Source organism: Pyrgilauda ruficollis, unplaced genomic scaffold (genome assembly GCF_017590135.1).
Source record: "Pyrgilauda ruficollis isolate IOZ18807 unplaced genomic scaffold, ASM1759013v1 scaffold2, whole genome shotgun sequence".
Classification (NCBI taxonomy): Eukaryota; Metazoa; Chordata; class Aves; order Passeriformes; family Passeridae; genus Pyrgilauda; species Pyrgilauda ruficollis.
The window spans coordinates 15491576-15635754 of NW_024519206.1; the positions used below are offsets into that span (position 1 = coordinate 15491576).

General features: G+C 39.1%; 5 protein-coding genes across 8 annotated transcripts; 2 read left to right on the plus strand and 3 right to left on the minus strand.

Annotated features, from left to right (window-relative positions):
- Nucleotides 1–547: 547 nt before the first annotated feature.
- Nucleotides 548–15315, minus strand: EFHB (EF-hand domain family member B). Its single transcript, XM_041466668.1, has 13 exons — nt 15250–15315; nt 14888–14947; nt 13932–14075; nt 12239–12419; nt 11507–11617; nt 9760–9886; nt 9320–9403; nt 7443–7510; nt 5883–6037; nt 4825–5032; nt 4244–4447; nt 3563–3744; nt 548–712 (listed from the first exon to the last, which is right to left on the minus strand). The coding sequence occupies exons 1-13, from the start codon at nt 15313–15315 to the stop codon at nt 548–550; spliced, it is 1755 nt and encodes a 584-aa protein (XP_041322602.1).
- A 5938-nt stretch (nt 15316–21253) lies between these two features.
- RAB5A (RAB5A, member RAS oncogene family) lies at nt 21254–37764 on the plus strand. Of its 4 annotated transcripts, none has more exons than XM_041466522.1 (6): nt 21254–21596; nt 27134–27386; nt 30654–30805; nt 31905–32027; nt 33844–33937; nt 36282–37764. In XM_041466522.1, exons 2-6 carry the CDS (start codon nt 27224–27226, stop codon nt 36395–36397), a joined length of 648 nt encoding a protein of 215 aa, XP_041322456.1. In that variant the 5' UTR covers nt 21254–21596; nt 27134–27223; the 3' UTR covers nt 36398–37764. The 4 variants fall into 4 exon arrangements, with proteins under 4 accessions (XP_041322456.1, XP_041322457.1, XP_041322455.1 ...); XM_041466523.1 differs by having other exon boundaries at nt 21254–21581; XM_041466521.1 differs by having other exon boundaries at nt 21255–21473.
- Nucleotides 22050–50629, minus strand: PP2D1 (protein phosphatase 2C like domain containing 1). The gene is given in 6 exon segments (XM_041466227.1): nt 22050–24868; nt 42635–42828; nt 42830–42871; nt 42873–43533; nt 49687–49783; nt 50582–50629. Coding segments are annotated over 6 exon segments (1068 nt in total). The 3' UTR covers nt 22050–24842.
- A 638-nt stretch (nt 50630–51267) lies between these two features.
- KAT2B (lysine acetyltransferase 2B) lies at nt 51268–92739 on the plus strand. The gene is made up of 19 exons (XM_041466229.1): nt 51268–51381; nt 52607–52783; nt 61066–61192; nt 66051–66196; nt 66700–66789; nt 68602–68783; nt 71031–71222; nt 73630–73736; nt 74328–74453; nt 75874–76010; nt 77385–77593; nt 79805–79931; nt 82146–82256; nt 83254–83397; nt 86163–86277; nt 87041–87077; nt 87437–87500; nt 87598–87682; nt 90748–92739. Exons 1-19 carry the CDS (start codon nt 51268–51270, stop codon nt 90939–90941), a joined length of 2484 nt encoding a protein of 827 aa, XP_041322163.1. The 3' UTR covers nt 90942–92739.
- A 1564-nt stretch (nt 92740–94303) lies between these two features.
- On the minus strand, nt 94304–98171 carry SGO1 (shugoshin 1). The gene is made up of 8 exons (XM_041466230.1): nt 98036–98171; nt 97744–97940; nt 97238–97342; nt 96728–96792; nt 96428–96567; nt 95007–95846; nt 94644–94818; nt 94304–94406 (listed from the first exon to the last, which is right to left on the minus strand). Exons 1-8 carry the CDS (start codon nt 98169–98171, stop codon nt 94304–94306), a joined length of 1761 nt encoding a protein of 586 aa, XP_041322164.1.
- Nucleotides 98172–144179: the final 46008 nt, after the last annotated feature.

Genomic DNA, 144179 nt, shown 5'->3' on the forward strand with positions numbered 1-144179 from the left:
TGCCACAAACTAGACATTTATTTCTGGCACTTCTTAACATGTAGGTTTTTATGGAGTCTATTTCATGACAACACTTTAGATACCACACCTATTGCTACATACTTTCCTTACAATTTTACTGTAAAGCACTTTCTCACATGAACGTTCAAACATCTCAAATACTTTGCCACAACCAGATCTCTGTTGACAAAAATTATGGAACATGAGAAGAAAGGGAAAATGCCATGATATTATAATAATTTTTGACATGCCTTGAATATCTGAAACGTTTATCTTTAGCACTTTCAAAAATGTCTTTCCATTTATAAGAGAAAAAAATAAATTTAAAAAATGCAAAATGGGATATAAGATATTTGTAAATATTTGTATTACATTTACAAGCATGGATACCAGTTCCGACCAAATGCAACTATTCATATATGTGTGGTAAACCCACTACTCAGAAAGACAATACACATATAAATATTTATTGTTTATTTTTTTTATTCAGCACCAGAATTATGACTGAACTTAAATAAAAGCAGTGCCCAGAGACTAGAATCAGAGACTAGAATGTTATGCCTGATTCATTTATCTTATTCAGTATATTCCACATACTTTCTTCACAATCACAAAGTTCTTTTATTTCATGTTTTGTACACACTTGTTTCCATATTTCTTCAAACCTTTCATCTGAAGCATTCATGCCCATATTGTGGAGAACTTGTTTAATCTACAAAAATAATACAAAATAATGCAATTCATGTAATTCTAGTCAGCATTTTGTTAAACTCTACAGTGTCTGGCTTTGACATATTTAGCAATCTCTATTTGCCAAAAAATATTTTCCCACTCTTAAATTAAAACTACAGACCACATCCTCCATCCTTAACAAAAGAAGTTCCTATTTAAGTAAATCTGAATCTTATTGCAATGAAAGCTGTACAAAATTGTCAGTAATTAATACAGTAATGTTGATGCACTACTTCAACACTGGGAAAAAATCAAATACAGAAGACTCAGGGAAAAGTAAATGTTTTTCAAAAGCCCTAAGTAAAGTTCTGTTTATCCACTCTATTTTTGCTGTCTGCAGTTACCAACATAAATCAGATTGTATTATTATCTACATTTCACAGCAACAGGACTACACACAAGGTCATCAGCTGGTATAGATAAGTGGGTGAAGTGACTAAAATGAAATTATTCATATCAACATTGAGCCTTGCTATAATTTTACACCAAAATAATTCAGCAGAAGGGATTTTTTCCATATTTTCTCACTTGGATGCTTCCTGTTGTATGCCTCATTACACTGACCTGTTGACTCATTAGAGGAAAGTAACTTTAGAAGAATATAGATGCACCCTGTGCTTCTGTTATCAGCAAACATTTGGCTTCTTCAATTGTATCATGTGTGTGTACACATGTGTTATATTTATGCTATGGAGGCTTTATGCATGCTTTGATAAAGTCCTTTAACACAGTCAAATCAGCCTTGTTCTACTGTCTTTTTTATTTTTGTATAAATATAGGGCTGATCCCCACTTCAGCAAATCTTCAGCTTCATCTTAGCCAATAAATCTATGAGTGTTTGTGCAAGCTGAAATTGCAGGAGGAAAAAAGGGACTGAGTTTTGTTTCTTTAAGCATAGGTGTTGTTTCAGTTAAATCAATCATACTACCCACAAGTAAAACAAACCAGACCTGATCCAGTGTTTTCAACAAGCTAGTGAAATACAGAAATTAAACTAGAAGCAATATTCCTTCACAGGACACCACTGCAGGGAGAGTAAAGGACTACATGCCCTCATAATTTGGCTTTACCATGGTAAGAGAGAGCTCTGTCCTGACTCATCAACTGCTGTAAAATCATCACTGACCAAACCACAGACTATTGTGTGCAGACAGGATAAAACTCACCTATGACCAACATGCTGCATACAAATTGCACACTATTCCTCAACTACATAACTTCTCTTCAACAGATGAGAGAATTTCAGTGAAGAAAACAGCAAGCCCAAGAACTATTTTGTTCTTTTGCAACAAGATGAGTCACCTCACTAAACTATTTCAAGTCAGAATTTGCATCCATTTCTACCACATTATACAAAAACAGTATTAAATTACTCTGAGCTTTCATCTAATAATAACATCATAGAATCATAGAATAATTTCATTAACCATGAAATTTTTGGGAGCATTAATTATACATACTGAAACAATAATCATAAAATGCCCAAATATCCCATTTCCTGTACGTAGGGTGTTTCAACAGACTCAGAGGTGGTTCTGCACTGAATTCTATATAGCTGGTATGGTCTACAATAGAGTATGACATCTCAAGACGTGTTCTAACTTCAAAGAACAGCTCTATCTAGTGCCCGACAGATGTAATTGGCAGATGATTTGTCTTCTCAATGAAGCATGGATTCCATTTACTGCTAGCTATTTGCTGCATGCACTCATTTCCTGCTTTCAGAGCTAGATTATAAAGTGGTAAATGCTCATGTACACAACATTCTGACAAGGCACTTATGACCGTGACACCACACCTTCTACCCCCAGTCACCAACCAGTAACACTATTTTTGTAAAATATATATTCAATTTCTAGATCCACTTTCAGACATTACTGCTGAATATTTAATATAATGAGCAGAGGTCATTAATGTAATGAAGAAGAGGTTGCCACAGCTTCTTTTCTCATTTGAGATTGGAATTTCACATTTCATTACAATTGTCTAATAAATTGTATTTCATATAATTAAGTTCTCTCTTAATACTTTTTTCCCTATGAATTGCATACAAATGTAAAAACAAAGTGGCAAACAATACTGAAGAAGTTACTTTAGTATTTATGCGAGAGAAATTCCAGTCTGTGAGAAAACAGAGTGGTAGGAGGCTGCAGATATACCAGAAAAATCATGGAGTCCACAAGTAAATCCCAGGAGTCTCATGTCCCATCTTTGTCCTCAGAATTATGAGACAGCACAGCATTGCTGTGTGACTCCCAATGTTCTCCACCACTATACAGATCCTTTGTAGACCTGAGCCTACAACTGTGACTCAGCAGAGCGCTTAAAAGGTACTTTCAAGTGGTTTGCTGAATTTGTCATTAGCAAAACCTGCCAAGTTTGTCTGAGGAGAGACACTTTTGGTAAAATTTTCCATTAAACACCCCTATGCGATAGAAATTACTTTTATACACCTGTAAAAATCTTCTTGTGGGGCTTTTTAAGACTTTTCATGGAATCATGGAATAATTTAGATTGCAAGAGATCTCCAGAGATCCTTCATCCAATGACATAATCAAAGCGGGGCTAACTTTACTATTAAACCATGTTGCTTGAGACCTTGCTCAGAAATTTCAATGGGTTGAAATTTCAGTATTAATTAATATCTACCATCTTTATGAATAATTTAGAATGTGGAGAGTACATATTTTTCAGATAGCTGAATGGATGTAAAGCAAGATGGTAATGTTGCACAATGAATTTTACAACCTGTTTACTTGATGACTTCCCACTCCCATATGGCTAGCAGAATCATTATCTTGGAAGAATATTCTGAAGAAATTCACTATACCTCTGCCTTTGGTCTCTTTTTTAAAAGATCTTTTTCATACACTCCCTTTTGACTGAAGACAGAAGGGAACAGTATTGAAAAACTACTGCCCTGGTCACCATAATTAGTCGTGTCACTGAGGCGGCGAACTCGAGGAGCAGGAATATCTGAACGAATACTTGGAACACCACACAATGGATAACCTGTGGAAGTCAATCAACAGGCAGCATGGATAAATAGTGCCAGGGAGGATAAAACATTTTGCAGGAAATAAGAAGAAATGTGAGTTCGACATAGGTTCAAAAACAAGTTATATAATTTTCTTCCTCGTATCTTTTTTCACATTTTTAGAAATCCTGGCTTCAGCTACATCATGAAGTATGAAATCAAGGAATCTTGCAGTAATATACTAGTACTTACTAACTTAATATTCTCAGCTGAAAGTATTTTAGGTGATTGCAAGGAGACATGGTCCTTCCAAAATTACTAGCATAATTTCTCAAAGACATCTAGATTAATTTCAATGTTTTGAACAGACCATCCCTTCCAATTTCCAAGTCCTAATCTTAAAAAAAAAAACCTTAGCTTAGATAAATTAATTAGCTATTTTACATTAGAACCTATAGCAATACTTTTTAACTTTGCTCCTGATTTTTTCTTAAATAATGCTCAGAAGTGAGCAGCACAGTCCTCTGTACTTACAGGAATCTGGGATACCACCAACTACAGCATTATACTGAGAAGATGATGTTTGATAATTTGTATATACACGGTCTGTTGATCTTGTAAGTGGTTTTGGCATCTTTTCTGAGCTTTCTGGTTCTTTTAACTCAAGATCTTCCTGTTCTGGCAGCAGTTCATCCTCTTTCTTTGTGTCTTTGGGAAGATAGGCATCTAATTGTTTCCCTATATACAAAAGTTATGGGACAGCCAAGATATATTATCAGCATATTATAGACTAAGAGGTAAAAACTTTGTTTGAATAACTGTAAAGGAGGTAACATAATTCATCTACTTTTCTGATAATGCTTCTAGGAGATGTTTTACTTTCTGTTGATCTGGTGATCTGTATTATTAAGGAGAGTTCCAGTGTCAATCTCAGCGTGCAACACAGAACTCCAGGATTCTGAAACACATCTGTACCTGAGACTCTGCTGGTAGTTAAATCACTCTCTAAATCCTACCCTTCTAAAGGAGCACCTAGTTTACAACAGCAATGTCCTTTCAACAGCTATCCTAAGAACAAGATCATCCCCATATTTTCCCAGTATTAAGGCATCTACCTTTTGTAATTATTTTTTCTCCAAACTCTTTAACACCCATTTCATCTTTCCAGTTCAGAAAGTTCACAAAGTCCAGATAATTAATCAGACCATCCTTATCTAAATCACAGCAGTCAAATAAGGATTCCAAGAGCTCATCATCCAGATTCAGGTTCAGGTTAAAAAAGATCTTTCGTAGGTTGTCCTTGTGTATCATTCCATCACCATTCTATTACAAAGAAAAAAAAACAGTTGTTATATTCTATGATTTTCTAACAGCCATGATAAAGTGACTTCACCAAAAAAACACATACATGTGTTTATACATGTATGTATATATATTCATACATATATATAGCACCAGACACACAATTTCAAGAAGAGTGATATTGCTGAATACAAAATAAACCCTAAGTATTTCAGAAACTAGAAATCTGAAAAGTGTCAAAAAGTCATTTTCAACTTAAATAATACAGTGATTCAAGAGTAAAGGTGTGACAGGCTACTGTGACTAGATAGCAATCTAATCATAAATGTTGAGGAAAAGCCAAGATAGCTCTAAAGTAAGACATCAATCATTCTGTATACATTGCAATTAATGTTACATATGAAATGTAACATTTTTTTTTTCTCTCTGGACATTTTTTTTTGTCCAGAGAGGAAAAAAAAAAAACTGAAATTCTGAGGCTTGGCAACTCAGTCAAAAAGTACAGCTCAGAAGAAAATATGAACATAAACCCTTCCACTGTTTTCTCTTTACAAAAAAATACCAGATTTTGAAGTCCAAAAATTGTTAAGATTACTTCTCCTAATGTGTCCCTTGTTCCCTCTAACCTGGATATTCCAAATAATACCATGAAAAGCTCCAAATATTTGGATATAAAAATATCTATTGTGTCTAATTCCATAGCATATCACAGTAGATGAGACATTCAATAACTATGAAGTTATCTTCACAGTTATAGACTTCATCCATATTTACCTTGCTATGCTTGTGTTTCTTCATGTCTGTATCTCTACAGCACAGGAGCACTAATGTCACACATTCCTTTACATTTATACCTTTTCAGAGCACTAACCTTATCAAAATGTCTTAATGCTTCTAGTAACACATCAAAATTCCTATAGTTAGCTTTCTTCAGACTTTCTCGAACTGCAATCAAGATAACTCTTTCTCTGTCCTTCCCACGGAGGAACTCACATGGAACCCGGACATGAAGAAGATCATGAACATCTATAAAAATGAACAATTCCTCAACTAGTTGTGCATATACAGTAACCAGACGGATACAGGAAAAAAAAAAAAAAAAAAAAAAAAGCTTGCATTCATTAGGGAAAGGAGAATTTCAGTTTCAAGATGCTGATTTTCAGCACTGCTGAACAGCTGATACAGTCACTTCATTGCAAGACCAAATGGTCCATATAATTATTTCTCTACTCACACCACACAGTTATTATCAAAAATTTTGGAACCTCATAATGTAACTTCACAAATCTATCCACTGCTTCCAAAAGCTTCTAAAAGCAGTAGTTTTTACTCAATGTCCACACAATTGAGAAAAAAGGACATATATTCTTGATACACCACTTCCAGTCTGTCACATTCGATATTCTTATGTGATATAAGTATATACTTACATACTATCCAAAATTTGGTATTTTGGATAACTATATATCACAGGTTTCTAGAAAGACAGGGCACTATTTTTACGTTACTGTTCCCATTTTCCATGTGTCCTAACTTTATCAGTACTTTTAAACACTTTAGCACACTGAGCTATAATCTTCATCCAAATTCCCAAGGTGCCAATGTCACCTTCTGGAGTGCAAGTTCATTCAAAGTACAGTAACAAACAAGAGCAGCTCACCTAATCCCCCTCTAACAGCCATGGACAAGCATTATTTCCTACTTGTTAATTATGAACTCTTTTGTTCAGTTCCTTCTGCTCTTCCTTATAGCATGAACTTTCTTACACTACATAGTAAAACATGTAAAAGATTATGCACTCTTTGAACAGACTTTTTCTGGCCCAGATTAACTGTATCACTTTGATCCACTTCATTTTTTTGTTTCCCAATTAATGACTGTATTCCCTAATTATTAAACACAACATTAAAACATCATCAATCCCATTGACTATTTGAGTTGACTAGCTTTCAAAATTTTGTCATAATGAAAATGAAGAGGTTTTTTTAACTCTGCTTTCTATGTCCTTGCAACCTTCAAAAATGTATTATTCCTATTTATTGCTTGTTATTTTTATTCCTTTTAGAGAAGCACTTGAGAAATCATTGAGAGGGCATATGCATGACTGATTTAAATAGCCATGTTGTTTTGTCACTTTGATGTCAATAACGGTTTTCTGCCATTTCCCGTTTTGTAACATTCAGATACAAAGGCTTTAAAAAAGAAAAAAAAAACCAGCATGATAATCCCAAACCTTCTTTATTTTTGACATTTACTTTTTTCCCACTAGCCACTTCAAATCCACTCAAATTTACATTTCAAAAATTTACTGTCAACAAATTTTTGTACCCTGCGTCTTAAAATTTTAGGAAAATTAGATATACAACCAATAGTTATTACTTCAGCAGAGTTTCACCTGCAAGGTAAAATTTTATTCTGCTCTTGAACTTACCACATTCATCTGGAGGGATCACCAATCCAAATGTATGGTCTGGGGGAACATTCATAGTTTCTGCTATACTGTCAAAAAAGATATTTTTTTTTCATTTTCAAACAGTTTATTAATAGCCAAAATAAAATCTCAGTTACTATTTAAAAAAAAATTATTAATAATAGGGATGATACTCATAGTTTACCTGAAATTTGTTTATTTGTTTTTTTATTTGTTTTATTTATTTGTTTCAACATTAGCATTCCAGAAAAGCAAGCCTTTACAAAGCTGACTAGAACACTCACTGTTTGTAACATAACACAGCCAAATGTAAACATTAACTTTTTGAACATTTATGCTCATTAAAAAGAAAAACACTCTGCCATTTTTCCAAAGAAAATGATAGACATTTGTAAGAAAGGTCCTTGTAGTAAAATAATAGGAATATTTAGACAAAATCTCCAACTGAAATGTCAGAAATAAACTACTTTTGGCTAAAGTGGAAAAATTGAATCACATCTCTGCTTTTCCACATGCAATTCTGTGTCTACCAAAACTAGCAACCAAGCCCATAGCCATGAAGAAAACTTTTCTCGGTTCTATTTTCCAAAAATTGAAGATTCTGCTTTTGACATTAAAGAACTGTTTCCTTTTTTAATTTCAAAAAGATACAATGCTAATTTTGTTTTTAATAATTAAATAATTAAAGCATTTATCTGAATCAAAAATCCCCATCAGAATTAAAAAGATAATTAGTGCTTTGTACTAAAGCACAAAACAAACAAACAAAAACTCGCACTCAGAAATGGAAATACCACTATCTAAAAACTACTATGTATATTTTTCTTTTATAATTTTCATACCACACATAGGACATGGATGGCATAAAATTCCCTAAATAAGATTAAGTTAGCCTGTATCTGTCTTGTAATATTAGTGCTGGGTTTCAGCCTGCACTGCAACCCATCCCTGACTGATCACACTGCTTGGTGTTGCTCATGCTCCAGGTCTGTCTCACAGTAAGCTGGGACACAGTGACAGGGAGAGAAGAAACTGACTCATATTTGTGCTTGCTGCTTACATGCACTTATGTGAACATTTCCCCAGATCAACTTAAGCCTGGGATTTTGAATTTAAAATTATATTTTGCCACCAAAGTCAATGTTAGTGAGCCTTCAGACATATTTTCGCAGAAGAGATCTTGAGTTTAAAATTATCTTTTTCTACCAAAGTCAGTGTTAGTGAGCCCTCAGATATATTTTTGCAGAAATCTAGAGCATCTGCAAAGACAGCCTTTGGATACATTCAGGAGCCCTTGATCTGCAGCACACCTGGATCCTAACCCCACTGTACTTTATGACTTCTGTGGTGCTTCTTAAGCATTGTTCTGTCCCAGATTGCTTCATAAATGTCAGTCATTCTAATGATTCAACAGAGACTGGTAAATGCTGCTAAGTAATACAATTTAGTTCCATGTCCTTTTCCAAGGAAGTAATACAGCGAGATTACAGATGATGTAACAAAGACCAAAAATACTGTGAGAGTAAGCAAAATGGTTGAATCCCAAAACATTAGGTGATGTGTGTCAGTCCTTTCAAACCTTACTAATTGCAAAATACTGGGCGAAAAAATGTCTTAAAGAGTGCTTGACCACTTAAAGAGTAAGATCTAACTTCACTACATGGACACAGTACAGCCCTTACTAGAAACTTGTGTACTTATCAGCCTAATTAGGGCAGGTGGAAGGTCCCTTTCTGTTAAATGAGTGCTGCACTGGAAGCATTAAGCACACAGTTATATTTTTTATCCAGGACATAAAAAGATATTGGAGAAATGGCAAAAGCAAATGAATTTTGTGCTTGATCTGTTTGTAACAGAAGGTATCTTTGCTTACTTACGGATCAAAAACTTTTCCAACCAGAGGCTGGTATTTTTCCTTGAAATCATCACTTCGTTTTGACACAAGGTATGGGGCTCTCTTCCTACAAATTACAAAAATAACTCCTGAACATATTTTTTAAAATATTCAATATTTTTTCAATAATATTTTAAAATATTATTATATATGAAAAGAAAACAGCAACTCCTCTCAACTTAGTAATTAAGCTATCCGGCTACTTAAAATCAAAGGGCTTTCCATAATGCTTAAGACATGCCAAGAGTTGTTATACGGTTAAAAGATATTTGGATAAACTGATAAATCACACCTTGAATTTTCTATTCAGTTCAGTACAGCTAAGAACAGGATTGTGAGATATACAATTTTCTTCAAATATGAAGACCCACTCTTCCTGATAATTCATCCTATTAATTATTTAGCTAACTCATTGCAACTTACGAATCCAGGTCCAAGACCCAATTTAAGGTCTTGGCTGTATTCCGCCCATCTTCATAGTGAGGGGTTTCCATTCCATAAACTGAAGACTTGTCAAAGTGTGAGTTATACTTCCTATTGACTGATTCCCCTGCAGAAAAAGCAGGCATTTCGACCTGTGTAAAACACCTAAGGAAGAAAAATGTACCCACTCTCTTCATTCTTAAGACAGAACACTGAAGAAACAGACGCAAACAACTAGCAAACCTGTTCAATTAAAGAGAAATAATTTGCATTCTCCCTGTTAATTGAGTAGTTAGGAACAATCTCATTGTCAAAAGTGAAGATAAAAGGCAAAATAAAAAGCAAAACCTGCTTCAGTTGGATGTTCTTTTATGTCTGATTAAAGACAAACCCAACAGAATAAATTAAACCATGTAGCCTAAGTGGTGAGGGTCAAGAAAACATTGCTTTATAATATCTACACTTGAGCAGAAACAGGTACCATTTCATTTATTGTTTTCAAAAAATGCAAAAAAAATGTTTTTGGCATGCTGCATTTTCAAATATAGTATTGCTGTCTTTTTTGTCACAGAAAAAAACATTCTTTTTCTTCAATGTCTTTTCAATCACCTTTTAAAAAGAATGATAGTTAGAACTTTCAAAAATATTATTCACTGCTTGTTTTCTAATAAGGGCTCCATATGGCTGTATGGCAGCATGGCATTTTTTACACTATTGCTGGGGCACATAGAAGACTTTTTTTCTGTCAGTCTGCTTCTGACTTGTCCTCTCCATGGTGGATGGATGTTACAAGAAAGACAGAAACAGATAATGAATAATTCCACCAAAACACCCAAGAAAGGCAGGGAAGAGAGGAAATAAAGTTGCAGGATTGGCCAGTTTATACCAATACTATTTATAGAATAATTTCTCAGTGACACACCAAAGTACTATAATTTCACATCTATGTAATAGTCTCCACATAAAATTTACATTTTCAGTCTAAGTGAAAGTCATGGAACTGGGAAAAATAGAAGTGTCTACAATATAAAATAAATGTAACTGCACTTTAGAGTGCTATTTGTCACTCTGCTCCTGTGCAGACCTGTGAAATAAAGGGTAACCATCTCTGAGCAGACCACATCACACAGGTACAGCCCCCAGGGGCTGAAGCAATGCAGGCACAGTCCACAGCCCACAGGAGGATTCTGTTGGCTGAGGAACCTGCATTCCAGAGAGCCACACAGCAGCCTGAAATTCTTTGTAACCAGATCTTAATGCTAAGCTCCTCATCAGAAAGTCTGGCTGCTCTGAAATTCTGTTTGGATCCTGATGAAAGAGAGGAACTAGAGGAAATGTACTGGAATGGGTTGGGCTCACAGTCTGTGACTTCAAATCTGAGATTTTGGCATAGACAAATGGCATAGACAATGCCAAACTCAGTAAGCAACCAGGGCGTCTGTGAGTTCCTAGTTTCCTGGAAATATTTTGCTTTTCAAAGAGCACCCAAAAGAAATCAGGCTTCCAACTCCTTCATGAAGTCCTTACACTGTTTTAAATGCCCATCCTGAAGTGATTGACAGTTCTAGAAACTGAGATCATGATCTCTCACTTGCTTTTTTTTCCACATGATTTTTAAAAATAATTTATATTGTATTAATTCAGTGGTTAAAATTAATAATTTACATCTCAAAAAATAGAATACAGTAGGCACTGAACACACATAGAGGAACTTTTCATGTGGTTTCTTATCAGCCTTTTAACTTACCCACATAATAATCCTCATGTGAGAGAACATACAAATCATGTCCTTCTCTCGCTTCTTTATCCACTTCCTCAAAGGTTTTTGGTGGATTTACAAGCTCGCCAGCTGTTAAATCTGGAAACAAATAAAGAATGTATGGTTGGGGGAGCTAAGGAGGTGGATATCTTGTTTCATTCATTCTTAATTGTAAACAATACCTTGTTAGAGAAGTTGCTAATACTGTGGAAGGATGATACTTCTTTCCACATTGCTAGTCAATCTATATTCATGTAATGAATAGATGAATAAACATCTAATTCATTTTGCACATAATGACATGGGACTAGGGAGAGAATCACAGAAATCCAGATGAAGAGAACTTTTGCAAGAAAGCTACATGGGCAATACAGATGTGATTTCCTCCAGTCTGTGGAGGAATGTCAAGGAAATTTCTTCCATGAGACCTGTTAAGAGTTGTTGGGAAAAGGAAGGTAAGTTGACAGTTACCTTACAGTTCTCACAGGAAATCTATAAAGACAGATCAGGAAGAGAGCCAAAAGCCCTGGTAGTTACCATATGTTCTCAGTTGCTTGTTTCTTCATTGTAACTGAGAAATTTTTAGGCCTTTCAGTAGCTGTTATATAATATCTCTTCTCATAAAATGGAGTTGCTGGAATCATAGAGCGTGTGCTAGATACTAAATTGCAGATTATCTTGTATTTACAGGAAATATGTTTTAATGGCACATTTTCCTACCTTTGAAGACTTTCATTCCAAATGTAGTATTAATTGTATCCAAGCCCTCAGGTAACATTGAAGACTGATCATGTGATTTACCCAAAGGTGCTTCACGATTACTGGAGTAAATTGCTTCTTTCATGTCTTGCATCTTTTCTTGAAATTCACTTTTAGGAACTGGACTTATCAAAGAAGCTACCTGAAGACATCACAAACAACACCAGAGGAAAACCAACAAACTTTGATCGTTCACACATCACTACAACTACCCACACAAACAAAAGTTTGCTCATAAGTATTCTAATGAGGTCTTCCATGGTTACACTGACATAATTTTATCCATTGAGTTGCAAACCAAAACTGTATTTTGACAGAAGACCACAGACAGACAATGCTGTGCTTAATTTCCAGCTAAATAAAATACTTGTTGTGACATATTTTTATATTTATGCTAGCTTTTCCACTTTTTAATACATATAATGTATTAATATTAATAAGATATTTTATATATAATATATACATATATATTAATGTATAGAATGAAAATTAAAATGTATATATTATATATGTATATGTTAATTATAAATATATAAATATAAATGTATAATTTATAGATTTACAATTAATATTTACAATATATTAATATTAATACATTAATATATTAGATATATACAATTTATTTATGACTGCAGTCTTTCTTTTCTTAGCACATATTAGAAACTATAGTAAAATTATAATGTGACAAAAACTAAAGTGATTTGATTTTTCAGGCTATCAAAGTAATGGAGATTCTAGTGAAGATTTATAATTAGACTCTCATTAAATATTATATAAAGAAATACTGAAAAAAATAGTAGCAAATACAATTGATCCAAGCTCATGCTTAGCAAACTGACTAGGCTTCCAACCCTTCCTACAGATAATATTTAACTAACAGTGCAAAGTCTTCAACAGACAGTACAGACTAATCCAGTACAGATCAATCCATTCAACAGAAAACTTCTAAGGAAAGACACCAAAACCTGGCTTTCAATTTGGATATACCTAAAAAATGTCCTACTCAACATCCTGGAATACTAGGACTTATTTCCTTCATAAAAGTACACTTTAATATCACAACTGCTATTTTTAAAGATAGGAACACTAACTGTGTGATAAAACTACCGATGATCTCATCAGTTTTTTGATTACAGATTACAAAGACAACTTCTAAAAAATACACAGAAAATAGTCTAACATATCCAAACCATCGCTTTTTTAGCTAAAGAAATCAGTTTCTAGCCAAAGGTAAGAAAGCATACAGAACAATTACACCAAACTGTAAATGCATTCGCAGATAACAGCTCTTTTGCTAAGAGCTCAACTGGTTTTATCTCTAACCCACAAAAAAAAAAAAAAACAAGCAGCAAAATTTGTGGGCAGAAAGCTGTTTATTAACTTAAATCTTGAAATTAAATTAACAATTCAGTAGTCACTACGAAAAGTTACATCACTGATAACAGTCACTGAACTTCAAATATTTTCCAGTTTCTATAATGCTAAATAAGTCCTATGATTTGACCTCAGAACTCAGGTAATTCACAGCAGCTGTGAAATGCTGCAGTATAAATCACTCACCTTTATCCCTGACTATGAGGACATCAGTTGCTTTTATTAAGAACACTCTTAAGAGGTTCATTCTTAAACAAGAGTAAATGAGTCACATTCTTACAGTGAATTTGGAGGTTGACTTTATGCCGTGTGTCAAGTGAGTTGCAACGTCGGGATCATCTGCACTGCCATAGAATATTATTTTAGCACCAGGAGCTGGATCTGTTGTATTTCGAAACTTTCGTACAGTGGTGGGAGTAACAGGCTACATGTAAGGCAAAGCAAAAACAAGTTTACACCAGACACTCACAAAATGTTAATGAAAAGAAAATGTACTGCAGACATTTGTGTCATTCCATATATAAGAACAAAATACGAGGATGCTTTAGGGCTGCAGTACACACCTATGCTCCTGCAGATGCTGATACAGTGAGCATAAAGTCAACATAACCCAGACTAAATTTTATCAAACCAGCACTGCTAAGTTTCAACACTTCCCATAATTTTATTTTTTTTTAATTTGGGTAACAGCTAGTTCACATGCTCTTGATGAAAACTAGATGTTACAAATTTTAGAAACCTTTAACCCAATTCACAATTCCACCATCAATGAAGCAATTTTGGAAATTATTTAAACTGCTGTGTTGGGGTTTCTTTAATTATCATTTAAAGTGAGACCTGCTATTTACAGGATCCATTTGTGTCTCAGTAGCCTCTGACTCTTCAGAGCATGGGGAAGGACCAGTGGGATTCATAATTCTGGCAGGCATCCTTGTAAAGAAGAACCTCCATCAGAAGTAATAATAATTTCCAATAATTACTTTAATTGCATTACCAGAGGGGAAAAATGCCTAAAACAATTATATTTAGTCCCAACTAAGCAAGCACAGTGACTTTTATAAAACACGTGGAATGAAAATGAACTGCCAGAAGTGTTTTCCAATCTTGCCAGCTCTGTAATTCCATGTGATAAAAAACAACATTGAAATAAACGGTAGTTTCAAAAGTGAAGGGATGTAGGAAAAAAAAAAAAAAAAAAAAAAAAACAAAACAGGAGCCTCTACAGAACCAACTCACCCTGGATGTCTCTTTGAGACAACTCGCAACGCTGTTGGCTGCGAGACCCAACTTTCCAACCTAAACAATGAAATCAAAAAATAAATAACATATAACGAAACTCGTTGTAATAATACACACAACTAGTCAAATTGGGATCTGACACTAGGCGGGGGACATTGTCCAATTGTCCCCGTTCTGATGGGGGTGGGAAGGAGCCACCCTCATTTCTGGGAGACGGGGCTCGCAGGGAGACGCGCCGTCCCGTCCCACACGCTGCCCTCCTCCAGCCCCTTCCCTCGGCGAGACTCCGCCCCAGAAAGGCACAGAAGCGGGGCGCAGCTCCCAGGCATCGGTGGGAGCCCTTTGGCGAAGGCACTCACCTTCGGCAGCTCTGGATTCCCGTCGGGGAGCGTCTCTTTGGGGCATGGCAGTGGCTGCTCCGCCATGGCCACCGCTTACTCTGCTCGCTCGGTAACGGCGGCGGCGCCGGCAGCGCTCGTGCGAGACGCGCGGTGCGGCCGGCGCGCACAGCGCTGCGCCATCCCCTCACAGCCAGAGCCCCCAGTCCTGCCCCTCACAGCGCTCTGCCATCCCCTCGCACGCAGTACCCCCAATCCTGCCCCTCACAGCGCTCCGCCATCCCCCTCGCACCCAGCTCCTCCCGTCCTGCCCCTCACAGCGCTCCGCCATCCCCTCGCACGCACACCCCCAATCCTGCCCCTCACAGCGCTCCGCCATCCCCTCGCACCAGCGCCCACCTCTTCTCCCTCACAACCCTCCCTCCACCGCCCTCAGCACCCGCCACCCCTGTTACATCTCACACCCCTCGCGAAAAGTCAGGAAATAAATTACTTTGGGCTGTTTTGTAAATGTAATGAGCAAGAAAAATAATTAAGGCCCAGCTGTAGAGGTCGCACATTCCTTAGACCGACTGTTAAATCTTTGAAAATCTACCCACTTTCAGACAGGCGGGTCGCATCTTGAGGTTGAAATGAGGTCTTACATGGTCAAAAGTTTGATCAAACTTTCAGTCTTTATTACTGTAATAAAAAATACTGCCCCTTTCACAAGTGTTGTCACATGCTATTAAAATATTGGGGCTGTTCCTCTAGAGAAAACTGCAGCTCCCAGCCACACGCAGCTTGCAGGTGGGTGAGAGAAGCCCATCAGCACTACCCCATGTATCAGACACGTGAGTGCTCTCGCTGTTTGTCTTAAATGAGTCAACACCTCGTATATTTAATCCACTGTATTTACCTTTTAGAAGCAGATGTGGATTATTTCTGAAAAGCAGCGTGGGAAAGACTGAATAAGTTTCACCACTGTCTAACAGACCCTCAGTTCTTACAAAGACTTTTATTCTCAGATGACATGTAGCAAACCATCATGTTCTTCCCAGCAAAATATCTCAATTTAATCACATCCTGCTCTATTCTCCATAGTCGTTCTATGGCAAAACCAATTTTAGATAAATATACAGACCTTAATTGCAATTAATCAAGCATTACCAGGTGTCACCATTTTATTCTCTGCTCTAACATTTGTTTGGTAAGGACTTTAGATGAATGATGCTAAATTAAAACGAAATTCCTTTTCTACAAATGGAAGGTGAGAGGCTCAGGCAGCCACTGCTGTCTAATGATCTGCTGTGGCTGTCCAAGTCACCAGCAGCACCTGTCAGTGCCATGATCCATGAACTTGCAGCACATACAGATGTATCTTGGTCTTCTCCAGGCAAGAAGCATCATGTATAGCATCAGCTGTGATCTAGCTGTGGCAATGCTGGTGCCCTTTTTCAAATGAAGTTATGAGTTTTTCTGCTGTAGATGTGGCTGCACCACGCCCCTAGTATGCAACATCCATGTCCACTTGGGAACTAAAGCAGCTCTTGTAATGGCTTGGTGTGTTCAATTATTTTAATATTTCAATCATATTTGTTGTTGCTTGAAGTTTAGAGTTTTCCTGCAAAATAAAGCAATATTTTTGGTAGTTTAATGAATAAAATGATTGGTTATGTCGTGCCTTGTGATCCATTAATCTATAAGGTTAAATTTCTATCTAGTAAAGTTGTCAGAAGGGAGAACTATTTATAGAGACGAAGAGCAAAGTACAGTAATCTAAAAATTACATGGTAATAATAGGGCATAGGAAACGGAGATTTTTTTAATCTCAGGATAAAATTCAGGAAATGGGATTTTTGTCCTTGTGTTTGTTGTATTTCTAGATGGCTCTCTACCTGTACTCAAGGTGGTATCATTTTTATACATTCTGTGCATTGCTGATTTACTTTTACCTTGGTTTTTCCCCAGTAGGTGGCCACACTTGCTAATTGAAACCATCCACTCAACCCTGATGGAGTGGGTTGTGTCAAAGGCATAAAAATAGGACTTGGACATGTAAAAGAGTGCCTATTGCACAAACAGTAGAGCAGAAGTCCACAGCCTTCTTTTTTTTTTTTTTTTTTTGCCTCTCTGTGCTTCTTTCATTTTCTGCAGAAATGTGGGTCCCTATAAATCAATTTGAAATCTACTGACAATATACATTCTTTCCTATAATTCCTCTCATTCTGGAACCAGTGTCATATCCATTCTTTCTTATACTGAAAGTTATTTTGGCCACAGAAAGAATATTTGGGGAGTGGGAAGGACCTGTAATTTTAAAGATAAGATGATGAATTAACAAAAACTAATTGAATTCAATTTTAGGGAAAAATATTAAAACTTTCTTTACTTAAGCATTAATTTGTCAATCCCCCATGTCAAAAGTAGGATCTCTAGAGAAAGCTGTTTGGAAAAAGTTGAAAATTTTCCATTCCACAGCAGCACTTTTTTTCCTCAACAGTACTTGCCATTTCACTAGTCTCTGACATTCAATTCCCACAGCCTAATGCCTTTTTCTGTCTTGTTTAGGCTAAAACAGAGGAATGGAAACTGTCCAAAACCCTGCATTTTACTTTCTTTATGAAGCACAAGCACCCCATGTTCTGCAACACAGCTCTCACTCTGACTATGGTGCTGGCACAGACTGGAGTCAAAGCACTAAGTTTCTGTATTCCTGAAGGTCTGTGAAGGCCAGAGAACTCCGTGTGAAACACTCAGAATGTTATGAAACGTCTGAATGATGTCAGCCATGCTGATGCACTTTGCTGTTACTGCCTGGTTGCTTTCATATTTTTTTATTCAATTCATTTATGGATAGGAAATTACTGTTTTGTATGTGCTGCACACTTTCTGTATGTTGTGATATGGCCAAGCCAATGTAGGTACAGAGAAAATGTACACAAGTAGAGATAGGAGACAGAAAAAAAGGATGTTATAGCAAAAAAAAAAAAAATTAATATTAAAAAAAAAAAAAAAAAAAAAAAAAAAAAGGGACGTTCAGACACAATAAAGAGATTCTGCACATGCTCTAAAGTCAACTTTCACTTAAATTTAAACACAAAAAGGCTGAGTAGAACATAATATTAAAACTCGCAGAGAAATGATAAAATAGATGGAATAGTTTCACCACCTGGTGAAACCATGACCCACTAACATAAATTTGTTAATATCACCCAGCAGTTTCACTTTTGACATATTATCTATGAACCACGATTAAATAAAATCTGAAAACATGACCACTGGTAGGGGCTATCTGTGTGATTTCAGAGCCTTCCTTCAACATTGTTTTGTGCAGACTACAACAGAAGAAACTTGTCTTCACCACTAGAACTCACAGAGATGTGTCAAGCCTGAAATACAGAAATACACTAAATACAGGAACTCGGTCATTTGATTACTGCCACATTCTCTCATGCCTCTATTTCACACATTCACAGGGAACCTTTGGTGTTTGCTGTCCCACTCTGTCATTGTCAACCAGCTGTGAACAACTTGGGCATTCCACAGAGCAAGAGAGATGTGCTACAGCTCTGCTTTGCAGTCAGAGAGTTAACTTAGCCAGCAGGAACCTCCTGCATGTAAAACAGGCTTCCTAACAGCAACAATATCCTGTGAATAGAATTCCTGCATCGAAAATTCCATTTAGCCTTGAACTTCAGATACATTTAATAATTTGAAACATTATTTCAATTTTATTATTTATTTATATTAGAAGCATAGATAATGATCCTTACATATGGAATAGTATGGTCCTTTATTTGATAAGATTAAGTGAAACACAAAATGTCATGTATGATATGTTTAATCTCTAAATTGAATTTAGTTCAAGTAATTCTAAGTGCGTAAATTCTAAAGATTCGGTGTAATATTTTTCCACAAAAACTGTTCATGTGTGTACTGTGTCTTCCTGAGGTGGAGTTAATTTTCTTCATAGCAGCCTGAATGGTGCTGTGTTGTGGATTTGTGATTAAACTACTGTTGATAACACAGCAGTACTTCAGCTACTGCTGAACAGTGCTTGCACAGGGCGAGAACTTTATCCCCACTTTGCAATCAGCCCCACCTAGGGAGAAATGCTGCTGATGGTCCAGAAACATGGGAGTGGAATTACAGCCAGGACAGCCGACCCAAACTGATCAAAGGGGTATTCCATCTCACACAGCTTTACACTCATCCATAGAAAATGGAGGTAGATAAAGGAGATGTCTTCCAAGTCAGCTGCTGCTCGGAGACTGGCTGACACTGGCCTGTTTATGGGAGGTAGCCAGCGATTTCCTTTCCTTTTCACTTCCACTTTCCTTCATCTATTACACTGTCTTTATCTTAACCCACAAGTTCTCCTGTTCTTCCTGTTATGTTCTCTGTCTTCCTGCAAGGAGGTGAGTGAGTGAGTGAGTGAGTGAGCAGCTGCCAGGTTGACTGGATGCTCTCTGGTTCTCCAATGCATGCCTGTCAGGTGTGTAGTAAAAGACATTTCATTATCAGGAATCTGCTGTTTGCTCAGCAAATCCTGCAATCCAGTTGAACATATTGAGACCAGTCAGGGTTATGGCAAATAAGCAGTGTATTAGGGCAGTGTAAAGGACAACTCTTACAAATATTTAGCAAACTCACAGCTCAAAAAAGTTTGCATACTTTACTTAAACAAACATGTTTCTCTGGAGCTAGTCTGGCATTCCACATCACTGGTGAATGCAAAGACTATTTTACTTTTTTCGAAGTAACATATTGGGCTTTCACAAAGCACTTATATAAGTGATTAACTTCAACTTAATAAAGCAGAAAGGGGAAATTGTTACTCTGAGACCAAACTGGTACCAATGGAAAAGTATATGACAAAGAAGAACTGATGAAGATTAAAAAAAAAAATCTGTTTTCACTTCATTCACTTCAGTATATTCAAGTATTGATATGTCATACTAAGGGGAAAGTAGCATAACACTGACCACAGGCTTTACATAACTTGATTTTTGCTTCATTTAAATATATGTGGTTGAAATAAAATTATATTTTGAGAATGCAACAACATCAACTTGATTATTTCCTGTGATAGAGTATATATAAAAAATCTTCATTAAATAGTATCAATTACTAAATAATTGGTACAATTTGATACACTTATTAAATGTATTGATACAGTTACTAAATGTCTTACCAGTTTGTTTTTTTGTTTCTTTAAAATGCCAACTCCTAGACCTTGTTAAAGCTGCTACACTGAAGAAACACTTATCATGATTGTTCTGTTTCTGCTACAACCCACTCACAGCCTGTGGCCAACTGGCCTTTATCCTGCTCTCTCACAAGGTCATGCTTTGTGCTATGATGCAATCAAGACTTGTTCTGGGCTTTATCTGTTCAAAAAAGGCAAATTCCCGATGGCAATTCAGGTTTCCCTATGTAGTTCGTCCTTTCAACTCATTTGACTAATAGCTTTGGAAACTGGTTCTTTTAAAGGATTAAGCCAGGACTTGTCTGCGTGTGCAATACTCAGCTCCCATCCCTGGCTCCTCGGTGGCCTCCTCAGGCTGCAATGCAGTCCCTAGAGGATTGGCAGAGAATCACGAAATAGTCTGGGGTGGGAGGGACCTTAAAGATCATCCAGTCCCAATTCCCCTGCCTTGAGCAGGGACACCCCCTACTACAGCAGGTTGCTCAGAGCCCCACCCAGCCTGGCCTTGAACACTGCCAGGGATGGGGCATCCTGAACTTCTCTGAGCAACCCATTCCTGTGCCACCCCCACCGTAAATGGAAGATGGAAGATGCAGGGGTCGCACGCAGGGACTCTGCCCCCGGACGCTGGGGGGAAGCGGGAGATAGGGAACACCCTACAGCCGAGTGTGGCTCGGCCGCCGTGGGAGCGGCCGGCCGGGCGGGAGGGAGGGAGTGGGAACAAAAGGAGGAGGGGAAACGGTGGGAAAGAAAGGGAGCCACGTGACGACTGGCGCGGGCGAACCGGAAGGGCACGGCGCGAGCGGGCGTGACGTGGCGGCGGCGGAAGTGCGTGTTTTGTGTGTGTGAGTGTGTTTTGGTCGGGGCAGAGGCGGCGGCGGAAGTCGGCGGCGGGGCTGGGTGAGGCACGGCTGCGCCCCCGCCCCTCGCCCCCACCGAGGAGCCGCCTCCCCTCTCTCCCCTCCTCCGCCCACCCTGCCCCGGCGCGCCCGCCAGCCCCGACCGACGGACGGACAGCGCTGCGCCGCCGCCCCGGCTCCCCCACCCCGGCCAGGTGAGGAGGCGGTGGCGGCGCGGGGGGGTCCCGGCGGCGGCGAGACGCGCCTTGTCCGCGCTCCTGGCGGCGGCCGCTCCCCCGGCGCTGCGGGAGCGTCGTGCCGCGGTACGGGTGGCCGAGGTGGGCAGCCCGTCGTACGGGGAGGGGACGCTGCTCTCTCCCTTCCCGGCTCAAAATGGCGCCCCCGGTTTTCCCACTTCCCCTTATTCCTGTGCCTGGAAGGGAGCCGCGGGGGAGGGGAGGTGGCGGCGGGGGTTGGAGGGGCTGGGCCCGGGAGAGCGGGGATCCTCCCCTGCGTGCGGGCGCTCCTGCAGAGAGGTATCGCAGTCTGGGGCCGGCCGTGAGGGCTGTGCCCCTCGAGTTGCTTGTGAGAGATATGGAAGGGGAGGTTGGGTGATGGGTCCCTCGCTTTCCCTTTCGCTTGCGTCTGGAAGAAGGACGGTGAACTAGGTGGGAAGTAAAATGCTTCCGACAATGCGTCGCCATCGGGGGGATCGCGACAGGCCTAGCATGCTGGATATCTTCTGCATCGCACGGAATTGGAACTAGACACAAAGCTGGGGTAGGGTAGAGGAACAAACCTAAGCTTTTTATGTTTTAGAGGAGAGCTGAATTGCATAAGAACTATCAAAATGTTTCAAACAGGGCCGTGAAAGGCTGTTCTCTCGGCATTTTTAATGATTTTTTTTCCTACCTTATACTTCTTTCAGAGCTTGGGGGTGGCAATGAGAGGCTAAACAGCTAATTAAGCAACTGAAATTAATCAGTTTCTTTCATGTAACGTTCAGGCAAAGTAAAAATCGTGGTATTTTTTATTTTTTCTAGTTTTATAGTGTCTCTTCAGAGTTACAGTCATGCTTACCTACAGATTGCATGTAGGTATTGTTCTTCCATAATGAGAAGTGTCAGGAAAAGCTAGATGTTGGCTGAAGTGAGGTGGCTAAAGACAATAGTATTGTAGTCATCGCTTACATTTCCTGTATGATAAACCAGTTTATCTGAAAGCAATTGGTACCATTCATCGCTTGGATGAGCTTATGAGATGGCTATTACCTTTAATTGTAGGGCTATGATTTTTTTCGCAGCAACTGTGTTGATTCACTTGTTTAACTTACAGTCTCATTATGTCTCAATATGGCTTACATATGACAATCATTTTGCTGGTTGACTCTGTCACTGTCTTGAACACTGCAGTAAGGTGTCACACTAATTCTGCTGAACCTGGAAGGAAAATTCAGTTAGCAGGAGTGGCTAATATATTAGCCTTTCTAGTTAGTGCCTTTTAAAACATTCAAGAAAGTCCAGTATGAAGAAATTTAAAGTAGGTAATAGTTGCAGCCTCAGCATTGTGTGCTTGTGTCCGTTAATGCAGCGTACAAAAGTTTATTAGTAAGAAACAGTGTTGTTTGCTATGAGATATAAAAGTGGTGGAATGTTCCAGTTTTAAATTTATCGTGAATTTTTTCATGTGGCCTTTGTATTTGATAATACGCTTAATCACATTAATTGTAGGAACAGTGCTCACTGTCTTAATCTCTTCAGTAGGCTGGCTTTTGTCACCAGTGTTACTTTGATACTTCTGTATTAGATGTCTTGTAGTTGAAAATAGTCCAGTGCTTGTGCTTACATGACTGAATTATGCCATTAAGTTGAGGGTTTGTAGGTATTGGCTGGGGCTATTGGTATTTTGTACACAGACTCAAGCATAATAAGATCTGTGTTTGATCTGTTAAAATACTCAGGACTCTTTCATAAATAAAACTGAAGACTGTCCAACAGCAAATTTCTCTTCTGGAGTGAGGAGAATACCCAGCATCCAGTAAATTAGTTGGTGGGATTGCCAGGAGTACTTGGCTGATAATATACTCCAGGCTTTGTGTTCTGGCATTTCAGCATGGACCTGCTCTGTCATGGGGGGGATATTCAGAAGAAAAGTGAAAGTTCCTACTTAGCAGAGTGACCTATGTATTTATGCTGCCCAAGATGGCAAAATGGAGTTTTTATGTTAAACTCTATAAAAGTAAGAAAATCTCCCTCATTTCCATTAATGCGAAGCCATCCGTCTCAAAAAAATTTATTGTATTTCCTTTAGCAGATTTCTATATTTGTAGTCACTTCCATAATTCCCATATGTATCAGTTTAAGAGCTTGTTTCAAGTCAAGCAGTTGTGTACTTGCCTTTGTGTAGGTGAATGAAAATGTCTTACCCAGGTTTTCTTTCTTTACATATTCCAAAGATATTGATTACATTGCATACAAAATTAGAAGGAGAGGAGAAGGGGAGCCATATCAGTGGATTTTTTCCAAGGAAATTTTCACCAGAGCTGAGTTTGCAGTGTATGTGTAGAGTACTGAGTATACTATTCCTCCTGGGTTCTCCAGGTTTGTATTTTACTGATGAATTAAGAAATAGTAGAACGAATGTGACCAGAGCCTTGGAGTGTGCATGGAGGACTGTAGCATGGAAATCTACTTCTGAATCTTTGTGAGGCACTGTGTGCTCAGCTCACAATGTGAAAAGACCAGGCCAAAACCATTCTGCAGTGGCTGTGTCAAACTGCAGTACTGCTTCTCTTCAGATTAAGCAGGTACTTCTCTTGGTTTTTTTTGTAAGTATGCTGCCATGTTGTGGACTTCAACTACAGAGTTTTGGCATCATCTGAAGCATCAAAAGATGATGATTTCCCTGTACACTGATAGAAGGTGTTAGTGACTTGTTTTAATATGTCACAATCATCTGGATGTGCTCTATCAGGTTTTCAGTCTTGCATGTTCTTTTATCCTGAGCTGTTGAAAAGTGGGTGGTATGACTAGTAGGTTTCATTATTAATTTATTAGATGTATTGATGTAACTGTTGCATGAATGAGGTTTGCAGTATGTTTCTTAGATGGCCTTCCTGTCAGGTCCTGTGGTCTGCTATCAGCTTGAGAGCTGGTTATTTTTGTACATGGTATCTGACTGTCTAGAATGATTTCAGGGGAGGGATGCTGTAAGAATGTAAACTTGGAAGTTCTCTAACTACAGCTTCTGTAGCTTGGGCATCTATAAAAATCAAACTAGATATTTTCCTTGACATCTTGTGTCAGCTTTGTGTTCTGAAGTAGTTTTGCCAAGGGTAGTAATTACTGTTTTGTGAGTGATAAAAATCTGAAATAACTACCAGCCATAAATGCTCAGGTGAAATTGATAAATATTATGCAAGTTAAATGTTTTTTTCTCATACCTCCTTTTGCTCTCAGTATGGGAAACAGCAAGCAAAAAAGCAGTCATAGGGAGTAATCTGTGCAGTGATTTCTTCGCTGTGTATCATCTAGAAGTCACTTGCTCCCAGGAGTACTAAGTCACACAGTCATTGGATGTTGTCCTTATGTTTTTATGAATGCTGCAGAGTCTGGAAAAACATGGGACATATTAAGATTAAAGGGTTTTTAATTATTTCATGGTTGTCCAAACACACTGGAATGCTACAGCAAACAGATGGATTTTTTTTTTCATTTTAAAACAAAAATTACTTAATTGTCTTCATTACTTTTCCAAAGGAAAATATAAACAAATGGCTGACAGTATTCTGAACCACCTATATTTTGGTTATGCTTTGCTGCATTCTCTATTGTATTACAATTATGGAGAGATTAACTGTTGTCACTGATCCATTTTTATCCAAATCACTCCACAACTTCTGAAGCATGTTTCCACAGCATGGAGGGGGAAGAGTCTTGCCTGAGAACCAAAACACTAGTATTGCAAAATCATTGTTTTATGGTGTAAGGATGAAAGGCTTGGATTTTGAAAATAACTGGATGCATTCCTGTGTTCTGAAATACTTCACCTAAATTAGTTTAATGAATAAGATTTGTAGTATAGAATTAATTGGTAGTTAATAAGAACGACGGTAGGATTTGCAGGGGCTTTTTTGCTTCATTCTTTTACTGTGGAATACTTTCACATGTTTCTAAGAATATATAGCTAAAAGGTTGATAGATCATGTTGTACAATGGCAATTTTAAAAATATTTATTTTTAAGTGTGATGTAATAGTCAAATGGAAAACAAACTCAGGACAGAATGCGAAATTGTTACATCCCACCTCAAAGAAGGTAAATTATTTTGAGAGATACAAGAAAAGGAGGAACATGAGCAAATAAAAGTGTCTCTAAGATGCTGAAAATACTTTTCATGGCCTGTATTCTGTTTACAATGAGAAATGAAGTATCTGTTTTTCAGCTGTTATGTTATTCTGTAAATAATGCTAAGATTTTTGTTCTCGTTTATTCATGAATATTAGTTGGTAAGGGAGTATCTTACTGAAGGGTAGGGTCCTGCTAGACTGCTGAAGCACTTTCCAGGAAAGAATGTTCTTCAGGACTTGGGTTGAGGGAAAGGGAGTTAGGAAGGAGAAGGAAGGCTTAGCATCTGAGCTAGGCCTGTAGCAAACTGGAATGCTCAAGTGCCTGATCTGTGTTTGAAATAGGAAGATGGTTAAAGACTACTGCTTGGTTTAAAATGTAGTTGCTTTATCACAAGGAATAAAGAACAGGAAGTCATTTGAAACCATTATGTTTGCTTACTTTTTTGCAACATATGAATTAAAGCCATTTTTTGCTGTAGGAGCGTATACTCTAACCTAACTGGCATCCTGTATGTTGGAAAAGCTGTATCCCTGCAAAGTGTGCTTAATTCAAATAAATGATCAGCTGGAGTAGGACAAAATTATGAGCTAATTTTGGGAGGTCTTTTGTTTTGTATCTACTGTTGCATGTGTAAAAGCATAAGTATTAGGGTCAGAAGTGGTACCAGCAGAGTCTAAAGGCTTCCCTTTCTATATCAATAAGTACTGTGGGTGGGGTTATTTTCAGCAGCTGGAAAGAAGAGTAAGCAGACTAAGCAATACTCTGTTCATACTTGTGCCTACCAAAATCTCTGTTGTTACTATTGATCTAGGACACGTGTAAGTATTGGAAATAGAAATTTATCATTGTATGGTAGTTCTCTGGTAGTTTGTATAGAGTGGCCTGGAATTCTTACTGGTCAATTGGTCTTCATATGGAAGGCTTCACTTTTGCTTCTCAATACAGTTGTTAATTAGAGAGGATATTAATGATTTGTATGTGAAGATCTGTACTTTTATGTAAGGAAATTGTGTTTGATAGGTGGGACAGAAGAGAATTGATGAACTGCACTTGTGAAGAAGCTACTGTGGTGTTTGAGTTTTCCCAAATTGCTTAGTTTTTTAGCATCCTTGATCAGTGCTGACTTTGGAATATTGGTTAGCAATAGCATAATTTTGAAAAGTTATTCCTGCTTGTCATTTGTTATTTTACTGACAATTTGAAAGTCTGAATCTGTTGTGTTATACATCAGTATTGATTTGTTAAGAAATAACAGGATACTGAGGTCTTGCAAGAAGCAGCATAATTGGATTTTAATGTGCTAATTTGAAGCTTTGATGGGAAGACTAGGTGTTGAAGAAGATAACTGGTTCATGTATCATAAATTCTGGCTATAGTTGACAACTTAGAAATGATGGTACCTGTAGTCTGGACTGTTGACTTTGGTAAATACTAGGTGAAGTTGTATATAATATATTGCATTAGTGAATGAGACTTGTCTTATTTGGTTTGTAAATCTAATGCACCCACTGTCTTTTCACAAAATAGGTTATTACTGGCAGAAGAACCAGGATTCAGATCTCAGTGGAACTTGCTTTCAAAAGCTGTTGAAACAAAGGACTGCTTTCTAATTTGGACATGGCTAATCGAGGAGCAACAAGGCCCAACGGGCCAAATGCTGGAAATAAAATTTGCCAATTTAAACTAGTACTTTTAGGAGAGTCTGCAGTTGGCAAATCAAGTTTGGTGCTTCGTTTTGTAAAAGGACAGTTTCATGAATTTCAAGAAAGTACGATTGGAGGTGAGAAAATTACCCTGTTAATTTTTTTCATGTTATGTGTTTATAGCATCCTTGCCCTTGAAAGCCTGTAATGTAGTGGCACTTCTGGAGTGGGTCATTGACAGCAAGGATCAAACCTGTGTCTGTAATTGAGAACTGTATCTTTCTGAGTTAAACACAAACATCCTTTTCAAGTGGAGGTAGTAAATGTGTTCTTGAACTGCCTAGTTTTGAAACCTGGGCTAAATGTTACATTTTCTTCGTGAGTGTGCGGTGTGGTGCTTTTAATTGTGATGCATGATGCATGAAATAACTGCTTAGTAAGAATTATGAGCTTAGTTTCTGTGAAAAAAACCCGAGCATTGCATCTTCCATAAAGCTTGTGTTTGTCACTTAGACATTCTTACTTTGATTTTGGAGAACTTGCTACATTTCTGATATATTTGTGTGTTAGTAATAACAGAATTTATTGTGCTGTTTTTCCATTTTGTGGCTTCAAACAAAACAGGTGCTGGCTACCAGAATTTAAAAAAAAATCTGTTTCAACAGATTTTATCACACTCTTCCCCTTGGCAGATTTCTTAAGTTATATTGTATTTTGGAGTTGTTCGTGCTTTGAGCTGTATTCCTCCTTGGATAGATTTAAATGTATCCTAAAACTACCTAACAGCATACAGACTTTGCAAAGTATGGATTTTGTGGATTGATAAATACTCTCCAGTAGTTGCTGTTGCAGCTTGCATGAGTCAGCCTGTTCCATTGTAATATTTATGTGAAGGCCTTTCAGTGGTCTCTGTGTCTTCACACACCAGCAGTTGTTGAAATGTAAAAATGCTGCAAAGCTTACAAAAATAAATGCAAGCTGAATTTCATTGCATTCTTCTTTTGCCCTGTTTCTAGATGTTACATGTGTTTATTTTTTTCTATCTGTCAGCATAAATAGACAACCACATATTTTCTACTTTAGCAATCTTACTAATGCACACTTTTGGCTTTGTGCATTTTATCATGGCTTAAGGATAAGTGTTGGTATGAAAGTTTCTGTATGCTCTGATAAACAGCTGTGTAGTAATACAGAGAGCATTCTCAAAGTTGTGTTGTGAATTAACTTTAGAATATCCCCAAGGTTTTTAGTTCAGAAAAACAGTTAATTTTAAGTAAAATTAGTTGTTCCGTCTCAATGATCTCAAAATTCATTTAACCTCTGTTTAGTTTTTTCTTGTCTTAGTGTTTGCAATAACCCAAACCCTGTTACACTGATCAAAATCTAAACAAAGGTTAGAAAGGAGCCTAAGTTCAAGTTCGGATATATAAGGTTTAGTGTAATCTGTATTAACTTGCATCTCTTCTATATCAAATAGAAACAAGGAAATGCTATATAATACAGCTGAGAGCTATTACATGCCCCAATGTTGGGATTCAGAAAAGTTTTCTATAGAGAAAGCTATCTAACTCTGTGGCTTGTAGTTGCCTAAGGCATAATTTTCTTTGTACACAGAAGGGCCTTTTAACAAAGAGAGGCTTGTGTGCATTGTGAATCTGGATAAAAACATATGAAAGGGAGTGCAGTAAAAGGCAGACATGTTGGATGGTGGTGGTGTGGTTTTGCCACTTCAGACTAGTGTAGCAAGGCCTGTTAGTTGCTTAAGACAAAAGTATGGCTGTTAAAGATTATAGACTTTCAGATAATTAACAGATGATTAATTGTCAATTTACTGTGGCCTTGGCAAGGTGGAAGACAGTTAACAGGCATTTTAAAGTGGTTGAAGTGTTACTTTTGACAAAAAAGAGAGGATTGCAAAGAATAAACCTCTTGTTTAATTCTCTTTCCAAGTACACACCTTCGTTTATGCAGTGTAGGTACATTTTTTTGTTAAGAGAATAATGTCTGTGAGAACTTGAAAATCAGCTTGCTTAACATCATGTGTCTGCCTTGGAGAAATACAATATTGAGCAGGTTCTGGGGAGAAAGCCCTTAGTTTAGTGCAGGATGTATGGTGTTTTTCCACTCTGTTTTGGTTCTGGGCTGCTTAGGGAGCTGCTAAGTGGAGCCTGTTCTACCCTACCAGTGCTCGGATATGTAGCATTTAGAGAGATTTATGTTGATTTAACATTGGAACATCAAAGCTTTTACCTTCTCCAGCCTGCCTGCTCATCTGTGATGGATACTAATACCCCTGAAGCAGGAGCACCTGACCACTTAAGGAGTCAGCTTCTGGTCACGGTTTAACCCCAGCCAGCAGCTAAGTACCATGCAGCTGCTGCTTACAGCTGAGACAGGGACACTTCTGTATGCTAGTTACAATGTCCTTTACAGAGCAAGATTGGCTTCGTTTTGGTTTCGGTGATGAGTTGAAGGTTGGAGCAGTTTTGGAATGATTCATACACTATGATGTCTCAGAGTATGTAGGCCAGGATGAAATCCCAGGTATGCAGGCATTATGGGTCAGTGCCTTTTAAGCCATTTGATTTAAATTGGCCACAGTCCGTCAGTGTGCCCAGTGATCAGAGTTCCTGTTTCAGCTAAGTAATGGGCTTTCCTTAGTTTAGTTTTTTTTGGTTTCTGTGCTGTGTGGGCACTCACCTCCGTGCTTCTGATTGTACCTTAATCTGAATGGAAAAATTTTAGTAACTGTTTGAAGACTTGGAATGAGTTAGTATTTTCTGTAACTGAAGACCATTATTTATGGTAATGCATTCAGCTGTAGTAGCAATGGCTACAAGTTTCCCTGAAACTGCAGGCTGTTGAAATTGTGCTGAAATTAATTCTTGAGATCACTTGCAAAATCAAAAATACAGCTGTTTTGAGAACAATAACTTAAAAGAAGTGCTTCTTTCTTCCAGACCTGTTAGCTAAGTTGAAGTTGTTAGGAGCTGAAATCAAAGTTTTAAGATGCTATTCAAGTAATACAAATATGTAGAATTGAAAATATCTGAACTGTTGGATTATAGCATATATGCTGTTACTGGTACTCTAGTATACATCCTGGTTAAACAGACTGTATCTAGAAGCTTTAAGAGAAGGCTTACAGTTACTCAGATTTACTATAATGAAAAAGGGAATTCTTTCCAATTTTTGCTTTCTTATGTCTAACTTGAGGAAAGTCCAGTTGTTTAAATAACTCCTCTGTGTTGATCAGAGTCACAGACTGTCAGCTAATGCTTGCATTAAACCTGTTGTATTTTAATAGTAGGCTTGAAATGTATTGCATCTCTGTGAGCATAACTATATATGAATATAGAGATACAAGCAAACTTCTGGTTTCAGCACCTCTGTCTTTTTTGTAGCTGCTTTTCTAACTCAGACTGTATGTCTGGATGATACAACGGTAAAATTTGAAATTTGGGATACAGCTGGGCAAGAGCGGTACCACAGTTTAGCACCCATGTACTACAGAGGAGCACAAGCAGCTATAGTGGTATACGACATTACAAACGAGGTAAGTACTGGATTAGGGATGGCAAGGGGGATTTGGAAGTTACCAGTCTTGCACTGATCTTTACTTATTTTTTTCTCACTGACTTGTGTAAATCAGTTCATCATTTTGTAGAATCATAGAATGGTTTGGATGGGAAGAAGCCTTTAAACATCGTCTGGTCCAACACTCCTGCCATGGGCAGGGATGCCTTCTGCTGGACCAGATTGCTCATTTTATACTGCACTGTGTAATGTCAATTTGTGTCTCTAAACTCTGCTGGCTAAAAGACTGTTTCTAGAGTTGGGGTTTTGTTTGTTGTTGTTTTTTTGATTTTTGAGTTTTTTTAATTGTTGTGGTTTGGTTTGGTTTTTTTGGTTTTGCGTTTGTTTTGGTTTGTTGGGTTTTTTTTTGTATTAAAAAGAGGGAAAGGAGGAGGAAAAATCCTCTTGTAAAAGTGTTTCTAAGCCACCCTTAAATCAGCTCGTGGAGTTTGAGCCATTACTCTCATCACATTGCTGGTGGCACCTTTATTTCTGATAGTGCAGCCATTATTTTAATATTGTATTTTTGCAAATTTTGGTTAAGGATTGGAAAGATAGCACAAGCTATTGAGACCAAAACCTAAGGTTGTTAGATTTATTTTTATTTGAACTTAGATGAGATAAGCTTCACTAGTTTAAAATAATCTAAATCTAATAAAATTAGACTTCAAACCCAAAACTCTCAAAAAACCACAGAAATCAATGTACCATAATGAACAGTCCTCAGTAACTAAAAAGTAATTTTGAAGCCTTTTCAATGTAGCTGTTCATACATTTGAATCTTCCAGAGAAACTGAAATTCCTGGTTTTTTCTCTTAACCACTTCTTTCCTTACTCTGTCTACACAAAGATCTTCCTACCTGTTTACTTCAGCATTATCCCAGCTAAGCACAGTTGAGAACTAAGGTAGGAATGTTTCATTTTAAAAGCTCAGTTGGCAATTTGGAGTGTGCCTTTGGACTAAGGTAGCAGCCTTGCATTGGTCTTTCTTGCTTGAAGTGTAGATAACAGAGATGGGGATAGTAGGTGAGTACAAAAGGATGATGAAACTCAGTTGCATCATTTATAATCATTAACAGGAGTCCTTTGCCAGAGCGAAAAATTGGGTCAAAGAACTTCAGCGACAAGCAAGTCCTAACATTGTAATAGCTTTAGCGGGAAACAAAGCTGACCTAGCTAACAAAAGAGCTGTGGATTTCCAGGTATGTACATAATTTTTGTTCATAGAAATTGCATTTTGTTTAAATAGATAGTAAATAAACCTATAGGGAGCTTATGTGCATAGCCTAGCTAGTTATTATGGAGGTCATGCTGTTAAATATAAATATCAACTGAGACTAATTAAATTATACATGCTACCGAAAAACCTATTTCTGTACAAGTAATATGGAGGAATATGCTTTTTGGAATAATTAATTTGACTTTGAGGAATAATTAATTTATTTGCGTATCTTTAAGGCTAATAGAGTATCCGTTCTTTGATGTGACCTCTTTCTGTCTTCTTCCCAAAATTACTGGTAACTAGAGTTTCAGTGGATGAGATAGCAGTAACTCAGCACAAACTGTTCTGTCTGGCTTGTCAGCCAGAGAATTTTGATTATCGTATGATACAAAGCTGATTGATGTGCCTAACATGCTTAGGCTGTACTGTTGAAGCAGTGTTGAAATTTTAATTGAGCTTTTCATGGCATTTCTTTTGGTTTAGTGATTACATCTGTGCTCTCACTGATGTATTTTATCTTCTAGAAAGTTTAATCAAGTCATCAGAAAATAGCCTTTAAACGGAATTAAACTAACTGCAGGTAGTTTTGGTCCATTCATGATTGACTGAATTTGAATTAAGATAGTATTTATTAGTCAGTAATTTACGGTTTTTAATCTGTGTTTGGGGTCACTGTTTGAGATGCAGCTGCATATAGTAATGAATGCATTTGTAACTACAGAGAGTTGAATTAAAAGGTTACCAGTGGTTTAGGAGTTCTTCTGCCATTTTTTAATTTTATACTTCTGTGACAGTTGACACGTGGCTTTGGTGTTTTATGAAAAATTATGGTATTTAACAAAAATTTCATACACGACTGCAGTCAACAATGTAATCACATTTAACTACCAAAGTAGACCTATCTGTACTATTTTTTGAACAATTATAGTCTTAATGTTTTTCAAATGTGGGGAGGATTTGTTACTGTGGATTTGTGGGCTCCTTGTGGGCTTGACAGACCTTTCGTTGCAAATCAAATATTAGATTTCTAAGTATTTATTAATGTGTTGTTTCATATATAATTACATAGATCTTAGCAGGTGTCAATTATAGAGAGTCATCGGTTATTCTTATTGTCATAGGTGTTCTGTAGTTCAGCTTTTTCGCAGATTTCTTATTGAATGCAAAGGCAGTTACATAATCATAAGAAGCTAGAGATTCTCAGCTGAATTGACTAATAAGAAGTGGCAAAAATAGTATGGTTCTTAAGAGCAGTGTATCAGATTAAAATTCATACTGAAAAGGGAGGTAACATGGCAAATTACTGATTACTGCTTATTTGCTGTAATTGTGAATTTATATCAGGATAATAAAACTGTTCTGATCCATCTGCCTCAGTGGCTGAAAGAGTCAAGATAGTTCACAGACTGTCTCTTTCCAGGGTAATAATGGACTTGCTGACATTTGATGGCACTTTTGAAGCTTATTTATTCTTAATATTAGAGCTAGTGCTCTGCATTGGGGTTATCTCTTTCATAAATATTTTCGTTTATTATTTAGATTTTTCCACCTGAATATTTTTAAGATGAGTAGGGATCTTTAAGATTCCACTTACAATTGTTTAAGTGATTGGTGAAATTTTAACTTCTCCATAGCTGGTGCATAAATTTGTCAGATGAGTGTTTCCACAAACTGTCTTTCTTTCAAAATGCTGTAGAGGTTGTTGCTTTGTAGCAATTAAAAGTACAGAGTGTAATGATTGTATGAGTTTTCTTTTTTTTTCTTCTGAAGTAACATATCCTTATTTTAACTTTCAGGAAGCACAGGCTTATGCAGATGACAACAGCCTATTGTTCATGGAGACATCTGCTAAAACATCTATGAACGTAAATGAAATATTCATGGCAATTGGTGAGTTTATGAACAAAATGAGAACTTTAAAGGCAGTGGTTTTCATGAGATTCAGGCCATGTCAATCTTCCTAATCTAATGTAAATTATTTTTGGTATTGAAGTCTTCTTACTCCCTTTCATTTGTTTAATTTTATTTAGGCAGCTATCGTAAATCCAAAAGCTGTGCCAAAGATGGCAATGCGTGCTTAAATTCTGTGTCCAAGTTATAAGTAAAGGACCCTGCATGTGAAAAGTAAATCTACTCATATATTTTTAACTTAACATAATCTTAGGGATTTCTGTAAAGATGCTAGCATGTAGTAGTAAGTATAAACCAAGAACTTTTGTGTTCCATTGATACCGAAAATTGTATTTAATTGTTAATAAATTTCTGAAAGCACAGGAAAAAGTATTCATTTTTAGGCTGGCCACTAATCTATTTAGTAGTAACCTTAATTATAGTAGATGCTTTGCTAATGGGTAGTAGTAATGTATACCATCAAATAACCTCTCTCAATCTGTTTTGTCTGTTGCACCTCTCTAATCTCTTTTTGTGAAAAAACATCATTGATGTTAAATGTTTTTAAAGAGGTCTTAATCTTCTGCTTTCCTAGCCAGGAGAACAGGAGGTAGTTTGTGGTTTCTTTCAAACTTCCAGGAGATGCAAATTAAATTATCAGCATAGCAACACTTTATAACAAATACTTGCTTCATATTAGCTGTAAATAATTGAAAAAGGGGGATAGACACAGATACTTAACTTTCTGACAGGAAAGCATGTTTTTCTCATAAATGTTCAAGATAGACCTGCATTTAATGATGCAGAAATGCACAACTGTACTATTCTGGTGAAATTTCAAAATTATGTTTAATGGTGCAGGTTACTTCCTGTTTAAAAAAGTCCCCAAAATCTGGTTTTTTGGGTTTTTTTTAATTTGATATATCAACAATAGCTCTTGCCTCCATATTTTAATGAAGGCTACAAAGTAAATTTGAGGGAAAAAATGCTCAATTAGTAACTGTGTGTTTTGTCTGCAATGTTTTTTGGCCATGTAAGAATTTTACATCAGTGGGGTGAAATTCAGCTTTGTCAGTGCATCAGAACAAGATGTGTGCAGCAAGACTCTGAATGGAAATTCTGATGCCGTTATAAGTATTGCATGTAATTTGGAATGGCCTGCAAAATATGGATGCAATCCTCAGGACCATGTGTAAATATGATGTTAAAGCTGAGAGAAAATGAAAAATGAGAATGTTGAAAAAATTGTTGGATGCAGGCTGCAGCTGCTTGTAAATTGACTGCTTCAGCACTCATTCAGAATTCCCAGTTAAAAAATCCCAGTGCTAATTCAGTTCTAGAGACAGTTGTAGAATCCAAAACATTGCTGTGAAGACATTTTTCTATTGATGCATTGACCCTTTGTACTGGCTCAGCAGCTTAGTACCATGTGGATTCTTGGGTTTTACCACAGAACTGTAGAACAGCCCACGTTGGAGGGGACCTCAGAGGATCCCTGAGGCTGGCCCACCCTTTTGTCCAGCACCCTGAGCTTACCTGGCACCACAACATGTTGATGCCTGCTCTGCGGTTTTTTTGGCTGGGTTTCATTCATTTTAGAAAAAGTTCTTTTAAAAACTGATAGAAGTAATTTGTTTGGAGTGAAACCATTCAGCCAAACTGTAGAACAAGGGTGGTTGCTGGGCCCTGCTAAGACAGGCCCATGGAAGTCCTTTTGTGTAGAACTTAGCAGTTTTCTGATGGAGAGAAGTCTAGGAGAAGCTGCTGCTCGGAAGGGGACAGCTTTTACCCTTACTTTTTGTGTTAAGACTGAGGAGGAACCTTGGAGCTACAAGGGCAACAAAGAAATTACCCGTCAATTGACTGATAAGAACTGAAGAGAAGAGACAGCTTGGAAAAAAGCCAGGAGTGGCTTGATCTGGTGTTGAGGGCCATTTTATATGTTGTCTGCAAACACTTATTCTGGCTGGATATCTGGGAACTGTTTGACCCATTTCTGTGGTTTGTGCCTTTTCAATGTTTCTGTATCTTTTTTGCACTAACATCGTGATCTTAAAGCCTGTTCTGTGTGGGTGGATTCCCACAAGAGCTGTCATTTACTGGCATAGCACACCTGTGCAGATCCATTTTACTGCTCAAATTACCAATGCATTTCACTCCTGGAAATCATAAAGTAGCTAATCATTAAGAAGTGTCTTCACTTCTTTCATTACCAATGCACCGAATCAAATCAGATTATACAATGAGTACACTGATATGCCTATAATGTGTTGTTCTGTTTACTCAAGTGATTTAATCTTAGTAAAATCTCAGGTTTAACTCTTACTTCCTGTTCACCTTTCAGCAAAAAAATTGCCCAAGAATGAACCACAGAATGCAGGAGCCAGCTCTGCTAGAGGAAGAGGAGTAGACCTTACTGAACCCACACAACCACCCAAGAGTCAATGTTGTAGTAACTAAAAGATCAATTGCTTTAAACTGTTCTGAATATTCTTCTGCTTCCTAACTGTTAATAACCATGGAATTGGAGTGCTTAACCTGGTCCAGTACAGCTTCCAAACAGCGAAGAGACTTACAATAATAGTCAAGTTCATGATACAGAGTTTTCTTTTCACCTAAAATTTTAACATGCATGTATCCACCACTGGCTGTAATGTTTCAGCAGTAGAGGAGAGATGGAGGCGGAATAAACTTCCTTCAGTTGAAAGGTTTTAAATATCAGTTGTTATTATTAGGGGTGTAGAAGAACTACTTTCTGTGGACCTAATTGGCCAGTTCCTGTAGCCTCAATACTGATCACTGTTATAATAAATAGAATTGGGTCTTTTCATAATTCTCAATTGTGCTTTAAAACCTCCTTAGAAACAGGGTCTAAAAATTACTTAAACTTACTTGCAGTATTGATGCAACCAGTTGTTTCTGCAGGTATCCACTGTTTAGTTATACATTCCATAGGTTAATAATTTTATTACAAATAGTACTTGCATTAACAATTTTAAGAATCCTATGCTTGCCAGAAAGTGGAGTTTTAGTTGGTACATTGTATGTAAATTATATCAACCCAGTTAGTTATCTTAATGAATTAGTGATGAATCAAGTCTAACTTCATTTCTAATCTGTTCAGAGGGTACAGCCCAGTAAATTCAACTCTACAACTTAGGATTATGGGGTTTTTTGTCCTCTACAAACTGTAAGAGCTCTTCAAGTAAAACCACAACAAACTCGGTGTCTGTGACTTCTTTTCTTGTTTCTGATCATTGCTGGCCATTACAGTTTGTTTTTCCCCTAAGGAAAAAAAAATAGTGCACTAACGATTATGTACATCCAACTTGATTTTAAATTTGGATATTAATGTACTGTAAATAGGTACTCTGCATTGTAGTCTACATTTGTTTAATACTTTCTGTAATATTTAAGAGTTGCTTAAAGGTATACAGAATGTACAGTTACTTAAAGCTAACTTTTTTCCTCTCTAATCAAAGGGGGTTCTGAGTTCTTCCTTTATGGCTAGAACAGTAATAAATGATGCTCCTGTATCTGTAACATAAGTACTGCTGTCTGTCAGTAATGAACTTCGCAACTTTGTTTTCCAAAGTACATTTTATTTTGATCAGTCCAGTATATTGCACTAATTCTTTTAGTTATTTTCATTATATGAAATCTACAAAGTGTGTCAGAAGAGATGAATTAGTCTATTTAAATGTTGAACTGATAGAAACTTACCTGTGCAGATTTTAAATTTGCAGTAATCTGGGTTTAGCAAGAAAAATGACAGTTCACCAGTGTTTAGTTTTATATTGAGGTGCTCAGGTTTGAATAAAGTGGTTTAAAAAAAATTTGATTACTGGTTCTTATTGAGAGTTTCAGGAGGTTTTACCGCATTTGTACAGTTCCAGACAAGATGTCTGTTTCACTGTATGGGTCAGCATTTAAGATGCTTACAATAAATTCATGGCATAGCTAAATATAAGCTTGTCCTATATATATTGTGGCACTCCAGTTATCCTATGATAAATCTTTAAATGTTGAGGTAATTTGGTATCTTATCACATCCATTTAGAAGTATGATCAAAATAGTAATATTGTCTCTTGAACCTGCAGCTAATGCAGTCTTTGCCAGTTGTTCACAAGGTGACTTGTTGCATTGCAGTGTCTCTGAGCTGACTGTGTCTCTTCTGCAGCTTGTGATTTCCAATTGATTTGGTACATTTTTGTATCTTTTTCAAACCGTGGTGGTGGTTTGGAACCCAGTGGTGATACAGTCTTTAGCAGTTCTTGACCAACATCACCTGCAGATTGTCACAAAATGAATTGGAGTCCATTTTTTCTGCCAGCTGTGTTTTTGAGTCAGAATTAGATGGCATGGTTTTGTCTATTTTGGGGTCATTTTTGTGGCCTTAGACCTTGATGCCAGTACATTCTCTTGCAGCTGTTTATAGCTGTGGCTTGGACCTGTTGCATAGAAAGGGTTGGCTTCTTCTTGCTCTGAAGTCTCACTGTGGATGAAAACTTAGATAAAATTTTCTGTCTTCACACTGAGTTCTTCAGAGTCACCTTGTGTGCTAGAGTTGGAGTAGTGTATCTCTATTCTTTGAATTTACTCCATCGTTACTGAAAAGAGACAGTTCTGGATTAGTTTGATTTTTGTGGTCATTGGTTTCCTTATTAGGAATTCCATTTTTCTTCCTAGAATTCCATAATTCTTTCTAGAACATTTTCACTGGTTTTGTTTCAGATTGCCTTTTGAGTCGCTCTGAAAAATACCTTTACTGGAATAAAATAGCTGTATTCTATCTTGCAGATGATTAATAGTGTTTGAGTCAGTTAAGTTGCCTCCAGTGAGGGATACTAGATACTGACACACAAAGTCCTGTTTTGTTGAACAGCATTCATGCATTCTCAAATAATGAGTGAATGTTAAAGAGTTGCTGCAAGTACTTCAGGTAATCCAAAACCCCTCAAAGCCCATTAGAAGCCGATATAAGAAACTGGCAAGTAGCATTGGTAGGGACAGGTATAACAGATGAGGTACAGGTATAACAGATGTTCTTTTTACTGGAGCTCTGTGACGTCCAAGAGCCCTTGTAGTTCTCAGGTATTCCTCTACAAATCTGGTTTATTAGTGCTGATGTTTCCACCATTCTGAAGTGTTTTCTCTCACGTTAGAAGAGCTGTGCTCTTGAGAACCATGACTCCATTTTTATGTAAGACTGCACATACATCATCTGAAGTTGAAACAGTATTTAGAGCATACTGGGTTTTTAAAAGATACTGCTCTTAGAGTATCCGACTTTTGTTACGGACTGGGAAAAAACCTGAGACCATAGTTAATAATTACTTCACAGGCAACAATATGTCCATCATTGAATCTGTTTCTGGTTTTACAGCAAAGTTTTCTGTCATTCTTAGAAGACTGTTCTGGAATCTTTATCTCTTGACTGCAAATAAACTCTTCTGCGGAGTCTTAGGTGACATTTCATTCAGCTTAAAGTGCAGTCTAATATGAAAAATATGCAGTCTTGTTTAAAAGCCAGCCAAAGTGCTACTTCTCTATTTTTCTCAAATACTTTTTCTCCTATGAGAACATGTGATTTCAAGTGTCTGAGTGAACTCAGCAAGAAGTTTCAGCTCAGACTGTTTCTGGCAGCCTACAAATTCCAGTACTTGAAAATAATTTGGGCATGATGTAGGATTTACTGTTTACTTACAGGATTCCTTAAATCTCTTACTTGGTTAAGGCACCCAAGGGAGCAAGAATTCTTAGTCGTTGTGGGAAGTTGAGGACTAATTTCTTGGCTTTAGTAGGAAGAGGTATTTTTCTGTCCCATAACATTTCTGAAATCTGAGAATTAAAAGTGTTAGAAATTGCAACACTGCAGGGAGCTGGTCATGTCAGATTTGAACACAGAGCATAAAGGAAAGAGCTCTGAACCAAAGTGCTGTGTTGTCTGAGGTCCTCTGTGGCTGCCCTGGGAGACCATTTCCTGTGTTAGGGGAGATGTTCAGTCCCCTCCGATGTGTTGGCAAAAGCAATGCCAGGCAGAAGGAACTTGCTTGGGATGTGGTGGCTTTCTAGACATGAAGCTGGCTGCAGTGTGTTCATTTATATTGTGTTTTAATATCATCTGGCTAGACTGGGGCACAGACCTCTGAAAAGGGTGTATGAGTAGGCATTGCTTACACAGCAGTTGTGTTCCTTGGGCAGTATTGGCATCATCGAATGTAGGAGACAGCTACGTGTAGTCTGTGAAGGCAGATTTCTTCTGCCTTAAATCAGAAAGTGATTCAAAATACCAAACTCTGAAGGATGCATATTTTTAATTAAGTATAAATTTTAGATGCCTTTAAGTTCTGCTCTGTATGTTTCCTTGTGCTTGTTTCCCCCTCCTTCCTCTGATTTCCATGGAGAGCTAGAAGAATGTGTAAAATATCCTTTGAACCCTTGGAGCAAGACCACCAACTGTAAGCCTAACTAAGGCCATAATATAACCCATGTGGAACAATTTGAGTGCAAGAAAGAGTAAAATCTAGTCCCTTTTGGATGCAAGTCTCTCTTGTCTGCAAACCAGAGACAGGGCAAAAGAATCAACAAAACTTAGCTTATCAATATGGGACTAAATGAAGAAGATGGCCCATGTCACCACCTCCTGCTCCTTGTATCTGACCATCCTCTTTAGTTGCTTATCTGGAGCTGAAGAAACATGTCTGTACTTGTGTAAGAATGCACTCCTTGGGGAAAAATCAAGGTTCATGCATGCATTTTTTCCTTTGATGTGGTACATTTGGTGGTAAATTAATTGTATTATATTTAATAAATGTGTATTTAGCAGTGGTGCAGAAATGTGGACTTTAATCATAAAAGATTTAAAGTACCTCTGATGAATTTCAAAACTTTTTAGCAGAGCTTGAATTTATGGTATCCTTAATTGCATCCATCATGAAACCCTCTCTGCAAGGAATGGATGAGGCAGGTAACAAGACCCAGCAGCAATTTGGCAAAGAATTCACCCAACCTCAGTTCTTGCCTTCATCAATCTCTTTGAAATAAAATGTGTGTCCAATAAGGTGGAAACAAATGCCTCTGAAAACATTGCAGCCTTTTTGTGAATTAATGCTGTATTCCAGTAAAGGTGTGACTGCATTTCCTGAAAGAATAGCCAGCCTAGTGCTGAACTACCTGTTTTGATACTTGTAGCAGTAAAGGTCACATAACTGCAGAAAGCTTATTTGAGTTAAAGTAGAGCAAGCATTGAAGAATGGAGATGGGATACACCACAGTTACCTAGATCAGTGCCAGTGCATGATAAAGTTGGTTTACAGTGTTTCTCAGGCTGGCAGATGAGTGCAAGTTGTTGTTAAGGAAAAGTATTTTTTTAATATCTGGAATTGGTTTTTTCAAATGTAGAACATGATTTTTTTTATTTATTTTTTTTGTCTTGACCCACAATGAAGTCTCTCAAATGGTTCTCCCTTTTTCTACTCGTCTTTGACTCTCTTCATTAATTTTGGTCAAATTTCATATGGAGAAATGTGAAGAAGTCTTACAAGTTGTGTGAATGCACACATCACAGGAAAAAAGAGTGCCTCTGATGTCAGTGGCAGTGTCAGCCCACTCCTGACTAATGCCAAGGAGAGTGATAGAGAAGTGGTGTAGTGCTGGGCATGTCCTTCAAGCAGAGGCTGGAAGAGAATATAACTGCAGACACAAATCCATTTGGAACTCTTCGCCCACCAGCTTTTTTTATACCCACTCTGCTTTTTTTTTATCCACTCTGCTTGTGCACTCCGTCGGAAAGCAAGTATCTTGCTTGTAATCTCACAGCTGTTTTATGTACAGGAGAGGTCTTAACTAGTAACAAAAATCACCAGGTGGAAAGATACTAGAGCATCACCAGGTGGGAAGATACTAGCTCCAGCCGGGAAGGAGCTAGAGTTGCTAGTCTGCAAGAGCTTTTCTAGTGTCCCTTGTAGCAGGGGTAGGTGAAGAAACATTAGTATGTACCATTGTTTCTGATTGTAAAAAATAACTGATTCTGTACTAAAGAAAAGCAAGGTTCTACTTCATGAGGAAACAGGTCTGAATAGTTCTTTCATAAGAGTAAAATACAACAGATTTCTATTTCAGAAAGTAATCATTCAGATTATTCCCTCAAGCATGTTTTCAGCTTGCTGGTAGTAAAATGTGGTGACAGTCCAATGAAACAAATGAATTAAAAGAATATCTTAAGTATGATTCATTGACACAAGGACTTTGATGCATCAAATATCAGAAGCCTGTTCTAAAGTGATGACACTTTAAACCTCTTAATTTAAAAAAAAAAAAAAAATCATACTATTCCTACAGAGGTGTGTTACGGAATGTTTCCTAACTGTCGTTTACATTAGTAAATTGAATTAAATGCTTTAATTCAAATATTGTTGTCAGGCTATTTATCTAATAAGCTGAATATTATTGTCAGATAGCAGTATCAGTTGTGAGGGAATTAATCATGTCTGCTTCACATTGTCAAGCTAAAGGAATTGCTGCTTTTTATCTCCAGATACCAACTGCCAACAAATCTCTAGATTAATTTGATTAATTTAGGCTTGCCTCTTTTTTTTTTTTTTTTTTTTTTTTTTTTTTTTTTTTTTTTTTTTTTTTTACTTAGTTGGTTGAAGGGAAAAAGGGAAAAAAATCCTGGTGTGGAATATACTTACCTATAATAGCAATGTGCAGTAGCCCAGCAACACCTTTGGCTGTCCTGGCTAATGGGCTGTGTGTGTTGTTTTCAGGATGTTTTCTTTCTTCTTCCCCAGTGCCATCCGTCTCTTCACTAGGAATTCTTTTTCACACTGAACAGCCACTCCAGTGAACTTTGGAAACCTCTTTCCTTCCCAGCTGTAAAAATCCGCATTCTCCAAAAGGACTTAGCATACACTTTCATAATAGACTGGTCTTGTTGGTCTCCTCATTGCCTGGTTCTTCTCTTTTTCCCTGTAATCTGCCTTGATTAGTCTGGCAAAAAATTCTAGAATTTGCTCTTTGTAGTTTTTATTTTTGTGGGAGGAATCTATGTGAGAAAGCTGTTCAAGAAATAAAAGTGGAAGCTTTGCTACAATTGTATCTGTAGCTGTCACACCGTGACAGCCATCAAGAACCTCTAGAAAGCATGTATCTGACCTACTTTCATGGTTGTCCAGCACAATAAACCCGTCTTCCATGACTCTCTGCCATGTGGAATTTTTATCTTAGCAGATCAGTCATGCTTTTATTAAAGAATTATTTGCTTTCTTAGAAGTACCAGGATTGTTGATATTGGCAAAATGGTGTGGGAGTGGGATTATCCACAAGAAATTCAAGTGAGTAATGAATCTTCTGCCTATGTGTCTCAGAGAATTTAGCAGTGTAGAATTTAGGTACTGCAAGGACCTGACTCTAGTCAGCACCAGCTTCTCTGCCAGCCAGAGCTTGTATCTTCCCTCTTGTCCCCATGTACCTCCAATTTTTCCACTCCAGCTCCTTGCTCCTGTTTCCCCTATCAGCTCTGTCTCTCTCGCCTCCCTCTGCACCCCCAGTGCTGTTCCCAGGCCTGGCACCTGGTGCTGCAAAGCCAAGAGTCAGAGCTGTAGAGCCTCCAAGCAAACTGCTTCCTGACAGAGCCCTGGGGCACAGAGGGACCTGTTCGAATGCAGTACCTGCATGCTGGCATGTCTCTGCCTGGCATGGGCAAACTGATGCTGCTTTCTAAATTTTGAAACTTGCTCTGATTTGGGCAAATTGACAAGAATGACAAAAGAAACACTGCTGATGCCATTTCAGCCAAATTGCCAAGTGGTATTTCAAAACCTGACTGTCTTGGAGCTTCTCTAGGAAAAAAAAGACTTTTGGCTTAATACATTCAAAACAACATATTTTTCAAATCCTATTCTCAGAAACAGCTAAGCCATTTTACCTAGAATTTTTTTCCAAGTGATTCTGCTTCAGGCTTGAAAAATTTCAGTATGAACTGCTGCTTGCATAACATCCTCTCCCCCTAAACCAGCACGTGACATACATGCACAGACACCATAACGCAAAATCCTAACACCATGTGAGCAGCTAAGCTTGCCAGCCTATACTTCATGTATCTACTAAGTATGAAAACATAATGTTTATATTCAAGTTGATTATAGGGTTTTTTTTAGTATCTAGCATTTATGGATGAGAAAAGTCAGACAAAAATGCATGTGCTGTTGTATTCTCTGTTATGAGATTTCTGTTTCAGTTAATCTTTGTCAACTGCTGTTAATTCACCACCAGGGCAAAGGAAGGTAGTTTAGCAGCAGTAATACCCCATAGCCACATTACAAGAGCAGCCTTTGGGAATTTCATCCTACTTCAGCCTCATTCCTTTGCTGGGGCTCTGTTTGCATTCCATACAGCCACACCTGGATAAACTATTTTGCACCTGTTTTCTCTTCCAGGGTTTCAGCTAGGAAGTACATTTTTTTTTTTTGTCTCACTACTTCTCTCCATCACCTGTGTATTATAAGGATTTCTGCAGTTTGTGTTTCAATGTGTGCCTCTTTTCTGTCATGGCAGTTAGATAAAATTTCCTTAAATTCGAAGCCCTAACCTCCTCCAGCTCAAATTAATCCTAATACATCTTAATGAATCAAGTGCCTCTGATCATCTGAGGTAGATCAATTACAACATATCTTCTGTCAAGGGTGATATTAAGCAGAGCCACTTAAAAACCCCTTATGACAGTTTAGTATAGCTTATCCTTTCAGAGGTGGCTTGCAGCTGGCTACAACTCCCAGTCTGCTGTAGGACCAGATTATAGGAAAGTTTGTCTCTCTACAAGAGGTGAACACCATGCTCCTCTGAAAATGCTGCACCACTTCAGCAGGGAAAGGTAAGGAGGTACATGGATAAAGCTGCTTGTGCAGATCTCTTTTCCTTTATTCTGCATAATTTGAATCTGAGACTGGGAGATGTCACAAGACTTCAATGTTTTCTTTACAATGATACATTCAGGACTAGAAAAATTGGGACTAGTGTATACAAAATGCCTGGTAAGCTATTTTTTGTCCATTTTTTAAATATTAACCCATTTTATATTTAGTGTATATAAAAGCCCCTTGGATTAGAGACAGGAAATTGAAAACTTTCAGCAAAATGTTAGTTTGATCTCAGCAAACTAAATTCATAGCACTCACATACATTTTACCTGGGTTTGTATCTCCATAAGTGGCTGTAAGTGCTAACAAATCACATTTTCAAAGCACCAAAACAGTCCAAGTTAATTATAATGTGTAAATAACCAGAAATATTATAATGTGATAATATACATAATAATTCATGTAGCAAGACAGGCTGTAACTCTTTTAGTTGCAATAGTTTTGCTTATAATTATTAAAAGGGCAACCCTGATGTTAATTTTTTATGCTATGCATAAATTGCTTATGTTAATAGCTAAAACCCTTGTAAAAATAAAAATTTTAAAAAAAGAAACATTTGCTTTGCTGATCTCTTATGAAGTAAAAAGATTAGTCTGTATGTCCTTCTCTCCTTGCATTTCTCTCATCAGGAACAAATACAGACTGGGAGGTTTTTTGCTGTCAGGTTAAAGGATAACAGTGAGATACTGACAGCACAATACACCAAGCTAAGGCACTGCCAGCCTCACAGTGAAAGATAAAATTCAGCTTTCTAGCTCACTGCAGTTTCCCTGTGCCTATTTAGGGAGCCAAAACCCAACACAGTTTAATGTTCTGAGATGAAAATAGAAGCAGATAAAAAGAAATTAGATGTGGAAGAATAGGGAGTGAACCACATTTTGAGATTACATGTGTTTTCAAGGGCAAAAAAATTGTATTTACTGTGTGTGTCATAACAAAGAGCCTCCTGGTCAGAGCTTAGTCTGCCATGCACTGGCCTGTCTAAAAGAGGCAGAACGAGGCAGAGCATGAGGCTCATATGGCAGATGATACCATTGTCTCTGTAAATCTCATATTTCTGGAAAACCCTTCTAGCTATGACACTTGGAGCTGCTTGCTGTTAATAAGGTAAGGCAAGATTATTTTCTGTTTCTGCAGTTTGGCTCTACAATCATCATTTTTTAATTACCAAAGATGGAAGATATTCCTGAGCTTTGAGGATGGAGGATCTGAGTTGAATTGCAACAGACAAGTCCCATGTACAGTTATCTCCCTTTGACACATGCTATCTCCACCCAGAGAGTGCTTCTTCCTCACTTCCCTTCAACGCAGTCAGAACTTAGCTTGCACAATCTCCAGGCCTGAACTCCTTCCTCTCTTAGGTTTGGGGGTTTTATTATTTGCTACATACTTGTGGTCTTAGAAAATGGTGACTGTTATTGATGCTGAAACCAGTGCTGGACAGATGCTTGCCTGCCTGTGGGTGACAGGAAGAGGCAGAGAAGGATTGTGGGATGTAAAATGGAGGTCATGGTCTCCCTGAGTTTCTCATCAAAATATTATCAACTAGTACATATAAACAAATTCTTGCTGAATGAGCACCAGCTTCCTTGCCTGTCTTTTCCTGCTTCCCTGATTTACTTATTGCTCATGTCTCAGGTAGTGCTTCCCTCTCAGTCCTCTCCTTCCCATGTGCCTGTGACACCAGGACATTGCTTCATTGCCTCCACACCTTCAGCAGAGTTCCAGCAGCAGCACCTCCCCTGGAAAACTGTGAATGCATCACACCCACATACAGCAACCATGACAGAGACTCTCAGCATGGCCAGGACTGTCTGTCCCCGAGCTGCAGGATGCCTGATGCCACCAGCATCTGTCAAGGAGCCACCCTGGGTGAGGCATTGGTACTTGTCTGGTGTAGTGTGAACGTGCTGTGTAGCTCACATCCCACAGCACAGTCAGAGCCAGCCTCTGCTGGGTGGGTGCTGCCTTAGCAGGTCCCAGGTTCACGTGGTCATCTTTGGCCAAAGCAGCAAAGAACAAATATTTTGTGTGAAAATCCTCACAAAGCCTTCCTTAAACTCATGTGAGACCTCTGAAAAAGTCTTCACCTGAAAAAACAAACTTGTTTGCTAACCCAGGAGCCATGCCCTATACCCTCCATAATTTTTTTTATCAGGGCTGGTCCTCTCATTCTCCAAAACCATCCACAGAGCGAATGGTGCAGAAGGAGCAGGACATCTTCTCCCAAGTGAGTCAACTTATGTGTGCATGTATAGCCTACTTACTGCATCCCCAGAAGCAGTGATGCAGCTTCAAGAAAGTCTAGTTATGATAGGTGGGAAGAGATAAAGACAAACTTGGTGAGTCACAGGAGAATGCCAGGGGCAGAGCCTGCATTCAGGACTCAGAATCCTGTACTCCCACCTGGAAACCTGATAATAGGTAAGAAAGAAGGAAGTGATTGATAATTAAAATAATTATGGAATAAATTAAGATAATTAGTCTCCTTATTTATCTCCTAAAGTGTTGTCCAAAACTGGAATCCCGGGATTCCAGGCCCTCTGGTTTTGTGCCACCCTATAAAATAAGAGTCCCCATCATTAGGTCTTCTTGGGCGAGAGTTCTAATTTGTGACACTGTCCCCTTGTGCAGAGGTGCAGCTCCTCAGCTGGGAGGAAGCATCAAAATGGGAAATAGGAGTAGTGAAACAACGACAAACCAGCTCTTTCTACACTCCAGATAATTTTGCAGCTCTTCCTCATAGATGGGTCAGTCTCAGTGAGGCAGAAGTAGCAATTTGCTATCCCCCAAGGGCCTGTGTGGGGCAGAGAAGCCGTGAAACATTGAGTGGGATGGTGAGCCTGCCAGCCTTGGGCACAGGAGGCGAGGGATGTGAGGGGCTTGGGGACCCACAAAGAAAGCTGTGGCAGAAGGTAGAAGATGGGTGGTGATAACATAACTTTGCCTTCTGCACTCCCAGTGAAATCCTGCCTCCCTCACCCCACAAATCCCCATCTGGGGTTGGTGCTGTACTCCTGGGGCTCCTCTGCATTTTTCAGCTGTACACAGCACTATTACAGTTGGTCCAAATGGAAGTTTTTAGCCGGTTTAGTTTCTGCTGCTTGGCTGAGTGGTGAGCAGTGGTGCCTGCCGTTATGTCTCTAGTTCCTGGAAAATCTAGGATTTCCAGGTGGTTCCCCACACAGATATGTGGAAGACCCATGGCTGGGTTTGCACAATCAGATGTTCTTAGGCGACTGTAACTTCATCTTACAGAAATAATATCTACGTCAGTGTTGTATCAAGGGTGCTGGCTGGCACCTGCACTTCTGTGCAGGATGGAGAAAGGAGGCCCTTCCTCTCCCAACCTGCCAGCAGTGCCTGTGCCAGTCTCCCAGGGGTATTTCAGGCTTGCAGCACCAAATGACAGGCCCTGCATGGCACAAGCAGTCAAAATGCACCCAGTGGTGACCCAGAGGTTTGCAGGAATCTCTGCCATGAGTTGAGGAATAGAAAGAACAGAAAAAATACATTAGAGAAAGGGATAAACAAAAGAATTGTGAGGAGTCAAAGAGAAGATAAGGGAAAAATAGATAGTACATCCCATGTTTGCTAGAAGAAATCCAGAGCTCCCACTACCACAAAATAATACAGTGTAAGCCTATGCAGTGACTGCTGATGGCTAAATAACTTCAACAAACATCTTCTGGACTTCACACACACAGCTCAAACTGTGCAGAGGCAGGAGTGACTCCAGCCTTTGGTTTTCTCATTTGATTTGGGTTAAATCAAAAGTCTGACTGCAGTCAAAAAGAGCATCCTCTGGGAAAGAAGCACATAAAAACTGCTAAATGGTCCATCACTAACAAGAAATTTGTGTGCCTGGAGCAGCCATGTGTGTTGCAAATGACATTTTCTCCATTTATTTTTCTGCATTTTTGCCTTTAGAAACTGGGGTGTGAGGTTTCCTACCAGAGCAAAAACCTGATGGGAAGGTCTGTGTTGTTAGTCACATGTAAGCACCTTGGGAAGCTGATGAGATGCTAGAGATGGTCTAGGGGGCAAAACTTTTGTACTGTTAATACTTCCAGTGATTCATAAATTATTGATAGCACTCCTGAATACCTGGTGGCCAGGATGGAGGCCACTTCACCCACAAGGAATGCACTAATGAAAGGATGCAACAGGTTTTCATACTCAGAGAAGTTTCCTGGAAGAGCAAGAGCTACGCTTTTTCTATTGGAATTGAATGGCAAGAATAAAAATGGGTGGGAGTGCTGGAAGAAAATCTCACTTGAACAAAAGGAGGGAGACGAGGCTGGGTTGGGCGTGCTGGATCTGACTGGGCTGTGAGACAGGGATCAGGGTTAGGGGTAGACTCCCAGAGCTCAGCTGTGGGCTGGGTGGTCCCTGTCAGAGCAGTAGCATTCAGCATTAGGCTGCTATTACCTGAGTCATTCTTTAATTTATGGGAGCAAGATAGGCCCCAAAAGCCTAAATGACAACTTGGTAATAACCAGGAGTCCGGCACACCCTAAACTGTATTTTGATTTCCTCTTTCGTGACTCAAGAATGCAGCTGTCTCCTTTGCCTCCTTGGAATAATATTAACACACAGGCTCTTGCATTTAAGCCTGTCAGATGAATTCATGCAGGAGCAACAAATGTGAAATGCATGTCTGATCTGCTGGGAGCATGGGCTCTGAGCAGGCACCTCCTCGGGGCTATCAGCAGCCTGAGTGAGACCTGAAACACACATGAGCTGGCACCTGTGTCTCACCTAGCTCCTGCCTTCCCTAATTTGATGCAGATGAGTAGCATTCCTGAAGTCACCTGGCTACTCACCTGAGCTTGTGAGCTGAGCAGCACAGGCAGGATCATCTGCTCCCACCCGTGCTTCCTCAACTCGGGTTTCAGAGTCAGCTCGACTTGTGCAAACCCACTGACATGCCCCAAAGAACAGAAACTGAAAAACGTGGTGAGGGTTTTTCAGACAATACTGTGAGTTTTAATCTAATTTAATATATTCATGTTTAATGATGAAAACCAAGCAACAGAGGGGTTACATGGTGCTCAGATTTATGCATGCATTATAATTAGAAAATTAGTATGTAGTGTACTTGTGAATTCAGCCAACAGAAGAAAACAGCTTGGATATATGCAACAATGACATGTATCCACATGTATGTCAAAGCATAGGAGGTTTGTTTTTTGTTTTTCTTTTCGCTCCTTAGTCTTGCTAAAATTTTAAATGGAATATTTTACTTTTTGCTAGAGCAGTTAGAGACAAAGTAAAGCTTTTTTCCTTTTTGTTTTTAACAACATATTCGCACAAAGTTAGAATTTGAGCAATGATCAGTCTTAATGTTAAAAAAAAAAAAATAAAGACTTACCTATTCACAGTTAGAGTGGTTTCTTTCCAAGCAGCTTCTAGCAGGCAGCAGTTCTGCAAGTGTAGTGAAATTAGTGTTTATAGATGTTACTATAGTAACTGTATCTGTAGCCACAAGCTGGTAGACTTACATTTCTGGTTATCTGGCGAGCATCAAGGTATAATGGAAAAAAAGATACATGGTACTGTAAGACAGCCATGCTCTTGAGGATTCAAGAAGGAACTGCAGTTTGCTTCCTGACAACTTTCGTCTTTGATTTTACTTTATTGGAAGTAATAAGTTTTCAGGCTTTTAAGGTTCCTAAAGAATAAGGTTGTTCACCTAGCTGTGATCCTGTGAGCATTCACCTGTGCAGCTTCAGACATAAGCGCCCACTGAGTGGCCTCGATGCACATCGGTGGAGTTATTAATCTGTGTGAAAGCAGCAAATGTATTTTCAGTATCAAAACTGTAATTCATTACATGCAAGTGGGCAAACTTAATGCTGGGTTAAATATCATTATCTACCTGGTTAAAGGAGAACCTGGTGATTTGGGGGGAAAAAAACCCCAAAAAAACAAAACACGAAAAACATACAGGGGCATGTAAAGGTACATCAACTCCCAGGAAAACTAGGGGGTCTGTGTTCAGGCGGGGATATTAAGCGGTCCATCGCAGCCAGTGTGTTGTTCCAGATGTGCTCTTTGCTTGTAACATTTGCTCTGCCGAGGAGGAGTCGTGGGAAAGCTGAAAGCGAAACTAAGCAAGAACAGTTTCATTTTCAAGTCCGAAAGCAGAAACCTAACCGGCATAAAGAAAATGCAAGCAAAGAGCTTCTTGGGGCTGCTTAACCTACAGCGGCTATTTGCTATTTTAAAACGCGATTCGGACACTTACAACAAAAAATTAAAAATAAAAGACGAAGATAATTCTCTCCTAAATGTCAGAGAAACTGGATTTTCGTATCGCGTTTAATTTCCTATTAATCTTGACGCTGCTACCGCCAAGGGCAGCGGCTCCTCCACCTTAACCAGTCCGTCTTAAAGCGCCGGGGATGGCAGCAGCCATCTTACGGGTCGCTGTCACAGCTGCTGGCAAGCCCGAAGCCAGCCCGGCCTCTGCCGCGGATTCCCCGGGGTATCCCGGCTCCGCCCGAGCCGGGGAGCAGGTCTGACCCCCAGCCCATCAACACCCTGTCGATTTTAAAACCTCAGCAAAATACAAATATAAATAAGTAAATAGAGAAAAGCAACAGATCCCCTTGTTTCATTAAATACCTCATTTTATTCCATTCTGGTTTCCTATAATTTCGTGAATATGCCAGCTCAATGTATTACATCATGCTTGAAAATACCCCCAGGAGCTGCGAAGGGAAGAAGGACGCCACAGGGTTTTGTCACACACCTTTCCCCCCAAATATTACTCCGCACAAACCTAGAGTTATTTTTGCTTTCCCCATGCAAGGTGCCAAGGCCCTGTGCCTGCAAGAGCCCTCTGTCTGCGCCGGGACTTCCCTCCAAACTCATACTGCTTCTTTGATAGTTTAGCTTCACACATCAAAGAACCGTAAATCCCACGCAAACGCCCAGCCTCAATCCCAACCCTTTAAACCGTGGTGCCGTAGTACGGAATTGCCATTTGTGGTTTCTCACGGCTCAACCACGGTTTTAATACGTGCAACGGGGCAGAACCGCCTCACACCCGGTGCACTTGCTGCTGTGCATGGAGTGCGTTCTCTGGAGCAGGGCCATTTCCTTAAATTAAGTTTCAGTTAAAGGGTAATCCCTTTAAGGTATAAACTGACCTGGTCTCAACACTTGTTTCTGGACACAACAAACAACCAAGCGCCAGAACCATGACGCGAGAAACTGAGCAGAGAGTTTCTGAATTAGCCAGTATTTGAAACTGACCCGTACTCTTACATTCAGTTAGAAATTATCTCGGGAAGAAGACTGAACCCTTCAAAGCTGGCCGCAGAGTACACAGAGTGGGAAGGCAATGGTTAAGCCAAACAAAGTAGCGGCGCTCCGAGGGGCCACAGCGGCTGCGGCAGCACCGCGGGCTCACCGGGGTTCGGGACCGTTCGACACCGCCAGCGATGCAGCCTCTTTTTAGGGTAACTTTCCGCGCGGCCTCCCGGAGGGCCGGGATGGCTCCCTAGCGGCTCCGCACGCAGCGGGTGCCGCCGCCGCCCTTCCCGCGGGGGCGCCGCCCGCCCGCGCAGCCCCGCGCAGGGAGGCGGGCGCGCCCTTGCGGTGCGCAGCGGCGGGAGGCGGGGGCCGGCCCCCACCCCCGCCGGCGGGGCAGGAGCCGCCCGCGGAGCGGCGGGTCCCTCCTCCCGCCCCCCCCGGGGAGCAGCCGGCGGCGGCGGAGCGGTGAAGGGGAGGGTCTAAGGCCGGGCGCACCGCTCCCCGGCCGCCGCGGGGGTGGCCGCCGGGGGCCCGGTCCGCAGCGCCGCCGAGAACCCCGGGGGGGCTGGTTCGGCGCGCACCGCGGGCAAGAAGGCGCAGCTGCGCGCCGCGCCGCGGGCCAAGAAGCTGGAGAAGCTGGGCGTCTACTCCGCCTGCAAGGTACCGGCCGGGCGGCCGCGGAGCCCCCCCGCCCACGGAGGGTGGGGATTGACGGGAGGGGAGGGAGGAAGATGGGGAAGGGCCGTGCCCTGCCGGGCGCGGGGGCGGCTCGGCCGCCGCCCGGCGCTGCCCGAGGAAGTGGTGGCTGCGGAGGTGCCGGTGGATCCTGCTCCCCCCGGAGCTTTCCGGCCGGTGGCCGCAAAAATTAAACCCGCGCGCACCGAATACGGGACCGCGCGGGTAGCGCCGCCTCCCTCCCGCCCGGGGAGCTGCCCGTCCCGGCGCCGCCGCTGCCCGCCGCTCCGTCAGTCCCTCCGCGGGAGGCGGCGGCGGGCGGGGCGGCTCCCGGTGAGGGCGGTGAGCCTGGGTTAGCGGCGCTGCTGCAGCGCTCCCTGCGTAAACATCCCGGGCGGGAGCGGGGCACTCCTCTGCTCCGCCCGGAGGTCGCGGCCCCGACCCCGGGCGGGCGCTGCTCCAAGCCCGGCCCTGGCCGCGATCTCACAGCGCGGAGCTGTTGACACCGCTGAAGCCGCTGCTCCGAGCCGGAGCTGTCACTGTCGCCAGCAGCTCTGGCAGAGGGGCGAAGGGGCGCGGTCTCCGCGCTTGGGAAAGTTGTGTTCCCGGCGGTCACGTATCGCCGGGCCGGTGTCCGGTGTGTGGTGCCCGAGCGGACGGCGGGGTCCCCTGTCCACCTGTACCCTGCTCCAGCGGGGCTCTCTGCTCCGTGTCTGCCCTGCGATCGCATTCAGGAGTGCTACTCCTGGTTTCCCATCACAAGCGCTTTCTGTCCACCTGCTATTTCTTCTTGGTGGGAGAGGCAGGACTCGCCTGTTTATTGCAGAGGGAGGGAGCTCGGTCGGAGCTGTCACTCCCGCCTTTAGAGCTCTGACCGCGGGCATTGTCGCCTGTGCTCAGAGCACGGGCCGCTGGCTGCGCTGCTGCTGTCAAGGCAATTTCTGGATGCACAGCGGGGCTGACATATTTAGATTGGCAGTGCTGATGTCAGATCCTCTAGTAATGCTTTCAGCTTTGAGAGTAGCCGTTTGTGGAAAAAAAAAGTGCGTCTTATTTTCTCTGTTCTCCTACTTCTGCAGATCTTAAGTGAAAGGCCAAGCTAATAAACGAGACGAAGCATCATTGCACCATAGCTCTGTAGTCCTGGCTGGTGATGCAAGGAGATTTAGCTGTATGCTGAGGGCATGGCGCAATGCTGCCATGGGAGGGCAAATTACAGAAGCCACACATTGCAATATCTTTGCTGTTTCCACATGTGCAGGCACCTACACTTCTGCTTTGGTGCATGCATGGGACAGCTTGAGATTACACCAGTGCCAATAAGGTTAAAGAGCAGCTGCTGTAGTTGAACTTCGCAGCACTAAGTGTGGCCAGAGTGATATGGTTTGAAGCTTTTCCCGTGATAATTCCCCTTTACACCTCCATAATGGTACCAATATCACCCCATTTTAGTGTTACCAAGACTTACTAATAAATGAAGCTGGTTGTGAAGTGGATAAATTTTTCGTGGGCTAAGAAGTGTGTGTATTTGAATTGCCTTTTTTTCTTTTTTTTTTTTTTTTTCCTCTGATGCACCTCCAGACAATGTTTTTGGGGGTGAAAGCCTTCTCCTGTAGTGCTCTGCCCCGCAGAGGTTGCTGTGCTATATAGAAGCCTTGTCTCCTCTGAAACCCTTTGCTTCTTTGGGATCTCACCAGCCTCTCTCTTGCAGGTGCTTTGTGGTAAGGTGGGTGAATACCACTTAGGAGGGGAGGAGGGCACACTGTGCCTGCTGTCAGCCCCTCTTTCCCTCTTGCAGGACTCTGGTGATGGGGTACAGACAGGAACAGCTCCTCTCAGTGCTCTGCTGGGTGTCCTTGCTGGCCATCGTCTGTGACAAGTCTTGGGTTTGTGTCCCATTGGTACTGCAGTGATGAATGGAGCAGGACCATGGTCAGGGGGTCTTCCTCCTGCCAGGATGCAGGCACAGTTCCAGCACTAAATGCTGCACTGTGCTCAGATTAAAATTGCTGTTCAACTTCTCTACAGTGGCAGGCAGCTTGCTTTCAGATCTTGTAACAGAAACAAGTAAGCAGATTGGAAGCTCCTTGCAAGATTCTCCTGTGGGATAAGGTAGGAAGGATGGTGCAGAATGGAAGAATGTTTTATTTTTCTCCTTGAGCGCCTGGCAGGTGCTCCAGAAGGACTCTTCTTGGCTTGTAACATTAGTGATTTGCTGGAAACTGTAGCCTGGAGAAGCTGGTTTGCCAACTGTAGCAGTGCAGTATGTAACTTTAAACTTTTTCCTACTTCGGGTTGCAACTTCTCTTTCATTGATTTTGCATTTGTGAGTGCAAAAGAGTGAGAGGAGGCAAACGCTCACACCATCTCCGAAGGGGACATCTGTTCTCATTCAAGTAGTGACTATACGTGGATCTTATGTAAATCTACATGGAGCTGTACAAGTTGGAGTGCTAAAATATGTAACAGCATCCTTAACGCCAATCACCTTCTCCCACATGAGTTTCATTGCAAAATTCAGCATGCAGAATTTATTAGGAGCTCAGCCTCAGATATGTTTGGAGTAACAGCCAGGGAGCACCTGTCTGTTAGGGATCAGGTCAGAACACAAAAAGGTGGAGAGGTCAGTCACTGGTGACAGCAGAAATGCTGAGCAGAGAAGAGTAAAAGGCACTGCTGTGCGGCAAGGTGCTTGATCCCCAAGAAGGACCTCCTGGTCCTTCTTTACAAACCATCCCTTTTCATCATGGGAAACATGGACAACAACTGCTGGTAAATACATATTTGGTGTATCCTGAGCAGAATGAGCCTGAAGTTTAAGGAGCTGAGGCTAGACAAATGCGGAGTTAGGGTTTTTTTCCTGATAAAAGAACTGAACAGGAGAGTTGTAGTTCTTGAGCTGCTCCACTTGACTTGTTCCTCTGTGAGAAAAGTCTGTGTGGAAGGTATAGAACAGTCTCTTAGTAAAAAACCTTCTTGAAAGCCCAAGTCTGAAAGAGGAGGGTGGCATTCTGAACAAGATATATAAGAGGAGTTGGTACAGTTTTCGTGACTCTTGGAGGTACACAGTAGTGCTGTGTGCTGTGAGGGGTTTTGTATTTGGCACTTGCTGTGCCTGTGTGTGTGTGAATGGCTGCATACATCATTTTGGTTTTGTGCACTGTGAAACTGAGCATTAGGCATGTGAGCTTGCAGAATTTTATATAAAAGCAGCACTGTGTGACTTACACACATAAATATATTTAATGAAGATGTAGGAGGAAGCCTCCTCTGCATTTTTTTCCCCTATTGGTTTCCAATATGTGAAAATACAACTCTCTCATCTGTCTCACTGGGAGCTTTTTTTGTAAATAAGGTGAAATATGTACTATTTTAGTACACTAAGTTTTCTGTAAACTTGTTTATTTTTCATTATACATATCTTACAGTAATGCCTGGGTGTTTACAGATATAATTAGAACCCAGTAGCCTAAAGCACATGCACAAAGAATAATACCTCCTTGAAGAAAAGCTTTTTGCTTTAGATAAGCAAAGTAGACAGAGTGACAAGGGTTGTGATGAGATGGCTTGGCCAGGGCCCTGCAGCAGGTGAGCAACAGGCAGATGTGGAAGTAGAATCCCAGCCCCAGGCACCAGACCACCTGCTGATCCTTTCTTGAAGCACTTCTTCCCACTTCTCATTCTAGAGTGACCTCTAGTTTTCCCACACATAATAATAATTAAAAAAAAAAAAGTTCATAAGGTAAACTTGTGCCACCTTTTCAATAAAAAGATATTTTCCTGATTTTTATAAGGCAGATTAAGATGAGGCCAATTTGGCCATGTTACTACTGGGCTCTGTACAGTGGGAGTACAGCTCCTTGAAGCTCAACTTGAAATGTATTGTTTTCTGCAGAAATGTATAGGAGACAAAGAAGTAATCTAAAGCTTTCTTATCACTTTCATTGTGGAGTGAATCTGTTTTATAATGTCTTACAGGCCAAATTAAAGCATCTTCCTTTAAATAGGAAATCTGCCATTAACTTTACAAGGTAGGAACTGGATGCTTATTATTAATAAAAGCTTTATATGGTAGCCCACTTCTCTTCTGTAAGTGAAATTGGAAAGAACAGGGAATAAAATAATTGGATCAATCAATAAATGCCCGTTAAGCTGCCCATTAAACTGCTTATTTTGTATTGTTAAAGTTAAATGGGTCAGCTATTTTCCTGATACACGAGTGGCTCTTTGAGTAGTGTCCATCTGTCTGGTTCTTGGGTACTGGACATATGAGTAGGGAAAATATATGATTTAAATTCATCAGTGTAATTATTATAATTTATGTATTTGATAAAGTTATCATTTTGAGCTTGCTGCCAGTATGAAAAAGCTTATAGGGTATTTTACACAGCTTTTGTGTTGGGAGGAAGATGTTTTCTAGAGTAATTATACTTGCTGGAAATAGAGATCTGTAATGTTCTGTGTTTAATCTGTTGAGACTGTTTTGCATCTCAATTACCAAATAGGGTAACCTGTATGATTTTTAGCTGGACAAAAGAATCCTGCACAACAACTATTTGAAACTCAGATTTAGAATTGTTGGGGTCTTTTACCTTATAATTAAGTTAGCTTGCAGTTTGCCTATTCACTATCTAAAAGGGGGAGGGATATTTTAGTCAGTAGGTAACATTCTTAATTTATTCTTTTTTGCAGAGCTGAAATTCACCTAAAAGTGGTTGAGATATGTGTAATATTGTAACTTTCAGGTGCTTCCTTTTTAAATACAATGCTAACAGTTTGTGTTAAAATATGCTGTATTTTTTCACGGTCCATATTTGACCTGTCAGTGAATACCTATTCAGAATTCTAAAGGAAACGATCACTTCAGTTTTCCTAGAGTTATAGTTTTCACTGCCCAGAGCTACTGGACAGTTTGATTTATCCCATTGTAACACTCCACCAAACGTGGAAGGAGTTAAAATGAAAATTGAAATTGTGTCGTGCAGTGCAAAATGTACATAATTTCTGCAATGGATTTTTTTTTTGCTTGTTTTGTGGTTGGCTTTTTTTTTTTGTTTGTTTTGCAGGAAGGGGGGAAGGCAACAGCATGTAGTTGCTGTGTTTTATTTTGTTGCACTCCTCCAATTTTATTAAAACTAGCAATGAAGGCGTGGTGTTCATGATCCTTGGGCCTGCAAAGATGATGGTCATTATTTTTCAGGCCTCATTAGGGCAGAAGTCCCCATCGCTCTACAGTGGATTTATCAAAGCTCTGTAGATGTCCCAGAAAACAAGGCTTCAAGGACTGGATGTGCTAGTTCAAATACTTTTCCTTCCTTCCCTCAAAACTGTTTTGATCTTACATTAAGTTTTTGCAGAGGTGAAGTCATACTTTATTTTCTAATGAAAAGCAGATGAGTGACATTAAAAAAAGAAGGAAGAAAGGAAAAAGCCGAAGATAGTCAAAGAAAGGATTGAATGAGCAAAATGCTGTGGAACGTTTAAAACTCAGCAATTTAAGCCACTGAGGAATGCACATTGCATATTCACTGCAAAATACTTGCACTGTCAACATCTACAATGAAAGCTAAGTTTTAAAGAGAACCTTTTTAGGTTCTGTTTTGCCTTGGTTAACAGAACATTTATGCTGATTCTGGTGTTTTAGTGAGATTAAACAAAAAAACCCACCCTAGTGGCTGGTTGGTTAAGGTCTCTAGAATAATTCGAACAATCCCAATTAACAGCTGTTGCAAAAAGATCTGGTGAGGAAATACCAACAAGAGCAGAAAAAAATTTGTCATTGAGCATGCTGGTTTTGTTCTTCTGTGGGTGGGTTGATATTTATTTTTGTCAGTTTAACTGAGCTGTTATCACGATTCGTACATCTGTTTGCATCTTTGCTGTTAATTATGGTACGACACTAAAGTTGCATAGTTGCTCACTGTTTATAGCTTTTTGGCTTGATAGTAAACATTGTTTGGTGAGCTTCTGTGACATACTGCTTCCACTCAGAGAAAAAAAATCTTAAAAACTTGTGCCTATTTTTAGGAGGGAGTTCTGGATATGCTTCATTGGGGCATGATTTAAGGCAATAAATAATGGGCATGGTGATATGTCAGTAATTTACAGTGTTGAACATTTGTCCAGACAGCTGCATGGGAAGGGTCAAATCTTACCTCCCTAAAATAATATTCAATCCTTTTTTGTTTGACAACTCCTTCACAATTGTCTCTTGCATTTTTTTTTGTCAATAATCTCATTTTCAGGCTTTTTCTTTTTTTGTTAACAGTTTCTGTAGCTTCAAATGCAAAAAATGTCATGGTAACATTGCCTTTCTCACAAAACAAACGTGTATAGTTTATTTGGCATTGGTTTTGCATTGGGAAGCTAACTGAAAATAAGGGGTTTTGTGTCATCTCCCAGATGTCCAGAGTCCTTGCATGGAGGCAGCCTGTGCCTCGCAGGTGTCCCTCAATCTCTGATCCCTCAAGTCCATTTAGCTTGGAGGGCCTGTAGGGCTGGATGAAAAACACAGCTGGCTCAATGCCTGTGAAACTGTAAGAGACGGCTTCTGCCATAAAATTACACTTCAGTTCTCTGCCAATCACATTACTCACAGAAAACACGATAGGAAAAGAACATAAACTTCACCATAAATCTTTTCAGATTGTGTTTTATGAGACTTAGAAAAAAATTTGTTTTCATCTTCCCCTCATTTCATCCTGAAGCCTCTCTGATTTCACTTTATAAATGCATGGGTTGGCAGGCGGTCTGCACCCACTCAGTGAGTTTGGAGAGCTAGGAGGTTCAGGCCATGCAGGTTGTCCCTTTTTCAAGTGAAATATGCAGAGATGGTTTTGCTGGGCACTTGCAGGAAGATTTCTGAGTCATCCAGGTGCCTACAGAAAATGCTGCTCACAGCCCTTGGGCCAGGCAAAGGCCGTGGCACCCAGGGCCAGGAGCCCAGCTGGATAAATGTTTAAGCCTCAGAGATGGTAAAAACATCATGTGGTGCTCAGCAAACTGCAGGCAGCAGTTTTCTTGGTTCTCAGGTTACTGAATATTGAAATGAGTTTAAAAGAACAATTTACCAGCCATTTTCAAAGCTGTCAGTGTTAGGAGCTGTCAAGCTGTGATCCTTTCTGCTTCTCCTGGGTTCTTCTTCCTTAGGTAGGATGGGATTTGGAAACTTAAAAGGAAAATGAAATAGGTTCCTGAAATAGATCACAGTAAATGCATGCAGAATCAGTTTTGAAAAATGATACATTAGTGCTGCATATATTACCATCACAATTTTTCCTAAGATTGTTTCAGCCATAAGTATTATGCAGCAATTGGCATACTTTCCTCTCTGAGGTCTCAGCAATGCAATTCCATGAGTATCTTTTTACAGCCCGGTGCACAGATATCTCTGAAGAGTAGAAAAGCAGGATTTCTTTCCAATTAGATCTTCAAATAGGAGTACGAATGGTGTTAGAATAACCAAGATCTTTTGGACATGCAGAAGAAAATCCCCTCCTCTGAAGCTGCTCTTTGGATAATTGGAATTGGTACTTTGATCTTCTGAATGATTTGAGACACGATTACCAAAGTCACAACCTCTCCCTTCATGGTCTTCCCTTTTAGCTGCATTCTCTTGGTGGTTGTTTCACACTCAGTGAGCGTAAGTAAACTTCCTAGGGAAAGCAGCAGGTTGCAGTGGAAGTGTCACTGTCTTTGGCATCTGTTGCTTTTGTGGCCAAGCGTTCCTTGCCTTAAACAGCCTTCTCCAATAGTGCATTTATTGCTTGGTTATTTCAGCGTTAGTTAACCCTGCCTGGGTCATCATGGGCTTGGTTTCAGCTCTGTGATTCCTTGGTGCCAGTGTAGCAGTGACAAATGTGTTGCCTGTTGGATAACCTGTTTATGTTTAAATAAATCTGTCTCAGCGGCAGGATCTGTAAGTGTTGATTTACTAGTAAATATTTGAATACTTTTTTCAGTAGAGTGAGAGCTGTCTGTAAAGGAGCTAGGCAGGGTTGGTTCTGTGTTCTGCTTACCAAACTGTGCTAATCTCTCTGTTTGGGATACTATTCTGTTTCTGACAATTTCCAAAAGATAAGGGTTAGTAATGTGGTAGAGAAAAATGCAAACAAAACAACAGCAAAACTCCCCAACTCCCCTCCTCTCACCCCCCACCATAAAAAATAGCAACCTGTAATTATTTTTTATTGCTTTTGAAATAACGCAGTTCCAGCAAGTCCCCGTGTTCTGTGGCGTTGATCGATATCCCTTTGCTTTGATTTCAGGCCGAGGAATCCTGTAAATGCAACGGCTGGAAGAACCCAAACCCGCCTCCCACGCCGCCGCGGGCCGAGCTGCAGCAGGCGGCGGTCAGCCTGGCCGAGCCCTGCCGCAGCTGCAGCCACGCGCTGGGTGAGCCTCTTCCTCTTCCTCTTCCTCTTCCTCTTCCTCTTCCTCTTCCTCTTCCTCTTCCTCTTCCTCTTCCTCTTCCTCCTCCTCTTCCTCCTCCTCCTCCTCCTCTTCCTCCTCCTCCTCCTCTTCCTCTTCCTCTTCCTCTTCCTCTTCCTCCTCCTCCTCCTCCTCCTCCTCCTCCTCCTCCGCTCCAGGCACCCTCGCCCCAACATTTCACGTCAAGGCCTAGAAATAGGAGTTACGATTAGGTGTAAATGTCAATAGCTTGGTTTTAAATATGTTTAATATTTAAAAGATATGTTTAATGTGGAAATAATCCTAAAATTAGTTTTAGAGAAATCCAGCTAAGGTGCAGCTTCCGACAACACCGACATTCAAAGTTGTTAAAGTGCAAAAGCACCATTAAGCTATAATGTAACAATTTTAAGACTTTGTGTTATGTATGACTTAACCTTACATAGCTTTAAACCTTATGTGCCAGCTGCCTTCATTACAAGGTGAATGACTCTCTCCATAAAATATTCTTGAACGTCGCTGAAGCAAGTACTCTGACCTGCAAAAAGAATTGTGTCTTTTTACAGAAAATAAAACAAGGGTTGCACATCTTAGCGTGGTCTGAGTTACTGTGCAGACAGCTTGCGTGTCTTGGAAGGAGCTGCTCAAAATCCACTATTGTGGTTTTTGGTTTTGTTTTTCAGACTTAGAATAAACAACAATTAGTTACCCACATAGCCTGAAAAACAGTGCTGAATCACTGTATTTTTATTTTAAGAATTTATACTTATCCAAAATAAAAGCTGATGGCTGTTTCTGTATATATCAGAATCACAGAACAGTTTGAGATGGAAGGGACCTTTTAAAGATCATCTAGTCCAGCCCCCCTACAATAGCAAGGATACTTTCTGTTAGATCACATTGCTCTGAGCCACAACCAACTCTAACCTGGATGTTTCCAGGAATGGAGCATCCATCACCTCTCTGGGAAACTTTTTCCAGTATTCCACTACCCTCATAGTAAAAAACCCTTTTTTGGCATGTAATCTAAACCAATCTAAAGCCACCATCCCTTGTGCTGTCACCTTGTCCTTGAAAAAGTCCCCCTTTGGCATTCTTGGGGGTCACCTTTGGGTCCTGGAAGGCTGCTTTGAGATCTCTCTGGAGCCTTCTCTAGTCTGAAAAACCCCACGCTCTCAGCCTGACTTCATAGGAGAGGTGCTCCAGCCCTCAGACCACCTTCATTGCCCTCCTCTCCACTTGCTCCATCATAGATCCACATCCTTCTTAGTAAATACTGAATAAAAATTCAGCCAAAATAAAATTCAGAACTAATTTAAAAGAAGCACTTAATATTTAATTTTTGTTGCTGCCCAAACTGAAGGACAATGAAATTAAAAAAAAACAAAAAAAAAAAAAAGGGAAACTTAAAACCTTCACAATAGATAATTTATTATTTTACTTTAGAAGAGGATATTGTACTTTGAATGTATTGTTCTTTTTTTTTTCTTTTTATTTTTTTTTTTTTGCATGGGATTTATTTCTATTTCTGCCCTCCTCTTTTTATGGTCTCATTACATGTCATTTATTTCTAGGCTTTTCAGCAGGATTTTTTTTCCTGGTATTCCAAATCTCTGAGTTTTCTTGCAGGAGAAGATTAACAAATGCATAGTATCACAGAAAATTCAGTCACTTTAGCCAAGTTAGTTTCAACTTTTCATCACACAGCTTCTCTGTGCTGCTTCTGTTTGTGCAATTAGTGTGGCTTGTGTTACCCATCCCTTTCAATCCTGGCCTTTGAAGAAAGGGCTTTTTATTTCTTTCTTTTCTTTTTTTTTTTAAACTTGCAAGATGTGCCTGTCACTTCTCTGTTCTTCAGCAGAATTTGTGGATGCTTTGTATTTTGTAGAAAAACTCAGCTCTTCTAAAAGCTGAGCCTGGTTTTAGTCTATTACAAAATATTAAATCATTCTTTAGCTAGGGAACCAGCAAAAGTATTTTGTGAAGAAACTGTATTTTTATTTACTGTTTGTTTTTTTTTTATTAGAAAGGACTTTTTCCGATTGGAGCTTATGAAGAAGGTGTTTCATTTAAAATAACTCAAATGAGTTGCTGTGTGCTTCCTCATACTACTGGAAAAATATGTCTTTCAGCTGTGTTTTCCAAGATAATTTTCCTATTCATCTCTTCTAAATTAGTGTGTTTCTGCTGAACACCTTTAAAACCAGATTTACCACAAGATGTGTGGGTTTCACATTAGCTGTGCTGCTTTTTCCTCTTGGAAAGCCATTGAAGTAGCAATATAGGAATGTGCTGCTTAAAGCTGTACATGATGTAAAAATATAGGATTTCTTTTTTTATTTTTCTTTTTTTTTTCCTCTCTTTTTTTTTTTTTACTTTTCTGAATTTATTTATTTCACCCAGAGGTAATCCTACATACTATCTTGCTTGAGGTGTCTCTTTTTGGGAGTGTTGTTTTATCTTCAAGCCAGGGCAGCTTTTGGTGCATAAATCTATTTTATTGTGTTATTGTCTACTTATCTACAACATATATATTCATCCTTTTGGTGCTCAGCTCCACCATTTGGCTCAATGTGGTTGTTTTAATGAATATTTATTTTATTTGGGTGATATATTTTCTAACAGTGTGGCTGGATTAGGTGCTGGGACAGTTCACTGTCCACCAGCCACAAGACCAGGTGTTGCATGGTCAGAGACTCTTTTCTGTTTGATTGTTTCTCCTGTGTTGCAGGGTGCATTTTTAAATTGGTAAACACTGTCAGTCTTGAATCACTTTTAAAACTAGTTAATTGTGCTAATACACTGTATACACAGTCTCTTTTTTCCCTATCACTGTCTTTGGTTCCTGCTGTGCATCTTCACGTAGCATATTTGGGTATTTCTTGGTTTTAGTGTTTTGAGACAGGCTGGACACATTCCTAGTTAATCTGTTTTTTCACTGTTCCTAATTTGTGCACTCCGGTGCTTGGTTGCTGATGTTGCAGGTGTTCCCGTCACTGAGCCTCCTTCTTTCTGCTTGCTTTTTTGTGCATGTCCTAGCAATTTACACTCTCGATATTTATATTTTTTTCAGGCATAACAGCAACTGAGGAAGGCTGTACAAGTCGGGCAGTGCATTGATTGGGACTGTGTAACTCTAGTCAAGAGTGATGCAGTATTTGATGTCAGTGTACCAAAGCTTTAATTTTAATAAAACGCTTATGAACAGCCATAGAGTCTGGGAATGGGCTGTGAATATCTGAATAAAGATAGTTTGTTGGCCTGGTGTATAAACATTGGCATCCTTTTGGCAAATACATGCTGGTAATATACTTTTGGATTCACAGTATAGGTAATAATTCTCTAGTTTAATAAAATGTTTAAACACCACTAAGTAGTCAAGGTTCAGTATTGTTACAGAAACAGCATAGAAATGGCTTCTTATGCTGATGTTTTATTTATTTGTTGAAGGCAAGGTTTCTTTGGTATGTTATCAGTTTCTAATGCAAAGCTCATCTAGGAGGATATTTATTACTTGCAAATAATCAAGACAGACTGCTGGGAATATTAACCCTTCATACCTGTCTTAAGGACGGAAGTTAAATGATGTTATTCTGCACAGAATATTTATCCTCAAAGGAGGCTCATGATGGCCATGTGCCTAAGATACTATATTATAAATTTTCATTTAAGTGGAAACAGTTGCTGTCATGCTTTTAAAGTTCTGCATTACAGTGTGCTTTTTACTTGAAGCCAAATAAATGTATTGAATTTAAACGTTTTGATGTCATACTAAACTTCTCAAAACAACCATCTTTGCTGCGTGGCCAATAAATGTGATCGTTTTCAAGTCAAGTATTATTTTTCCTCACTAGCTCCCCAGCTAAGGAGTCAGATTTCCATTGAAAAAATATGTTAATCTTAAGAAGTAAATATAGATAAAATTTATTAAAATATAAAAAGTTAATATGCCCGAACTTAAAAGTATTTTTCTCCTTTTTTTGAAAGGATATTTTCTTGTACTTTCAGAGGAAAGGATATGCATACCATCTACATTGGCCTGGAGTCAGCTAAGATCATTGCTTTTTGTAATGCAAATATCTTCTTTCTGGGAGTTGACTTTGTTTTACACTGCCTTCCTTCTTCCCCGGGCCAGTTGTTCAAACCAGCTTGAAATGAATGTCCCATTTTACAGGGAGAAACCTCAAGCTTTTGAAAATTACAGATGTGAAACTGTATTTACCTTTGGAGATGATAAAAGGGAGTTTGTCACTTGGAAATGAACAAATGAGCATGTGCAGTCTGCAAAATCTCTGTTAATATAGTGTGCACAAAGCACAGTTTGATATTACATGATGTGAAAGCAAGGGACTTAGCCAATAATGCCCATTTTAAAGTAAAAAGGCATTTTTTGGAACTGGGTTTTTTTCACTCTTCCCGAAATAAGGTGCTGCTTACATCTGGATTACATAATTTATGGAAATTCTGGATTTATTTTCTTAAATCAAGAAACGTTGTCTCAAATACGTAGCTCTAGGACAAAAATGTATGTAGTTAGTTTCATAGTGCAACATATTAATACAAGCAGGACGTGTGTAGTCAGATTTAAGTGTTAACAGATTATGTTATTCCAAGGAGCTGCCATTCCTCTGCTGTGGAAGTTGTCACCCCTGGTCAACCCTTACAAACTGCCCTGATGTGACAGAGGTTTCAGTTACCTCTGATAAGATGTGTTCTGTTTAAGTAGGTTATTACAGGATCAGTGCCTTTACAGTTAAGGCTCAGTTGGAGATCTCCTGGGGTACACTTGTGCTATGGGTCCTCTCAGTAGCCTTTTACAAGTTTGGGTTTTTATTTTGTTTAGCTGCTCATGTTTCTCACCTGGAGAATGTGTCTGAAGAAGAAATGAACAGGCTCCTGGGAATTGTATTGGATGTGGAATATCTGTTCACCTGTGTCCACAAAGAAGAAGATGCAGACACCAAACAAGTTTATTTCTACCTGTTCAAAGTAAGCTGAACTTGTGGAGTATCTTCTCAGATTTTTCTCTTTCTCACACATAAGCCAATTTCCTTGCCACTTGGTCATGCATTGACTTTATCTGCAGAGGCAGTTTTTCTCTAGGATGATGCTCTACTGAGTAACTGTGAGCTGGACGTTCTGGTACTTGCAATGTACTGATTCTTACTCCAAAAAGCCATCCAGATGATTGAGGAACTGACCCCGAGTCCCATGTATAAACTGCAGCCTCCTTCCCTGACATACCAGGGAGAGTCAGTTGACATGAATGGTAACTCGGCTGCCTGCATTTCCTCAGAGCAGCCTCTGGTACACATTTCAGGGAAGGTGATTTCACAGTCAAGTTTAGTAATTACAAATTCAGATGATTAAACAAGCAGATATATAGCCAGGAGAATTCCAACACTGCTTACAGTGTGCTGTGCCCTTGTGACTTCCACTGACTCTCTGTGTGAAAATACACGAACTTTTAAAATTTTGTGTGTTTTTAACAGCTTTTGAGGAAGTGCATTTTACAGATGGGAAAACCTGTAGTAGAAGGATCTTTGGAAAGTCCCCCATTTGAGAAACCTAGCATTGAACAGGTAAAGTGTCAAAATGTGGGTTTCATTGGTGTGTGGTGTTTTTTGTTTTTTTTTTTTTTTTTTTTTTTTTTTTTTTTTTTTTTTTTTTTTTTTTTTTTTTTTTTTTTTTTTTTTTTTTTTTTTTTTTTTTTTTTTTTTGTTGTTTATTTACGTATTTTTACATTTTATTTTGGTAGGGGTTTGGAGGTTTTGTTTGTTTTGGGATTTTTTTGTGGTTTGTTTTTCTTTTTGTAAATGTGAGCACTGGTTTTGAAAGCATGGCATTTATTTAGGCACTTTGTGGATGTTTCTGTGTTCTGCTCAGGACAAAATAGGGGGCTATAGGAGATTGCTCTTGGTTCTCCTTTTAGTGTTTGTACAATAGTTACATTATTTGTATTCTATTTCTCATCCCTGGTCTTAGACTTTAATGAAACTGACCTTTTTGTGGGTTTAGAGAATTAACTTGAAATGCTACTTTTATGTGGGCAGTTCTAATCTTTCTTTGTTTCAAGTGATGAAAAATGCTGTTGAAGTTTTGAAATCCAATATTAAAATGAAGCTTGCCTTCTGTATATCAAGAAAAATGTTACAGTCCAATTCAGTGAGATCATAGCCTTCTCTTTCAAAGGGTACACAAGAAAAAAACAAAGCTGAAACCAAAGAATAATTGAGGCTTTTGTGACTCTCAGTAGATAAAGAACATATGACAAATCCAGTTTTTGGTTAAGCAAGCTCCTAAGAATGCACTCCTGGCAGACAGTGGGCCCATGAACTCCAGTGAGACTAGGCAGAGGTTCACATACCTCGCTGAAACAGGAGCTCCATGTTTTCCCATCCGTGGATGAATGGATGTTCTATTGTTAAGCAGGATAATTTAAATGTAAAGGCTGTTACTAGTAGTAATTATTTCTATGCAACTCTCATGTCTTGTCATGTAGGAAGATCAAACCACTTTATTGCTGAATTTCTGAGAAGTCTAAGTTCTCCTTTAGTTTGACTATAAACAAAAAATGTGTATGTAATCCACCTAGGCTCCTAATTCATAAAATACACTATTTAAAAAGGTTTTGTACAATGCAATTTTTTGTCAAATTCTTCATGATGTTCAAGTTGCTTAAGCAAATAAAGCATAGAGATTAAAGGGTAATTCTTCTTACATCTTATTTTGAAATAATTTTCCCTTTAAAAAAGACCAATATTTTCAACTCTATTTTTAGCAGCTCAGCCATTCAATCAAACAAAATTATTTGCTAAGCACTGGTGTTATAATGGGTTTATAAAATATATATGTTGCAGCACTTTTAGTCACCCATTTTAATCATGTTCAGTAGATTTTTCTTCAAACTGGACAGTGTCCAAAGTGCAATGAGGAGACATGATTGTGAAGTATTAAGACTTCTTGAAGAAATAATATGGTTTGTAGACATAAACTTAAGTAGAAGTCCATAAGCCCTAATCTATTATTGAAAAGTAGCTGGTGAGTTTTGAGGGTGATAGTTGATTTATGTATAGATTAAAGTCCACCAGAGCTTTCTCTGTCGCTGACTTTGAGAAGGAAGGAAAAAAGGAATTTCTTCTTCTTTCCCTTTCTATCAGCTGCTGAGAGCAGGTTAAAAATGCCTGGATGTACCTCCTGCTGTGTACACAGGTACCAGCCTGTGGCATCTGCATGAGTAACTGAGCAAGGAGTTCATGGTCTCCAATATTTCTTTTCTTTCCCATGCAATGCAAGTTCATGATAAACATAAAGTGAGGAATGTTTTGAGGATGCATGCATAAAAATTATGGCTAAATTATTAAACTTTTTTTTTTGCTTTTTTACTTTTTAAGGGTGTGAATAATTTTGTGCAGTACAAATTTAGCCACTTACCCTCGAAGGAAAGGCAAACAATAGTGGAACTGGCTAAAATGTTTCTGAACCGCATTAACTACTGGCACCTGGAGACACCTTCTCAGCGAAGACTAAGATCACCCAATGATGATATTGCAGGGTATAAAGTGAATTATACCAGGTAATGCTGCTTCTGCTTGTTGGGAGCCTTCCTTTTACAAATAGGGCCTGTACAGACTTCAGGAGTACACCAATATCTTTATGCCATAGATGGACCTTGTGAATTCTTGCAGCTGTGGATTTTACATGAAGACCTAAGGGTTTTAGTGAGACTATATCAGTTTCACATGAATCCTTGGGTCTTGAGAGATGTGCTTTATCAGCCAAGAACAAGGAGTAGAGGCTGGAACACTTGTATCTAACAATGCTTTTGCAAGGTCTGTGTTTGTGAAATGCTCTCGGTCTTAATATTTGAGCCTTGTATAAGTTCACTATTTATTCAGCTTAAAAAAGAAAAAGAGAAGATAAGATTTGGCGTTGTAAAGCATCACTGTTTGAAACCAAATCACAGAGGAGTCGAAAAATCAAACTGATTGTGCAAGTGCTTGAATGCTAAATGGGGAACAGATATTACTAGGTTCCTTAAAATTATCGTTCTTGTTATGACCTTTTAATGCACTGTTAGAATTCAAAGGAATAACTGAGTTGCTGGAGGATGAAGAGCTAGGATAAAAAGACATGTCTCTATTTATTTTCTCTTTCTCACAGGAGTAGTGCAGTGCCTTTTTCAGTGAGCGCAGTGAGAGCAGTTCAGGGTCCTGCAGGTCAGGCAGCAGGTAGTTAACCTCTGTCAGCACGCTGTTCTCAGGAACGCCCCGGACATCTCTGCTGGCCCAGGGTGAGCACCACCTTCTGGCTGCTTTCCTGGTGGCCTTTCCTCTCACACACCTCCTCTCCAGGGAGGAGAGCAGCAGCAAACCTGGTGTGAGTTGAGACTCTGGTTGGTGACAGAGCAGACTGCTGTGTCTGACCCAGATGTCCTGTCACCATGAAGGACACTTATAATCCATGGTGCTCCTAAGACCCTGTTTGGTGGGTGTTTGACCTCCATTTGGTGATACATGGTGTCAGCCAGGGGTGGTAGGAATTAAATCTTATTAGGAGTAGATAGCTAATTGGTTCTGGTTGGTGGTTTTTTGTTGTTAATTATTTTGTCACTTGTGTTTTCTCAAACTATCCTGCCCACAGTCCCTAATGTCCCCCCATGACCCAAAGTGCTCTTCCCACCAAATCTCACTTGTCATTGTGAGCTTCTCTCCTCTGTGTTGTCTGAGGCATTGCTCAGGGCGCTGCTGGGCACCATGGGCACGCCTGAATTTTTGCAGTCACCAATTTCATTTGAGAACCTGAGGATTTGAATGAAACTGTATCAGAGTTTCACATGCATTCTTGTGTTTTGAGAGCTGTGCTTTATCAGCCAAGAACAGGGAGTAGAAGTCTGTGAACAGCTCTATCTCACAAGTCTTTTGCAACCCATGTTTGCAAAGATTAAGGCGCAAGAGCTTGGGAGAACATTTCGAGACAGTCTGTACTTTGGGTCTGGATGAGGAAATGTGTGCAGGATCCAGCACAGTGTGTTTGCATCCAATTCCTAATATTTTCTTTTCATTGCTGGATCTTTCATAGTGGTTGTGGTCTGATTCTGCTAAAGCTCCAGATTCCAATGACTGTTCACTTACACACAGATATCAAAATCTTGTTTATAGAATTAACAGATATTGTGATGTACATAGTCAGCGTACTTCTGAGTTATCTCTTTGGTACCATAATCTCTTTTCCTAGAAAAGAAACGTGACATGCTGTAATTTTCCTTAGTGCAAAGTTTATTATGGATGGAGATACTGGTAATGAAAGAGTAACAAGGCAGGGTATGATGGGAAAAAGCCAACTGGTGGAAGACCAGGGCAGGAATCCAGTTGGATTGCGATGGAGCTAGTTAAAAGTGTCACCCATTTGGCCTCTGTGTGGGGAAAGGTAAAAGTTTAGAGGGTAAAACAGGCTGTGCCTGTTTAGAGGGTCTTTGGAGTCAGTGGCAGATGTGTGAGGCTGAATGGATGAACTGTGGAGAGAATCCCTGAAATACCCATGAATTGTCTGTAATCTGTGATTATTGTCTGGAGCAAGAGCACTTTGTGTAAACTAGACTGCAGAGAAAAATTATATATGGAAACTTAAAAGTACTTGGTTGTCATTTCTGTGAAAAACTGGGCAATATAAATGCTGCTTAACTCTGTCCAGCCTTGTAGTGGAACTGATTTATACAGTCATATAGCTCTCGGCTGCATTGTAAATGATGTGGGTAGTGGTTTTATTGCATTAAGTCATATGTTAGATGGTGATAATGATCTGGCTTTTTTCCTCTTTACAGGTGGCTTTGTTACTGCAATGTCCCTCAGTTTTGTGACAGTCTACCTCGGTATGAAACCACCCAGGTTTTTGGTAGGACATTGCTTCGCTCTGTTTTTACTGTAATGAGACGACAACTGCTGGAGCAGGCCAGGCAGGAAAAAGACAAGCTTCCTCAAGAAAAACGAACACTAATCCTCACTCATTTTCCAAAGTAAGGGGTCACAGTGTGCCTGCATTCAAAGTTAACCAGCAACTTCATTGTGGAAAGAGAGAAATTACCTGCAGCTTAAAATAATTTATCTTTTTGTTCAGTAGCAACTAGATACTGCAGCTTTCTTTACTGCCATAACTTAGATTAGTGTAATTTATTTACACAACTGCTTGCTTTGTCTTGTCCTATGGTTTACTTTAGGAAAAGGATTATTCATATTGCTGGGGGATTGTACTGTTCGCTTGTCAGAAGATATTGTAGGTCAATTACTTTCTTTTTCTGTAGTCCTTGGAAACAGTGGACCTCCAAAAACATGCTCACATCTGCTTTGGTGATGGAGCATTAAAAGGGGGCAGTGTTGTACAGAATTTATAAGAATTTCAGTTTAATTTAACATTGTAATAGTGAACAAAGTAGTCACCCCACCCCTAGAAGAGTTGGGGTTATTAGAGAGGAGTGAGTATAAAACTACATCATTGAATCCTAAGCTCATAAATTTCATACTGAGTATCTTATCCAGTACTGGAATGTTGATTACAATCTCTTACAATAAAACAGCAATAATTATCTATAGGGATATTGAAACATGCTCAACTTTGACAGTCATTAATTTAAAACATTTTAGTGGTCGTAAAGAGGGGTAATGATGATGACAGGATCATTCATTGTAATGAATTCCTGTTAAAATAATGTATCACTTAAAAATATCCTTATTTTACAAGGGTGGGTTCTCCAAGTCATACTTTAAGAGACTATCCCTCCTAACAACAAATGAACTGAACCTACAGAAGACCCGGTGGCACTGATGCTATGTATGCAAGCTACTGTGTTGGGTCAGAAGATGGGTTAGAGCTCAGGGGAATGAAAAACAACATGAACTTTCCTGAGCTGAGTAGAGCCAGAGTTTGTTGCTCCTCCTATAATTAATAATTTAGTTTACCACTTTGAGAAATGTAAACTGTCTTTGGGGTAGACTGGATAGAGGCCCTGAAATAGATACAGAAAAGCACTTGACACCCCATTGATGCAAGGAGCAAATTTGTGGAGGAAGCAGGTGTACATGCTCTGTTTCCACTGTCTTTTAAAGCCTTTTGCAGTAATTTGAAAAACATTATTATTCACTGCAATTCCTTTTGGTATTCTGCTGAGGAAAAAAAAGACAAGTACTGTTTGCAGATGATCTGTGGGAAGCATGAATAATGTTTTAAATCTTTCATGGGCTGTACTTATCTGAAGCATTTGTCTTTCCTCTGGCATTGTTCTGAGTGAGCCCTGCAGAGGACCTGTGTGCATGGATCCTGGCATTGGCACAGGGCCCTCCTCTTCCCTGGGCTCTCCTTTTGGGCAAAGGGAGCACCCAGGGCTTGTGTCTGTGCATACCTAGGAAGGAGCTGCTAAAGGGGCAGAAGGCAGAGCCTCTGTGCTGCCTGGAAATGGAGCTTTGGCTAAAATTGAATTAGTCCTTCTGCTCTGTCACAGACGGTCAGGTCACTGTTGCAAACTTTTTAGCCATTATCAGCTGTATAGACGGCAGCAAACTCTGCACATTGCTGAGGTATAGCTGTCCTATATATACAGTATCAGAGTCTGACTTGATCCTGAAAATCCCTATCCTGTTCAAGGGAATTTTACCCAACCGTCCTGTTGGTTTCAGCTGAACAGTTTCTATACATGTGGATGACTCCAGAGAGTAGAAATGTGCCATGTCAACTTCTGGTCGAAAACCCCTTTTGTGCAACGTAGGATAAACAGCTGTCTTGCTGCTGGGAGGGAATTGGTGTGTTAGCCCTGAGGGGGTGAGGGTGCTGGAGAGTCTGATCTGTGGAATTCAATAATGCTGAGAGAAGTTTAACATCGTGCCGTTTCTGGAGCTGTACCAAAGTAAGGTTAAAAATCTTGCTATGCAGCCACAAACATGCAATTAAAAGTTACAGCAGGACACTTAAAGGAATGAAAATATCTCCCTAAGAGCATTGTTAGTAACACTGGGATTTTATCAAAGGCAGAAAGCAAATCCATGTACAAATACTGATTTATCAAAACAGACATATTTTGCCACCGTTTTATAACATCAGCTCATAGCTTTCTCATTAGCGGAGTTTTGTTCTGTAAAAATAGTTTGTAACTCTTTTTCTGCACTTGCAAATTGGATAACTATTGCTTTTAATCAGAGGTAAGGTTTAGTAAGTGAAAGCACTCTACTGAATTAAGATACTTTGTATCTACTCTGGCTTGTGATTTTTGCGTGGTTGATTTTTGTTTTTTTTTTCCATAGCATTGGCCAACAGCATTTTCTTACTGACTTAGTAAATCTTTTTAGTTTAAAAACATTGCAAGTGCTTATTTTGAAAAAGAACCTGTTTGGAATGATCCCATTAGTTGATATTTTGTCTGGTTTTGTGCCTAGGTTTCTGTCTATGCTGGAAGAAGAAGTGTACAGCCAGAATTCTCCCATTTGGGATCAGGATTTCATGGTGTCCAGTTCCAGAACTGGCCAACTGGGAATCCAAACAGGTAATTTGCATTTAGTAGTGGGTAACACAAATGAAAACTGCATGATTTAAAACTAATGTGGGGCTTTTATGTATGTATATATATATGTTAGAGAGAGATGTTAGTCTGTGACCTTTTAAAAGAATAGTTTCACTCTTAATTGGTGAAACAACTTCTCCCTTTATTGAGTTTGATTGGTGCAACCAGTCTTAGAGCACTGTAAATTGGACAGATGAAGCTGAATTATGAGATTTTGCTTTTCAATAGAGACCTACAAAAAACCTTTTCATGAAGCTAAATGCCAGCAGGCTTGGCAGGTATGTGAAGGAAGTTTGTTTTCTTAGCTTCTGCTCAGAACTGTGAGCTAATGAAGCCTGATGTTTGCAATCCCTGTTATCCAGCAGTCCCTCCTTAGGTAGAATTTAGTTTAGAAATATACACTGAGATAAAGCTTTAATGTCTCTACTTGTGAGCTGGTGGCATTGCTCTGTTGCACAGTGTTCACTGTTACTTTTTGGGTGGTGGGTGTCTATCTTTGTGACAGTCTTTCCATAAGCACCAGAATGGGTTTCATGACCTGTTCTTTTTGTGGTTTTTTTTATGTCATTGCAGTTATCAATCCACCTCCTGTTGCAAGATCTGTTGCATACAGTGCAAGTCCTTCATCTCTGGAGCAATCCAACACTGGGAATATGAGTCCAGCTTGTAAAGTTTCTTCTGCCCTTGACCCAAACTTAGGTAATGAAGAGGGAGCCTTGCCTTTTGACTTCTGTTGATATTATCACTAGTTGCAGTATATGGTAACCTTTGCCTTCACTCTACATTAGCAAACTTGAGGTGGTTTTGCTGAAAGATTTGCACACACTTACCTTTTTCTCCACTATGGTAATGTTTAACTAACAGGAAGCACAACTGTATTTGCAAAAAAATTTGTTTAAATTAAATTAAAATGGGGACAGGTCTGGTGGTGTCAGAGTTTTTTGAAAAATGCTTTTCTTGGAGTACATCTACTATAAGCCATGAGGAGAGGTTTCATGTAAAAAATGGCAGAGTAGAAGAACCCATCACATTTGGTTTTTTAAATCTTTCAAGGTACTGAAAATGCATACATTTGAGCGGTGAAGAAAAACACAGACATACCAACTAGGTCAAATTTAAAACCTGAATGAGGTTAGGTCAAAGAAAAAAAAAACCTTATAAGGAAAAGAGTTGGTGGATGTATAAATTCTCCTAAGAAATCCTTTTTCAAACACCTCAGGATTAATGCGCCTGTCAAGAGAGGTTGCTAGGTCAGAGAGATGATCCCAAGCTTATGTAAAGTGAGTCCTCAATGAAGGAGAAAAGCCAAAACCAAAGTGACTTTTTAGTCTCAGTGCTCACTATAGAGAAACTTAGGGCAGCTCCTAAACTGCAGTTTTCCTTAAGGTAATTTCTCAACTTGTCCCTCAGAAGTAGGAATGAGTGGGATGATGAGTGGGATAATCCTGAGCTAGCAGCTGGATCTCTGTTACTGTACCTCTGCTAGTTCTTGCTGGACTGTTCTATGAATTTAACTAATTTCTTCTGCTATATAATGCATGTGGCTCTGCAGTCAGTAGGGCAGTTAATAATTAACTTAGTATGTTTTGATTTGGAACTTTTATATGGATTTTTAAATATGTATGACACATCAGACTGTATGTGCTACTTGGTTTACAGAAGAGGTGAAAGAATTATATGATGGATACTTAGTTCCAGTGAATCCTAAAAGGGGGATTTCATGTTATCAAGAAATAGGCACTGCAATTTGTGTATTGAGCACTGACCTTCCAGGACAGCTGCACAGAGGTTCCATGCAGAGGATTTTGAAGCAAAAAGAAAAAGCAAATGGTTTAACTGAATTCACACAGGTGTAGTGGAAGGAGAGGTATATTTTTCCTGCTTCATGCCAATACCCCAATGTAAAGCGGAAATTGAGAAGTGATAAATATTTTTCAGATTTCATTTATTTCTCTTTCTCTTTGTTTATAGGGATAAAAAACATGAAAAAACAAACACAAAAAAAATCCAACCTCAAACTTGTCACATAAACTACAGGATATGACAGAAGTGCTAGACTTCACAGTGCTAGTCTATGACATTTTCGTCATTTCTAATTTGTCCGAGTTTTGTTTTATAGGGGAAAAGAGAAAAAATAATGAACCCTATTCTCTGGAGGATTCAAAAAGACCAAGGGTTGTAGGAGATATCCCTATTGAGTTAATCAACGAAGTAATGTCAACAATTACAGATCCTGCAGCAATGCTTGGGCCAGAGGTGAGATATAGACTTGGTGTTGCAAATGGTCTGTTTGTGAATGGTCTGTTTTTAGTAAATGTTCCACATGGATAGAATGTGATAAGCTAAGAGTCCTGTCAAGAAAAATAGACTTTGAAAGGGTATGATTAAGTGAACAAAAAATACTGGTGAAATACATCATTAACATGAAAAATAGTTCTGCAGTTTTTTTTTAATGCATTGTGTACAGTTAGCAAAGAGACTTGTAAACTATTGATAGTAAAAACATAGATCTCAGGTTACCCTGCAAGGTGCTTTTGTTACAGAACGGTTCCAGAGTATGCTTTTTTATTGCTAATCATAGATGCAGCTCGTAAGATAAGGTTAAATAGGGTTCAAGAATTGCAGCAGAATGAAAGATCCAAAGTTAAAACCTCTCTCTGGTGCAGAAACTGATCTAAACAGTTATTTACTCTGTCTTCCCCAGTTGCTCTTTTTTTCGTCTGGAAGAGAAAAACAAACAGAATTGCGGAATTGTGCCATGTACAGAATTGCACTTTTTTTTCCCTTGGCTGGCTTTTCCTCCTTCTGTTCTCTCTGCCAGGCTATGTTTTGCCAGCAGCTCATTTGCCAAGATTTAGTTAGAAACTGCTGAAGATTTGGAACCACCTACATTTCTTATTCAAACTATGTACTGTGACTGATGGCTCTGCATATTACAAATGCTGTGCCAGCCTGGCTGTTGGGGCTGGCAGTGACTAGAAACCCAGCAGCCAAACTTTGCTCAAAAAAGTAAACAGTATGTGCATACAGAGATGTTTTGGCATTGTAAATTGATCTTGAAAAAATAAGCTAAATAAATTTTCTGTATTAATTTAATCTAGATATATAGATGCAATTGCTAGATATGTAACAGCAAATTCTGTAGGAATTAAAATATTCTTTTTAAGCTATTACAGTAGTGGCAGAGATAGTGGAAAGCATTAATAAAATGAAAAAAAATATGACTTTCATGCACTGCCATTAAAATGTGTGATTTGCAGTATGTGTAGGCGAATCCACAAATCATGCCCAAGCTGGCTAAGAGTAAAGCAAATATGAAGACTTAGTGGCATAGGCTTCAACTGGATGTGTGCTATCCCTCAAGGGGTTTTGGAACTTTTTGAGTCATAACCATCATTATTGTTTCAAATCTGTATCAATATAAATTCAGATTGGCCTTTACAGACTGTAGTGTAGATTTACATCTGGCTTATTTGATGGTGTCCCTTCTGCAAAGCTACATTACAAAGGCAGTCATTGGCAGTTCTGTTGGAAAAAGAGTGGGTTTTAGTGGTTTGTTCATTAAGGCTGTTCTGTCAGAGGATGTGAAATCTCAAAACTGTGATTTTGTTCCTCGTTTGTGTGGTACAGACCAACTTCCTCTCGGCACACTCGGCCCGGGACGAGGCAGCGAGGCTGGAGGAGCGCAGGGGCGTGATTGAGTTCCATGTGGTCGGCAACTCCCTGAACCAGAAGCCCAACAAGAAGATCATGATGTGGCTGGTTGGTTTGCAGAATGTGTTCTCCCATCAGCTGCCTCGAATGCCGAAGGAATACATCACACGCTTGGTCTTTGATCCGTGGGTATCCTTGGAGAGGGGGCTGGCGAGTGAGGCAGAGGGAGTCTGGTGCTGTTTGCAGCAGAGGAGCGGTGGAGAGCAGCTCTGCCTGTGCTGTGCTTTTGCCATCTTTTCAAGCTCTCATAACTCCTGGTCAATCTAATTGGGTTGTACCCAAGTGCCATCCTGGTGGCTGCATTAATAATAAGTGGCTTCTTGTTGTAGGACCATGGTGGGTTGACATGGGCTGGATGCCAGATTCCCACAAAACCTGCTCCATTGCTCCTCTCCTCAGCTGGACAGGGGAGAGAGTACAAAGTTCTTGGTTATCACTCACTGATAACTATCACAGGCAAAATAGACTCAACTTGGGAAAATTTCTCTAATTTTTTACAAATCAGATCAGAATGGGTTAATGAGAAAATAAAATCTACATCTTAAAATACCTTTGCCCCATGTTTCCCTTCTTCCCAAGCTTAGCTGCCTTCATGATTCTCTGCCTTCTCCCCCAAGCAGTGCTGTGGGATGGGAAATGAAGGCTGTGGTCAGTTGCCATGTGGTGTCTGCTGCTTCTTCCTCCACAGGGAAGGATTTCACACTCTCTCCCTGCTCCAGTATGGGGTCCCTCCCACAACAGACAGTTCTCCATGAACTTCTCCAACACTGGTCCTTCCCACAGGCTGCAGTTCTTCATGAACTGCTCCAGCAGTTTAACCTTCCATGGTGAACACCCTGGGGAGGCTCATGTCCCTCTGCAGCCTGTGAAGGAGCCCCATGCTGGAGCAGGTGAATGCCTGAAGGAAGGCTGTGGCCCTGTGGGAAGCCCACCCTGGAGCAGCCTCCTGGCAGATTCTGTGAAGAGAGTTGCCCACACCACCTGCTAGAGCAGCTTTGCTGGCAGCACTTGTGTCCCTATGGAAAGGGACCCATGCTACTGCAGTTCCTGAAGGACTGTAGCCCATGGGAGGGACCCCACACTGGAGCAGGAGAAGAACTCTTCTGCCTGAGGAGGAAACAGTGACATAGACAACATAAACTGACCCTAACCCCATTCCCCATCCCCCTGCACTGCTTGGGAGAGAAGGTAGAGAATCAGGAAGGAGGAGGGGAAAGGTAGTTTTAGGGTTTGTTTTACTTTCCGTCATCCTGCTCTGATTCTGATTGGTAATATATTCAGCCAATTTCCCCAAGTGAAGTCTGTTTGCCATGTGGTTGTTATTGTTGAGTTATTTCTCCCTGTTCTTACCTCAACTCATGAGTCTTTCATTACATTTTGTCTCTCCCATCCAGCTGAGGAGAGGAGTGATCAAGCAGCTTTGGTGGGCACCTGGCATCCAGCCAGGGCAGAACCACCACAAAAGCTCAAGCTACTGCATTGCTGCTGTCATTCCACAAGTAAAAAAAGCACTAAAATATGTACAAGAAAAAAGGAATATATAATATGTATAAAATCTTGTTCAATGGTGGCACATACAATATAACTACTCTTTGGGCTTTCTGGCAGGGGGTCACTTTCGGCACCAACCTTTTTCCCCAAAATATATCATCTGTATATTGACTGTATCATTTATATGATTTATATGATACTGAGTATTGAATAATCTAAAGGATGGTGCACTGTTTTCACACCTTGAGGATTATACTAAAATTCCTTATCCTTGAAATAAGAGTTGAGATTGCACCTTGTTACATCTTTCCTGGCACTATAAGTGCAACAGAAATGGATGTTTATTTGGGTCTTGATTCCCGCAGGAGGGTGATTAGAAATAAGAAATGTCCTCTCTTACTCATCAGCTACATTTGAGACTGATAGCTTAACTATGGAAATTGCATGCAAGGAAACAGGAATCCCATAGAAAGGACTTGCTCTCTTGTAACTCCATTAATTTCTAATTTACTCAGAATAAAATAATCCTGAGAATTGTGCAATGGTGTAACTATCAACAATAGATTCAATGAAAGCAATCTTTTATTTACTGGGCATTACTTGAGTATCTCAGAGTTCTTGGCAAGGTCAGGAGCTTGCTCTATGATGATCACCTTTATGGTATATTGAAAGTGTGATATTAAAGTAACAACTCTTCTATAGATACAAGTGGCTAATTTAGGAGGCATACAGAATTGCATCATCGTCATGGAAAGAAGTGAATCAAGTTTCTGAAAAAGGAAGGTTAATGGCGCTTGATGTACTATGTACATGAATTAAAGTGATTGTTATTTTTGTCTGCTCAGGAAACATAAAACCCTTGCATTAATAAAAGATGGTCGTGTTATCGGTGGTATCTGCTTCCGGATGTTCCCCTCCCAAGGATTTACAGAGATTGTTTTCTGTGCTGTGACTTCCAATGAGCAAGTCAAGGTAAAAAGAATTCTGTATTGCAAGTGTTTAGTAAATGGATTTGAATCCCATTCACCCACTGCATAGGCTCCTAATATTTCTAGTCATGTTGAATATACTGCTGAGTTGCCAGACAGAAATAGATTTTGAAAGATACAGAAATTCTGAATATAATAACACAAAAACCAAAGTAAAATGTGCAGATTTAGCATCATCATCATAATAGTAGGAATACCTGTATTTAGTTAATTAAATAAAAATTTTCTCACCAGAGCAATAGTGGCCAGTAGTCTGCCATTTTTGGACTTTTCAGGCTTCTGTCCCCAGCAGTTGTGTCTCTGTTTAGTGTAACATCTCATGGTTGACTGAAATGTGTATTCCTAGTGTGGGGCAGTAATTTGTGTTCAAGCACTTTGTGACATTACAAAACTTCAATCAAAATGACATATAATAGAAAAAATAGGTGTAGTTTTACATCTCAAAATAAGCACAGAGTCAATTCTGTACACTCTTTTTTGAGTAAGTGCCACAACATTTTCTCAGAATTTTGAGAATTAGCACCTGTGTTGAAAAAACACAGAGCAGTATGAATACATGAGATTCCTCCAGCTTTTCCAGCTACTCGCTATTTGGTTCAGTGTTTTGCCTTTAGATGGTGCTGTAGCTTCATGATTTTCATTTCAAGAAGCAGGAGCTGAGATGTGGATTAACTTAGAGTGTATAGCTGTTAACGTGCAAAAATTGCACACCCTGATGCAAAAGAGTAACACAGTGGGATTGAAAGTCTGCAACAACTGTTAATGCTCAGGTTATATTTGATATTATTCAACTCTGGTGTTAGAGAGGAGCATTTCCCTACATTATGCAATGACCTGTCAGCATTCAGAGTGTTTTAGCAAATGCAAAGCAGAACAGAATATGCCCTAGTTGTGCTTAACTGCACTACACAGGTGAGGCTGCCAAAGGTGTGTTGTGATTTTCTAGGAATAATCTTTCAAAATAATAGAGCAGATAATTCTGACCCATCAGATTGCCCCCAGGGCTGCATAACACACTATTCATTCTTTTATCCTCTGGGTGCTTTGCTGAATCAGTTGAGTGTTTCTGAACATTTGCCTTCCTAATTTTTGCTCTGAGTGAGGTGACCCTGTCAACAGGTAACTGAGAAAAAACAATGTTCACACATGGGTGATCTGCCAGATCTTAGGAAAAATATATTCCTACTTTAATTCACTTTGAGGCTGGAGTAAAAAATATAGGAATTGTTTTCCCATACGAATTGAATTGGTTTTAGGAGGTTTGGTCCCCTGTTACAAAATAATTTTAAGTTTTACTGTATGTGCCTGAGTTTCCTATCTGGCAATTGCCATATTTGGGGCTATGAAATTGTAAATTAATTTACTTATGTAAATTAAACTTTTACATAAGTAAAAGTTTTCCTAGTTTTTAAGAGCAGAGTAACCAAAAGAAATCCATGTATGTTTCTCTAAGTGTCTTGTTAGTGTCTGCATGGTGAGAAAATTGAAACATATGCAGGAGCAAAACATTATTATGGGCTTACCTATCTACTTTACATTTCTTCATATCACAGCAGAAGGGGGTGACTATAGCTTCCTTGTCAGTGTGAATAAATGCAACCTTTTGTTTACTTTGGCACTAAATTTAAATGGAAATCATACCTGTGTGCAGTCAGAAGGTGTAGCCTTTTATTTGATTGTGGACTCTATAATTTTCTGCTCCTTATTATGGTAATTGTTCACTGTTCCTTTTTATGCTTTATGATAAGCTTAGATAATAAATCCCTTGAGACAGAGACTGTTTTGCTACAGGTGCACAGAACACTGGAATAATTTCAGTATTGCTACTGCTTTGTAGTTTTGAAATAATATGGTTCAGAAAGGATGCTCTATTGTTACAGTATGTGCAGTTTTGTTATGGGCGATATGATTTTAATGGTTGATATCTAATTTAAAAGAGGAACAAAAAAAAAAAAAAGAGGTGGGCACCTTGAATTACAACTTCCATGCTGGGTCACAAAGGTACCCCTACAAAGCTCAAAAGCGTTTGCTCTTGAGTGTGCAACATCCAGTTAATTAAGAGAAAATCTTTTAAACAGGATCTGAAGGCAGGATTGCATTTTGAAAAACAGTGTATAATAACCCTGGGTCCCCAGGTTCTAATATGTGCAGTCCCCAAAGGCTTTGTCATGGCTTTTTCCTCCTCTGTTTCACACAGGGTTATGGGACTCACCTAATGAACCATCTGAAGGAGTACCACATCAAACACAACATTCTCAACTTTCTCACGTATGCAGACGAATATGCTATCGGCTACTTCAAAAAACAAGTAAGTTCAATGCAAGAAAATACTCTGTGCAAGAAGTTTTATATCTAGCAGGGTTGAACTAAATAACTAGACATGACAAAGTAATTGGACAAAATGCATAGTGCAATTTTACATGTGTATTTTTTATCTATAAAATCTGCCCTGTGTTCATCCCATGTAATGTTTTTGTCTTCTAATACATTTTACTTTGACAGAATCATCTGAACATAAGTATATGGTATAGTCTATAATTTATCTAGTCTAAAAACTAGTAAAATGTCAGTTCATTCTCTGATTCTATAAGAAGTATAAAGAAGGCATACCTGTGAGAGCTGAAAACTTACCTGACCTGCACTTACAGCTCCTCCTGATTTGAAGCGTGAGGTTCAAAATCAGGAAATATGGCAACGTCTGTTCTGTCAAATAGATTTGATAAACAAGTGTCAACTACCTGGTCAGAAAAATGGAGTCAGATTTTTCTCAGAGGTGTACAGCATTAGGCAATGAAAATGACCTGAATAGTGGGAAATTGCAAACAGGTAGAAGGAAATTTTTTTTCCTTTCATGTCCTGAGGTGGTGAAATACTGAAAAAGGTTGCTGTGGGAGGTGGTGGAATCTCTGCCCTTTTACAATATCCAGGTCTGGTCATGGCCTTAATCAGCCAGATGTAATGAGACCTGTTCTGAGCTGAGATGAGGCTAGATGACCTCCTCAAGCTTCTTCCAGTCGGTTCTATGGTTCTGTATATAAAACTGGTACAATCTACTCTTCACACATTCAAAATGAAAACAATCTCCCCTATCGCCCTTCTTATCAATTAACTGTTCTTTTATGAAGTGCCTCCCGTGAGAGGGTTTATGCAACACTGAACCATGGTCTGTAACTCACTGTTGTGTTTTTTGTATTTTAACATTATGATAAATTTGGTTCTCAATCCTCATTCATTTCAGTTAAAACAAAAATGTAAAAGGAAAATGGCATAATGACAATATAAGTTCTTTTTTTTTTCTTTGTCAGGGTTTCTCCAAAGATATTAAAGTACCAAAAGCAAAATATGTTGGCTACATCAAGGATTATGAGGGTGCCACATTAATGGGATGTGAATTAAATCCAAGAATCCCCTACACGGAATTTTCTGTCATCATCAAGAAGCAAAAAGAGGTGAATGTTGAAATGAAATGTTTAATGTTACTCTCTATTCAGATGTTTAGAAACAGTTCAGTGGGTGCCAGGTTAGCTCTCTTCTTCGCTTTGGTGCTAAAATTTGAGTGCATACTTTTTATTAGTTAGAATAATCCCTTCATTCAAGTCCCAGTGCCAGATTTTTTTAGTTGAAGCATCAAATTCTAACTTGCTGACTTAACAAGAACAAGACTGTTAAAGTACTGGTATTTTGAGGAGTAATTCACAGTTCAATTTTGTGGTAGTTAACTAACCAAAATCTTGTGAGGTTTATTTTTTATGGTTTTGTCAGTTCCTTTCTTCCCTCAGTAGTGTTCATTAGAGTGACATTTAAATGGAGTCTTTGTATTGCATGGCCTGTTTTACTTGGGAAAAAGAGGATTCTTTTTTTCCATCATTTCTAAAATATATAAATCAAGGGTAGACTGTCTTAATTTCTTTGGATTGTATGTGGGTTGTTCTTTATTTAGTTCTTACTAATATTCTGTATAATAAGGCAGTTTATTAGCAAAATAATTATGACATTTCCACTTGTGTTTAAATACTTTCCTTGGTTTTTGAAAAAATCCAAATTATAATTTGTTCTTTCAAGATTGTTCAAGCCTGACTTTTTATTTTGTTGAAAAGCTTCTTTATGGAACACTAATTTTTCTTCCAATAGAATGATTTGGCCTGTGCTTGGAGAAGAAAAGACACTTCCTGATGTGATGATGGTTTTACATTTAATTTACAAGGTTTTTAAACTTATCTTCTTGGGAAAGTTTTCATATGTCCATACAACAGGGACCATAAGTTTTTCCCCTTTCATTTCTGTTTGGCTGCATTACCCTTCAGATTCCAGGCTACTGCTGGAATGCCAGCTGCCCCTTAGGGGTGGGATGTTGTCCGTGTGGACAGTGGATGTGTCTCTGGTAGCCTGTTACATCTCTAGGCATGCCTCATTGCAGCAGTACAGTTCTGGGCCCAAACCATCAACATAACATGCCACTTCCAGAAACCTGTTAGTTTTCAAAATTTTGCCTCTGGGTCTGCTTTATTAGCTTTTTTCACTCTCTTATTTGTTAGGATGTCCACATTATTCTAAAGAACATGGAACATTCCTCTTATAAAGTGCCTTGGTCCTCCAGACATCTCATGCCTAAAATAATTAGGAGGAAAGCTGCTGTTTTGCATTGATCTGTGCTGTTGATCTTCTCCGAGAATAATTACATACAGCTTTGGAACTGCATCTTAGGATTGCCTGCCTACCATTAAAAACACCAATCAGGACTTTTACTCTCCCTGTTGCAAGGAAATTTAGAAATAGCCTCCACAGTCTGCAGTCTCATGAAGAATGTTTGTTTGTATGTGTATATCAAAGGCAGTGAAAATGCTACCTGGACATAAAAAGAATTTTGAATGTTGACAGTTGGTATTATGTACCAATTTTCTTGAGTGCTGGTATTGGCCAGTACTAGACATCACGCTTTTCAGGATCTGTCCTTCTAGAAGTGAAATTTTGCATGGGATCTGAGCTTTTATTTAAAAAACTGGAGTATGTGCCTGTAGCTGCTAAGACCATATCACCTGACACGCTACCAGTAGCTTGTTTGCAGTCACTCTGGAAAATATGACCAGTCCCTCTATGCAAAGCTTTGTGACCTCCTGACTTGTGAGTAATCACTGCTGCTGATTGAACAGCTTGCTTTGATCAGGAAGAGCCACTAGTTCCTAAATTATAAGAAGGGCTTAAGTTGGATTTAATAATTAGTTTGAAATTATTTTCATATTATGCTGGAATCTGCCCATGGTGCTGTTGTACACTGTATTCCTCTTAACATTTCTAAGCTCATTTGAAAGTCTGGTTTTATCTTTTTCCCTTCTTTGAGAGGAAATACTATGTATGAAGGAGGGAAGGTCCTTAAAAATATAAATATGTCAATTTTATTATTTCCAAAGAAAATATTCTCTCAGACTGGCAGTCTGCATGGCTGTGCATTTGTTTACTCCAAGTTATGAAATTTTGAAAGACACATATTCAGGACATACAAAGCTTAGATAAGTATCTAAGTGGGTATCAAGAGCACCAAAGCAAATTGCTTATAATTTGAGGTAATAAGATTGCAGAGTAAAACAGAGTTTACCCAGGAGTGGGAAAAGCCTTTCCCTAGCATTTGCAAAGAGAGTAGAATTTTGGTTCTGAAGAGTGGCATCATTCTGACATCCTCCAGAGAAAATCTTTCATGAGAGTATCTTTGTTTGATACCTAAGCAGCTCCTGCAGATAGCTATATGGAGACTTTGAAGTGAGTGAGTTTCTAGTTTCTAAAATTTTGGAATATGAACATGTATGTACATAAAAATGCATGCATTCAATATGTGCCTTGAATTTTTTGACCAGCTGTGCTGAAGCATTTCAGAAGTTCCAGCTGTTGAAAATTTATAGCCAGTTCTCAAACCTTCTTCCAGAAAATTTCCTTCTCTGCCTCTGCTCCTGTCTTCCCAAGAGCTGTGCAGCTTGTGATCAATAGAGGAAGCAGTGACTCGTTTTCTTCTAGATTTGTACCAAAATAGCTGAGAGACTTAGAGCTTCATTTGCAGAATCAGTGCTTGGTCAGGTAGCTCAGCCCCGTTTCCAGTTTCATGGAAAAGGACTGTAAGGTTAGGAAGTGAGAATGTTTCTGTTCATCACAGTTTTGCATTAATCTTCTGGGTGACTTTAGACCAAATAAATTATTTTTTGTTTTCTCTGCTGCTTTATTACAGATCATTAAAAAGCTCATAGAAAGGAAGCAAGCTCAGATACGAAAAGTCTATCCCGGCCTTTCTTGCTTCAAAGATGGAGTACGGCAGATTCCTATAGAAAGCATTCCTGGAATTAGTATGTATCAATCTCTTTTAATGTAGAACAGAAGCAGAATAGACCAAGAAAGGTCTGAGACTAGAAATACTAATGCAGTCACATAGTTCTTTTTGATTAGAATGTAATTGTTTTAGTTTGCTGATTTGATTTCTGTGAAGATTATTGTGTTTCCATTACAACTGCTGTCTTTGAGATTTCCCCAAGGCATCCCAGGCTGATCCTCTTTTATGTACGTGTGTATAATTTTACTTATATGTGATCCCTCTTTGATTTGTATCACAGTGTAGGCAGCAGTTTCCCTCTGGCACCATTTTAATGCACTGAACTCCTGAGCAGCAATGATTTCTGTTCTAGGCATGAATGTACAGGACAAAACAGAATTAAAAATAATTAAGTATCATATTTTGGGGGACTTTTTTTTGGCTATGCTTTTCTGCAATTTATTCTTTGTCCCTGGGGAATCAAATTGTATAACTTTGTCATGATTATTCTTTACAGGGTTGGGTTGCAGTAAAATATGTATTGAATTATTGAAAAGAAATGTGTTTCATATAGAAATATTTTAGAATCTTTCAGCAGTCTGGTGGAAGAGTCATGTAGGAAATTGAATGGAGCTGCGGGCTACATGGTTATTTTATTTATTAGGAGTAGCTTTTATTAAAACAAACCCATTTTACTGCAGTAGTGCTGAAATGGCTTTTCTTCTTTGAGTTGCAATAACTCAGTTAATGTTTTGACCTACTGTAGTTCCCATATAATATCTCATGTTGTTGGTATACAGGAGAGACTGGCTGGAAACCAAGCGGAAAAGAAAGAGGGTAAGTGCTACACGAAGCAAAATGTTGAAGCAGTTGGGATATTCCTTTGAGAAAAGTCTTTAGACAATGTCACTTGATATTTCCTTCCATCCACTGGAAAACAAATAATCTACAAGAGATGAGTTCTTAAGTGGCTTTTTGGTGGTATTTTTTATTTTATTTTTTATTATGGGCAAGTGTGGTTTGGGTAGTGGGTTTCTTTTCTGAGGATTTTTGTTTAGGTTTGTTTGCTTGTTTTAAATTTTATTTCTTCCACAAAATGCTTGAAACTTTGGAGTTGCTTTTAAGTAAGATGCAAGTTGTAGGAACAAAGATAAGGGACCCAAACTAATCTTTTTGTATTTATATTTTCCTTCAAGTAAGGAGTCCAAGGATCCAGATCAACTTTACAGCACGTTAAAAACGATCCTGCAGCAAGTCAAGGTGAGTGCTACCTCTAGTTTACTTTGTGTAAAAATTTTTAAATTATTTCCAATATCTAGTTTCCATATTAGATACCTTACTTTTTTCTTTACCAAAGAGCCATCAAAGCGCTTGGCCCTTCATGGAACCCGTGAAGAGAACAGAAGCTCCTGGATATTATGAAGTTATAAGGTTTCCCATGGGTAATGCCATTAACATTTTTTAAGTAGAGTTTGAAAATCATTATAGCTGCAGACATAGCAGATAAATTTTAATCTGATTGTTTTATGGTAAAAGATATATGTTACTTGCAGCTGAATACCTTGCAGCTCTGAAGTGTCAAGAGTGTGATGCTATCATTTGAAATTGATGAGTGCTCTGTGACCTTTGTGAAACGTGTGGTGTACGTGTCTGAAATCTTAGTGTGCCCTAGAGAACTCAAACAAGCTCTTAAATGGTGCAGTCAGCTAGAAGCTTTCAGGACTCAGCTGGTGTAGGTGAGTTGTAGGGATACATTCCTGTGTGTGGCAGCTGGTCATTGCAGATCCTACTCATATGTTAAAAAAACTGAAGGCAAGGCAAACTTTCAGTAACACCTGAGCATTTGAGTTGCTCTGAAATACAGATTTAAGATTCCTAAATCATATAAAAAAAAAACATTTTCAAAGGTCACAGGGTTTTCTAACTAAGTCTTAACACTTTGCTCCAATCTAAGTTTAGGAAAATGCTTCATGCAACTAATTTTAAGCTTTTATCTTTATCTTTTAGATCTGCCACAGTTGTCTGAGGTGTTACATTTATTTATTTATTTATTTATTTATTTATTTATTTATTTTTACTTCTAAGTAACACAGCTATTGTTTATGTAGGATTGCTTGCAAAGGGAAGTATACAGCTGCTAATAATGTTTTTCTTTTGACTGCTTCTCTTATGACCCAGCTTTTGACTTCTGGCACATATAATTTCAATGGTAATTCAGTGATACTCTAAAAGAATGCTTGATTCATACTGCACCACGTTTAAAACTGAATTCTGGTATTCCTCACTCATTTATGCTTACCTCACCTCTATCATTCTGATTACAGTTTCTGAACCCTTTAATATTGTTAGAGAATGAAATACAGGTTCATGGCAGGCTACTAGCCATCAGTTTCTCAGAGAATAAAAGTATTTGTTCATGTTGCTTTGCATGGGCTCCAAGCCCATGTCTATCAATTTAGGTTAATTATTCTTTTATATTCAAATTACCGTTCCCAAATAGCAGATGTACATATACTTTATAAACCAGTTGCTGGCTTCCTATACGCCCAACACAAATTTATTTTCTACCAATGGAGAAAAAGAATGTGAGTCCCCTTCTTTGTCTGCTTTTCTGAGCAGATCTAGCTCAGAAATCTGTTTAATCTGAACAGTGGTTACAAAAAATTTACCTGAGTTGGCAAACTCAAAGTAGAAATGTTGTCTGTCCTTTCCTTGTTCAGATGCATTACACTAGAGATAGGGACAGCAGTTTTCTTTGAGGATTAAGCTGAAGTCTTTGGTTTAATTTTGCTTTGTTTTTTTCAGCTAAGGAACCCAGCATGACTAAACTGTGCCTTGATTTGTGATACATTCAGATTTCTTTCTGTTCTCCCTGCCAACATGCTGATACTGTAAAAAGTTGCTCAGACAAGATAGAACAATTTTCTTTATGTTTGTGTACAGACTAAATCGTACAGTTTTTGAGAGGTATAGTTGTAAATGTTTTTTACTACCTCCTAAGGTCAGTTCTCATGTATAAGGGTTTTTACCCCTGTTTTAAATGCACTTCAGAGCACTTAAAACTATATCAAGCAACTATATCACTCTTTGGGGTTTTTTCCCCTTTTCATCTGCCATTCAAAAGCTGGATGGAGCCAAACTTTCACTGTGCTTAGAGGAGAACAGCTTAACTCTCTAGCCAGGCAACATTTGCTTTAGGGTGAGCTGAACAGCTTTCTCAGCTGGGTGCTATAATTAGTCTATGGATATCTAGTTTAGGTATAGGCACCTGAATTTCAGACTTAATGGGAGCTGAATGAGCCTTTACTCTTGCAAAATATTGTGCAAGACTAGGGAGTGGCAAGTTCTGTACCATTGGAAAAATATTTGAGAGCATCCATTAAATCCCATCTTGTCAATTTAAAGGGTTTCCTCTCTTTTAATAAATTCAAATTTCCCTTAAAAAAACCAAACCCACCCCCCAAAACCCCCCAACCATTACCAAAACAAAAATACAACCATATTTTTTAAAGTTTAAAGTTAAAAACTTTAATTCCTTTGCATTGGAGGTCTTTGGTCTCTGGTGTCCTTGCAATACTCATTAAGTCTTCTGCATTTCCACTACTTCTGTGACAGTTTCATAAAGGTGCTGCTGATGTCTGGCTCAAGCATTGCTAAAAAACTAGTTAGAGCATCTGAGGTGAGAAAAGCCAAGGCATCCAGCACACCTCCCACTACTTCTATTCCTGTATTCACTCTTAAAACACTTGTAATGTAGACAGAATTTTTAAATGCCTGATGAGAATTACTGGGAAAAAGACTATGTGGCGAACACTGAGATGATTTACATATTTTATGGATGACTGATTTTAGTTTAAAGGAGAACACTTCTTAAAGAATGTTCTGTAAGTAAATGTTTTGCATGATGCTCTGAAAGCTGGGGAGATCAGTTCTCACATGGTTCTTAAAAAGTATATGCAACTATAAACTCTGAAGAGGTAATAAAAATGTATGTAGAGCGTAGAACAAATTTTATTTTTTCAAGGCTTCAAATCCTGCTTGTAGTGTAGACCAATGTATCTTCTCTGCTGTGTTTGCACAGCAGTAAGGATTTTCGTTTAACATATATGTTTTGTGATGTTTGAATTCTTTGCCCATACGCCCCAAAGGCCTCCTCCAGTGGAGCTGAGAAGAGGTTGTCTCAGGACAGTCAGAAGAGCATTAGGGACATCTACTAACCACAGGAAACTCAGAGCTCTAAGTATGAGAACAGAACAAAAAAGCTTTAATGTTTTAAAGAATTAAAAATGAATGCTACATAAATTCATCCTTACAGTGAGACATTGCTTAGTTCCAGCAGCTCAGTTGCTTTTGAAGCTAAAATACAGACCCTGTCTGAGATGAAGGCAATTTCCATTCCAAATCCTAGCTTTGCCAGTTCATGTTAAATGGCAAATCAGTCTGAAGGGACACTGCACACAAAACAAATTTGAATCCAACGCTGTTAATCTATTTTTCTTCTGTGCAGATCTCAAAACAATGAGTGAGCGACTCAAGAACAGGTACTACGTGTCTAAGAAATTATTCATGGCAGACTTGCAGCGAGTCTTTACAAACTGCAGAGAGTACAACCCCCCCGAGAGTGAATACTACAAATGTGCCAATATACTGGAGAAATTCTTCTACACAAAAATTAAAGAAGCTGGATTAATTGACAAGTGACACTGTCTTTTTTACTACCAAATAGTGTGCCTATGTTATGGACAGGGAAAGCCGTTCTATATCTGAGTTGTGGGACTTTTAAGAAACTTCTGTTTAATACTTAGCACTTTTAAAAACCCTTTTAGTTTTGCAAACATGTATTATACTGAAGTTACAAAAATTATTTTATTAAAATGCTTTATAATGTATTTAATTACGGAATATTTCTTTTGTGTGCCGATTACCTTATGTTCCTAATAATTTTATCAGCTACAGCCTCAGAAACCCCACAAACATGGGGGAAGTTGCACATGTTTGGGAAGATGAAGAAAATTCCCAGACAACAGATGTTATAGCTTACCTAATGTTATAGCTTACCTAATGCAGTACCTATTTGATAAAGTTGTATTATTTTTTCCAGTAAAAAAGAAAATTGTAAGGGAAAACAACAGGTGTGGGGGGGTTCTGAAACACTTGTTTCTTTGTAGAATCTTTTTATAAGACATTATTTTTTAAAAGAAACACTCAGCTGGTTGAGAAGCTGTGAGAGAAGAGCAGCCAGTTCTGAAAAAGGACTGCCTGTGATCTTTGATAGATGCAAGTTTTTCTATTCATTTTCAGTTTTGATAAATATTTTACCTGCAAATTGTAATCTCATAACCACTCTTAAAAAAGAAAAAAGAAAAAAAATCTGGCTAGATGCGCAATGTCATAGTGACTTGGCTTATGCAGGACATAAGTACCCAAAATAACTTTAGAGACTACTTCGCATCTACTAGACAATTTTAATTGGCTTAGTAGAGTTAAGGTTTTATGCACTTCATGATCCACTCTACTTACTACTCCTCACTGCAAAATTCTTTAGATTGTTCAGCAGAAATAGGACTATTGTACACAAAGGAAGAGAACATAGGACAGCTTTGAGCTTAGATACTTGGCTCCGTGGTAAACTGGATTTTCTACCAAGCTTTATTGTAAATGCATATTAACTGTGATTATTTAGACCCAGGAACATATTAACATTATACAACTCTTAGTATATCTTCAAAAGGAACACGCACTCATATATACATATAATATATATATACGTTTTGCTGCTTACACTACATTTAAGAGGTACACCTAAATCCTTAATGGAGATCAGTACAGGCCAAAAAGCTGTCCCTCGACATTTTCTAATTAGAGTTTGTAAATTATAATTGCTTTTGTGAAAAACAGATTAAACTTTCATTCTTGGTGTTTTATATTTACAGATGTTACACTGGTAAAATTCAAGTTATGAGACTGAGAAAACCAATCCTGTGCTGTGTCAAAGAATCTATTCCTGCAAAATGCCTGTGCAATTTTAGATTCAGCAAGGAGATGTCAGGAACTATCTAGAAGTAGTAAATGTGGTATCCAAGGTATTCAAAATGTTAATGCTGGACTTGCCATCGTGTTTTGTATGAATTTAGTCTGACCTACATTGGGATCTATAACAAAGGTACAGTGAGTACTTTTTCTTTAATAGCCAGAACAGGATACTATAAACCTGTTTTGTAGATTGGGCCTACAGATGCACCTGTTAAGCTTGGTAACCTGTGAATTTTTGTTATTTTCAGAGTAGATTTTCTTATCGTCTTTCAATCAGATTGTCTCTTCTATATTGAAATGTGTTTTCTAATTTAAGAATTAATATTTTCATAGATACTGTGCAATAAAGTTATGGTAGGATATGTGGTTTTGCAAATGCTTTAACAGCTGATGAACTTTACATTTGTCAAATTAATATATTGTACTGGTACAGAATAGTTTTAAATTATATATGTACAAAACCCTACTTATTTTGGTCTCTTTTTTTCATTACTTGGTACTTCATCACTTCAATTTTTCAAGCTTGCTCAATCCAGTAAGAAAAAACTAGCCAGACCCGCTACACCTGCCTTGGGTTGCTCTACAATCACCCTGTTCTTTTTCTCTCCCTGCTAAAACAGCTATTGCAGATTTGTTTAATGAAAGAGCAACTAAGGTTCACAGAATACCCTCAAAGATCATTAAGTGCACTTCTAATGTGAATGGCTGATACAGGGATAGTACCCACAACCTTGGCATTATTGGGATCAGGCTCTAACCAATATCATTCAACCACTCTACTTAAATTCCTCTAGTCCTAGAATTCCAGACTGAGATGGTGACACCTTGCAGCTAGAATTTTAGGATACAAAGGTAAAGCTAAGTTTCCATTCAAACATCCAAAGGCTGTGTTGTAAACACAGCTACTGCAGCTCAGTAGCTGCAGCTAGTATTATTATTGAGAGCCATGGAAGAAGTTACAAATAAAATAGTAATTAGTAGTTTTATTACTGAAAGGGAGAGATCTTGCACCTATTGAAGTGGGACAGGCAGTCTTACAAAACAAAGAAAGAGCGTGTAGTTTTTGTATTTTCCCATTAGGTGTTTAGAATGCAGCTTTCATTGGGGTATTCGCAAACCTATGAATACTTAAGTGTGTCTCAAGCAAAGTGAAAACAGTTTGAGTGGTGGACAGTTGATAACACTGTTTTCTGCTGTGCAGCCTAGTGTGGCACCAAATAGCACAAGCTCAAATGTGGCACCTCTTCCTCTGGGAAAGGCATTGGGCAAAGCAGGGACAAAATTATAATAAACTGTTACAAATGTCCCACAACAGTTGGGATCCAAGTGGAGCCCTCTGCATCAACCTTTACAAGAAATTTGCTTTGTTTCTGTGGTTGATGCTAACTTGCTCTCAATGCAGGACCAACAAAGCCTAAATCGCTGCTTTTGAGAGCTGCAGCTACAGAATCAAATTGCAGCTGCTGAGTTGCTTCTGAACAGTGCTTATGCCACCACATAAGATGGGGAGAGAGTACACAGGCCTGTAATGCCCACTGCTGGCATCAGTGCCCTTGGAGCAACTATGGAAACTGCCAAAAACCACTAATTTACTCAGACCTGTTCCAAAATACTAAGATGTTTATTATAAGATTCTACATGAAACTACCCATCACATAAGATCTGTACAAACACAGTTATTAAAAATACTTGCTACTCAAAACATTTTTAGTGCTTAAAGTTCGCCCATACAATGACATTCACCATCATATCCATCAGAGATTTATCATATACTCCCAGATCCATTCAAAAGGAGCTTGAATAGAATCACTTTAGTTATAAAAGTAATCATATTATTAAAAACAAGTCACTAGAAAAAATCCAGGCCCCCTTAATCTGATGTCTTTAATACTAGACACACAGCTATTTACATATTTATATAACATATTGTGCAACAAAATATTTCATCCAGGAAATTACTTTCTTCATGGCAGAAGCATGGTTTTGCTGAGAATCTCAAAGGCAACTAACCAATTTCTCATTGGATATTTTCATAGAATCTTACGAGAATGTCGCTTAGCATCTTTTTTCAGCTTGAAAATTGGAGAAGACAGGAACTTCGTATCTGTAAATGGATCTCCTCTCCTGAGTTTCCTGTTTGAAAAAAAAAAAAAAAAAGGCAAAACTGAGTTCTGTTCCCTACATCACTTAAAACAATAACTTTTAGCTAGTAAGCTCCATTTCGTACAAACTAGGATGTATTATTAACTCTAGAATTTGAGTTCTTCAAGCTCTTTTTCTAAGGTCTTGTTTTCAAGATCTAAATAAGCCTTTCAAATCCTGTATTGGATGGAATATCTTGACTTTATGTCAAACTGAAAAAACACCTACCCTACAATACTTGGTTCTTTGTAGTTCACAGTACCAGTACAGCTTCGCCGCGTGCGTTTTGGAGACCGAGGTCCTTCACCTTCAGGGACGATTTCTGCATCCCCCGTGCCGGGGAGCACTACAGCTATGTTGGTAACATCACAGAGATGCCCACGAGATGGCTCAGAAGGCTGCTCTGTGAAGAAATTAGGCACAGTTCAGTTCATCCAGGTAAGCAAGCTTTAAAGAAAATCTAACCATTCTTAAAACATTTCTTTTAGTTGCTAGTAAAAAAAAACCCCTAAAATAAAAAAGCCTAAATCTCCTAAACAATGTTATTCTTCAAGAAAACAAAACCAATTACAGAACACTTTCTGTACTTACTAATAGATTTATCACTTGATTTGTTTTCAGTCTCTTCTTCGTGACAGAGCTTCTGCTCATGCTGTGCCAAACATCTTTTAGACCTTGGCCGGATTGGTAACATAGGGCTCTCATCCACTGAACTTCGCCTTTTCTTTGGTTTACTCTTGTAAGGCTCATAGAGGCTGTCATCTGAGTCACCCGCAGTACTGCTTGACTCAATGGTATTGGTTTCAGCTGAGTCTTCTTCGTCCTCCACTTCAGTATCACTGTCATTCACCTTGTTTTGTCGAAAAGGTGTAAGGTGGACACTCTCTTCCAAATGAAAGTCATAAGCATCACTGATATCACCCAAGAAATTCTGTTTTTCTTTAGAAGCCTCTTTACCCAGTTTTCCTGGTCTTTGTTGGGAAGTAAGTGGCCATTCCCGTTTTCCTTTCTGGTGCTTTTCTTTCCTTCGTTGAGGGTTTTGTCTGCTTTTACACTCCGGTTGTTTAAGATCAGAATTACATTTTAATTTGAACTGTGCAGTTTCAGAAGTTTTCTGCCTCAACGCCAGCTCTGAATTGATCTTGCTTTCATTCAAGTGAGGAACAGCTGCATTTATATTTTCTGTAGCACACTTCTCTAGACTTTCCTCAAGCCTAATTTCATCCTGTTCAGAAAGTTCTTTTACTGAATCAGGTGCTTCTAAATGGTCCAAGAGTCCAGTACAAATTACATCAGGGTTCCTCATCGTTGAAAAGTGACGTCTGGTGGATACACTTTTTGGTAACACACTACCAAATCCAAACTTGACACTTGAAGAAACATTTTCCAGCTCTGGCTCTGTGTTGTTCAGATGAAAATCAGATGGCTGTCCTTGTAGTTGAAGAGAAAATGTCATATTAAAGGCAGACAGAAAAACCATGTTAAGATCTTGTGCAAAAATTCTGAACCTGTCAAAAATTCAGACTATTCTTTGGGTTTTCTCCAGATCTTCATAAACTAGAATTTGGCAATTGTGATAAGCTCTATTTAATATAGCTTTCATGTAGAAAGAAGTTAGGTAATATAACACTAGTATTTTCCTCTGAACTGTTCCTTTTGGAAAGTTATTTACAGATCATTTATTTTCCTGAGTATTTTGCTTTGATAGCAAGTTTTTATTGATTTCATAAATGCTAATAACTGTATAAGGGCAATTTTACTTGGTTGAACTGTTTGGTACATAATGAAACTGGATTGCAGCTATAGAGAAGGTAAAGCAGTTTCAAATTCCACCCCATTTTGCTGGACATCTTCATTCAAACATTTTACCAGCATTACTATTTCCCCTTTATGACAAGAAGCAGAAAGTTACTTAACAGTTCCTTCAAAAGCAGCAATTCTTTAAACTTGTACTCACACATTGTTTTCCTAATTCAAAAACAGAGCAATGTCTGATACTTTGATTTAGTTACCTTCACTTGGAATAATTTTGGTAAAGGAAATGTCACTGTCAGATTCCACACAGATCTTTGACACGGAATTTCTGTCACCACCAGCTTCCATCCCACTTGGAAGTACAGGACCATCTTCAAGAGCACACTTTAGAGGTCCTCTAGAGAAAATACCAAAGGTAGTATTTACTAAACAGCAATAGAGTTTAACACAAGGAACAGTTTTCATTACATGGGGTTGCTTCCTTTTTCCAGTCAGAAAATTAAACTTCCTGTAACAGATTTTCCAAACACAGACAGGCATTAATCAATGATACTTACATTGAATGTGCTGATTCTGTGACACTGCAACTGTTTCCAGGACCTGAAGAAAGCACTCTTTGATTCTGTCAATAAAATAAATCTTACTGTGATTAAATGGCTGAAACAAGCTTGCACCATCTCCAAATTTTAGACAACAGCCAAGTTACCCCAGGAAGTACCAAAGAGGCCCTTGACTCTCTTTCTGGGTAGCTAACACTAAGTGCTGTGGGTGTTAGCCAGCCACCTTCTCAGCCTCTGCACATCAGCACATTCATCCCCATCTCAATCCTACAGCAAGCAGACAGGAGAAGAAACTGTGCATAAAACCCCAGAAAATCAGGGTGCTCCAACCACCTCCTAGCAGAGCCTCAGTCCCACTTATAACTTACTGACACACTCCCACACTGTGCACCCCTGAGATACTGGGAACTGTAGGACTAGTCCTTCCTCTAAAAATCTAAAAATCTGTGTGCATCTCTGGCGGAAGAAGTGAAGAAGACCTGCTCCTCAAGAGGAAAAGGCACTTACTACGTCTGTGGAACACAAGTTCTTTGCTGGGCCAAGGAGAGTGACCGAGTCCAGTAAATTCTGAGAGACTTTGGAAATTATCTCATTCAAGGCTGACAGTCGGGTCTAATGGACAAAGGAAGGACAGTAACACTGTTACTATCATACTCTAGTACCAACTACAAACTCATCAGCATTATGAGATAACTAAAATCTGAAGCAACCTCTGTCAGGTGACTTCATATGTGATAAGCTCCCTACAAAATTCACAGAAGATAGACTTTAATTTTTATTAACTAAGAGTAAACATAAAATCTTTCTTACTTTAAGTAAATGAGAAAAAAATTTCATTACCACTTGTCAAGGTATCCAAAAAAGCATACCAAGTCAGGTGAAAAAAACCCCATTGAACATACTGAGTTAATGTTTTATGAAACATTTAAGATCATAAAAAAATATCTATCAATGGATTGGTACAGATTCTGATGTTCAGCTTCACCAGCTCATATAGTTGTTATTAAAAATACCTCCACATGTTGTTGTTCTTGCTGGAATCTATGATTTCTTTGCAACTCAAACATCTGAGCCTTTAAAATGTGATAATCTTTCCTTAGCTGAAGAATGGTAGCTTCAGCTTCCCTCAGCTTGAGCTTGTGTTCTTGCAAGGACAGAGCCAGATCTCTGTTGTTTGCTTGAATGATCTTCATTTTGTTGGAGTTGTTGGCTGCAAGGCAACAGCGAGTGTTTCAAATGGGATTGAAAAGAAAACAAACAAAAGAAAACAAACATTATAAATCCTAAGATATTTAAGCATCTTACTTGCTCTTTTGGCCTTTACGGTGGAGAACTGGGTAGTTTTACCCAGCCTTGACCATTTCTGAGTTCTTTTCTCTCTCATACGCTGTTTTATATCACTCAGACTGTCTTTGAAGGACTTCCTCGAGGTTTCTGCCATCTTCTCCCTTTAAAAGTAGGAAGTGTGAGGAACCCACGAAGCTGGGGCTGCACCACGCGCCCTCAACGCCTAAAGAGAAGGCACAGGTACAGACGAGTAAAGCTCGGGGCAGGTTTAAGCGGAGGTACACACACAGCCAAGACCCACAGCTAGGAAAAGACAGGCAGCTCTGGCCGTTCTCACCGCAGCTGCTGCAGCGAGGCCGCAGTCCCGACCGCGCGGTGCCTGAGCTGAAACGCTCGGTGCCCGCGGCAGGGCCGGGCAGGGCTTTAAACACCGGGGCGGGAGCCAAGAGCTCTCCCGAGGCGCCGGCAGCCGGGCCCCGGCTCCTCTGAGTGCAGGCACACGCCCCAGCACCCCGCACCGACGGGCCGTACCTCCTCGGAAGGGCGAGCGCAGAGCCGGGCCCCTCCCCGCGACCGGCTGCGGCCGCCCGAGCCCCCGGCGGAGGCGGAAGGGCCCGCACGGATCCGGGTGCAGCAGCGGCCCGGATTTTCCCTCGTCCCGCAGCTCGGTGCTCCCGGGTCTCCCCGCGGCCCGGCTGTGCCCGCTCCGCGCTCGGCCGCCGCTCCGGTCGCGCCCGGGAAGCGCAGCAGCGGCCGCTGGGCCCCGCGGGGCGGCACCGCCCGCGCTCGCCGCCGCCACCACCACGCGCCGTTCAAACCCCACCGCCGCCGCCTCCCATTGGTGCGCCCCGAGGCTCGCGTCACGCCGCGAGCGCCGCGCGCAGCCGCGTCTGGCCCCGCCCACCTCCGTCAGCGCCTCAGTGGCCGCGGGGCAGCGGTGGGGTCAATAACTGCGGGTTGAGCGGCAGGGCCGGGAGATTTAACTCCTTAATTTAACTCCTTAACTTGTGGTGCTTTATTGCAGCAGTAGCAGGATGACCTCTCACGCTCTGTGAAAGTTGAGCTGTGAGAGTTACCCACGGCCAGGCAGGCCGTGAAGTGTATCACGAGCGTGAGAGGAAAGCCAATGTCTTTACAAACGATTTGATGGGTGAAGGTGTGGGTGTTGAAGTCTCTGAATTGGGTCCTGGTGTCTCTAACTTCGGGCAGCAGGTTTGTTGCAGAGCCCAGGCAGCTTGGCTTGTGGAACAAACAAGGGTCTGCACAAACCCGAGTAGCTAAACTTTGGGGTGAAATAGTAGGTTCAAGGAGGGAATGTGTGGCAGGCAGGTCGGGAAGGCTGTACCTTCCTAGTGCCTCAGCAATGGGGAAGGGAAGAGGGGCAACATGCGGCCGGGAGTTTAGGATAAAAGGAGGCTGTGCCCCCCCAAAACCTCGGCAAAGAAAAGCCTGCATCTGTGTGTCCCGGTGGACTCTTTATTAGAATAAAGTTACAGGACTCCTCTGTCTCCTTTTTGGATATAAACCTCTCTGGTATTTGTGGATGTTCCTGACAAGCTTGAGGGAACTTGCATCTTCTGTGTGCGTATACACATCTTTACCACGGCTTGCTGAACCTTGACTAACCACTGAGGGAAATGGGAGGGAAAAAAAAATCAGCTAAATGATGGCTTATTAGCAGAATAAATGGTATTCTCTAGTCTGTTAAATCAGCGTTTCATAGCTGCTACACTTTGTTTTTCTTGTCTTACAGCTATTCCTGGTTTTATTCATTACAGCTTGGATGTGTTGTAGCAATCTGATTTCAAACTTGAACAGTTCTCATGGATCATGACAGAAACCATGATGTTTGTGCTTTTGTCCTTTCTCACTCCTTGCAAAGTCATGTAATTTTCCCAGTTCAGCCTTGAAGGCCTCACTTACGTAGTTTTGCAGTAGTATAAATGAATATTTAACTTTCTCTCCTACTTCATCAATAGATACTATTAAAGCTGGTGTTGCATTCCTGTTAGCAGACAAGTTGTCCTGCAAACCCAGCCCTGGATGCAGTCTGACCATTTGCTTTGGAGATATGAAATTTGTGTAAAAATTCATATTTTCTTTAGGATTCAGCCTGAAAAACTATGAGCAATTTGCACATATTATAGATCCACTTACTAATAACACACAAAATCACAGCAACCCACAATCTTAGTTTCTCACTACATGTTTGTTTTTTTTTTCTTTCTTATCTGCTTGATGAACCTAAGTAACATTTACCCACCCATCCTTCCAGCCCCAAAAACCGAAACAAAACAAAACTTCACAGGCTTGGAGAAAAAAGAAAGATTTTTATTTAAAACCCAACCAAGCAACCAAAAAACCCCAAACCTCCTCAGTTTCTCTTCCCCTCTCTCCCTCCCCTGCCGAACCAGAAGAAAAATAGAGGCCTTCTGGACATCAAGAATCGCATAGTCTGTAGAAATGCTGGTTTTCTGCTATTGTATGATTGGCTTCACATCCCCTTCCCTCAGGCCTCTCACTGTTTTAAAGGTCATAATTGGGCACACTCCTCCACTCAGCTGCAGCAAACTGTGTCACCTGGAGCATTGCAAATCTCTCTGTCTCTAAACATAGATGAAACTATCTGGTTGAACTCACCTGCTGGGTTGTTTTTCAGCTTTTTTTTTTTTTCTTTTTTCCCAGCTAGGCACAGCTATTCTAACCCAAAGCAATACCTTTCCCTACAGACTTTGTCTTGCTTAAAGGCAGCAGGTGTTTTGCATTTGGCCAAGTAGCAATTAATAGTTCCCAGCAATGCTGGTAAGATCTTTTATCTATTAGCCATTTATTAGCTTGACACAAATACACTGATTGTGATTAAATGAACCCTGTTTTGATTAAAAAATAATGCTTTTCTCATTGTAATCTAAGTGCTATGCTTCATTAATTTTTTTTTTTGTCCTGAGTATACTTATATCACCTTTTTTTTCATTGTATTATTTCCATCAGTTTTGTTACAGCTCTTTCAGAAACACTTTGGAATCTTTCTGCAGATTATCTTTTATTTCCTGTATTTGAATTTTTACATCCTGATAATCACATTTTGACTGTTACTGAGGTGTGCTCCTTTGTGCATTAGTCTCATCTCTAGACAGTTTTGTTTCTATTAGATTATTTGCAGACTACACCCTCTGTATTATTTTACTTATTTATAGCGGAGGATTCCAAGTAGTGAATTTTTCTAGCTCAACTGAATCTTTGCTGTAAGCAATTTCACGTTTTCCTCTATAAAGATTGATGCTGTCATTGCTGCCAGACTTGCTGTGGATTATTAGTTTATTTCTAGCGGGTGTACTCATGTGGCAAAACAGCTGCTGCTGTGACTGGAATTGCAGTATGGAAAGATTTGCTCTCATATTTATTGTCTTGCATTGCAAGGCAAGAGTTGCTTCATATAATGACAGCAAATTACAGGAATCAGAGCCATGATTCTGGGAGAGTTCTGGGTACTTCTTATCAGAGTTGTCTGAGTGTGATGTTACATGGTGATGTCCAATACATTCTGTTAGGGCTCAAAGTTAGAAAGTTGTTTTTACCCAAGTAAGTAAACAATCAGATATTAAATATCCTGTGCAAATTTAAATAAGTTGCTTCTATTGCTACCAAAACCAATGTCTTCAAATAAATGGATTTTAAACTTTTTAAGTGAATGCTTTTGAGAGGCATTGATAATAATCGATTGAAAATATTTTTAAAACTCTTACTGGTTTCAATAACAGGATGAAGTGTATGGCTCTATAAGAACAGATATTTAGACTTGCTGTATTTACTTTTTCACTCATTTTTGATGAGCACTAGTAGGGCACAGAAGAGCAGCCATGATGTGGTGATCGATGGCAAGCTTTTGTTGATGCAGACAGCTGGGTAACCTCCTGATACCCAACTTAAATACCCCAACCATCTTTTCAGCTCCTCCATGTCCAAGCCCACATCAGACAACCACAGTGGTGATGTTGGTACTGTCTGGTGTCAACCATCAGAGTTGCTGAGATAGGATGGTAGATATGACTCATATTTTACTACTTCTACCACAAAGAGGTACAGAGCTGGAAATCACAATGTGTGGAATGCAGTGCATACTGTGTGGACAAAAGGAAAAGTGTATACAATATACTGTTATGTGCAGTACCAAATTAATGAATCCTGCAAGTGTCCTGTTGGAGGGCATCCTTAGAAGTGGCTCTAAACACACCAGCAGTATTTCCTTCACTTAGCAGAGAGAGAGAGAGACTGATTAGTGGGACACAGGTCTGTCTTGCTTTCCACTACCTTTGGGGTTTGGGAAGATCATTTATGTCTTGCTGAGTCAGCTCTGTTCTCATTTGCTCTGACATGCACACTGATGCTGCCTTGCAGTGCTTGGTCATTGGATGGCTCATTTGTGAGCTGCCTTCAAACTGTTCAGCTCTGATCAGCTTGGAGTAGGGTGTTTGTAGCTATCATTGTCTTGGAAGTATCCTGACAGGAGTCTAAGAATATTTGATGTGTGGGAACTGCAAGATGCTGATGCACACTCTTCTTCCTGAAAACAGAAAAGCAGCAAATGTTTTTTGAAGAAGTGGGCACAGACATACTTGAGCAAATAAGGTGTACTAGTTTGAGCAAGTTTGGCTGAAAATCCTGTAGGAATAATGACCTGAAAAGATCTTGACAACCAGATAATCGATATTTGTCCTTTGGCAAGGTTAAAAAGAACTGTGAGCATTTTTTGGGTGTCATTGTTTTTATGTATGTCCCTATGTGCTATTTCTTTTGCATTTCAGAAAGATATATCAAATTACAGCCATTAGTTGCTAAAGTTCAGACTATTCCTATTTTGGAATATGTTATTAGTATTACATACTCTATTCTAAGTTATCCATAACCACTTTCTAATTACAATGCTATTTTTTTTCCTCAGAAATAACTTTGTTCTACTTATAAGCAAAATCACAAATATAAGAGGAAAAGAAGCCTGAGTTAATTGAAGCATGAGGCAACATGGGTTTCATTAAGCTAAAATTAATTATCTATAAATCAGCATTCCTACATTAGTTGTATCAGTGTCTGTTTGATGTAAATATGTATTCTAAATTGTTCTAAATGCATATATATATATACATAAATCTTTGTGTTCTAACTAATTCTAAAATGTTTTCAATTATTAATCAATTTAAGTAAGGATGTGAAAGATTAACAAGTATCTTGATCTGTTCATGAGAAATATTCCAGAGACAAAAATATATGCAGTGATAATTATATGCATCAGATACAGCTGTGTCTTCCACTTTAGACACTCTGAATTATACATATGTGAGTTGCCACCAAATCTTTCCTTTCAGTGCTAGGGAAAATCCAGATTCCCAAAAGAATGTCTTAATCCATAGCAGTATGCAACAATATGAGTGCTAATCTGAAATCTTGAAACTAAATGGTCTAATAAGCAAAGAGGAATAACGTGTCAAAAGTGTAAATTAAATGTTAAACATTTTCTCAACATTTCTGTTCAGTATGTACCTTAATTTATCATTGTGCCACCTGTCAGTAGACCAGAACCCTGACTTTCTCCAGTACACAGCAGTTCCAGAGCATGCAGTCAGAAGCAACCTTCTCCCCATCAAATTTTCTATCCCCAAGTCTCCAACAAACCTCTGTCTCACATTATCGAAATGAAGCTTAGCACTGCTTCAAGGTTACCAGGCAGTAAACTTTTTTTCTTTTTAAACTGGGGGGTTGTTTGTTTTTTAGCCATTGAATATTTACTGACAACACTATTTCTTTTTGTTCTACTGTTTATACAAATATATGGCTTTCCACCAGTTATTACCCAGTTTGTCCTGATGAATAAATAGCTCAGTAGTAGAACATGCCACTGGTAAAATTGTAGCATAAAGAGACAAAGGCAAAAATGACCTGCATAGTGGATCTTGATGATAATGATGATGATTATGATGATGATACTGTCAGGCATAATGGAAGAAAACTCATTCATGGACACAAGAATATATTTTAGTGTAGCTTTTCTTAATGCTAATACACCTGCCATAATCTGAGAGGTGAATATTAATCATATGATAATGAGTGCAGAAATCCTGGATCCTGATGGAACAGAGTGCCGCCAGCTTCCTACTCTTGCATACCTTCTATCTCTAGGTGCTGTTGTGTCAGTGGAGAGGGTCTTGGTTTTTATGGGTAAACCTGGGGTTAAAGCAGACCTTTCTCTTTAAACACAACTACTTTTATATGTACATATTGCATACAAGTATTTATTTGAGACTTTGTAGTAGTGTGTACAATCCTTACTGGCTCCTAAAGTCACTGGTAAAACATGATGAAAGACAAAGGACTGAAGAAGTTAATAGCAGCATTTGGCCTGCACATTGGCTGTGGCACACTGGTACAGGGTAGGGAAAAAATGTCTTGACAGCCAGCTTTTCCTCTAGATCGAAATATTCAGTTAAGGAGGATTTTTGTGAAGTGTGGAAAAGCAATTTTCCTTCCTGCTGGGGTTGTGTTGCTGCAGTCAGGTCACGGAGGTTTGGGTCATGGGTGAATGACTTTCAAAGAGCTAATCATTGTTCATTGGTAGGAGACAGAGGTATAGATTGACACTTTGTTCTCTCACAAGAGGTCCTGCACAAACAGTTTTTACTGACTTTAGTCCACCACAGAGAACAAGACAGGGTAGTCAGGGGAAGATGGGTTGTAATAAGTTATATAACCATAACAGCTAAGGATAGACAAAGAAGCAAACACCATTACCCCTCAGTACTCCATTTGGTTCTGCTCTAGGTATTTTACCCATATTAAAATAAGCAGGATTGCTTTATTACTTAAATGCTTTGTGGGAAATGCTGTGGGTAACACCAGACAGCAAACAAAGGCAAAAAAAAAAAGAGTGGTCTGAAATAAAGCAATACCCTGCAACCATCATTTGGTGCTTCTTTTGGTAACAGATCTACTCACACTGAGGCTGCAGTTACTTTTGAAGAAATGCGGGGTTTGAATGACAAACACTCATGAGGATCAACTGAAATCATAACTGTATGGACAAAACGACATTATAACATTTGACATTAAAATGGCTTCTAAGGTTTGAGGATGTTTTGTTTCTGTAGCTTGGCTTGCCACTAACATCCTGATGTTTACTTGAACAGTTGAAACAGATCTGTCACCAGCAAAAGCTGTAAGTGGAATGAAAATGGTAAAGAGATATAGAAAGACAGCTGAACTGCTACAGATGTGAACTTCAAACATGACAAGGTTTTTGACTGACAGAAAAGTGAACAGAGGCAGAATTCTCCAAGGTCTGTTATCTTTGCACTTCTCTCTCCTTGTGTTCCTCTATATCTTGGTACCTTTTATCATTCTATTATCGTGCTTTGCAACTGTACTGTAGTGTCCAGTGTTACAGCTTTTCATTCCTACAATTTCATCTGGTTTTCTGTCCTTTCAGAATATTTTCTCTCGGTTTTATTGGAGAAATCAGAATAAAAAGATATTATATTGTTATTCTGTATTTATAGACAGATACAATAGGCATGGTAAGAACTAGAGATTGTATTGAGAAAGAGGAAGGAAAAACCCAGTATGTTGAAAAAGACTGTGTTTTAATGGATGTTCCATGGTTCTTTTAGTTTATTTTTTGTAATTCAAATATTTAAAAATTTAAGAACATTTTAAAAATTAAATACGGTGACCAAATTTCTTTCCATCTGATCTATTTAAATCAATAGAAATAGAATGCGGCATTTGTCATGATTGTAAATAATAAATGTAAAATGCTGGAATATTACTGAAAAAAAAAGTAATTAAATTATTATGTCACAAATTTTAATGTAATCAGTATGTTCCCAGAAAGTTTTTCACTGTAGTTAAGCCAACAATTTCTAAAATAAAAGGTTGGGAGGAGACCTAATAAAAAACTTTCAAAATGCTTTAGTACAAAGCAGTTTTATAGAAATTTCATGAGATAAATTAGATGGAAGTAATTGTTTACCAGGAAATAAGCACAAATCTGAACAGAGTTGCTCAAATGACAATTTTCTGTGCAGATGCTGTAGAGAAAATGAAATTGCAGACATGGAGCCCACACAACATGCAGTCACATTCCTACACATTTTTGTGTTGCAAACTAGATGTAGACTATTGCAGAAGATTTTCTGAGTTCCTGTTATATACATTTAGATAAAACTACTTATTTCTGTCTTTCCTAGTTTAATTCCTACAGGTACTTTTACATCTGCATCATATTCTGGCTGCTGCCCCAGTCAGCAAAGGAAATAAACACACACACACATACAGATACTCCTGGTCAGCTTAGAAATGATGGCTAACCCTAGGCCTCTCTTTTTAATCTTTTTTAAAAGAGGTCTAGAAACACAGAAATTCTAGAAATAGGAGGAAAATACTGCTATGCATAAAATGGGAGCTCAATGTGCACACCATATTTTATCAAATTGCCTGTAGACTGAACAACCACATATTACCCAGCTGCAAACCCATTTTAATTGTTATTTTTATATAATTTGTCAGACTGTGCATTGTTTGATAGTAAAGAGGCTTAGGTCTTAGTGGATGGTCTTCTGGAGTCAACTGGAGTACTTACTAGTGAGCAAGGAATGATGGAGTCTGCAGTTGCCATAATTCTTTTGCAAAAAATGTTTTCATATGTCTGCCTTAGTACTGGCTTATTGTAGTTTATCTGTTGCCTCATGAAGACTCACTTGGGCTTTTTTTTAATCCTGAAATCTTACACCAAAGTACAATTTAAAATCAGAATTACCAGATATTTCAACTAAGTATTTATTTTCTTCAGTTCAGCCTTCAGCACAGATTTTACCAAGATCTACACTTCTTTTTAATTTGTATTGTATTCTACCAGCTTATTGCTCTTTGCTTCCTGATTACACTGCTGTTTGCTGGGCAGTCAGTTTACAGTTTGGAATAACTGTGAGTTTTAATCCTGGCTAAAGGATTTAAGCCTGTGAGTGGCTGTCTTCTTATGAGCCAGTGGAATTTGATGTTGCTAGCTTTTGTTAGAGACAATAACACTAATTGTTCAGGATTCCAAGGATTGCATTTCTCTTTAATTGATACTGAAGCCCATAAGTCATAAGAAGTCTGAAATTTCCAAGGAATAGAGTCCTAGAATGCTAAGGATAGAATCTTGATGAAAACCTAGAAAAAAAGCCCAAGATTTTTATTTGCCCCTGATCTTCAGCATAAAGAACACCTGTAATTCCCCCCACACTCCCCTCCATTGGTGCAGTGTCAGACGAACAGGAAATCTAAGCAAAAGTCTGGCTTTTAGAAGCATCTCAATGTGTTCTTCAAAAGGAGTCAGTTCAGATCTAGAGGTGATTTTCCTTGCTATTTTATTCACACCCCCCTGCCCTTTCTCAGAATAACACCAGGATCTAGGACACTAGCAGCTTCTATTGGTCTACAAGGTTGTCTGTTCCCTCCTGTGACAAGATGCAGAGTGGAATACAGCTTTGATGTGAAATGGCTTTCATCTTATAATGAGCTCCCCCAAAAGATCCAAACAATTCTAGGCTAAACAAAGCTAACCTTTATTTAAATAAATAGTTGCATTTCTACTTTTTTGTATGAAGAAAACTTAAGGCAACTTGAGGTGACGCACACAGGAAAAAGATTTTTGCATTGTTCTCTTCTTGTCCACTATCACTGCAGACAGACCCTAGGTCTGAGCTGCTGGGTGCCCAAAATTTCTGTGTAGTCCTGTTTGCAATTTCTTTCCAGACTGTTCTTTCTTGTGAATGTCTTGTCTGTTCATTCTTGTGGTGCCCTCTGGTTTTCTCTCCCTTGGCCATGCTGAGTTATCTCCTGTTACGTGGAGCAGACTTCCTCGTCAGCCAGTCTTTTCAAAGGAACAGAACACATAACTGAGAACACCTAAATTAAACAAACACTGCATTATTGTATGGACAATGGCAGAGAGAATGATAATCCAAAGATATTCATATATATTAAATTAATTTCTAATAGTTTGTGTGTCCCGTGTGTGTACATCCATGGGCATTGGTTTATGATTCTTACTAATAGCTGCCAACCCCTCGCATTGGTTTTTCTGTAAAGAATTAATCAAAGTAAAACTCTGAGTTTGCTCAGCCTTTTCATAGTCTTCCTCACCAAAAATAACAACTGCAAGTAGCAATGATGTTAGGTATATTATGTATAATGCTGGTTAAATTTACAATTACAGTTGATTAAGAGTGATATTTAAAACCTATCAACTGCATCATGGTAGTTTCAAATTTCAGCAGAGCTACTTTTTCATGCCCCTGTGAGCTTGCAAAATCTAAGCCCAGGGTCTTTGGGTGGGTTCACAAAGTCAATGCAGGCAGCATTCAAAGCAATTCCAGTTTCACCATCAGGCTTCTCATAGTCTCTCCCTGACCACCTGAAGTGCTTAACAAACTTCCCTTTCAGAATGTGGCATCGTTCAAAATTAGTTTTGCAGAAAACATTTTATATTAATCTTCTTTACACCTGTGATTTTCATCCACTTTGTTTTTATCTGTCCAGAGCATGTTCTCTTAGACCTTACATTAAGGACAGTGTAGCAAGTTCATTCATACACATTCTTGATATTCCAGTAGACTTTCTCTCATTATCTATCTGCACCTCTAAGGTGTGGAATGAATTTCAGGAAAATAATTTACTCTCCTTCCTCCCTCCTACCCGCCTACAATTATTCTCACAGATGGAGTTACTGATAGTAATCCAGTGGGTACTTTTGTAAGACAAAATTTCATCGTTATCCAATGGGACAAGTAAGTTCCTTGCTTTGCTTCAGTGTCTTCACTTACCATCTACACTTCAAGATAATCTATTTAAAATGTATGATATAGTGAAGTTCAAAGCTATCCAGCAAAACCCCATGTTACCAAATTAGGTGTTTTCTTAGGTCCAGGTGTTGACTAGCAATCACAGCAATCATCACTTGGTGGAGCCAGATTACTCTGCAAGTGAATGTGCTTTACAAATAGTTTGCAGAAAGGCTGTCAAAGACAGAATTTATAAATAGTACTTTGGAGGAAGATAATAAAAAACCTGTGGGATTTCAATACATCCTTTTAGGAATTAGAAACTTTTTGGCTTTGTTTTTAATTACTCTAGCACAGAGAAAAATATCAGACTTGCTGGCCAAAGCAAAGGCTATCTCCTTTTGCTGGAATAAAATGGAAATACAGGATATTGGTATATTTGACAACGTATGTGCAAACCTGCAAGGATGAAGCCATAGCTGTCAATCTTGGTACAATTTTTTAAAGATTCAGCATGTTACTGTTTTTAGATATTTTTACTTTTCCCCCCCGTGAATATTTTAAATTTATTTCATACTTGTATCTCTCTTCTAAATGTTCTTCATAAAATCTGGAAAGACACCTAATTTATTTCTTGTGTAGAGAACAGATTATACTTGGAGGAAAAAAGGAGGGGATACCACACGGTAAACACCTTCTCTATACTCTGCTAAGTATGAAGAACTCTCAGTAACTTTTCCTCACAGCTTGTTTCCTTTCTATCCATATGAACGGGACACTATTTAAAGAAGTGTCAACAGCAGGAGCACCTACTCATTATTATTCTGCACTGTACTGTGCACACTGTAACAAAGAACTTGGGGAATTTATGGCTCTCTCTGCCATTGTGATACTCAGTGATCAGAGGTTACTACTGGGAATGTGTGTATTTTTTGTGGGTTAATTTTTTCTCTATTATTCTATTTTTTAGTGTTTTTAGCATGCACTGAATTCCTCTGAGACGGATGAGTATAGGTATTTTTGAGAGGATGTTCTGACTACTGTGTGAATAAATTCTTACACTTTCTATACATTCTTTAGACCTGTCTGATTTCATTTACCAGGAATAGACTCTGTCATTTCAGCTCAAGCTTCACATTTTATTGCACATTATATTGAGCACAGGGCTCTTTCCTGTTTGGTGACTCCCTGTGCCAAAAAGAGCCAGTTCTTCCAATCAGCCATCTGTTGGCAGATATATCTGGCAACCAGGGTTATAGAACAGGAGAGAAGCCACAACACTGGGGAGAGGAGCTTAAGATTGGCCAGTTAGAGGGGTTTATGCTCTGAAATCCAAGTTAAAAGACAAAATTCTCAGTGACATGATGGCATCACAGTCCCACACATTGTATGTCTTCGCTCCCAGCTCCTGTGTGTGTTTTTAGAAGTACATCTGCTTCCATGACCTTTCGAGTCAGATGACAGTTGAGATTTTCAAGCCTTCGAGATACTGGCAAACCTGGCACAGAGTGTTCTCATGACTTCTCCTGTATAAAAAAGTGAGAAACTTCTTGAAAATCAGCTTCCTAGACATGCAAAATCATACTAGGGACATTATTCAGAACCACTTTGATTTTCTAAATAATTCCTTTTTTCCTCAATTTCCTCAATTATTTTTACATAGAACACATTCTTTCTCAGTGAATAAAAATATGCATCATGAAAACAAACCATATTTGTAGAACATCTTAATTTATAACTGTGGGCAGCAACTAGATATATGTTAAGGAGAATGAAAAATGACTGTATTTCTCCCCTGAAAGAGAGGAGGAAAAAAAAAAAGGGTATTAAACCTTCATGTAAAGAACAGATCACATTTTATAGAAAGACGACAATGACATTACTGGTGAAAAAGAGGAAAGGTCAAACAGAAGGAAAACTTGAAATACAGAAGTGACTTTCCCACCTACAGAAGGGCAGGATGTGCTCTGTTAATGCTGGAAGATAGAATAGGGGCAGGATAGATGTGGGGTGTTGGTTTTGCACATCCAGAATATCTGGAAAGAGCTCTTGTGGTGGCCTCTTTCTGGATCACTGTCCAGTACTTCTATTCAGGCAAAATAATGGCAAGTGTTAAATTTTGCAGTGCTTTTCCAGATGAGGAAATCTGTGGAGGTTTGGGGGATTTTATTTTATTTTATTTTTTTTTTTTTTTTTTGGTTTGTTTCTAACTGGATAGCTCTATTTCTTTTTTATACTTTTGGTTACACCTTGGCAATTTGCATTTTGTTTCTCTGCCTTTTCTTAGGATAAGTAGTACTTATTACAAGTTACATAGGATTTTTGACATCCTTGAGCAAGAAGGAACATTTTTGAAATTTCTTTCTTTTTCTGATTTTCTGCTTTTCTTCTGTGGTACCATTTGAACAGCTGTATCTAGCTCTGCCAACAAGGGAGAGACGTTCTCAGCTGAAGGGTTTTAAAAGTCCATTCATTTAATTTATTCTGCCTCTCCAAAGGAGATTTGCATTGTCATTGGAATAGTAGCTCTTATCTGTTTTTTCCCCCTCTTCCTTCCTCCCCAGTTGATTGGGAGATTTACAAACAAAATCCCTGATTTCATGCATTTTCTAACTGGTATGTCTAGTTTCATTCCTTTTATATAAACCTACTTGATTTTATGTGCTCTTATTTTCATTCAGTTTATTGCTCTTTTCTTTTTTTCTATTCTCCCTGTGGTTTTGTATCATCAGGAAATTTCACTTCTTCCTGAACACATCTTCATCCAGGTTAAAAGGGAGAGACAGTCAATCAGTCAGTAAATCCCTACTCTCTGACAGACACAGTCAGCACCAGCTGTAGCTCAATTAAAATCAACACTTGAATAGTTCACAAGAGAACCCACACTTGTATACACACATTAATCAAATAAATCCATTTTAACCTGTAGTCATATACCAAACTTTCAGTTAATAGCTTGGACCATAAAGTGTGGGCTGGAGATACGTGATGCAAGTAGCAGATCATTAAACCTTCTCAGCATAATGCTTAAACTTACGATGTCCTGACATACACACTAAACAAGGTATGCTAAAGGAACCTAAAATATATGGAGTTTACATTCCTAAATGTTGTTGAACATTTCTCCTGAGTAATACAAGCAACTCAGCTGTTCAGAACTGCTTGACATCTTTCTAGTTTGAAAATAGAGAAAAATATTTAGGGTTTTACTTTTTTTTCCCCTAGGATTGTGGACACAACAGTTTGCAAAAGACTATTTCTATACATGCTCTTAAGTCAACTTAAAAAACATTGTAAATAAAGTTATGCTTATGTTATTGAGACAGAATGTCTGTCTGCATTTCTTAATTCTGCAGATATTAAGAATAATTCCCAAGGATCAATGATTTCATAATCCATATTTAGAACAACTTGTATGTAACAATATGTGCTTAAATCCTGCTGACTCCATGTTGATGACCCATACTGCCTTGACCATGGGACTGTGCTTTACAGCCAGCAGACCCCTAGTAAAGGGCACTCCAGCTAAAAAGCACCCCAGTCTGCGGAGAATACAGGCCACGTCAGACTCTATTCTAGCTTTCTAGTCTCATTAATTAAATGTCTTCTGAACAGATTTCAGACAAGGTCAGGCTGGCTGTGCTGATTGCTATTTAGAATGTGTTCCAAAAGAAGCATTACTGCCACTGGTTGGGAATATTTTACTGAAATTACTTTTGTCATTAAATGACTGGTTGTCAAACTGAAGTATATTTAGCTTAGTTTGGGGCAGCTATCTTGACCTCATGCTGGAAAGAGATGAAGGTGGACAAGCAGTTGTCCCAAACCACAACAATCAAGTTCACAAACTCTATTGGGATCAAGTCCTGGCTGCAGTAAAATGTTTGAGTGTTTATAGATAGCATATATATGCAACAGTTCCACCCCAAGAAAACATGGTGCTCATGCTGTGCTATAAAAAGGCTTAAACTTACACCCCTGGTTTTGACCAGGCTGTACACCATGGTGAACCTGATCTGGAATTGTCAGCGAAAGCATGCTTTCTCTTGGTGAAAACCTTCAAGAAGCTTTAGTTGCATACTCATGTAGAGTGAAAAATGTTTGAAATGTGGAATTACATGAAAAAATACTTTTTTCACAGCTGTATTTAAAATCCCATTTTCTCTAAAATGATGGGGAACATTTTTTGGTGATAGACTAGTAGACATAGCTGTGAAAATGTTTTGCTTGTCACAGGCCATCAGCAGTGATCCTCCCTTGGGCTGTCAGTGATACAGACAGATCACTTCCCACACCCTCTGCAGTAATTGAGTTGGATTGCTTGAAATGAAATCATGTGTTCTTTGGCTGGCTGTTTCACCTTGCACCCATACGTTCCCAGTTCCAAGCAGAAAAAGCCCTAACCTGGAAACCTGGGAAGTTATTAGAGACACCCTGTGAAAATTGTACCACTGTTCCTTCTTTTGCCTCGTGGCCTGTGTTCTGACACTGAGAGACCCTGAAGTTAGCTCCAGAGCTTGCTTAAATCAGTGGGATCCTTCGGATTATCTTTGGTGTCTATGGATCTGTCCCAGCAGAACTCTGAAAATAAAACTCTAGCACTTTACAAAATATTATTAATTTAGTGGTGAAAAGATTTGCTATATAATTTATAAACAATAGGAAATTTTCCAACCCTATCTTAAAATCTTTACCTCGCTGACACTTCCTAGCTCCAAAATAGCTTTTTATAGAGGATTATAGTAGTGTTCTAGGTTCTGAAATCACTGGTGTGTTCTTTCAGACACTCCTAGGTATCTGCTTGCATTTGAAAGGCACAGACAATTCTGAACTCTGATTAAGGCATGGTTTATGGTATGAAAAACTTGAACGTCTTTTGGTAAAAGGAAAAAAGAAACCCTAGCTTCAAAAGCTGCTCCAGTTCTGAAATTTTAATAGATATTTTACCCATTTTAATTCAGTATAATTTTAAATAGAAGCACTGAAAACAGTGCCATAGGCTGGCTACATGGTGGCACAGCTTTAAGGTGGCAAGTGAAGTAACTTGTGGATATTTAGAAGTGCTCAACAAAGCAGAAATTACAAGGACTGGAAGACAGGAAAAACTCATATGCCTACAAATAACTGAATGTTTCCCTAGGGCATAAACATTAATGACTTTAATTAGATTATAATTGCTCGTGGAAGCATAGTCTTGCACAAGATAAAAATACCTGACATTGCATTTGCAGCTAGGCAACTGCATGAGAAGTACGAGGAGGTTTAATGTTAAACAGAAGTTATTTACTAAATATAAGGTGGTGCACAGTATATGCCTTATTCTCAGGATATATTAATATGTTTTTCAGATGGCAGCACTGCTTCATATATTTGGCATCAAGTTGTAGCTGTTGGAGTTAGAGATTGTATTAACTGAAAGGATAACAGAGGGCAACAGTGTTTGTTTAACTGAGGGTCTTTAGGGCCCTGTTTATTTTACTTTCATCAGTACACTTGCAAAAATATGCCTCAGTGACAATGCTTGGAACACCCTATCCTTGTGTTGAGTCAAGATCTAGATATTCCCCCAATATTTATAACTCCACAAATTAAAATCCTGAGGTAGGTCCATGAACTACATTTCAACTAAAATCGTCCTGTCACATTTCAGGAGGTTTGTTACGCCAGGTTATCAGGCATATGTGCAACATGGCCACATGATGACTAAGTCCTTTTGCCCATTCTGGAAGTCTGCTGGTTGCCAGCCTGTAAAAGTCACAATAGGGAAATACAGTTGATTTTTAAAAGTGAATTTATTCTCTTATATGGGAACTGAGAAGCTTTAACCCTCAGCTAGAGTCTTGCTGAAACATTGCCTCTCATGGAATCTATGTTCTCTTGGCTATATGGCAGTGTAACCACACCAAGAAGAGTGCAGATAATCTCCTGCCCTCTTAACTTAGAATCAAGTGATTAAGTTTCCTGTCAAAATCACCGAGGTAAAAGAAAATGTGTTCTACTCTCTTCCACACTTTTTAAACCTACTGGCCACCAAGCAATTACGGATAGAAGAAAAGGGCCACAACGAAAACACTTACACTGAAAAGATGCAGCTGCTGCAGATGATTGGTTCAAAATCCCGTGCAAATCAGAGAATCCCTGCTGTCTTAGCATGGGGCAGATACGTATCAGGTGTCCTACTGCTAGTTTCTCATATGGATGGATCATCTGTCCAGTAATGTCTGCTCTGTCAGAAGTAGAAGGATCCACTGTTACTGGCATCTGTTCACACTATTAACAAGATGAAAGCTTTTTTTTTTTTTTTTGCTATTGGTTTTCACAGGAAGTGGTTACATGAGTACTTAAAAATTATGAAATGTTGTGAGAGAATCAAAATGGTTAAAATATATGAATCTCTTGATTATGTTTTTATGTTGGTGTTAAAACTTTCAAGAAGAGTTTAAAAATGTAATACAAATATATAAGACATAAAAAACCTAACACTGGATCTGACTTTGAAACATAGCCTGAGGTAGCAGGCATTTTCTCACTGAGAGCATTTGATCACTGACTAACATCAAGGTGTTAGCTCTGCCACAGACTCAATTCATGACTGAGATCAACTATTACATGAACTGTTTCAAAAGCATTTAGTCACTGTCTGGGGGAGAGAGCCTGTGCTCTGATCAGATCCAGCAGACCTGTGAACAAACCTGTGTGGACACTGCCTGCAGTGTAAACTTGGAACAGTGTACACTTGTGTATTTGGCATAGCTGAACACATGCAACCCCACTAAAATGAAATATAAAGGAATAAATGTAGATGAAAAAGCACCATGGAAGGTACTGATCCCATGATGTTGATTTTACATCTGAATCATTATTTAAAAGGTATTAGGTATGCTAAAATATTGTAGGGTGGTGGGAGGGAGGTTTTTTTGTTTTTTTGTTTTTTTTTTTTAAATTCCTTATCTTTAAAACCAGCAAGATTATTTAACTGACAAGGTCATTACTTTCATATCATTGCTTCCCAGGTTAGGTTAGTGTCATTGACCACGGGGTCTCAGGAATAGCTGCAGGTGTTCTCAACTAGCACAAACACTGCTACAATTAATTTACTTCTGCAAGACTTTGACCTTGCTCCTATAGCAAATAAAGTGTTTCAAACAATTGTAAGAACATTAGTTACTCCTAATGAGAACACTATTGACTAAGATTACACAGATGCTTTACCTTTCTAACATAAAACTGTAGCTTGTTAGTGATGAAAAATAGGTCAGGTGAAAATACTAGAGGCCTAACTCTGAGATCCTTATTTCCTTTTTATGCACTTTTTTCTCCTTTTTATTCTAGATGGATCAAACTTTTGACAGAGAGATCAGTGAGGAAATTGGGAGAAAAAAATAGTCTTTAGCTCAATACTCTTCACTGATTTACATTTAGGTAGTAGTATTTCCTTAAAGGATTGTAGGTCTTTTAATCTTCTCTTATGCTCTGCACTATAGCTCTTTTCATTTGCTTCAACTCAGTATTTTTACCCTACTTTCTTCTTTTATACTTCTTTGACTGTTTTAACCCTATATCTGCCATAATTCTGGACTTTACATCCATGGCCATCAAATAAAATAAATGCAAGATAAGAGTTACTGTCATACCTGTAATGATCACTGACATATTATCTCACTTTCCCTAGCCCTCAATTAGCTTCAAAGCTGAAAGCTTTTAAGTGGGATTTGTCTCCCTCCATTTGACTCTATGGAGTCCCAAGGAAATTTTGGCTCCTGCGCTGTATGAGCAAATGCCAATTTAGTGGGGCGGGGGTCCAAAAGCTCAAAGATTCTTCCCCTTTTCTGTGTAAGCAGTGACTACAAGCTTGGTGTACCCTGACTTGTAGGTAATATGGTTGTGTTGACTGCACAGCCCATTATTCCGCCCTCCCTCCCTACTGGCTGGAGCTGTCCCTATCCCAACCTGTGACACGTGACCACTGGCATAGTTTTGTTGTTTTAGCCACTGTATTCTTTCTATATATTGTATGCAAGACAACAGTTTAAATAACAGAAAAAAATAGGTCATCAAGATTCACATAGTGCAGAAAAGTCACTAAGTACTGAGTGTTTTGAATATGGTAGAGTTAATTCTGGAGGAATCACATATTTCTGGGAATATCTTAGAATCCTAGATCTTGATTCATGAATGTCATGTCATTGTCATTTATTGTATTTTTTTAAAAAAAAAGATACTTAAAATTATGATACAGCCACACTTATTGTATACTAAAACAGACTTAAAGCAAGGGACGTTATTGATAATTGATTAGCTTTAAAGTTGAGCAGCATTAACTCATACCTTATTTCAGGGAAAATTTAAACAAATGTGTGACTTTAAATGCTCATAAGTTTACAATTACTGAACCATTTTTCATTAGCCATGAATAATTTTTCCTTCCTCTGTGAGGATTTATAAAACAACCTGGAATGACGTGTGGAGAATTAGCCATTTTTAAGATTTCCATGCTTGAAAATTTCAATCAGCGCATATGGCAAAAGCGCAGCTTATTTTTCATGCTGGCTTAACTCAAGTGACTGAATTGATTTTACTCATGCTTTCCAAAATAATTCATCACTGGACTGAGAACAGGCGCAGACATTTTTGGCTTGACAGAATTTGCATGAGAAAGTTAGGAGCCACTGATGCAGTGGCTTGAGAAGTGGATGGAATTCCTCTTTAATGACAGGGGTCACTACCAGTTGGATCCTGAAGAAGCTTGATCTGCACACTCAAGTGAGAAATAATGGAGGATTCCAGCAGAAAATTAATAGACTGACAAATACTTCTTGTGCTTGATGAACTGTAATTGCATAGGAAGGCCAAACACTAATGGTAAAACATAGCCTAACAAAAAAAGATTTATGCCATGGATATGGGGATCGTTATTTGACTGTCTTCTCAAAGCAGCAGTTATAATTGGAGAAAAAAGCCTCTGTCAATCCCTTAAAAAAATAACCATTATGAAAAATGAACCACTGGTCATGTTCTCTTTTGTCCCAACATCTAGTAAACTAAACAGAAAATTACAACTAGTAAAAGTAAAGCAAGTAAAACCTTGGGAATTTAATTTCTGGACAGACTCTGACATATATAAATAGCACTGACGTGACACTGATGAATCAAGATCTAGGATTCTGGTGCAACTCTACCTTGAAAGTGTTCAATCATTGGTACCTCAAGTGGTAAAAGATGTCTTGGCTTATCTATGCTTAATATCTGCTTCCGTTCTGTCCTTTATGCAGTTTCACAGAGATCTGTTGCTTTTCCTGATGGATTGGTTAGCCAAATGACACTTTTGGCAAACTCTATGGAAATTACATCATACAAAAGAAAAGTAGGGACTTGTTGGCAGATCCCAGAAACATCCAGAACAAAAGAGTCCATCACCAAGAGTGGCCCTGACCCCAAAAGCAGTGCCCAATTATATTATCCTGTCTAGGGCAGCATGGGTGTGCTAACTGAATCCCTGGGCTAAGAGGTGTTGTTCCTCAGCAGGGCTATTTGCTTCAGCTGTAAAACCACCTTGATGCACTTACATTGTTTGTGGGCAGCTCTTGCCAAGGTAATGATTTTGGAGAGCTTGGCGTTCTTGTTTAGTAAAACAAACAAGAGGTGGAGATAACGTTTTTGAGTCTAGATACACCACAGAGAAAAGGGGGGAAAAAAAAAACAAAACCAGGAAAAGAATGGTAAGTGCTGGCCTTGGTATAAAGGGAAACAAGTTAAATCTGACCATAAGGAAAAATAGGCTTAGGCTTTACAAAGGCTTCTAGCTAGATTTACAAGCAGTTTTTAGAACAGAGTGCTTATGATAGTAAGGCAAAAAACCTACAGGTGCCTTGAAGTGGATCTCCTTAGATCTGGAAAAAAAAAGTTTATGATGCTGTTAGTGAGTTTAAGCATCTAGTCTTTTAGGATACAGTCCTGAATACATCCCTAAATTTTTGTAAGATTTCTCTAGGAGTAGGTAAGGCAACCAATTATAATTCAGACAAATTTGTTGCTTGCTATTCCTTAGAGCTTTTCCCTAGCTGATAACTATTCAGAGCCTTGCTTAGTTCTTTCCTTTCTTCCTGAAGAGCAGTTAATTCAGATTCATACCTTCTGCTTGTTTGTACAGGAAATAAAGCAAAACTCTTGCTGGTTTGCACTGCAAAAAAATCTCCCTGAATTTCAATTAATGAACAGGTTCATTGAAAACTCTTCACTAGCTAGTGAAGCATAATTATCCTTGGAATAGTTAGGACCAGTTCACCTTGCCCCTGAAAAGAGTAGTCTCTCTCTCTTCTGAAGCCCTCTGAATTCAGCCCTTAGCTATATTATTGTTTCAGGATAGATAAATTAGAGGAGAAGTGAGCAATATAGGTGAAATTTATTGCCATTTTCAGGTTATGGATTGTTCTTCTGTTTCCTGTCTTTTTCTTTCCTAATCTACCATAACTGTGCCAAAGTATATGAAATGGTGGTTTTTTTCCTTGTCTGAGAACAGTAAAGCCTGCTGGAATTAATAAATGAATCAAGGGTAAATGAACTCCGAAAGCGAATAATGAGGAAAATCTCTGGATAACAAACCTTTTTATATGCCCATCAAGAAGACCTGAAACTTTTAAATTAGTTGCCTTTAAATGCATAGAATGTATCAAAGAAATTTTAACACCTTCTTTATGCCTTAAAACATTTTAGTGCCTCATTAATACACTTGATCAGCCAGGTTGTTAAACGTCCATCACCAAACAGTGATAGAGTGCAAGAAATTGCCTTCTGTACCAATAAAGTGTCCCTTGAATCCAGTTTGGAACTGGTGTTTTAAGGTTAGCAAGATAGAAATTGCCAAAGAAATTTTGCTTTTATTAAATGCCATTAATTTTTATTCTTTCTGAGCCCTCAAAGTTGTTCAAGTGTGTAATATGACTCAGATTAGATGTCCAAAACAGTGCTTAAAAACTTCTTTCTGTCTTCTGAAAGATTACCTGGCATTTTAAGGAGCATTCTTAAAGCTTCAATTTGTTCCCATTTTCCCTACAGATATAGAACATGAAAATTGTAGTTGGCTTCCAAGTACCACGACCAGTGTTTTGATCTTGTCTGTGCAAACAGGACCAAAACAAGTTATACTGCCACATGGACAGCCATGTCAACAAGAATTTCTTCTGAGCTGACGAAAAAGTCTGTTTGGTTGGGCTTGCAAACTTTGTCTGAGCTGCCCAACAAATGGTTTGTGCCAACTCAAAGCAAGAGTGCAACTGAATCAGTGCAAAGGCGTGTTTTAGTCCCAGGGCTGCTGACCAAGGGTGTTTTGGCATCATATTAATAACTGGACCTTAAATGTGAAATTCCAGCTGAATTGCATGCTGAAAAATATAGGCAGACCTTAGAGTTGGTAAAATTCACCACCTCCTAGAAAGAACGTGTTTTATGATGACTTGTGACTTGAAATAATTTCTGTGCTGTGTAAATTGTGTTATAATTGCTGTGAAACAAGATATTTCAGTATTAGAACTGATTGCTGGCAATTTCCCTGTGGTTGAAAGTGCACCCTGGTGATTGTCAAACATCATTCTGTTCTGACTGATCTTCTATGCTAAGTTTACTTTGCATGTATGGAGTATGATATTCATGGTATAAGGGTACTTCAGTCAAGGAATGGCTGTTTCAGTTCCACTGCCAGCAGCTTGACAAGTCAGAATTTGTGTGTAGTTTTCTTTCTGAGATTTTTTAATAATTTTTTACTTCTGTATGCCTCTACTTATATAGAGCTACTTTAATAGCCCTTCAATTTCAAGGATATTACATTTACCACCATTAAAAGAATGTATGTTTTAGATGTTTGATTGACAGCTGGGTAGTTGACTTTTTAATGTGAGATTTTTTTGGTCAGTTTTTACTCACATTAATAGTCCATTGCTCTGCAAAGTGATCTGGGATCACTCTCCTCACTGCTTTTAAGAAACAGGACATAAATTAGAGGCATTGGGATGATGTACATGGTTGATGTTTGGGGGATTGTGGGCAGAGCATAGTCTAAGAGTGTTGCAAATGGGTTATTTCATATTCTTATAGATGGGTGCCACCTGTCTTGCTGTAAAGTTGAATATGGGTTGGAACATGTGTAAGGAGACCAGCAAACAGAAAAGGCTTGTCTAATCTGTAGTCTCTGATGCTTGGTTACTCTGCTTACAGAATTAGAAATCTATTTTATAAGTCTTTTTTGTTAAATTACTTTAGTTCTTGTTTTCCTTGAAGACTTGCATTGCTATCCATTTTAATAGACTTGATTAAATATTTAGTATTGATTGCATTGAACTGGGAGGCTTATGATATTTCTGCTGTGTTCCCGTTCTGTTTACTGTTAACAGACTGTTACTCCACTAGGAAAACCCCTTAAAGTAGCAGCCTAAACCTCTATAGTAACAGCCTCCAGACTCAGATCTTTGGCTAAGAGGACCAAACTATCTTTAATGACTCCTTTATTTTGTGTCTTCTGCTTCCCTGATATAGCATAGAGAACAAAAGTGACTTTCAGAGGCCACTTGCTTCTCCCAGTTACCTCCATGCTCTGCATAAAAACTATCTGGCCTGAGCTAAAGGTATTCCATTGCATGGCAGAGGAAACGGTTTGTTTGTTTGTTTGCGTGTTTTTCCTATTATGCCAGGGCTATATTCGTGTTTATAGATGGTTGCTACATCAATCCATGGAAAAAACAGCACAATAGGTCTGGAACAAAGACAAGTAAATTAACCATACAGTGGAATTCTGGAGACTGCAGATTTAGCAGGGACAGTTTAATTCATCTAATTATGCGTTATGAAAACCCTGCTGAAAGATAACTTTTCTCCTCAGACAGATACTGAACAAGTATCTTCAGCATAGTGGTTACTGTTGAACATGCATGAAGATGGGTGTGTGGTATGTATTACTAATAGCAAAAAAAATAAAAATCAGTCTTTCTTGGATCTTCTCACTGTTTTCAAAATCCAGGATAGGGATCAAGGGACTAATTGGCCTATTACACACAAATCTCTTAGGAAGACTCCCTTGCTACTTGATGCATTCAGGACTTACATAACTATATATCTTAATTATAGCGTGGTGAACTTGCTATCATAAAAAGAGAGCAGCTTCAATTCCTCAATGTTTGCCTAGTTTTAAAGCCAAGTTTGAACTTCTAAAGTACCTTCTATGGAGGTTATGTTCCTAAGGACTGGATACCTTAGCAGAACAAAGTGCTGATCCCTCATGTGACTAAATGTCATGACAATTTGAGGACTAATTAAAGCTGAAGCCAGAGCAGGAGGGTAAATGGCGCTTTCCCAGTGCCTGACCCAAGCAGGGAGAATGCAATCCAGCAGGAGTCTGGTAGCAATATTGTTCTTGGTCTGCTAACCCCTGCCATGAGTCTGCCCCAAACGTTGCCTTGATGGAGTGTGAGCTGCTATTCAAATAGATAAGGGTAGAAATGTATTGAAACTAATAAACTCTCCAGAAGAGCTTCTTCACTGGCTTTTCCCCTATTTAGACCAGTTGGTGTAGCCTCATTGGGGTACCCAAATGGCCCTCCATCTAACCAGGAATTTTTTAAAATAAATGAACGAGTCAACTTGAAAATAAGTATGAAAGCACCGGGTAAATTTGTGACAGGATGGGGGAGGGAAATGGGAAGAAAGCAGCAGTCAAAACTTATTTTGATACTTCCAAAAGTCATCCTCTGGCATGACAATTTCTGTCTAGACCTAACAGAGCGTCCTTCACATCGGAGTGATCCAGCCACTGTGGTCACAGGACAGGGAGCAAAAATATAAGGATCTGTGTGTACTAACTTGTGGTATGATGTCTCAGCCACATAGGGATTGTAGAGGGATACAAACAAAGCAAAAGCACCTGCATTTCCAGCAGGATGGGGGTGTAAGTAGGGGAAACTGCACCCCCAGAAGAGAATGGTGAGGGCTCATTGCCCTCGAGCCCTGTGAGAGAGTGGTGTGTATGCAACTGTGAATGTGGGAGATGCTGTAACTCTTGGGATTAGTTACACTGTGCTTAGAAATTTATAGATACTAATTAACATTTCATTCTAATATTGTGGTTTATGTGTTGTGATACTGATCCTGAATGTATAGTTTACTGACTGGCAGCTAATCATGTCAATATTAAATCACTGGTTTCTTTGTTCGTAGTTTGATTTAAAGCATGTAAATTGAGCAGTTTTTTCTTGTAATGTACCCTAAGAATACAACCCTTGTGCATCAGCAAGGTGGTTGCTCCTCAGTCACTGCCTTCAGGTGGCTATCTTCAGCTTTGTGTAGGGAGTGGGCTGTCTTAAAATGTTCAGGTTCTGAGGGAAAAGACAAGCCTTCTTGCTGTCTCTCCATGGTAGTTTTTATTTATGCTGAATGGCATATCTTTAAGTGAACACAAGATATGTCTTACAAATAGTTGATTGGGCTCTTCATGCAATCATCTGTTTTGGATTTTAGTCTTCCAGAAAAAAAGGGAGAGACTTCATCTCCCTCAAGCAAAGACTAGCTTATAGTAGCAAAGAAAGCAGTTTCTGAAAGTGACAGTCAAGTGGATTTAAAAACCCAAACCAACCAAACAAAAAAGCCCCTAGTACACTTCCCTGTGTAAAATTATTTCCTCTAAACTATATGGACCAGAAAAATAATTAATTAACCATTATATGAAATATTATTTTATTTTGAGCCTTGTTATTGCTTTTATAGTTTCTTGAAGGTGATTAAAATTGTGTGGGTTTTAAAATTATTTTTTAACCTCCTACAGGTGCTGCAGGTTTGAGTACAGATAAAGAAAGCCTCTGAATAGGTACAAAATGTGATGCAAGGAAGAATGATGAATAATTGTCCTAGTTGGTTTTGTGCGTTTCCAGTGGCATGCTTTCCAGGCTAGTTCCTAGGTTTCCGGATGGTCTGTGGCAGAGCAATCAAAGATGTGGATCAGACCTGTAATAGCAGGTGGAGGACATCTAATTAAAATAAGCCAGGCAGGCCGTGTGATGCTTGTCTCTATTTCCAGGCCTAATATTAGCATGAGATGAATCGTCTCATATAATTGCATACTTCCTAATGTTCTTCCAAAGTAGTGTTTCATCCCACACAACATTGTAGTTGCAAGTACCTCCTCTTTAAAAGAGGCAAATGCAAATAATCTTTGTAAAAATTATCTTTGGAGGAATTACTTTGCTGTGACAGCTTGGTTGCCAGCTGCTTAATTCATCCAAATCCATGTGCCTAACATGGTAAGAGGTCTCACTGGCAGGGAGGAGGTGTGTGAATGAAACTTTGATTTCTAATGGTAGCAGCCCCCCATGTGCTGAAAAGGTAAAGCTTGTAGATATTTACAAGGGAAAACCTGTATTGTGGTGCAGGTTTTCGTTCTTAGTTTCAAGCAACCTACTGATTAATCAACACATACTTAGTGTTTACACCTCATTAAGTGTAGCAGTAGTCAGAGCTTTTGTTTCATGTAGACCCTGACATATCATTTGGTGGAAGTCTAATGTAACTCACTTCATGGCTCTTTTCTTTTCCTTCTTAAATTTCCAATGAAATTTCTAGTGAATAAATTAGTAAATTTATCATTTTCTGTATAATAGTGTCACATGGACAGTTTGATGAAATAGCTCATTACAGTCAATGAAGTGAAATATGAGTTCCATCAGCACATTTTCATCAAAAGGAGTTACAGAAATTAGCTTGCTGTTATCAAGGACTGTGGAATACAAAAATAAAATTAAGCAAGCTATTAGAGGATAGATTTAGGGAGGGTCCCAATTGAGTTGGAACGCAACTGCCACTGTGGAAAACAGAAGACTGCTGCATGCTTAAATGAATTGTGAAGCATCAGTATTAATTGTAAATGATGTACTTTAGGGACAAAATTAAATTTGGAACCACCTGAGTGTACATGAATATCACACACTGCACAGCCACTCAACCAGGAATGAATGAAAAGCGAGTGCTTGCTGTTCTGCAATCACTGTCAAAGTTTGTAACTAAGCTAAACTGTCTTCACCAGTGTTGCTTCTGTGACATCATAACAGGCCAAATAGATGGAAATTCTTTACTGCTAAAGTTATCCTTTCCCCAAGTACTTTCCAAAGTCAGAATAGAGAAAGAATCTGACTCTGAAGAATCTGCTGCACTCAGCCTGGGAGAATTAAGTACTGAAATAAACCCTTCCATAGTGGGGCGCAGCTCTCTCCTGCCAAATGGAGAAACTGTTGACAGACAATGAGTCGATTCTTTAAGCACTGATTTTTAAGTCAGCAACAGTCAATAATCTGTGATCAAGTGTGATGTACTCAAGCCTTCTCATTCTTGGAATACTACTCCCAATATTTAACTTTAACCTTGGATCTTCAGCTGACATTTAATATTTTGTTTTAATAAATTATTATTAGACTTTATTTGCTGTGTGCAGAGGGAATTATTTCAGCTGTTTCCACTTATTCATGTTATTTTTGTATGTGGTCCCTTTCTAATTTTACTCCTTAACTAGACTGGGAATGAATTCTTAGTGTCTTGATAATGATGTTACACAGACTAAACACTCCAGGCAGCCAAATGCCAGTTTCATGTGACATTTTTTGCAGGTGTCATATGTGGTAAAGTTCTTATATATGAAAGAAGAGGAGGCAGCCTAAATCCTGCCAGGCAGGAGCTTGAAGGGATTAGTGCACTTAAGGAAGCTTGGAGGCTGCCTGACTTCTTGTTGGAATGAGAACTGGCTCACTGTCATACTTATTTTCTCTTGAAGGTTATTGTCCTAAGTAAATTCAGTTTCACAATTATGACTCAGTCTCTAATGAATTCTAATAGACTAAACTGCCCGCTCCATTTAGAAGCATGCATGTGTAACATTCTCTCCTCCACTGAGTCATAGGACTTGCCTAATTTTGGAGACTAAAATTAAGTTTAATTTTGGGATGGCATTTCCCAAAAGGGACATGAAGCTATAAATAATGGAAAGCCGTAACCAGTAAAAACTGTTTGCATTTTGATTGTCCTGTCATTTCTATTATGCAATAGTTTCAAACTGTAGAAACGTAGGCAGTTTTGTAGTTGGGGAATAGTGCACGGACCACCAAATTTACTAAAATACCCAATTTATCTGTACGTGTATCATCACTTGCTTATTAAAGTAGGACGGTATTTTGTCATTTTCACAGGTCTGCTTCAGCTATCCACAGAAAGCATTCCCACAGCCATTTCTCACGTGTTTCTTTCCTCCCTACTGATGGACTAGAGAAGCAAGAGCGGATCTGGGAGATGTGATACCAGTTTTGCTCTTCCCCTGCCAACCTGCTCCCACATTAAAACAAATTTTACTATCCCTTTCAAATGGGTCTGACTTCATCCAGGAAGAAATCAAGATAAAGGAGGGGTTAAGGTGTACAGTCATTAGGCTAAGGTGTAATACAGTAAGAGATCCATATACTTCCACTTGGAAACTTTTTTTCCATGCAATTTAGTGCCAAATTTTTAGAATCAACTGAAGTAGCGTAAGACTTAGAAGCTGAGAACAAGATATTAGAAGTCTGTTGCAGATATACCAGCCTAGAAAATAGAGATTTCTGATAGGCCACAGGATTGGGCAAAAAGTAAAGATAGGCTCAGGCAGAGGAGAAATTGGTGGGAAAGTGTGACTGGTACTTGGTAGGTATGGATGACTGAGACTGAGACGTTGTCATGGTCATTGCCTCTTGAGAACCCTGTAATGGGAGACGGCACAGGAGACTTACACCCCAGCTGCTGCCCTCATGCCTGAAAAAACATTTATATATATTTATATTTGTCACTTTCTCCCACTGACATGTGACATGAGTCAAAGTTAACAGCTTTCTGTGTAAGGGGATATAAAGAGTGTACACTTGTATGTAGGCAAAATGAAATTTACTGTTGAAAAATTTTGAGAATGTCTGCCACCATGGAATCCTAGAGTGGTTTGGGTTGGAGGTACCTTAAAGATCATTCAGTTTCAACACTCCTGCCATTGGCAGAGACACCTTCCACTAGAACACATAGCTCAAAGCCCCATCCAACCTGTCCTTAAACACTTCCAGGTATCATGTATCCACAACTTCTCTGGGCAACTTGTTCTGGTGCCTCACCACCCTCATGGTAAAGAATTTCTTTCTAATAGCTAATCTAAATCTACCCACTTTCAGTTTGAAGCCATCATCCCTTGTCCTGTCACTGCATGTCCTTGTAAAATGTCCCTCCCCAGCTCTCTTGTAAGCCCCCTTTAGGCACTGGAAGGTACTCTAAGGTTTCCCTGGATCTGTCTCTTCTGCAGGCTGAACAATCCCAATTCTCTCCATCTGTCTTCATAGGAGAGTTGCTCCAGCGCCCTGATCAGCCTTATGGTGCTCTTCTGGACAAATTCAAATTTTTGTTCCTATTAAAGCTGCTGATGTCATGGATCTGCATTATAGTTCCCTGAAGGTTATTCTAATGAACAAATCTAGATTCAATTATTCAAAAGTGCTGGAATTTTGCCTGTACAATTTTCACTTCACTAATGGGCTGGGCAGATTCTGATTTTTCTCAAACAGTTCACAAATGAAGCTTAACATCATGTTGTTAACTGCTTTTATTACATTTCCCATAACATGAAGCAAAACATAAATTTTAAATGCAGGAAAATGAAAAAGTTGAATGACAGCAAGTCTGAGGTTTTGTTCAAAATATTCTGGTGTCATTATGGGCTTTTTTCATTTTAGTTCACATCCACTTAACACATTTGCATTCTGTCTGTTTATATGACTGACAGCTTAGGAGAATGCAGGGTAGGAGTTAACCTGATTGACTTCCATTTACCTTCAGACAGCCAATCTCTGGTGAATCATATGTGATCATGCAGAATTTCTGGTTCTCAGCTAATTAGTACCTCACATTGCTACCTCTATCAAAGCATAGTATGCACAAAGACACTATTATATCAGTATAATTTTTTTGCTTCCACTTCATGGATATCAATATATTTGCAGTTTGGCCTAAGTGGCTTGTTCTGTGTGTCACAGCCTTCTACACTCTGCTCCATCATCCTTTTGTTCCACCTCAAACTCTCCAACAGATCAGGGGAACTTTAAATAAGGATGCCTGAACCTCCTCCTCTTCACTTTGCATAGCCTCAATTTACAATTTCATTCTCACATGTTTCAAGCCAAATGTTCCACTCTTGTCCTCTGTGACAGAGGATCTTTCACAACCTGGAAATCACAGCTAAAATTGTAGCACACCTTCAATCCTGACCCTGCAAACACTGCAGCCTGAGACTTGAATTCCATAAGATCTCTTTTGGATAAATCCACTTGCCTACTGTAGTAATGTGTCAGGACCAGAAGCAAGCTTTAGAAGTAGGCTGATTGATCAAGTGAGTAAGCCACTAGTAAAACTGAAAAGAAACCTTTTTAAGACCTGTGGTAAATTTTTTAAATTTCACTGGCTTAATCCCTCAAGTATTAAGCAAACAGTCATGAATTGAGACTTACGAGGAATCTCAATGAGATGAGGGTTACGGTAAATGTTCGTAAAATTAGAGTGGTAAAATTAGAATAATAAAACAAATCCAAACTGTTAAGTGGGCTGATTAAACAGCAAGAGCTCATTTTCTCCTTCTGCTATTCTAGTAATGTTATGTTCATTTTAATGACATTCCTATATCTTTCAGGGGTGTAAAAAGTTCTGTACATCTTTCTGACAGCAATAAGAAGCAAAGGGCATGCAGCAGAGGCCTAAATGACCATATGATAAGTCAAAGCAAATCTGGATCTGCTAGGCTGATGAGGCATGACTTGGGACTGGGATGGGAAGCTGGTGCCACCACTGGAAAATGACATCCAGGACAGATACCTCACTGCTCTTCCTTTGTGCTCTCTGCATCTGGAAAAAAGGGTGATCACAGCATTGTACAAAAAGGCAATTCAAATTGTGAGTTCATTTTGGATGTTGTGGGTTTCTACCTTTGTAGGAGCTTTTCTGTCTCCATTGACTACTAGAAAGCCTATGATATTAATTGACTAAAAGTGGTGCCAAGGACTGATTAATGCAAAGGCTTTTGTTAGTGGCATAGAACCATAATTTCACTGGAGAATTTGAAGGTTTGGAGAGCTCAGGCACTATTCTGATTTACCTTTATCTGAATAAAATTTAAAGGTCATTACACTAAGTAATCACACACAGTAATCTCTGTGGAGGGACCCATAGTGCGTTTGTATTGTGCAAGTTTAAAGCAAGCCATGGTGTTTGGTATTTCCATCATGAGAAATCTGTAATACTGCCACAGGAATCTGATTTACAACTTTCCTGGGTTTCCATGGGTTTGAGGCACTGTCCTTAAACAGGACTGTCCTTAAACACTTCCAGGCATCATGCATCCACAACTTCTCTGGGCAGCTTGTTCAATTGCCTCACCACCTTCACAGTAAAGAATTTCTTCCAAATATAAAATTTAAACCTATCCACTTTCAGTCTGAAACCATTCCCTATTTTCCTGTCACTACAGGTCCTTATAAAAAGCTCCTCTCCATTTTTCTTGTGGGCTTCCTTTAGGTATTGGAAGGCTGCAATCAGGCCACCCTGGAGCCTTCTCTTCTCCAGGCTGAACAATCCCAGTTCTCTCAGAATTCCCTTGTAGAATAGATGCTCTAGTAATTTTTGGTGGCCCTGCTCTGGACTTGCTCCAGCAGGTTACTGTCCTTCCTGTGCTGGGGATACCAGAGTTGGATGCAGGTGGGGTCTCACCAGAGCAGAGCAGAGGGGCAGGATCCCTCCCTTGCCCTGCTGGCTACACTCCTTTTGGATGTAGCCCAGGACAAGTTTGTCTTTCTGGGCTGTGAGTGCTGGGTCATATCTGGCCTCCCACCCACCAGCACCCCCAAGTCCTTCTCTCCAGGGCTGCTTTTGATCTGTTCATCCTCCAGTCTGTGCTGATACCATGAGTTGTTCTGACCCAGATGCAGCACTTGCATTTGGACTTAAACTGCATGAGATTCCCATGGGTCCGCTTCTTGATCTTGTCCAGATCCCTCTGGATGACTTCCCAGCCTTCAGGTGTTCCAACTGCACCACTCAACTTGGTGTCATCTGGAAATTTGCTGAGAGTGCACTTGATTTTTTCATCATAATATCTTCTTTGCAAAACTATTGAAGAAATTTCCTGTGGTGTCCTTAAATCTCAGCTGTTCTTTGAATTATGTGTCTGTTCATCTTATAGAAAGGATAAAGTGATTCTGGTATGGAAATAGCTCAGTTTTTTCTCCTGTAACTTTAGGAACTAATTGAAATTTCCTTTCCTTTAAATCCTCCTTGAACACTTGAATTGCTCTATTTATACACATTTATAACAATATGTTTAATAAATGTAACATGTTAATTAATTCAACAGCATGGTTATTCAGCCTGTTAATTTTGTAGTGCAATTGTTCAAAGAAAGACTTATGGTCAGGGAAAGAGCCAATGACTAATCCAACAACCTGAATGGGATTCTTATTTACTTCTTGAGAGTTAGGGTAAATCATCTCACCCCCCCAAAAAACCCCACCAATTGCCCAACAAGTGGTGTAGTAATTTTTGCTTACAGAAGTCTTGTTATTTTTTTCAGGGAATTGTCTTTAACATAGCCACAAAAATATATGGTAAAAAAATTAAAAAGAGTTAAAATAATTTAGTACTGAGACTCTATTGAATTTAGTGCTGAGACTCTATTGAGATGGGTAAGTGTGAGAGAGAGGAACCTAAAAAGAATAAAAAAGGAATGAAAGATACATACATTCTACCTGAAAAACTGTAACAAGCAAATGGGATATATTCTTTTTTTCCTGAAAGTAAAATAAGTGTTTGAGAAGAATGATGAAAAAATCTGGAGGACATATGGAAAACCTGCTAGATTTCATTAGCAGGCCTGGATCCTATGATTGTAACTTCTTCAATATCTTTAAAATGAAACATAAGAAATTGTAAATAATAAATGTAAGAAATTGTTTGAACCAAGGTTGTTGAATTCAACCAATTTTGCTTTTTAGAAACTACTGATTACTCCAAGAAAACTCCTTCTTTATACCTGAGATTATTCTGTCTTGTGGGTCTGGTGCAGACATGCATGCCATTCCAGCAAGGGATGCCCTTGAGTTTTCCAAATGCTGACTTCTGTTTTGGCAAAACAGAAGAGTTTTCCTAAAACCTGAAAGCAAACAGATATGGTTGTCTGATCTGGTGTTTCCTTAAGAAAGGTCCTTGAACTTCTAAGCAGCCAGGTAGGGCTTTGACCTAGAGGGAACACAACTAGGTATTTATCCATAGTCTGATTGTGGTCTTTCTTGCAGGTTAGGAGGTAGCAAATACCAGGTTTCCACCAGAAACAAAGTTGAAACCACAGCAGATTATTTTATGTAGATTTGGTCAACACAAAAATATGCAGATCTTGAACTGGTCTGTTTAGGAATAAAATTATCTTATGGCCTCTTTTCTGAGTCTTCTGCTCTGCTCTGCATTTAGATGGTCTTACTTTTGAAACTCATGCAGAAATAAATGAGAGATTCAGAAAAGAGAAAAAAACTGGTTATGTGTGTCACTTGGGATTGATTCTTAAACTTCTTTGGGACATAAATAATTGAGTACTTGCAGTGTCAGGGAGGGTGGGGATGATGGGTGGTATAATCTTTCAGAGGAGACAGGAGTATTGCTGTCCCATTTGCATACGATATTAAGTGTAACACAACAGGAAAGAATGGATATCCTGGGATAGACTGTTCTAATGGTCTGGTAATTAGGGCATTCTTGTGGTAAATATGAGTGTCTTGATTAAGATACCTGATATGATATGGGCAGCTGGAAAAAGAGAATTTAATTTCATCTCTCAAGAAATAGTTATTCAGAAAACTGAATTACAGGATCTCCCAGAAAGTACAGGGGAAGAGAAAGTGGATAGAAATGGATAGATGTATTTTCTATTTAATTTTTTTTAACTTAACTGGGAGCATTTGCTAGTTTATAAGCATTTCTATCAATAATGTCAACTGAATAAGCACTTTGGGGAAATAAATTAGTTACTAAAAAAAATCCAGTTACTCTGGCATACAAAACAGGTCAAGTTTGCTGACAGCCCTGTCAGTAAATTGGTCCCATTCTCTATAAAAATTTCCTTTTCAGAAAATCTTAAGCAGTTTTATTGCTTCAATCTCATCTGATGTTCCTGGTTTCTACTAATTAATTAATTATTTTTTATGACAAAGAAATATTTTTAAGCTTCTCATTATTTGGGTCTAGAACTGAATACCAAGTGTTTTGGCTTTTAGCTAAGTGTCAGTAAGCAGATCAGAAAGCATCAGGAAAGGCTGGATTAATTAAACACAAGCTTTGATCTCTTTCTCTTTTCTCTGCTATGTTTTTAAGTAGTCCTTTGGGTTTTGGTTCATTACTAGGTTTTGTTTGTAGATAAGGTTAAGGGCTAATGTGCAAGGTATTTGTGCAAAAAACAGTTGTGCTCTCGCCAAGTGCATTAAGTGGTTTGGAGGATTTACAAAACATTTAGTTACGGTGCCTATGTGTGCCTACACACATTTGAACAGCAATGAGTAAGTGCCATACAGACAATTTGTGAATGACAGCTTTTGCCTCAGCTCACAACAAAGTGTGACTTTTGAGTTTCATCTTTATTTTTAAAGGTGTCTGAGACATGCTAGTATGCATTGCTGTGCTATATGTGAAAAAGTAACACATGAAGATAGTAGCATACAGTGATTTGTTTTTGTTTGCTTTTAAACAATATTTCCCCCCAGAAATAATTGTTTAGAATCTTGGTGTTATGGAAAACCTTTAGGTTGGAAAGGCTCTCTGGAGATCATCTGGTACAAGCTCCATCTGAAAGCAGGGCATTGGACTGGGTTAAACAGGGCCCTGTCCAGCCAAGTCTTTAATACCTCCAGCAAAGGAGATCCCACCACTTCTCTGGAAACCTCTTCCAAGGTTTAAATGCTCTCACAATAAATAATTTTATGTAATACCCCAGGTTCTGCATGTTGCTTTTTGCTCTGTCACTTTCCTTCCTTTGGGAGAGGATGCTTACATCCTCTCTGTGACTGCCTCTCTTGGGTACTAGAAGGATAATTTATACTGCTCCAGTCCCTTTTCAGCTGTTGGCTTTTTAACATTTTGTTTTAACATCTGGCATAGTTTAGTTTAATCTTAATCAAGTAGATTATTAATGATTATGATGCTCACTAAAACCAAAATGATTAAATGGAGGGAAGAGCCAGTATCCCCTTTGCCATTTATAGGAATAATTCATTTCCTATGCTAGGGAATAAAACTGCAGGGGATCAGAAAGGTGTTCTCCACTATATCATCTGCTTTCTGGAAAGAAAAGGAAAAATTCATTGTAAGGCACCCTTACTTCACCTCTGAAATGAAGCAAATTCTAGCTCATAGAAATTCTTCTTGCAGACACAACCGTGTTGACAGGTGACTCTGACTTAGTGCTGCCCATGTCACTTTGCATTAGAAAATACTATGTGACAGACATGAGTGATATAAAATGTCAAGTAAGACACTTGTCAAAAATGAAATTTGGACCTTTTCTGTTTAAATGTAGCAAAAGAAACTGTGTCTTAAAACCAAGTTAGGCAGCCTGGGTTTTGTTTGGTTCTCCTTTTCCCCTCACTAAAGGTGACCTAAGAATATTAACTTCTAAATAGTTACAAAGGTTTTTATGAATTTATGCTGACAAGTTCTCTCACTGATGATCAGGAGCAGTCTTCATCAGGAGGCAAGGGGACTTTCAGTCACATTTTTTGCTCTGTGTACACCTGAAATCACACTTTCCTGCTCTGGAGATAACAATTCCTGCATTCCTAGTTCTGCCCTGTAGATTGTCTCCAGCTCATTCCCATGTGAAGAGTCACAGGAAAGCAACAGAACTGTGCAGCTGCCTTAATTTCCCACTTTTCTCGTCCCTACTGTTCCTATCAGAGGAAAGCCTCCAACACTTGGATAAGATGCATAACAGTGTTTCTGTGCCTTACAGTGTGATTCTCTGTATAAACCCTTGGACCAGTTTCATCTCTAAGGAGATAAGGATGCTCAGCAAGTGACAGCACTTGATCTTACACAGTGTTATAGTCAGAGTTTACAATATCAGACTGTTGTCCTGTCAGGTGCACTTTGGGAGAAAAATTGTGTCCAAGACTTTAGGGTATATAACAAGCAGATTGTATAAAAATAATGTAAAGTCATAATTATAAAATACAAGTAAAAGAAAATATTTGAAGTTATTCGCAAGCAAGATTTTTATTATCAAAAAAATATTTATTGGCTAAACAACTCTTAGAGGGTTTTATTGTTGACTTTGGGAAGCTGGACTGTGGCAAAGGTGCATGTCTACAAGGAAGTTTCCCTTTAGATATCCTGGAAAAGAGCTTTCCATGGCTGCTCTTGCTGTGCAGTGCAGATTCATTCTTCAGTGCATCCTGCAGTTCTGCTCTAATTTGCTCTGAGAGACCTAGCCCAGACACAGAACTTCCTCCATAAACTCTGGTTTTGATTCATGGACAGACTTGTTGACTTCCAAATGAGCAGTAGAAATTGTTACTCTGTATTAGATCGCATATGCTTGCACTCCTCTTTACATGAAAACATTCTTCATAATTTTCATTTATGAATAATTTTAATACTACATAAAATGAATTTTTGAAATATATATTTTGTTTGTTAGCTGAGTGCAAATAAAAACAGTGATTTAAAATAAAGCCACCTGCTTCTCCTGGTGTTTATGAACATGAATGCAATTAAATTAATTTCTGGGATGCTTTCTAGATACAAATGCCTTTGTGCCATGATATAGCTACATAGATTTAGAAGTCAAATTTAGTGTGAGGGAAGGTGGTCTGTGACAATAAGGCTGTTATGTGGCACTTAAACTATTTTGGTTAATTCTGCAGCAGATGTAAAGTGATGACAAGGAATACATATAGATCTCAACTCCTCCTCTGGTTATTTCTTCTGCTTGCTAGGGACTCATCTCAAAAAAGAATAGGAAGCCAGATTTGCCAAAATCAGTAAAATAAGGCACTGTATGAATTATGCTGCCATCCCAAAGCCTATTACTAATATGGCATAGGCTGGCTCATCCTGCTTAAAGATAAAATGGACAAGTACAAATTAGGGGGTGATGTATCCAAGAGTGGTCTAGGTTAGGGCAGAACCCTTTCAGCTATGAAATACCAACTATTTGTGTACTATGAAAGGACTTTTGACTTCTGGCTCAAAAATCCAACCAAAAATCTTAGGGAAAGGAGAAGATTTTGAAAATACAAACACTGCTACCTCCTTCATTTGGGTTGGTGCTGTTGACTGACATCAACATCCTGATCCATTTCATATACCAGATATTGAAGGTTGATTCTTCATTGCAGCTCCTTTCTTTCTTGTGTTCCTTATCTCTTGAATATTATAGTTTCCATCAAGCATTCACATAGCTCTTTTTGCTCTTCCCTACTTCCTCTGTTCAAGGATTCTTTTACAGGTCAAACAACATAATGTATTGTGGTGCTTCAGCAATGCCAGCTGTGGCTCCATGTATTCCATACCCTAAATAAAACAGGTAAGGCAAGTCCTCAGGTCACACAGTTGAATATCTGGGATCAGTCTTTGCCATGCTGGGGTGTATCAGTCATGTACAGTGTTACAGACCATGGTAACAGCCAGCATCTTTCAGCTAGGATTATGCAGCAAGAATAGTAAAATATACAAATACATAATTTTTACACTTGCCACAAACACATAAATCTTTTAAGGACACTAATGTATTACCACAACCTGATGTATGGAGTAACTTGTAAAGTATGATATCTAGAGAGGAAAAAACCCATTATTTTTCTCTTAACACATGAATGGATGCTGTTGGTAGCAATTTTAAAGGGATGACAAATCGTCTCAGATCTGGAGCAAACAGACCCAGTGTTTTGGGCTGCAAAAATCTTCATTGTCTGTAAATGCATTTTATTAGAAGAAATTGTGGGATGGTAAAGGGGATGGCACTGAAAAGGTTATTTAGAGAAAGGGGAGTAAAATGTAAGTAATTTACATTTTGTCATAAAATAGGCTTTTGCAAACAGGTTCAAGAAATTACATAGTGCTCATGCAATGTTTCATCAACTCCCAAAAAGTGTTCACTAACCGTGAGTGAAAAAGGGGAAGATACTCAGTTGAAGGAAAATGCCAACACATTTCTCAGTTGTTTCAGATGTTAAATAACTACATGTTTTTGCAGCATATGTTCCCATGACCTTTATAGCATGGATTGAAGGATATTTTCATAGGATGTCAGAATGCTTCTCATAAAGGAAGAAATGACATATTTTCAACCTGCCCACCTTCTGAATTGTGAAGCAGCATATAATTGGAGGGCTAACAGCACAGGCTGTACCCTGTATAACAGAAGTACAAATCCTATTTGTCATGAGCCTCTCCACTATGGAAAATAGGTTATCCTTAAGCATTAGGATTAGGGTTCTGTAGACCTGTTTTTATCCTTGATTCTGCACCTGACTTAGTCCTTAACTTTTCAGCAAGTAATTTTTACTCCTCTGTGTTCAGAAGTCTAAAGCCGTGGTGCTTGGTCACCCCTTAATATAGTTCAAACCTGAGTTCAAATCAAAACTTCTGCTGTTTGGAATCAGTGTGCCCCTGATTCTGTTTGGGTCATGTACAGTAACCATTGCCATGCAGTATTGTTTCTGGATCTGTCTTTGCTGAAAGGTCAGGCATTGGCTTAAGGCACACATGGTAAGCTTCATGTATATAAAAAAGGGAGGAGGTTCTTCTGTGTATGTGGAAATAATTCAGCAATAATGTGTGAAAGATGAGGAAGATACAGGAGAGTGAATAAAGAAGGCAGGAGCTTGAAGGCACAGGCATAGGAGTCATTCTTACCCAGTATCCAAGCACCAGCTGAGTTTCAGTAGTTGGTCACATGTATGCCTGGAGAGGTAAATCCTTCTTTTGGCTGTTGGGATTCTCTCTAACAATACAACAGAGTTACATTTGATCCCGAACCACCAAATCAATTTAAAAAAAAATGTAGCAATATTTAGATTAATATAAGTTGATGTAACAAGGAGGTATAGAAATACCCTCCTTTTTCTTAGGCTTTAGAATTCAGAACTGGAGACTCTCAAACTGAAACTGTGTTTTAAATGAACAACCATTGGGAAAGTTTTGCTAAACTGTAGCTTTTGGTGTATGTAGTCAGCACATAGAAGCATTGGTTATATATTTATACATTGAATAATTTACACATTTATCTTCTGTATCATGCCAGTAAAGGAAATGAAGAAGACATGTTTTGTGGAATAATACAAAAATCAGTTTTGTCCTGGACTAGATGAAAACATTTTTTTCTAATATAAACCCAAAGGAAAATAATACTCTTGTGGACGTAGAAGGGAAACAGGAGGTATTCAATGGTTTACTTCTGACAATAGCTTCTGCACATCCCACTCAAGGCAATATAAACTGTGCTTATGTCTTCAGAATCATGATGGCAATAAGCTGTGATTAATGCACCTTTAATGTCACACGCAGGAAGTCAAGACTAATTCCTCACTTTGAAAACTAAGGGCCTACAGATGGGCTAACAGTCTGAAATGCAAATTTCCTCAAAATTCTCTGTTTTGCATATCCTTATCTCTAACTTTTCTGATTAAAACCTTTTTTTTCTTTTAATTACATGAAGTTTTCATTTCATTTGTAATCATATAAAGGTGGATGTGGTTTTTCCAGGTAGGTCTGGAGCCCAACTCTTTTCCATTTTAGACTGAGTAGTTGGTTATCTCTAGGGTTGGAGACCAGAATAAGTATCTTTTCTATGCTACTTTGCAAAAAATATGGTTTCTGATTAGAATAATGTGCATGTTTTCATAGTGTTTTTCTTGATGACTCTGAGTTTTAAATGAAAATAATTTTACCACACAGAGTTCCATGAATGTACATAATACTTTGATTTAGTCAGAGTACTCACCATTGTACATGAGGTAGCACTTACAGAGTGCCCAAAGATGTGAATTTTTTTTTTTTTTAGGGAGAGAAATAAGCAAATAAGCAAAATCCCCCCCAAACAAACCCCCAGCCTAATTTTAAACTGGGTGTTTCACAAGATTGCAATATGTTTGGTGTCCTTGCTATTTTTGTGCAAGTCTGGGACACTGAGAGACAGTGTGTGGCAATATCTGTGAATGAGAGGGATTAATGTCCAGTATGGAGTGATGAGTTTCTAGAGTCTTCCCAAAATTAATTTCACACCTCATAATGTCTTGTGGAAGAGCTGACCAGAAAAGACTGAATCAATGCAGTGAGATAGGTTGCTTGGTTGAATAAGAACTCCATTCTTACTCTGGACCAAAATGAACGAACATCTGCTTTGCTGTAGTCTTGCTGACTTTACAATGGTGTGTGTAACTTCCCATGAAATTAGGTTGGGCTGAAGCTGGTCCTTAGAAAATTTAGAAGGTTTGCTCCTTCCCATATTTAAAAAAAATGGGCAGAAATCCATTTTTTTAACTACTGACATTAACTGCTCAGTCATCATCATATTTTAAAATGAAAAAATTAAAATTATTATTCTAAAAAATGGTAGTATCTTCTGCATCAATACAGGAAAATGCACTTTCAGTAGTAAAACTGCATGAAAGACATCTCTGCTCCTTTTCTTACCAGCTGTGACTGTCAGCACTTTGCCTTGGTTTTTACAGCTATCACATCTGGCTAAAGATGTGATTTCTGTTAGAAGATCTGTCCTGGAGAGAGGTCAGGTAGTAGTTGGCAAACAGGTATGATGCAGTTACTCTGGTGTCTCTTGACAACCATATTCAACTTCTTCCAACAGCAGATGGATCAACAGGCTACTCCATGTGTGTCTAGATAATAGAGTAGGAGAGCAGTAAGTATCTAGGGGAGAGGGCATGTTAAAGGCTGTCAGCTTTGAGGACTGATGGAAGACCCTTTCAAGATCATTAGTGAAAGAAGATGTTGAACTTCTTCCTCAGTTTCTTTGTTCTGTATAATTTTTTTTCCCTTAGTGAGTACTGAGAATAACTCTTCAAAGCCCAGTGCAGTTATGCTGTGATTTCCAGTCTGGTTCTGCACAATCTAGTTTACACCTGAGGCACTGTAACTATATTAATGCAATGCTCTGCCCCAGCTAATTAACTCTGAGCTAGCTCACACTTCTCAAAATAATGCTGTAAAGCATCTAAATATTTACTTGAGAGGAAGAAGGTGGTGTACTGGAGGGCCGTGGCCCTGATTTCCACTTTTCCCATTAGTACCATCCAATTACTTACATTTGCCTGGGCACCTGACAAGGTTGCAGCTACTTAGCTGGCTTTATTCACTTGGAAATTGTGAGGAGGAGGTTTTGGGTAAGCACTATACAAACAGTGAGCTTAGAGATAATTTGCAATGTAGATAGACATGTACCATATGGATAGACAAAACAGATGGTGGGTGAGGGAGGAGGAGAGTTAGGAACAGAAGCACAGAACAGGGAACAGATTTCCTCCCAGTTGTCCTAGAGTCTAGTGCAGGGTCAAAATTAGAGCCCAAATTCCTTGGCCTGAAGGCTGGTTTCTTATCAGTATTGCTCAAGTCAGGGAGCATTCTTTTTTTATTCCCTTAACTCATTTGCTCACTTTGAGTATTGCTATTACCTCCCAGAGAATTTAAACTGGAGTTTGTCTTTAGGTCTGAAAAGTTTAGAGATTTTCTATTCACAGTGGTTCTCATCAGGAAAGGTCAGAATAAATGACATTTTTCATAGTCAGTCTAGTTTAAAACCGGGCCATGGTTCATGCATAACAACAGCAACAATTTGCATTTATATAGCACCTTTCCTCCCTTAGGACCTCACAGTGCTTTATAAACCATATGTGGGAATAACTTCACTGAAATAACAGTGGAAAATCCTCCTTGAAGTCCTGCAGCCTGGGGGATAGCTGAGGGGCAGCATACAGTCCAGCACTGCTGCACAGCCCACAGAGGAAAGTGTTGGGAAGGTGCTGGTTCTCACTACATGTTGCTGCCAGATGAAAGGAAAACACAGTTAAATTGCATAGGATAAAATTTGGCTTGAATGCACTTTGAGAGGGTATTATCCCCACAGAAAGAATTGTGATAAAATTTCATGATCACTGGTCATCAGGGCTTTGTTTTTATGCTGCTGCTGTAGGATGATACCTCTGACAATACAAGATATTATTGTACTGGCTCAGCCTGAACATATCCATATATTTCACTGTTCACACTGTCCTCCGTCAGTATATTTATTTGGGTTAGAAGATTCCTAGCAAACTATGTTTGGCAATATATATGGTCCCAATATCAGCTGAACTTCTCTCTGCCTTGGTCTGACAATATTTGCATGAAGTTTTTTTTGTTATACAGTGACTTCGCCTCCAAAAAACCAAACTTGTATAGTCATACACATTCTGCTTATTTAGAGACCAATGATGAAGCTACTGAAATGAAAGTATTATCTAGCAGATTTACAATAAATGGAAAAAATTCTGTTAAGTGGGTTTGACTTAATTAGATTAAAACGTGCATGGTTTTCTTTAGTAAATTAATCACTTCAGCTACTGAAAAATAAGTTACATACATCCCCACACTGTCCTTTGGAAGTGATAAAGCAGCGAGGGAGCAAAGAAGACAATGATAGACAGGCTTTCTGTAATGTCAACTTATCCCAGTGCTTTTCAAGGTGAGCATGAGGGGTTTTTTTGGGTTTTTTTGGGTGTTCTTTTCACTGAGTCATAGGAAAAATGAGTTTAGAGATGAGTATAGCCTATCAAATATGCCATTAAGTTTGCCATTGTCCTAATCACTGGACATACAATTCCTATTAGGAGCAGGCAGGGTTTAGTGCATGGTCTGAATCAGAGGTTTGTACCTACAGCATTCAGTGACACCAGCAGTGGTACAGCCCTTCTTTAACATTTCAGTCACCTCTAAGGGCACTCCTCACACTGTCCTCAGGGACACCTGTGGCAGTGCCTGACTGGCTTTGGCAGGGGTTAGTGGTACTCTCCCTTTACTCTGAGTGAGCCCCAGCAGGGCTGACAGTGCTGCCACCTTTGTCACGGCACTCATAGAGGTGAGGGCCAGCATTTCTGCAGGAACTAGCGAGTTATTAAAACCCATAGTGATGATATAAAAATAATATTCCCCTGAGGATATAATTTGTTTTATGTGAGAGGAGGGCTGACAAATGCCCCAAGAAAGACTATTATTGTTACTGTTAGAGTGGAAAATGTAATAACAGTCTGAGAGGAAGCTGGCTGCTTAAATGACAGGTTATCAAACCTTCCCCCAATCATAAAGTGCCTTCTTTTTTTCCCTAGTATTTTATATTTTACTACTACGACCAGGGGAACTCTTTGTAATAAGATGTTTAGTTCTTGTGACTAATTTTCTCAAAGAAAAACAAATGCCTGTAACCTATTGTTATTCAGCACTATTTTACTTCAACCATATTTCACTTAAGAAACACCTCAAAAACATTTCCCCCTCCAGCCCTGCCTTTAAATAAATATTTTTTAATGCAGGTGTGTGTTTAGGTCACTAAGTTGTGTGGTATTGTTTCAGTTACTTGGCTGGATGATTGAAAATTAGCTAAGTGCAAAAGGAGATGACTTCAGTATAGAAAGGGAAATAAGGAATAAGACAGATGTCTATAAAATTGTAAGTGGCACACAGAAAAATAAAGTAATGGAACTCTTTGCCATAGGGTGTTGCATAAAATGAAAATTCCTATGGGTGCCTAAAGTAAATGTGCAAGCACATGGGAGCAGGAAAACAACAAAAGAGGTATCCCTATACATGGTTGTGTTTCCTTCATTTCCTGATGTCCCTGAGCTACAAAACAGGGTGTGAGGGTGCAGTCTGAAAGGTTGTCTGTCACTTCAAACTTTTACTGTTCTTGTCCTCTTCCCTTGACTGCTGCTGGTCAGCTGGAGACAGGTTCCTGGACCAGCTGGATCTTTGGTGTGGCCAAGTGTCTTGTTCTTCATTTACTGAATTTCAAGTTGTCAGGACAAATCATTCCTGCCTGTCAAATTTGCAGGTGCATGTTGTATGAAGCATTGAATTACTTATGCTTTCTAGAAATGTTAAAAGTAAATGGGAAAAAGCAATTTGTTTGTAAGCTTTACAGGGGAGACTGAAAGATGGGGGATTGTTGTATATTCTGGTCAAACTTTATCATGGTCCCTTGTGCTGCCTTTAGTGCAGGTGAGCTGAATCTGGTGTGAATTAAGGATGGCACAAGAGTCCTCCCACACTGAGCTGACTTTGAGCAAAAGTCACAGTCAGAATGGGAGGAGTGGGTGTCCCCAGGCTGGATTCTGACCTGGAAAACACTTCTACTGCTATTTCTGGCTATGGAATAGAGGCAGAGCCCCAAGACAAACCAGTGTTTCAGAATATGATTAGGAAGGAAGTTCCCTTCTTCTTCCTTCATACCTACCCAAGGGTCCTAAATGCTTTGACTAGCTCAAGGGATACCTTAGGGCAAAGCATTGTTTGTGATTCTTGTACTTGCTGGGACAGACTTCTAGATTTCTCTGGGTTTAGAGATGTTTTGAGTTGCTGTGTACAAAAGAATTCTCCCAATCAGCCTCTTGGTTTCTCCCTTTCCGCCCCTTGCCTCTCTCTGCTTAACAGACTGAGCCAATGGGGACCCTGGAGCTCTCTGTGGCTGTTTTATTCATAGATTCAGCCCCTTTCTCAGTGCAGCAGCTTCATAAAATATTTCTCAAGGACAACTTTTCTCCCTAAAGGTTTGCTCAGCAGCAATGACTGTCTCATCTAGGTAATCTATTCTGATTAATTTGACTTTAGCTTTCTTGCTGCTCCAGTGGAGTCCAAATTTGTCAAGGACTTAAATATATATACACACATACACACCAGGGAAGTTTCACTTAAAAAAAAAAAAAAAGGCAAAAATATGGAATACAATGAACTGCCTCCTAATTTTATTAAGAGGCTCACTTGTTGGGAAAGGCACTGGTGTTACCAGCGTGACCAGAGCGGCATGCAGCAAGCACTTAGCAGCTGAAGCTGCGAGCATTGAGAAGTTTCTGGCATAACCGCGAAGCGTCCCGGCTCACTCTGTGTGTGCGTGTACCATCTATTCCTGGATTTTTTATATTTTATTTTATTTTATTTTAATTTAATTTTAATTTTATCATTTTCAGGCCCGGGCGCGGGCCGCGGTGCAGGGCGGGCGCGCGGCCGGCAGGGGGCGCTGCCCGCGCGGGGCCCTCAGGGCGCGGCCGCGGCCCCCGCGCTGCGCTCGCCGGCAGGGACCGAGCCGGGCCGGGGCTCAGCTCCAGCCGCAGCCGGGACGTGCAGCCGCCAAGGCGCTGCAGCGGCTCGGGAGAGCCCCCGGTGTCGACACAGGCTGGGGTAAAGGGATCGAGAGCTGGACCGAGAGCGGCCCTACCGAGAAGGGCCGCGAAGGTGTCGGTGCGTGGGAAGCTGCCCGTGAGCCGGCAGTGTGCGCTCGCAGCCCAGACAGATGAGTGCACCCCGGGCTGCAGGCAGAGCAGCGAGTCCAGCAGGGGCAGGGAGGGGATGCTGCCCCTCTGCTCCCCTCCGCTGAGACCCCACCTGGAGCATCCGGCCCTGGGGTCCCAGCACAGGAAGGACATGGACCTGCTGGAGCGAGTCCAGAGGAGAGCCGTGAAGCTGGTCACACGGCTGGAGCACCTCTCCTACAGGCAAGGCTGAGTTTAGCCTGGAGAAGAGGTGGCTCCGGGGAGGCTTTATTTCAGGTACAGAAAAAGGCTTATAACACAGATGAGGGCAAACGTGTTAGCTGATGTGATAGGACAAGGGGCAATGGTTTTAAACCTTTGAAAGAGGGTTTGCTTTAGATTAGATGTGGGGAAGAAATTTTTTACAATGGGACTGATAAAACAGGTTTCCCAGAGGAGTGGATGCCCCATCCCTGAAAACATTCAAGGTCAGTTACCCTGACCTAGTTGAAGATGTCCCTGCACCTCAAAGTGGGAGTCAGACTAGGTCATCTTTAAAAGTCCCTTCCAACCCACACTATTCTGTTATTCCATGATTCTATGATCTTGATGTTATCCCACACTCTTTTCCCTCTCTGTATTTGCTTGTTTAGCTAGAAACCTGTCTATTTCTTGTAATCTATTCTGGTAGAGGAACCTAGTTTTTATAAACCCTCTTACATAGGTCTTTCTTACCTGTACTCCTTGGTCATAAAACACACTTGTCCTTAAACA

What these genes read in the sequence shown, in the direction of transcription:
- EFHB (XM_041466668.1), bottom strand. Translation starts at nt 15,315, where the DNA reads ATGGCGGAGCAGCCACTGCCATGCCCCAAAGAGACGCTCCCCGACGGG. An exon ending in GTCTCAAAGAGACATCCAGG is followed by an intron (nt 14,076 to 14,887) that starts GTGAGTTGGTTC and finishes CCTTACATGTAG; the next exon opens with CCTGTTACTCCCACCACTGT. An exon ending in AGTCAACCTCCAAATTCACT is followed by an intron (nt 12,420 to 13,931) that starts GTAAGAATGTGA and finishes TGATGTCTTCAG; the next exon opens with GTAGCTTCTTTGATAAGTCC.
- RAB5A (XM_041466522.1), top strand. Translation starts at nt 27,224, where the DNA reads ATGGCTAATCGAGGAGCAACAAGGCCCAACGGGCCAAATGCTGGAAAT. An exon ending in AAAGAGCTGTGGATTTCCAG is followed by an intron (nt 32,028 to 33,843) that starts GTATGTACATAA and finishes TTTAACTTTCAG; the next exon opens with GAAGCACAGGCTTATGCAGA. An exon ending in TGAAATATTCATGGCAATTG is followed by an intron (nt 33,938 to 36,281) that starts GTGAGTTTATGA and finishes TTCACCTTTCAG; the next exon opens with CAAAAAAATTGCCCAAGAAT.
- KAT2B (XM_041466229.1), top strand. Translation starts at nt 51,268, where the DNA reads ATGGCAGCAGCCATCTTACGGGTCGCTGTCACAGCTGCTGGCAAGCCC. An exon ending in CCAACTGGGAATCCAAACAG is followed by an intron (nt 73,737 to 74,327) that starts GTAATTTGCATT and finishes ATGTCATTGCAG; the next exon opens with TTATCAATCCACCTCCTGTT. An exon ending in ACACGCTTGGTCTTTGATCC is followed by an intron (nt 77,594 to 79,804) that starts GTGGGTATCCTT and finishes TTGTCTGCTCAG; the next exon opens with GAAACATAAAACCCTTGCAT.
- SGO1 (XM_041466230.1), bottom strand. Translation starts at nt 98,171, where the DNA reads ATGGCAGAAACCTCGAGGAAGTCCTTCAAAGACAGTCTGAGTGATATA. An exon ending in AAGAACAACAACATGTGGAG is followed by an intron (nt 97,343 to 97,743) that starts GTATTTTTAATA and finishes TTTGTCCATTAG; the next exon opens with ACCCGACTGTCAGCCTTGAA. An exon ending in ATCAAGTGATAAATCTATTA is followed by an intron (nt 94,819 to 95,006) that starts GTAAGTACAGAA and finishes ATTTCTTCACAG; the next exon opens with AGCAGCCTTCTGAGCCATCT.